The sequence below is a fragment of the Medicago truncatula genome, chromosome 5 (genome assembly GCF_003473485.1).
Source record: "Medicago truncatula cultivar Jemalong A17 chromosome 5, MtrunA17r5.0-ANR, whole genome shotgun sequence".
NCBI classification, from domain to species: Eukaryota; Viridiplantae; Streptophyta; class Magnoliopsida; order Fabales; family Fabaceae; genus Medicago; species Medicago truncatula.
This window is the reverse complement of record NC_053046.1, coordinates 5,330,904-5,473,935: the sequence shown is the minus strand read 5'-3', so window position 1 is coordinate 5,473,935 and position 143,032 is coordinate 5,330,904. Positions and strand designations below refer to the sequence as shown.

Genomic DNA, 143,032 nt, shown 5'->3' with positions numbered 1-143,032 from the left:
TGTCCATTAAGAAATATATACTAATGACATAAAATCTAGTCTCTTTGATCAAATAAATAAATTAAGATTCATATGTGACAGTGTTCTCTGATTATGTGATTAAGAAAATGGTTTAATGCAGAATTTAGAAACAAAAGTGTGAAGACTTGATATGGTGAGTCAATAGGTGAGATTGTCATGAAGCACGGATATAGACACATATATTAGATAAGACATAGACACTGACACGTCAATACCGATAATAATTTGATAAAATCACATAATTCAGTGTAATTATAGGTGTCGTGTCGGTGTCACATACGACACGTGTTCGATATCGGGACAAGGCTACTCTAAAAAGTGTTTGTGATTCATGGGGTGAGAGTGAAAGCATGGCTCACACCATGACTGTGGTTACAGAGATATTGAACATGCAATTCAATTGATAGCATAAGCGACAAAAAGATAAACTACATGGACCAAAGAACTGAAAGAAAGGCAACAAAAAGCATATTGATAAACTTTATCTTCATGCCTGTAATAGCACGCACTATGAGTTAATGCTAGCAGAACTTGTTGTTCTTCTATTACTATAAGTTTTTAACTGAATCTAAGATTTACTTTAAGGTTCAAATATTGTAATACAACTAGTATTTTACTAGTTAGAAATCAAATCAAAATGAGAAACAAGGGAGTAGCAAGGAATGGTTTTTATGATGACACGTACCTATTTGCTTGAATCATAGTTGTGTTAAATAAGTACGTGTGGTTTATGTGATTTATTGTTGTCCAATGTCGTGACTATAGAAAATATAATGTTGGTCCAATTGTTCATATTTGATGTTTTTACAAATGATGTTGATGCTTTGATATACTAGTAGACATTATTAGGGTGTAAGAATCAAACTAAATGTCTAATGAACTTGAAGATTCAATTCAAATCAATTAAATTGATTTACTTTTGTTTCAATGTTTGTTGCAAACCGAATCAAACTTAATCATAATCTCTATCAATTTAGGTATTGATGTATCGATTTTACATTATTTAAAAGTGATCATCAGAAACTCAAATAAAGTATTGTATTTATATGTTTTATTTTCGATCATTGTTTTTTCTTTCTCTTTGTAGCTATGTACTTATTTAAATAGTATAGAAAAATTGTAATGTATAATTTTTTTTCAAAATATCAATCTGCTTAAACCAAATCAAATCAACTCATTATTTATGGTTTAAATTTCATGAAAAAATATTAGAAAAGTCACACCATACCAAGCTGCTTATTTTTAATTAGTTCAATTTTTCCTAATCTAAATCGAATTAAAATGGTCTGCTACACCATAGACATATATTAGGGGCTATTTTTCTTTTATTGAAGAAACATTAGGGGCTAATTTAGCACACAAAGATGTCTGAAACCATAAAAGAGAGAGACAGGGGTGGCCAACAAGTGAGACCATTGATAATAATGTGCAATTGGAACTTGGGTGACAGGTAAGGTCACGGATCAACTTATAGTTTATGATAAAAACATATCCTAAAATCAACATATTTGAATAATAGTAGTAATTAAAAGTATTATTTATTTTCTATACATTTTCATTTCAACCAACTAAAATTTAATGATACATACAATCTTGGTGTGGGTTTGGTTGTGCGGCATGTTTTTCATGTTTACTTAAAATCGTGACAAACTTTCAACACCCGGTAGAAACTTGGTTTTTTAACTCCTGCAAAATTATAGCGAAAATGTTTGACTCTGCATCTTAAGCGTGTATTTGGTTCTGCATCAAGAGTATGTTCGGTGCCTTTAACGCCAAACCAAACGTACTCTTGATGGTGCATTTCAATAAAACACCCTCTTTAGAAATTTTGTTCCTCATTCCTCATGAGTCATGATTTACAACATTTTGTACTTTCTGTTGTTTGGATATTCTTTATAACAAATTCTACTTTAGTATGCTAGAGGATAGTAGGATTAAGCTTTAGTCGCTTTCTTTTTTCTTTTCTTTGATATAAAAAAGCTTTGGTCGCTTTCTTTATTGATGGCTAATATAGGCAATAAGAATATATACAACATAATTGAACATATCAATATATATATAATGGGTAAGCTACCTACTGTATTGCATATTAAATTGAGCAAAGAAATGTGACTCACCTCAACACTATTATATATGTATTGCTTCTTTTTAAGCGCATTATTCAACAAAAATAAGTTGACATGAAAATTGGCATTGCCAAAGTCATGACTCAAAAGGACTTATATGTGGGAATGGGACGATGATAAACACCAGTAAGACCAAATGAAATTATTTACTGTGACAAAAGTGACCATTCTACAGCTGTCTTAAACTATAGGAAAAATCAAAAGTGGTGTAGCATGTAATATAGGACTGCTCTATTGAGTTTGAAATGGATTGAGCATGTGTTTGGTTTTAAGAAGAATCCTAACCGCATTCATTTTTGAACACTCTCTTTAGCATTTATTCTTTTATTAGATGAAATTAATATATGTTCCAACACTTATGTCCCAACAATTTGTTTGAGTTTTATTTCTAAGGCATAGACCCATAATGATTTAAACCAATAAGAGAGTGAATATTAGAAAAAGTGTTCAATGGAGAGTGTTGCTAACACTACTACTAATTCTAGAGGACCAAAAGATTATATAGGTTGTAGAATTGATTTTATGATATTTGGATGAATTAAAGTATAATTAATTTTCCCTGTAGAATTAATTCTACTTGAAGCTACAATTTGTAGTTTTTGGCTTCTACTGTTGAATTAGCCTTAAATTCATTGATAAATCAATTTTTACATAAATACATCTAAACATAAATCATTTTTCATTCAATTCACTTTTATCTAAAATCAATTTTACAAAATCAATTATGGTAAAAGTTGAACCAAACATACACCAAGAGTAATGATCGCACCTCACAACCGTCCGATCAAAATCAGACGAGTGAAATATCAATGTAGTTTTGAATTTTTAAAATATAAAATTTTGACTTTAAATTTTCACAACTGCTCGATCTCGCCGATGACTTAGAGTCAAGTCATTAGTGTCGGCTGCACCCAATCCAGATCCTATAAAGTTGTGTTAGGATCATCTCAATTTCTCAAATAAAATGAATAGTTCTACTTAAAAAGAAATAAATAGAAAAAATATTTATTTAAAAAAAAAATTTATTTATTTTAAAAAAAAAACTATTAATGGTGGTGGAATTTTTACTCCAACATTTGGAGGACATTTTAGTCATTCCTGATTAAAATAACAATGTATGATATCTTAATATGTTCATCATTTCTCATATTGTATTTTATGATAAATATGAATTATTTATGAGATGATTTTGTCTCAAATATTCAATTTTTCATTTAAAAAAATTCCTTTAACCTAAGTAAAGTTAGGTATAAAGATAAGTAAAGTTTATGCAAAGTTATCTCAACTATCGATAAGTAAATTATGTTACTTTGAGTGAAACCAAATAAAGTCTCAAGGATTTGAATTATTCAGTATAATTTATGTTAGATGGAATAGTATTTTGTCAAATTTTACTTACAAATTTCATATTAATAGAGTCATTTTCTCTTGATTCCCATAAAAAAAATCATATCATAATGTAATTCTTTAGATTAGTTTTTAAAATATATTTAAAAAAAAAAATTATAGTGTAATTTGATCGAATGCACATATTGAGGGTCCTACATGAATTATTAAACCTGTACTACATATTAGTGAAGTTAAAATCATTTTGAAGAGTTTCAACCTTATAACTGCAAATTAACGTCCCATTATATCTGTTTCTGTTTATTTTGGCGGCACCAAAACCGCAACTTCCCACTCACTCACTACTATCCACTCTTCCACTTAATCTAACCTCTCTCCAAACACTTCCTACTATTTAGCACTTAGCTTCTTCTTCTTCCACGACAAGTCTTCACTTTGAGACATTTTTTGTTCCAAATCAAACATGGGGAGCTATGTTGGCACCCCTTTTTCTTTGTCTAGTCTCATGTGTCATGAACAAGATGAATCCACTCTCATCTTTGAAGAAGATGAAGATGAATCCACTTTCTTCATCAACTCATCACTTGATAATAATAACAATAACCCTTGGTTTCTTTTGGATGATGAAGAAGAATACATTCAATATTTGTTCAAACAAGAAACAGGACTTGGATTTGGATCCATCACTCATTTTTTATGCTATGATGATCATGATGTTGAAGTTGAAGATGATGATTCAAGCAAAAGCTTATTCTGGTTGAGAAATGCTCGTTTGCATGCTATTGATTGGATTTTCAATGTTAGTTTTCACAAAACAATTCAAAATTTGTTTTTTTGTTAATACCCTTTTCATTTTACATTGTTTTTTTGGTTGCTATTTTATTGAAAGTTGTTTTTTTTTTTTTTTTTTTGTTGATTCAGACACAAGCTAAATTTGGATTCACAGTTCAAACAGCTTATTTATCAATCAATTATTTTGATCGGTTTCTTTCAAAACGATCCATTGATGTAAGCTTAACACATATACTATCACTATAGTTTTCTACTTTCTCTCTATTTATTTATTTATTTAATTAGATTTTGCTAATTTAATTTATTTTATTTTATGCAGGAATCAAAACCTTGGGCTATTCAATTGTTGTCAGTTGCATGTTTATCAATTGCAGCAAAAATGGAAGAACAAAGTGTTCCTCCACTGTCAGAATATCCAATAGAATATCGATTTGAGAACAAAGTTATCAAGAACATGGAACTTTTGATTTTGAGTACTTTGGAATGGAAAATGGGATTACCAACCCCTTTTGCTTATTTACATTATTTCTTCACCAAGTTTTGCAATGGATCAAGATCAGAAACAATAATCACAAAAGCCACACAACACATTGTGACAATGGTCAAAGGTAATATTCATTAATTAAATGAAAAAAAATAAAAGTGAGTATTTTTTGAATGAATAAAAAATAATACTGTAGTATTATCAAGATTGAATTTTAATTTTTTTTTTTTTTTTTTTTTTTTTTTTTTTTTTTATGTGTGCAGATTTTAATTTGATGAATCAACGACCATCTACAATTGCTTCTGCTTCTATATTAGCAGCTTTTGATTCCACGTTAACCAAAAAGGAAATTGATCTTCGGATTAGTTTAGTCTCATCATGTGGAAATCTAGAAAGTGTGAGTTTAATTACTTCAAATTTTATTTTGATAGAAATAACATAAATATAATAAAGTTTTATGATGTTAATTTTGTTTTTGTTTTATGCAACAGGAGCATGTATTTTCATGTTACAATGTTATACAAGAAAAGATTAGAGACAAAGTTAACAAGACGCCTTCATCGGATTTATTATCAACAGAATCAAATTCCACATGTGTTGTTGTTGAAAACAAATTTAATGCTTGTGTAGGAGTTAAGAGAAAGCTTAGTTATGAGGAGATGAACATTGAAGATTTTCCACCGGGACAAAAGCTACGTCAACCTTAATTAGTTTGTGATTTTTATATACAAGAAAATTAATTTGATTGGTGTTTATTTAATTGCTGATTGGATTATTATAGCCTATATGATTTTTTTTTTTGTTTCTATTGAGAAATTATTATTGTTTTTTAGTAGAATGATTTGGTATTGATTTAGTACCCAACAACAAAAAAGTTTATGCAAGTGACTACCAAGAAGATAGGGGAAAAAAAGGAAGAGTAAATAAATAAATGAAAAGTTGTTATAGCTTTTGTTTAGCCAATGGTAAGTGATGAATTGGTGATTGAAAGTTCACAAGGATTGTGGTGGTGAAGTGAAAGATGTTACATAAGTGGAACACAATTTATTATTATTCCTAGTGATAGTGTTTGCTTTTACAACTGTAATTTCTTTTTGTATTTTTTCTTTCACTTATTAATTAAATTATTTTGTTGTGACTAGAAATATTGAATAGTTGAATACTACTACTTGCACTTGGGATACCTTGCTTTCTATGAATTGAGACAGGGTTGCATTGCATTGAGAATGGGAAAATGGTTTTGTGTGATTTGATGGGTATGTGTAAGTAACAATTGGGTTGGGATGATTTGATAAAGCATGTAAAAGTTGTAAGTGATTTAATTGATGGGTTAGGACGAGGGAGGTTACTTTACTTTTCAGGAACTGGGAAACTTTCCATTAACTGTTTGGTTGTAATGTGATTTAGTTATGGTAAGTGGCATAAGATTGGATTTGATGCATTGAACTGGTACGGTACAATGCTTCTTGCTTGTACTTTCTAAACTAATAATTAAAGGACATAATCTAACAGAATTTTCTCCTTACAATAATAATAATTTGTTGTTATATTAAAGGACATAAGCTTAATTAAAGGATATAAGCTTTGCCCTCATTACTATCAACTAGGAGGACTGCTAGTGGGGTAGGGTGCTCGAGGAGGTGGCGATCTCCTTTCTGGTGTTTGAAATTTTTGAACACTTCTTAAGGTTAAGGTATTTTGTTGATGTTTGTTTCAGGATAAGGTATTGACTCGTCTGAATCTCTTTATTAAACGGAGAGATCTCTTATTTTTGCAGTGATTATGTTGAGTCTATTAGTCATTTGTTTGTTATGTATTTGTTCAGTAGTTCGTGTGTTATATCCAGGTGGTTAGGTTGTGAGTTTGTGTTACCTTCGGATGTAGGTTATGTCCTTAGTCTTGTCTAAGACATATGATGGGAGGAATGTTAGGTTTGTTCATCTCTTGGTACACTAACATTATGTTATGTGGTCTTTCTCGAGGTTTCGGAAAAATTTCATCTTTTTGGATAAGGTGATCTTTGAACAGCAATTGACGGACATGATTAAATTCATCCCATGAAAGTGGTTTTTAGGAAGACACAATGGACACTCTTGCTCCTACTACGAGTGAGAAATGAAATTGGCTCTTTGTTGGCATCTTTAGAGACCCGTGAGGGTGTTCGTATTGGGACTGTGAGTGCCCTTGCTTTGTTCTATCCCACATTAGGGTGGATACTTCTCGATCTGAAACCTAAAGGTTGATAGGAGTATATCTTTAACATATCAACTGATATCTGATTAATGTCAAATTTTATACACGTGATCTATGTGATAATAATTTTCGATCTAACGATAATTTTTTTAACACGGTTATGCGATAAAGATTTATTAAATATGTCATTATTTAGTTTGAAATTGTGGTGTCAATTAATCCTAATCCAATATACGGCTATCTTGTCATTGAAAAAAAATCTCAACTCCTCCATAGCTCTTCTTTCTATTTTCTCATTTTTATCCCTCTTGGTGTTGCAACCTGTTGGCAATGTTATTGTAGCCCTTTGGCCTATAATCTTTTTTGATAACTCGAAGTCAAAATAACTTTATAAAAAGAATCCCTCAGAGGAAACTAAAAAAAGAAAAATAATAAGATAAATCTCTATATTTTCTTAAAATTTGGTTGGATATCGGTATCTCATAGATCAAATTTTTTAAAAATTTGAATTTGTTTTAAATGATTAGATAAGGGGTAAATACTCAAACAAACTTCATAAGTACCATTGCGTTAAAAAATAAATAAAACTTGAAACAATTAGGATATAATGTATATATACAACGTGAATAGCTTATAATTTTATAACCACAAAATGATAAACATTAAGTGAGATATTAGCAATTGTTATAATATTAGTGAATGAAGTTGGAACCAAGCACGTTAACCCTCTCAATTCTTAAGATTTTGTTTGGGAGTTTGGAGGGAATGGGAATGGATGATTTTGAGGATGAAAAATATAAACGAAAATAAAGATATCTTTCACATTTTTGAAAGAGTGGTTTTTTAGAAAATGATAAATTAACTCCCAAAACTCTCTCCTTCTATTTTTCTCTACTTCTTCCACTTAGTCATTTCTTTTTTTCAATTATGATTCTTATTCTAGTTTTAAATTAGAATCAATTTTAAAGACGGTTAAATTGTATTTTTGGTCCCTTAACTATTTAGATAGTATCGCTTTGGTCCCTTAATTATAAAATTAAAATAAATCGAATTTTAATTAAGGGACCAAAGCGATACTGTCTAAATAGTTAAGGGACCAAAAATACAATTTAGCCTTTTAAAGACATTATCAATTCAACTCGAAAACATGCCAACATGTCAAAATTAATTTTACACTTCTAAAATCAATTTTACCTCATCCAAAGTGAACTAAAAAACACTGGATACTTTTAAACACAGCATCATAGTACACAGTTAAATTTAGTTACTTCTCAGAATCCTCGAATTTAAAGCAAGTAAGCAATAGGGTTTTCAATCTTCATTCATCTTGGTATCACGGGTCAAGTAAAACTATTCTACAATGTTATGCCCCTAAGGAGCAGCTGTATGATTGATTATTTAACTGTCTAAAGTATGTGAAGAGTACATATACCATTCAAATATATATATTTTCAAGCACATATACCATCAAAGATATTCAGTAGGTGAAACATCTTCAAGAATGTGTTATATGTGGTTATGAATTATTCAGCTATCATTGATCAAGTGAAGTCACTCTGCAAAGTCTTATGTGTCAATACTCAAATAGGGTCAATCTCACTGGCCTTATATGCAATTTTAACAGCAACATGTAACCAATAAACAAAGGTGGAGGGGCTATGTAACAGAATCATATGCTTCGTTCAGTCTCCATGCATGCATGTGAACCATATATGCAACAAAACAATGTGATCACGGTAATTATTTGCTTATAGCAAAATACAAGGTTTATGCCAGACTGTTTATGTATGCATGCAATTCGGAAGGACTTGTGATGTGATCGAATTTCTGACACCAATTTCTCTCATTTCTCATTAGACTTATCTTCAATAAACGACCCCCCATAATTCCAAAAGTAAAATGAATAAACGACCCCCCAAATTGATTATTTTTCAATAGAAACCAAACCAAAGCACACATGATAAAATCATTCATGAGAAAATTCATTTTAAAAAGGGTTAAATGTGTTTTTAGTCCTACAAAATTGCGAGTTTCAAGTTTAGTCCCTATAAAATTTTAATGGTAAATTTAGTCCTTCATAATATTATAGTTTATAAGAATGTCCCTATTTTTTAAATTTTCTACAAAAAATGAATACTTTTATTCCTCCAAAATAGTCCCTATAAAATGCAAATAGGGATTAAAAATGAATAAAAAAATTGTAGGGACTAAACTTAAAAACTTATAATTTTATAGAGACTAAAAACATATTTAACCTTTTTAAAAATAATCTACAACTACAAAATGGGAAGTTGTATGAACATTTTCTAATTCGTAAATTATCATAAATATTTACATGTAAATTTAAATGAACTCAAATTGTACTTGTCAATAAACAATTGCAATTCTTTTTGTTATTTTTTCAAGAGTGTCATACCCGATGAAATATGATATGAATATAAGTTTATATATGGGAGGAATCTCCACCACCTTCGAATGATGAATTTGACATAATATGTTAACTAATTTGTACGCCTCCGGCGAGGCGCGTAGCGATTACTAGAAAAGTGTTTATATGTGGGAGCAATTTGCACCTCCTTTTAAGAATGAAATTTGACCTAATATGTTAACTATTTCGTATGCCTTCAGTCAGGCGCATAGCGGCTACTAGATAACTTTGCAGTTGAAATTTGTTCCGGGTTGGCTCGACCCGTGAAAGACCCATAATCCAGCTACATGAACCCTACCGTGTTCAAAATCATTCTAAGCATCACCTATAATAGGACTATATAGCACCATGTGATGAGAAAGGTACAATTTCATTGCAGGGATGGTAGAGATGTTTGATTTTAATTTAGTTGGATCATGCACCAACATGTAACTGATCCCGCAGCTGGTGCAGAGGATTAAGATCTGAAAAATACTAGTAGTTTTGAACACTGTCAATGATTAAGACCGTGGCATTGGATGTCACATTGTTTAAAGACCAAATTCATTCGTATACATAAGTGTCACGGAATGGGATGCAGTGAGATGTCTGTTGGACCACAACAACATTTACATTATCAAGCTAATGGAGTTTTTTTATCTTATATGTTTGTCATAAGGAAAACGTTCTTGTCGTTTTTTCATTTCTTTCTTGTCATTGGACAAATATAATTTGTCTCATTTGATTGATAAAATACTTGTGGACAACAATTGAATCAAAGAGAGGAAGGGACCAAGTTCAAGATTTTAACCTCAAATGACAAAGTATTATCCACGTTCTTTGTCTAGTCGATTGTCACATATATCTTTCATTCCTCAATTTCATTTTTTTATGGAAATGTATCATATCAACGTATTTGTATAAAAAAATATATTGATTTTGATCAGATCAAGAAAATGTTAGTAAGCTCCTCCTAATAAGAAAGAAATATATAGATCTAAAATTTCTTTTGGGATGAAAATGGGAATTTTTTTTCCTACATATAAAAAATGATGGAAATGCCCCTATTCTCACATCTAAATGGTGAACATGATTTTTTAAATATTTTTTTTAATGTTCGACAATTGGAAGGGCAAACATGATTTTTTTTAATAATTGTTTCCCTTTTCAATCTGTTTGTAGCATTGAGGCCTCACATATATGATCAAACGGTGAACATCACGTTTTAAATTGGTCAAACGACATAACCGATCTAAAAAGTCCAACTACATTGTTACAAACAAACAAGAGGTAGAACTTTTATATCTGTTAATTGTTTAACGGATTTAAAAAGCTTTTTTTAAAAATAAAAAAAAAATGATATTCGCAATTTCAGTTGGCGAACAAGGGACATTTCTATATAAAAAAATCTATGAGGGGGCATATACATAATTTTTTTATTGGGGGATTTTGCAAAAAAATATATATATATCAACAAATGGTGGCGGATGCGTTTGCTTTTGCACATATCAATTTTTGTAAATGTTTCTGCCCAATGTTTGGAATTACGCACAACAATACCCAGTCTAATTGAGAATCACAGTTCAATCAAAGAAGACACATCATATTTTTTTGGGTCAAATAATCTAGTGGCTAAAATACATCCCTGAAGGGAATAATTGTGGATAGAACACTAGTTTCTTTAACTTCTATATTTGTCTTCCTAATCAATGCACAATAAGGTGGTGGATGGGGGTTGTGTGGTGTGACCATATTATGTGTCGAGGTGGTGGAGAGATACTTTGGCAGTTAATCGGTTTAATATAGAGGCTGTGAGAAGGGTGGGAAATGGAAGAATGACCTCTCTTTGGAGTGATATTTTGGCAGGAGTTACTCCACTTAAAAATAGTTTTCCTAGACTTTTCTCTATATCAATTTCTAGAGTATTTTAAAAAATATATGTACTTTGAAGGTCAGAATCCAAACCACGATATGTTTAAAAGTAGACTTTCAAGTTTCCACAAAAGGATATTTTCGGTGTTGTGGCATACATAGGTGTATATAGTAACTCCTTTTCTCGTTTGCATTTCAGAAAGGCCCAAAAAAAATACTATGAACCACCATAAAAGACAAATCTGTTTTGTTAAACAAAAGTTAATTATTATTATTATTATTATTATTATTATTTGACTATTATTATTTTTTCCACTATATCCATTTATCGCACATCCTGTAAATTTTACAAAAATGTTCATGAGTAATTTGGATTTTGAAATCCAAAATGAATTGTCACCAATTCGGATTTTATAATCTGAAATAGACTTATGTATAATCAGCAATCAGAATCTCTTTCATTTCAGCAGTTTTGAATTTTGTTTTTAAGGCAACCAAAAAACAAAGTAAAAAAATGTTAAAAACCTATCAAATAAAATCATAAAAATACCACCAAAAAAATTCTAAAAATCAAATAAAACTAATGCAAATTTTTTCGAATTTTTTTGTGAATATGAAGAAAAAAAATGGATTTAAACGATGAAATTTTGGATTTTGAGAGGCGGAGTCCCGTAAGAAATCCCTTCTAAGTGAGTCTTGATTCTTGATTTTTCTTCTTCTGATTTTCTATGAAAGTTTTGGAGTAATCTGATCAAGTAGCCCAAATATTTTTTTTTTTTTTTTTACTGGGAACAGCTAACAATGACCTAAAAAAGGAGGATGATAGTTAAGAAGATTAATATTATCATTAAATTGTTGGTTATACATGTTACAAATAAATTCAGAAATTATTGGTTATACATGTTACAAATAAGTTCATAACTTTTCATTCATCAAAATATTTAGCTCATTTGCATGAGATCTCCAACCTCTCCACTACATTCATTTTGAACGGTGACATCCCTTGTCATCCTTTTCTCAATCTCCTATCTCAAGCCACTTACATCATATTTCCCTGAAAGTTCTATTAAGTCTCGACCACAAACCATAAGATCATCATCTCTCACGATAACGTAAAAGAAATCTACAAAAGCTAAACAAGATCTAGTTCCCATATTGGAAATGGTAACTGTAACGCCCTAGTTATTTATTTAATTATTTTATTATGTGGAGTATATATATATATATATATATATATATATGAGGTTTGGTGATTTATGTGGAGTATATGCATATATTTATATATATGTGCGTGTTTTTGGGTGATTTATGTGGTGCATTATTTTATAATATGATTTATTTAATAATAATTAGAATAAGTATGAAATAATGATTATTTTGGAGTTTGGGAAATAATAGGAGTTATTAGAAATTATGGGGAGTTAAGTGTAATTAGAAGGGAGTTACCTTTGAGTGGGGAGTTAGGAAATAGAAGTTAGATAGTATTGTACGTGAAAAATTGTTTTACGTGAAACCAAGCCAAGGGAGAGGAAACCAGGAACGAGAGAGAAGAACCAAGGGAATCCATTTTTGCTGTGCATTTTCATTCTGAACTAAGGTAAGGGTGAGGTTTACTTCATTAGTGTAGATTTTAAAGTCTGATTTTGGTTTTAACAGGTTTTGGAGTGAAATTGAAGAATTGGGTATTAATTGAATTTATGGTTTTTGGGGTAGATACTGTTGTTCTGATATTAGAATTCAGTTTTGGTTGCATAGAAACATTCAATTCTCATCTGTAAACTGATTTGGGGAGTGATTGGAAGGAAAATGGGATTTTTGGGAAAAACCAGTTTTCTGCCCGTACAGAAGTTCATCGCTCGCCTCGCGAGTAGCTGTGCTCGCCATGGCGAGTGAGCAACTTCATAGCTCGCCTCGCGAGCAGTCCAACTCGCCATGGCGAGTAGCCCAGATTAAAACTTGATTTTTGAAAAGTTGTTATAAGATGTTTTGGGGATGGTTTAAGGTACCTAGATGATAATAAAGATGAATGGTGGAAGTTTTAGGTTAAAAAGATGAATAGGAAACTTAGAATTGGGATTTGAGTGAGAAAATTGCATGTTTTCCGAGAGCACCTGATTTTCACTCGCCTCGAGTTCGCCTTGAACTCGCCGTGGCGAGCTAGTGTTTTTGTGAACTCGCCATGGCGAGCAGATGTGCTCGCGAGGCGAGCTGCACAGTTCCTGAGTGTGGTTTTGCTAGCTTGAATAGTGGTGGTTGAATGTTGTTGTATTTGGGCATGGTTATATATAATTATGCATTATTTTGGTTGTTTGAATTGCTGGATCGATGATTATTGATGATGGTTGAATGTATGTTATTTATTGAATCATACATATTATTATAGTGAAGTCACATGGAGTTGCATTGCATGGTCAGTTGTATGTAGATATACACAAGTAGGTCCATTGCATATGCATAAAACAGCGGTGAGGGCTTCGGTCCTGGAGTACTAGTTGCTCAACAGCGGTGAGGGCTTCGGTCCTGATGAATGCTTTAACCATTCAAAAGCGGTGAGGGCTTCGGTCCTGTTTGGTACCACATGCATATTGCATTTCATTTAAGAAGTCTAAGATGGTGTCTTAGCAGTGGTCATGTCAATTGCATGAGTCTTGGTTGTTGATTTCAGTTATTAATTGATGGATGATGTTGGTGTTGAATATACATTTATATATGTTCATTGTGATCATGGTGTATTGTTGTTGCTTGTAACTTATATATATATATATATATATATATATATATGTTTACAAGATGATAAGTTTGTTGATTAGGGTGTTAGATTCAATTGAAGATTTTAATATCTATATCTATTGTTGTGAATCTCACCCCTTCTGCTTGAAAATGTTGCCCTTCCTATGGGTAACTTGCAGGTGATCCTGAGTAGTTGGTGGTGGCTCAAGAGTCGTGTCTAGGGCTCTGATACGTGGGATGGGAACTGTCATTTATATTATTGTTGTTTCTTTTCCTTTCCATGTATCAAATTTTGGAATTGTGATGTGGAGCCTTTACTATCTTTTGAACAATGTTGTTGGATTATGCCAAGGCCTTTAATGTCGTAGGCTGATGTTGGATTGAAAACTATTCCGCTGCTATGTTTTCATTTTTATCAAGTGGTTTAATTAAATAGTTCTATTTTCTATTTAAGAAATTTTGAAATTGCAATGTAGCATACCCGTTTGGTGAAATACTCTGATGATTATTTGTTATTTAATTACTTTTGGGTAACGGGGTGTTACAGTAACCGTATCATTATCCTTCAAATCAATCTCATTAAAACCCGTTGATTTTGTAACAAGAGCAAATCGATGGGCCTCTATGACTTTATTGGATGTCCTAACATAGATTAGGGCACGAAGGAGTGACGGTGCATGTAACACCATATTTCTATTAAAGCGATAAAACACGAGAATAAGACAATTATTCAAGAAATAGACGCTACGTCGTCAACTCAAAATCCAAAACAACACGCAAGTATAAAAACTTATCAACAGCCGCAGCGGATATAAACCATATAATTCAAAGCATACATGCCATGATATCAAAAATACATCAACACAAATGTCACCAAGTCCCAACAAGGGTAAATCGCCAACATACCAAGTCCCAACAAGGGTAAATCGCCAACATGAATAAATCTAACAAATAATCTAGACCAACATAACAGACGTCTAGATCAGAGGCATCCTAGACTCTACTAAACCGATACCGGAGATAGCTCCTGATATCCATCAAGCATCAATCAACTCACCGGAGCAACTAATCTTGCACAACGTCTACCCATCCATACAGATAGGTAGGCGGTTCATCACAGATCCATTTGGGGTAAGTATTACATCAATCATAATCAACATAAACAAATATAAGCATTCAAGGATTCATGCATAAGACATATACATAACCATCCCTCCGAGAATACTAGCATCACATGATTGTTATCACTCATCATAACATTTCAAGCTATCAAATGACTAACATAGCATATCAACATATTCAATCACTAATCAAGTCATCGACATAAACTCATCATTCATCAACAGCAATCAAGAAAGGATTACTCACATTATTCTTCAGTTAGCATACATAACTCAACAATACATTTCAAAGTTATAAGCAAGTGATTATCATTATCAAAGGAATCACAAAAACATATATGTATATGCACATATACAATTCTCACCTCATCACTATTACCAAAACATTTATTATCAAATAGATTCATCAAGTGTATAAGCACAAGTAAGCAAGATGTGCAATTAGAGCATAGATCATTTATTTACAACCATCAACAAAATCCACCAATGTACATATACACAATCCACATAAATCACATCATTCAACAATTTCACCAATGCACAAATTCATCAAGTCTCATATTCAATTATGACACAATTCGTCAACAATCAATCCAAATGTCACAAGTATGTATTCATTAAACACACTTATCATCAACAATCATCATTCACATGCAACAAATAAGACTCATGTCAACATGATATGCACCTAGTTCGACACATATATGCATGTGGTACCAAATCACCTCAAGGTCGTCACATTTATCTAGACCACCAAAGGTCTCTACAAGGCCGAAGCCCACAAACTAGATCACTAAATGATCTCTGCAAGGCCGAAGCCCAATGATGCAACAAAAACATCATATAAAATCTCAACACGACTATGATGCATGGACATGTAGCAAAGACTCGATAATGCGACATCACCTCACAATTTTCACAACAATATAGAGGACAACTTCCAAACATATTGATCATCTCCAGAACAATTGCATTACCAAGTGTTTGTGTCCACACAACGATCAATTCATAATTCAAATAAGATTCATTATTACATCATCAACATAATCATCAATAATCAACAGTATCATTCAACATCAACTACCTTGTATAGTTTTACCATTTCAAGTATTTCTCACATTCTAAGTAAGAGGACATACAACATCACATGATAAATATCATATCTCCATATAACGAACCATTCACACATCTTCATGTAGTTATATGAAACTAGTCACCAAAGGTCATAAATTAATTAACTTAAAGAAATCATTTTCGATAAAACCGTATCAAGTGGCAAACGACTAACCTTGATAACTCTCAAGTAAGGTAACAATATAAAGTTTGAAAACTCACCAAACAATCTTAATCAATCATGTAATCAAGAGCTTAAGCCACTTACAAACCATTAAACATTAGTTCAAAGAATTGCTTAAGTTCGTATGATAAAACCCAAGTTAACATTTTTCACATTCCCACCCGAAATTCGCGTTTAACATGATTAAGATGTTTGACCAACGTTACAAGTCTTACCTAAGTTTATATGAGTTGTAGGTTTAACTTGTAATCTCATTCATTTCATAAAAGTTCAATTTGATAAAATCCGGAATTTCCAAAAATCTCCATGTTTCAACCCAAAACGGAAAATCCCAAATTTGAATAAGCTAAACATGTTCCAGTAGGTTTAGGGGTTCAAACAGTAGTTAAACAAGTTGAAATAATCATTTTACAAAGCTCAGATCGGCCCCCTAAGCCCGGAACGAAAATTAAAAGGTGCTGAAATTAGGCATGTACGCTTAAGCGTCCACCTGCACGCTTAAGCGTGAAAGTTCTAGTAGCTACTGTGACTGCACGCTTGCGAGCACGCTTAAGCGTCCAGTCATCAACTCTGCACAAAAACTCACGGGTTCCTCCCATTTTTCATCCAAAATTCCCAATTTTGATCTCCCAATGCCTAAATATGTTTCCAAAGTTTGTTTACAGGTCATAGTACTCAAAGTGGCTCTCAAGAACACATCAAACATAATAATGATTGACATTTGAACATAATTCAACAAATCAACCCATTTTCACCAAACCAACAACAACAACTTATTTCTCATCATCAAATCATGATTTATGATCATCCAAGCCAAGAATCATCATCAACAACATCACTTAGCAACAACAACATCAGTTGAACATGAATTTTATCACAATTCAACAACAACATAGCATAATTCATCAATTTGAGCATAATTCAACATATATCACTTTCTCATACTTTGAACATGAAATTTCACCAACAACAATTCAATTATCAACAACTTCATGCATTCAAACATAACATCATAATTGGAGCATGAATTCTAACAATTATGAACAATTAATCAATTACTCAATTAAGCATTTATTTATGCAACAATTGAAAATTTACACTAAAAATGATTATGATGAATTCTAACCCCCTTACCTTAATTATTATCAATTCCTAGCCCAAGCTTCACTTTAGCTCCTAGGATCTCTTCCAATTCTTGAATCTTCAAGCTCCTCTTCTCTCTAACCCTTTTTCCTCTTTTCCTTCACTTTCTCTCTCTACCTCTCTCAAAATATCTTATGTAATGAAAAATGAATGATATTTTCTCTTAAGACAAAGCTTATATAGGCTATTCCTCTAATGGGCCTAACCTTAATGCCTTAGTGGACTTAACCCACTCAAACATAATTCTAAAATGTTTTTACACTCTTAACGGTAAAATACTAATAACGATCACTTAACGATAAAATACTAACAAAGTCACTTAACGGTTCACAACTAATTACTATACAAGTAACTTAGTAAAATAATGATTCTCACTAAAACACTAAAAATAATCCTCACCAAAAATTACTAATTTACTCTTACACCCAAAATGACCAAAATACCCTTTAATCCAAAATGACTAAATTACCCTTCTAACACGAAAATCCATTAAAATGCACCCAATGATAAATAATCACACACAAGCACATATAAACACATAATAAAACAATTAAGATAAATCTAACAAAAATCGGGCTATTACAGTGCACGTCGCATGTATCCATCGAAGTAATGAGCTATTCCATCCTTCATTCAAAATTTTAAATAAAAAGTAAATAAAGTGTATAGCAAATCTCAGTTAGTGGTGACGATTATACTACATCCATCTCTAATACAAGTCCCCTTTGAAAAGTATTTTTGTCCCTAAATATTAAGTCCTTATACAATTTACTAAGTTCATTTATTCAATTTTTTAAAACATATATGTTATCAATACTACTCATTTATCTTAGAATATGAAAAATTGATGTTAGAAATTAATATACAAAAGGTACTTTAAGAAAATCTATAAAAAAAAAAATAGACCTATTAAATCTACTAATAACTTTTTTTAACATATACGTAAAAAAAAGTAAGAGGGACTTATAAAAGGATGAAGGGAGTATATTATTGCTAGTTTAGTTTTTATATGTCTCAAATACATTATTCAATTGAAAGATTATGAGTGCTTACCATTGTGTTTGAAGATTGGAGGTTAAAGAACTCCACCTCTATGCAACAATAGGTATATAATTCGTGCTGTCATACCCCAAATTTTGACCAAAGGTCCCACTGACACACATCTCCGAACTCGGACCAGACTCACATTTCAGTGAAAAATTCGGCAGGGAGGTATTTTAAAATACCTCATTTTGTTTCCGAGTCGGGCCCTCTTCTCTCAGTCTTTAATTATTTATTTCCATCTTTTAAATTTTCAGTTTAGAATTCTAATTTTAATTTTAGTCCAAGTTAGATTAAATTTCTTTTATTCCCATTTTAAATTTTTCTTTTTATTTAAAACCAAAAATGTAGATATTATCCTTTTATTATTAATTTTTCTTTTTAATTAAGTCCCAAAATTGTCCAAAGTCTCGAAAATGTCCAAAATGGTCCAAGTTCAACGCGTCCCCAAAAGCTGCAATCTATCACGCGTTCCAATCCAAACAGTCTGTATGCTCAATCTCAATCCAAATCCAGTTTGCCAAAAAACCCAGGAACACAAACGCGTCTCCATCTTTCATCCAAATCCGATTCCATCCCAATCACCTAATTTCTGCGGATTTTAAACAAACCCTAGCCTCAACCTCACTCTATAAATAGAGCCCTGCACAACACAAGAACAACACACGGGGATCACACAGTAGAACACGGAAAAACGCAGAAGCAAGAGCAACACACAGAGAAAGCCAGAGACGCGCAGCAGAATCACACAACACAGAAGAAGCAGATCGGAAAAGCAGAGAAAGACAACAACAGATCCAACCGCAAGGACACAACAACAACAGAACCGATCCATACAGAGTACGAATCAAGCCGGACCGGAAACAAAAAGTGGAAAGGTAGTCTTTTCTTTCGTTCTTTAGATCTAGGCTTGGGAACTTATTTTCTGGAAATTGTGGGTAAAGAATCGAATAGGGAAAGGTAAACCGGTTCTAAAAAGGTTTTTTTTTAAAAAAAGAGGAGCTTTTTAGCTCCGGCGCGGCGGCGCAGCCGCGATGGCTCGCCGGCCACCGCGCCGGAATCCCACCGGCCGCCCTCACCTTTCCTTCGGAGAAGGAAGAAAGAAATAGAGAGAGTTTGAGAGACTTAGGGAAGAAGAGAGAGAAAAGGAAAAGAAAAATGAGGAAATTAGGGTTTACACCCTTTATATACCTTTCAAATCCGGGTCGACCCGCCAGGCTTAACCCATGACCCGCTCCGTATCTATCTAGGCCCAAACCTGTTTTTTTTACTTTTTGCAACTCCCCCTGCTTACTTCTGCACCCCCCCCCCTACCTTATGATTGGACCAACTCTTTTTATTTTTCAAGTCTTGCATGCATGTTTATTTTAGACATAGTAAATTATTTAGAATTAGATTTATTTCTTTGTTCATTCATTTATTTTTTCCATACAAATAATTTAGAAAGTAAAGAAATAGGTCCCTATGTAATTTATTTATCTTTTTTTTGCAGACTTTAGAATGTATTTTAGGCTTAATGTAAATCATGCATGTGTGTGTGCGTGTGTGTATGCCTTTATCTTCTTCCTAGCTTAGGTCTTTGTGGTGGTCTAATACCCCATGACGGTACCTACGTTTTATTTTCATGCTCCGTTAGTTTTATTTCTTAGCAATTATTCAAAAATCACAAAAAAACATCAAATACCAAAAAATCACAAAAATATTTTCATAAACAAACCTTGATCCTAAATCAAGTGATCGTCTCTTTTTATTTTTATTTCTTAATCAAATATCAATCAATTTAATCATACTTTGAGTCATCTTCCTTTTAATAAAAAAACACAAACCAATTCTTATTTGCCACTTGGCTTTTCAATTTAAAACTTTTTTTCAAAAACTAATAAAAAAACACACAACCAATCAAACGTTGTTTTCTACCCCGAACTACGAGGTTTTGATCCCTCACGGGTACGTAGGCAGAGGACCATGTCCTTCCAAATCAATAAAAAATGTAGATAATTAGGTCTTTATTTTTCCACTTTAATTCCTTCTTTTCAAAAATAAGCAAGCAAGTTATAGCACATTAATTAAATAAAACCAAGAGGTTCCCGTAGAGTACTACGGACATAGAGGGTGCTAATACCTTCCCTTTATGTAACTAACCCCCGAACCCTAAATCTTTTCAAATAGGGGTAGTTTGAAATTTTTTCCCCTTTTCTTAATAAAATTAAATGTTCAGTCGTGAAATAATTAGTGAGTCAAAAGCTAATCAAATAGCCTTGATCTCCGAAAAATGACGCGACAGAAATGGCGACTTCACTGGGGACCCCCTAAGAGGGTTGAGCCTAACTTGGCCTTATTTAATTCTCTATGCTATAACTTGCTTAAAAAAACAAAAATAAAGATGGAAATAATTGTATATATCTTTTATCTTCTCTTTTCTCTCTTTCTTCCCTTCTTCTTAAAAATATGAGTGGTGAGATAAAGCCCTACACCCGGGCTTGAGAGAAACATAAGATAGGACGGTGGTATAACCAAAGTGCCTTTCCGAGAGTCAAGTCTCGTGTTTAGGTTCATGTGGTATAACCCCACTCAATGGAGGGATCTTGAAAGTAATTTGTGTTGGCATGAATAGTCGTGTTGGCATTATATTTTCAAGTGACCGTCGAAGTTGAGGACCTTTAGTTACCCTTAACCCATCTTAGCCTTTTAGGACGTAGTGCGGTGGCTAATCAAGAGTAGTCTTGAATTAGTTGATACGCGATACTACACTCAAATGAAACTTTCCTACGGATATTATCGGATCAAGAGTAGTCTTGTAACCTGATAACATTCGGAGGTAGTTGATGACTTTGGGAACTGGATAGAACCCGTGATACAGGTACAAATAAAACCATAGTCCTTACCAAATGGGGGTTATTACCCTTAAACTCCAACATGGTGAGCTTAACCTATGCATAATCATGCATACATGCATTCATTCATAATTTCATCTTTTTTTCATCAAAAAATATCGAAGGACTTATACTGTTTTTTAAATATCATAGGCATGGAAAGAAGAAATACTAGGAAGTTTACATTCAGGAAATTGGATCTAGAGAACTTAAAGAAGCTTGCATTTGAAGTAACTAGCTTGGAGAATTTTTGTGATCGTCATGGGAAGTTGCTTGGTGTCCTCTGGACAAATATCGATAAAGGGTGCTTGGAGACCTTGGTCCAGTTCTATGACCCTGCTTACCACTGTTTCACCTTTCCCGACTACCAACTTATGCCTACCCTCGAAGAATACTCCCACTTAATTGGCCTACCCGTACTTGATAAGGTACCTTTTACTGGCTTAGAACCCTTTCCCAAAGCTGCCACTATTGCAAACGCCCTCCACCTCAAAACCTCTCTCATAAAAGAAAAACTCACCCTAAAAGGGAATCTCCCAAGCTTACCTACTAAATTTCTTTACCAACAAGCCTCCGATTTCTCCAAAACAAACAATGTTGAGGCCTTTTACTCTATCCTAGCTTTACTCATCTATGGCCTAGTATTGTTCCCAAATATTGATAACTATGTTGACATCCATGACATTCAAATTTTCCTCACAAAGAACCCAGTCCCCACATTGTTAGCTGATATATATCATTCCATTTACGATCGAACCCAAGTAGGTCGTGGAGCTATCCTTGGTTGCGCACCTTTACTATACAAATGGTTTGCCTCCCACTTACCTCAGACTCATTCCTTTCAAGCCAACCCAGAAAATCTCTCCTGGCCCAAAAGAATCATGTCCCTTACCCCATCCGACATAACCTGGTACCGTGCCACTTGTAACTTCACGAACATCATTGTCAGTTGTGGAGAATACTCAAATGTACCCCTTCTCGGTACGCAAGGAGGAATCAGCTACAATCCTATCCTTGCCAAACGTCAGTTCGGATGTCCAATGGAAGCTAAGCCAGATAACATCTACTTACAGGGTGAATTCTACTTCAACCATGAAGATCCTTCAAACAAAAGAGGGAGATTTGTCCAAGCATGGTATGCCATTCGCACACTCAATAGAAGCCAATTGGCGAGGAGATCAGACTCTTTACAGGGGTCTTACACTCAATGGGTCATCAATAGAGCTTCCGATCTGGTCTTACCATATCATTTGCCGAGGTACCTATCTTCAACAACCCCAGCGCCGGCTTTACCCTTGGCCCCCGCAACTGTGGAGGAATGTCGAGAGAAGTTGGCCCGATCGGAATATATGGGTGCTACTTGGAAAAGGAAGTATGATGAAGCTATGCTCAAGATGGAAACTATGGGTGGTGAGATAGAGCAACGAGAGCATGAGGTTCACAAGTTGAGACGACAAATAGTAAAAAAGAATGTTCAGATCCGAGCTCAGAGTACAAGGTTATCACAATTTATCAGCGCAGGGGAGCGTTGGGAGTTCTTCAAGGATGCACATTCAGATTCTGATGAATAGTCTACTTCAAAGAACTCGAGAGTTCCCAGTTTTTCTTTTATTTTTGTTCTTAGCTTTAAGTTAGATATTTATCTTATTTTATTTTTGCAAAGTCTATCCCTTGGCTTCGTTGTTTAGAAAGGGAATTATTTTGTAGTATTCAATGGAACTCTCAACTATGATATTTACAAAAATACTTTCCATAAGTCCTTCGATAAAAAATACGTCTATATTTTCGCATAAACATCATGCATCATCCTGCATTTCATAGTCTCAAGTCAAAGTCTCACACAAGCTTCCTTTTCCAGAGAAAAAGGTCAACTCGTTTCAAAAAGTGGCCCCACGTGTCATCTACAAGTCAACCCGTACTCACTACACTCGAGCAAACGTAAAGAAGAAGATGGATTATCTTGAGCAGGAAAATCGGGTACTTCGTGAAGAAATGACAGCCATGCAGACTAAGATGGACGAGATGGCTGAATTAATAAAAACAATGGCGGAAGCTCAGACTCAAGCTCAAGTACAGATTCAAGCACCAGCGCAAGCATTGGCACAAGCACAAACTCAAGCTCAGGCCCTAACAGAGGCGCAGGCCCGATCACAAGCACCTCCACTTCCTCCTCCTGTCAAAACTCAGGCCGAGGCATCTTCTTCTTGGACACTATGTGCTGACACTCCAACGCAGTCCGCTCCGCAACGTTCCACGCCTTGGTTTCCGCCTTTCACTGCTGGGGAGATATTTCGTCCTATCGCTTGTGAAGCTCAGATGCCCACTCACCAGTACACAGCTCAAGTACCCCCACCTGCCATGAGGGTCACTCCAGCCACCATGACCTACTCAGCACCTGTGATACATACAATTCCGCAAACTGAAGAGCCTATCTTTCATTCAGGGAATGCAGAGGCTTACGAGGGAGTAAGCGACCTACGAGAAAAGTATGATGAACTACGCCGAGACGTGAAAGCTCTCCATGAAAAAGGGAAATTTGGGAAGACTGCGTACGACCTCTGTTTGGTACCAAGTGTGCAGGTACCTCACAAATTCAAGATTCCAGATTTCGAGAAATACAAAGGGAGTTCTTGTCCTGAGGAACATCTAAAAATGTATGTGAGAAGGATGCCTGCGTATGCCCAAGATGATCAGATTCTTATCTACTACTTCCAAGAAAGCTTGACTGGCCCTGCTTCAAAGTGGTACACAAACCTAGACAAAACAAGGGTTCAAACTTTCTGTGACCTTTGTGAAGCTTTTGTGGAACAGTACAGTTACAATGTAGACATGACTCCGGACCGAAGTGATCTCCAAGCCATGACTCAGGGAGATAAAGAGACGTTCAAGGAGTACGCCCAACGGTGGAGAGACACCGCTGCCCAAGTCAGCCCACGTATTGAGGAGAAAGAGATGACCAAGCTCTTCCTAAAAACTCTGAATCATTTTTATTACAAAAAGATGGTCGGGAGTACACCAAAGAGCTTCGCGGAGATGGTTGGTATGGGAGTACAGTTAGAAGAAGGAGTCCGAGAAGGACGCTTAGTAAAGAATGCAACTCCTGCCAGTGGGACCAAGAAGACCGGGAACCATTTCCCGAGGAAGAAAGAGCAAGAAGTCGGTATGGTGACTCATGGAAGGCCTCAACAAACTTATCCAGCCTATCAACACATTGCTGCCATCACACCCACCTCTCACCCTTTTCAACAAACAAATAACCATCCTCACTTACCGCAATATCCTCAAATACCACAATATCCTCAATTCCCACAAAATCCTTCACCACAAAATACACAACAACCATACCAACAACAACCATACCAACAACAACCATACCAACAATACCCATACTAACAATACCCTCAACAAAATTTCCAACAACAACCTTATCAACAACGCCCACAACAACCTCGACCACCAAGAATGCCGATTAACCCAATACCAGTCACCTATGCAGAATTACTTCCCGGCTTACTCAAGAAAAACCTTGTCCAAACTAGAACAGCTCCTCCTATCCCAGAAAAACTACCATCTTGGTATAGACTTGACCAAACTTGTGACTTCCATGAAGGGGGCCGTGGCCATAACATTGAAACTTGTTATGCCTTTAAAAGCACAGTGCAGAGGTTGATCAATGATGGAAAAATAACTTTCACAGACTCGGCGCCAAATATTCAAACAAACCCATTGCCGAATCATGGTGCCGCAACAGTCAACATGATCGAAGATTGTCAAAAGACTCGTCCCATTCTGAATGTTCAACATATCAAGACACCCTTGGTCCCGTTACATGCCAAGTTATGCAAAGTCGACCTTTTTGAGCATGATCATGATCTCGGTGAAATATGCCTTATGAACTCCGGAGGATGTCAGAAAGTAAGAAATGATATTCAAGGGCTTCTAGACCGAGGAGAGCTTGTGGTCGAAAGGAAGTGTGATGATGTGTGTGTAATAACTCCCGAAGGGCCTTTGGAGGTATTTTATGACAGTCGAAAGTCAACTATCACCCCTCTGGTGATCTGCTTACCGGGTCCACTGCCATATGCTTCTGAAAAAGCCATTCCATACAAATACAATGCCACCATGATTGAAGAGGGTCGTGAGGTTCCAATACCGCCTTTGTCTAGTGTGGATAATATTGTTGAAGACAGTAGAGTTCTGAGAAATGGGCGCGTTGTTCCCATAGTATTCCCAAAGAAGATTGGTGCTACAGTAAACAAGGAGGTTCGGACTAAAGACGCTGGTATCACCAAAGAAGTGGATCAACCCAATAGGGCTGGTACAAGTGCAGAGTTTGATGAGATTCTCAAGTTAATAAAGAAGAGCGAGTACAAGGTTGTTGACCAACTGATGCAGACTCCATCCAAAATATCCATAATGTCTTTATTACTAAATTCTGAGGCCCATAAAGATGCATTAATGAAGGTCTTAGAACAAGCTTTTGTGGATTATGATGTAACGGTGGGTCAGTTTGGCGGAATAGTAGGGAACATCACTGCATGCAACAACTTGAGTTTCAGTGATGAAGAGCTCCCAGCAGAAGGAAGGAACCATAATCGGGCGCTGCATATATCTGTGAACTGTAAAACCGATGCTTTGTCAAATGTGCTGGTGGATACTGGATCATCTTTGAATGTGTTGTCCAAAACAACTTATGCCCAACTCGCTTACCAAGACGCACCTTTGAGACGAAGTGGGGTAATGGTGAAAGCTTTTGATGGCTCGAAGAAGGATGTCCTTGGAGAGGTGGTTCTACCTATCACAGTTGGGCCACAAGTTTTCCAAGTTAATTTTCAAGTCATGGACATTCGAGCTTCGTATAGTTGCCTACTGGGTCGACCCTGGATTCACGAGGCAGGGGCTGTCACATCCACGCTGCATCAAAAGCTGAAGTTTGTGAAGAATGGGAAGCTAGTAACTGTAAACGGTGAAGAGGCTTTATTGGTGAGTCATTTGTCATCTTTCTCTTTCATTGGGGCAGACGATGTCGAAGGGACACCTTTTCAAGGATTTACTATAGAAGATAAGAATACCAAGAGGAATGAAGCCTCTATCTCGTCTTTAAGAGATGCTCAGAAGGGCATACAAGCAGGGGGGTCCACAAGCTGGGGAAAGCTGATAGAGCTTCCAGAAAACAAGCACCGAGAAGGTTTGGGTTTCTTCCCATCTACTAGTTTGTCCACAGCAAAGAAGGGCACTTTCCACAGTTCGGGCTTTATCCATGCAATCATTGAAGATGATCCTGAAAGTGTGCCACGAGGTCTTATAACGCCAGGAGTATCCAGCCACAATTGGGTTGCTGTAGATGTTCCTTTTATTGCTCACTTGTCCAAGTAATGCATTTGTCAAGTTTATGCTTTTCTTTTCAAAAAAAACATCCTTTCGCCCCGCCCCAAGCGAAAGTGAACTTATCTAGGGCTTTTTATTTCAAGAAATTATCATCAATAAAATAAAAATGTCGTTTTTTTCCCGATGTTTTGTCTCATTTTCTTTTATGCTTTTCTGAAAAGTGGTAATACAAAAAAAACCCAACATAAATTTTCAAAAATCTGCATGTATCTTTTTTTCTAAAAATCATCCATCACATGTGCAGATTAGAAATCAACGAACCCGTTGAACAACATAACCCTATGATCTCTCCCAACTTTGAGTTCCCTGTGTATGAGGCGGAGGAAGAAGAGAATGAAGAGATCCCTGACGAAATCTCTCGACTACTCGAACAAGAGAGGAAGACCATTCAGCCTTATGGGGACGAACTAGAAGTGATTAACTTGGGCACCAAAGAAGACAAGAAAGAAATCAAGGTTGGGGCATCGCTCGAAACAAGTGTTAAAAAGCAAGTGATAGAGCTCCTCAAAGAATATGTTGATGTGTTTGCCTGGTCCTACCAAGATATGCCGGGTCTAGACACTGATATTGTGGTACATCACCTACCTTTGAAACCTGAGTGTCCGCCAGTCAAACAAAAGTTGAGAAGAACACGTCCTGACATGGCTCTCAAAATCAAAGAAGAAGTACAGAAACAGATCGACGCTGGTTTCCTCATCACATCAAATTACCCCCAATGGTTAGCTAACATAGTGCCTGTTCCAAAGAAAGATGGTAAGGTCAGAATGTGTGTTGACTACCGTGATTTAAACAAAGCTAGCCCGAAAGACGACTTTCCTTTACCTCATATTGACGTGTTGGTTGACAGTACTGCAAAGTCTAAAGTCTTCTCATTCATGGATGGATTCTCCGGTTATAATCAAATCAAGATGGCACCCGAAGATAGAGAGAAAACATCATTTATTACACCTTGGGGCACTTTTTGTTACAAAGTAATGTCGTTCGGTTTAATCAATGCAGGAGCTACTTATCAGAGGGGTATGACTACTCTTTTCCACGATATGATACATGAAGAGATTGAGGTCTATGTGGATGATATGATAGTCAAGTCGATTACTGAAGAAGACCATGTCAAGTATCTACAGAAGATGTTCCAGCGCCTGAGGAAGTACAAACTTCGTCTAAATCCCAACAAATGCACTTTTGGTGTTAGATTCGGAAAGCTTCTAGGCTTCATCGTCAGCCAAAAAGGCATCGAAGTAGATCCTGACAAAGTTAAAGCCATCAGAGAGATGCCTGCTCCGAGAACAGAAAAAGAAGTAAGGGGTTTTCTTGGACGACTAAATTACATCTCCCGGTTCATTTCTCATATGACTGCAACTTGTGGGCCGATATTCAAACTACTCCGCAAAGAACAAGGTATTGCGTGGACCGAAGATTGCCAGAAGGCTTTTGACAGCATAAAGAAGTACTTGCTAGAACCACCGATTCTCATCCCTCCAGTTGAAGGAAGACCTTTGATCATGTACCTAACGGTGTTAGAAAATTCCATGGGTTGTGTGCTCGGACAACAAGATGAAACCGGAAGAAAAGAGCACGCCATTTATTATTTAAGCAAGAAGTTTACTGAATGTGAATCTCGCTACTCCATGCTCGAGAAGACATGTTGTGCTCTAGCCTGGGCTGCCAAGCGCCTCCGTCATTATATGATTAATCACACTACTTGGCTGGTATCTAAAATGGATCCAATCAAGTACATATTTGAGAAGCCCGCTTTGACAGGAAGGATTGCACGGTGGCAGATGCTACTATCTGAATATGATATCGAGTACCGTTCCCAGAAGGCAATTAAAGGCAGTATTCTTGCTGATCACTTGGCTCACCAACCGCTTGAAGACTATCAGCCTATCAAGTTTAACTTTCCTGATGAAGAGATTATGTATCTAAAGATGAAAGATTGCGACGAGCCACTATTCGGAGAAGGTCCTGATCCAGATTCGGTGTGGGGTTTGATATTTGATGGGGCTGTCAATGTATACGGCAACGGCATAGGGGCAGTACTCCTTACTCCTAAGGGTACTCACATCCCTTTCACAGCAAGACTCCGGTTTGACTGCACGAACAACATCGCTGAATATGAAGCCTGCATCATGGGTATTGAAGAAGCCATTGATCTAAGAATCAAGAACATCGAAATATATGGAGATTCAGCTCTTGTAATCAACCAGATCAAAGGAAAATGGGAAACTCTTCACGCAGGACTAATACCTTATCGAGACTATGCAAGACGTTTATTGACCTTCTTCAACAAAGTGGAATTACATCATATCCCTCGGGATGAGAATCAGATGGCTGATGCCTTGGCTACTTTGTCTTCAATGATCAAGGTGAATCATCACAATGACGTGCCACTAATCAGTGTCAAATTCCTTGATAGACCCGCTTATGTGTTTGCCGCTGAAGCAGTTTTCGACGATAAACCTTGGTTTCATGATATTAAGGTGTTTCTCCAAACTCGAGAGTATCCTCCTGGAGCATCCAACAAAGATAAAAAGACTCTCAGAAGATTATCTAGTAATTTCTTCCTGAATGGGGATATCTTGTACAAAAGAAACTTTGACACAGTCTTGCTCAGATGTGTAGACAAATATGAAGCTGATTTATTGATACATGAAATACACGAAGGATCCTTCGGAATTCATCCTAATGGGCACACAATGGCTAAAAAGATATTGCGAGCAGGCTACTACTGGATGACAATGGAATCAGATTGCTACAAGCATACCAGAAAGTGTCACAAGTGTCAGATATACGCCGACAAGATTCATGTGCCGCCAACTACACTCAATTTACTTTCCTCTCCGTGGCCTTTCTCTATGTGGGGCATTGACACGATCGGAAGGATTGAGCCCAAAGCTTCGAATGGACACCGTTTCATCCTAGTGGCTATTGACTACTTCACTAAGTGGGTTGAGGCCGCATCGTATGCTAATGTGACCAAGCAAGTGGTGGTCAAATTTATCAAGAATCATATCATTTGTCGTTATGGCATCCCCAACCGGATCATCACCGACAACGGAACGAATCTAAACAACAAGATGATGAAAGAATTGTGTAATGATTTCAAGATCGAGCACCATAACTCTTCACCTTACAGACCTCAAATGAATGGTGCTGTCGAAGCTGCAAATAAGAATATAAAGAGGATTGTCCAGAAGATGGTGGTGACTTATAAAGATTGGCATGAAATGCTCCCCTTTGCATTACATGGATATCGTACTTCTGTACGCACATCAACAGGGGCAACTCCTTTCTCCCTGGTATATGGCATGGAGGCAGTACTTCCTGTAGAAGTCGAAATTCCATCATTGAGAGTCCTAATGGAGGCTGACTTATCAGAAGCTGAATGGGTTCAGAATAGATACGACCAGTTGAATCTAATTGAAGAAAAGCGCATGACAGCCCTATGTCACGGACAATTATATCAAAAAAGGATGAAACAGGCCTTTGACAAGAAAGTTCGTCCCCGTGAGTTTAAAGAAGGTGATCTTGTGCTCAAAAAGATTTTCTCTTTCCAACCAGACTCCCGAGGCAAGTGGGCTCCTAATTATGAAGGTCCGTATGTTGTTAAAAAAGCCTTCTCAGGTGGTGCCATGACTCTACAAACCATGGACGGTGAAGAACTTCCACGACCTGTGAACACGGATGCAGTCAAGAAATACTTTGTCTAAAAATTTTAAAGAACAGCTCGGTAAGTCGAAAACCCGAAAAGGGCGGCTTAGGCAAAAATGAGCGTCTCGGTGGACTGAAAACCCGAAAGGGCGGTCCAGGCAAAAATTAGAGACAATAAACAGAGATCATCATCCTGATAGAGTGAAAACCCGAAAGGGCAGTCTATGCAAAAGTTAAGGATTAAAAGAAAAAGACAAAGTAACTGCATCCAGTCAGGCACAGATACACTTGGGGCATACCTGCTATCAAAAGTATTCGAGCCGCAAGATAACGGATTTCAAAGTTGTTAGAGAAGGATAGGGTTATGAAGTTCAACGTACCTTTCCCTTTTAAATTACCATTTCTTTTCAAACTTTGTAAAGAACTCCATGAAGTCATGCCATTGGCATAGTGTCATTCGATCAATAAACTTTGAGCCTTTACCTCTCTTTTGATTCCCATTTGTTTTGTTTCACGAATTTTTCCTCTTTTATTGATGATAATATTTTGAAACAGATTTCTAAAACATTATAAAAAGCATAAACAAATAGGTACAGCTTGGCACTCGGGAGTAAGAAAGGCATATATCAACTCAAGAGAGGTTAGATCCTGCTAAAAGCGTGGCTCGATACTAAGGAAAGTCTCTGAATAAACAAATACAAAAATAAGCATCCCGGGGGACTAAGAGCCCGAAAAGGTAGTCCAAGTAAGGGTTAAGGACTTCTTCCAAAAGAGGCATGACTGCCAAGGCATATCAATGGAGCGACACTCTGTGCCGGCTTGCAAATAGCGACTTCTTCTTCGAAATTTGTTCACAAAATTGTTGCGAAGAGTGTAGTACAAAAGTGCCAATCCATTTCCCACCTTACATACCATATTCTGCCTCATCGAGTTCCGTCTATCACCTACAAAAGACATGGTCGTCAAAATCACGTTCATACATACACGCATGCATTCATCACATCAACGCTTCCATGCACTCATACAACCACAAACTCATAACTATCATGCATTTACTGATAATCATGCATTTGTGCGTACACAACATGCGCACGACATTAATTCATACATAAACTCATCAATCGATTCGGCCATATCACTTCGGTTCAGTCTTAGTTTACCATTGCGTCGGGCCGCAGGTTTCTACGAGTAAAACATCTTCCATTTCAATTTCAAATTTCAAAGGTGTCATGCCCGGCGAAAAACCGTGCTAAGTCATGTCACTAATCAATGTCAATTTCAACTTTAGTTCCGAAGTGTCATCCCCGGCGGAAAGCCGTACTAGTCATGGCGCTAGTTAATCTTGATGTCAACTTCAACTTTAAGTATCATCCCCAGCATAGCTGTTCCAGAGATGTCACCAATCCAACTTTTCAAGTGACCAGTTCCAACGAACGAACAACTCATGTCAATCTTTTATCTTTATGCCCAGCGACCGATTCCAACAAACGAATAGCCTATGTCAGTTTTTTTCCTTTCGAGCAACCAGTTCCAACGAACGAACAACTCATGTCAATCTTTTATCTTTATGCCCAGCGACCAGTTCCAACCAACGAACAGCCTGCAACAAGTGGCCAATTTCAACCAACAAATAACTTGTATCCTTCTATTATTTCATTTTTAAAACCAAGTCCACAAATGGACATTGGAGTCTGAACCATTGCACTTTGTTTCGAGATATCGAGACGATGAGGAACAACCATTTTCCCCAGTGAAACCAGATTCCCCAGTAAAGTCGGATCCCTTTCTTCGAAGAATTTGGGTATCCCAGTGTCTTTTCATTCCAGTCGAGCCGTCATTGTCATCATGCATTCATAATTAAATCATGAGCATTCATAAACATCTTAGGTCAAAATTGGTGCACTTTTGTATTTAAGTCTCTTCGGCTCGTCGAGTCAAAGATTTTACCTTCGAATCTCTGAGCGAAGAAACTTAAATAGGGGCATCTGTCATACCCCAAATTTTGACCAAAGGTCCCACTGACACACATCTCCGAACTCGGACCAGACTCACATTTCAGTGAAAAATTCGGCAGGGAGGTATTTTAAAATACCTCATTTTGTTTCCGAGTCGGGCCCTCTTCTCTCAGTCTTTAATTATTTATTTCCATCTTTTAAATTTTCAGTTTAGAATTCTAATTTTAATTTTAGTCCAAGTTAGATTAAATTTCTTTTATTCCCATTTTAAATTTTTCTTTTTATTTAAAACCAAAAATGTAGATATTATCCTTTTATTATTAATTTTTCTTTTTAATTAAGTCCCAAAATTGTCCAAAGTCTCGAAAATGTCCAAAATGGTCCAAGTTCAACGCGTCCCCAAAAGCTGCAATCTATCACGCATTCCAATCCAAACAGTCTGTATGCTCAATCTCAATCCAAATCCATTTTGCCAAAAAACCCAGGAACACAAACGCGTCTCCATCTTTCATCCAAATCCGATTCCATCCCAATCACCTAATTTCTGCGGATTTTAAACAAACCCTAGCCTCAACCTCACTCTATAAATAGAGCCCTGCACAACACAAGAACAACACACGGGGATCACACAGCAGAACACGGAAAAACGCAGAAGCAAGAGCAACACACAGAGAAAGCCAGAGACGCGCAGCAGAATCACACAACACAGAAGAAGCAGATCGGAAAAGCAGAGAAAGACAACAACAGATCCAACCGCAAGGACACAACAACAACAGAACCGATCCATACAGAGTACGAATCAAGCCGGACCGGAAACAAAAAGTGGAAAGGTAGTCTTTTCTTTCGTTCTTTAGATCTAGGCTTGGGAACTTATTTTCTGGAAATTGTGGGTAAAGAATCGAATAGGGAAAGGTAAACCGGTTCTAAAAAGGTTTTTTTTAAAAAAAAGAGGAGCTTTTTAGCTCCGGCGCGGCGGCGCAGCCGCGATGGCTCGCCGGCCACCGCGCCGGAATCCCACCGGCCGCCCTCACCTTTCCGTCGGAGAAGGAAGAAAGAAATAGAGAGAGTTTGAGAGACTTAGGGAAGAAGAGAGAGAAAAGGAAAAGAAAAATGAGGAAATTAGGGTTTACACCCTTTATATACCTTTCAAATCCGGGTCGACCCGCCAGGCTTAACCCATGACCCGCTCCGTATCTATCTAGGCCCAAACCTGTTTTTTTTACTTTTTGCAACTCCCCCTGCTTACTTCTGCACCCCCCCTACCTTATGATTGGACCAACTCTTTTTATTTTTCAAGTCTTGCATGCATGTTTATTTTAGACATAGTAAATTATTTAGAATTAGATTTATTTCTTTGTTCATTCATTTATTTTTTCCATACAAATAATTTAGAAAGTAAAGAAATAGGTCCCTATGTAATTTATTTATCTTTTTTTTGCAGACTTTAGAATGTATTTTAGGCTTAATGTAAATCATGCATGTGTGTGTGCGTGTGTGTATGCCTTTATCTTCTTCCTAGCTTAGGTCTTTGTGGTGGTCTAATACCCCATGACGGTACCTACGTTTTATTTTCATGCTCCGTTAGTTTTATTTCTTAGCAATTATTCAAAAATCACAAAAAAACATCAAATACCAAAAAATCACAAAAATATTTTCATAAACAAACCTTGATCCTAAATCAAGTGATCGTCTCTTTTTATTTTTATTTCTTAATCAAATATCAATCAATTTAATCATACTTTGAGTCATCTTCCTTTTAATAAAAAAACACAAACCAATTCTTATTTGCCACTTGGCTTTTCAATTTAAAACTTTTTTTCAAAAACTAATAAAAAAACACACAACCAATCAAACGTTGTTTTCTACCCCGAACTACGAGGTTTTGATCCCTCACGGGTACGTAGGCAGAGGACCATGTCCTTCCAAATCAATAAAAAATGTAGATAATTAGGTCTTTATTTTTCCACTTTAATTCCTTCTTTTCAAAAATAAGCAAGCAAGTTATAGCACATTAATTAAATAAAACCAAGAGGTTCCCGTAGAGTACTACGGACATAGAGGGTGCTAATACCTTCCCTTTATGTAACTAACCCCCGAACCCTAAATCTTTTCAAATAGGGGTAGTTTGAACTTTTTTCCCCTTTTCTTAATAAAATTAAATGTTCAGTCGTGAAATAATTAGTGAGTCAAAAGCTAATCAAATAGCCTTGATCTCCGAAAAATGACGCGACACGTGCGTTGCACGATTTTGATTATAATACTTTTTTATTGTTGAGTTTGATTATAATACTTACTTGCAACTTTTTTATAAATGAGAAAATAAATATTGTGATAACTATATATTCATATAGTTAGAAGATTGATAATATTTTGAAATGCAATCAAATCAAATGATTGTCATGTTAATATTAATTTATATTCTATTTTAACATATTAATATTTTTTTTTTGAAGAAACATGTTAATATTATTATGTTCTTCTACTATATAAAATAGATTATAACAATATTTTTATAATGAATTATATATACACACAAACTTCAAAATTTAAAAATAACCAATCCTAATTTTATGTTTAAAAATAAAAATACATTAAAATTTAGCTATATCACCTGCTATATAAAATTTTTGCAATACAATTTTCATAATATTTGATTTTATTGATGTAAATAGTATAGTTACAGACATATGTATAGATGCTATTTTTCACATGTTACATGAGTAGTAAATATGCAATTAATTGGAGCATCCTCATTTGTCCTCTTCAAAAGTAGTTATATCTATAATGATGAAGCAATTAGAAAAAGATAAGAAAGTTATAAAAGTTGACTAAGAAATGTTATATTGTCTTTCATGTCAATGAGAAAAAAATAGAGATAAAAAGTTTGATCAATGCATATTGATTCTCACGTCAATCATAAAAATTAGAGATAAAATATTTGACCAATGTATATAATAGAGTAACTTTGAGTCTCTATCCTATCACATAAATTTATGAATAGCCAAGACGTATCACAAAAAAAAAAGAAATATAAGCAAAAATTATCATACAAACTTGAAAGCTACCATTCACAAGTTTCTTAGAGAATGTGATGATGACCCAAAACTAAAATGTATACTACAAACGTGTAACACATATGCACAAATTATGTATGTACACACACAATTCTAATGATTAAAATTTCACATGAATTAATGTGAATGAATTGGAGTAGTTAAGGAATAGGAAAAGAAAGGTAGTTAAAGTTTTTTTTTTTTTTTTATAGTTAAAAGTTGGTGTGATAATTTTTTTTATATGTTTTGTAATCTTTTTACTTTTTTTGGGTTGTACTTTATTAGTATATCAATCCAATTTGTATTAGTATTTTTTTTGATAATCTGAATACATATAGTTATACATGAATGCATAAGTTTTTTGTGGTATTAGTTGTATAATATAATTAGACATTAAATTGATAGTAAATAGTTGCAAGGTTTTAAGATAATGAGAGAACTCTTCGTAGAGTACCGTATATGCACAATCCAATAAGGTTAATTCAAGCCCACTTTACAATATAGAAAAGATAAATAGATAGATAGATTCCCTATAAAAAAATAGATAAATAGATTGAACGTTTAGAATTTTTTTCATCAATTTATATATTATTAGTATATGTGCAAATTTAATGAAAAGTTAAAATAAATAATATAAAACATGTATTCATATATAGTCTCTATTTTTTTTTTTAAAAAGATTTTGAAAAAGATATATCATCTCTCATGATGAGCACGTATTCATATATCATACTAATAATACAATGTAAGAGTATATTATTTTTTAACGTAACTATAAGTGCAGTTTAGTATATATTTAAGATAAATAATTAAAACAATTATGCATATACAACCTTCATAATGGCACCTATTCATTTTTCATTCAAATATATAAATAGATTAGTGGATGGTAAATAATAATTATGAATCTATATATATATATATATTAAGAGAGTGGAAATGTTTCAATAGCGAATGAGGAATTGAAGCTCATTTAGACATGTCAAATCATCACAACTCTTGCATAAGAATAGTTCAAGTTTAGAATTCAAAGGTTCTATGCAACATGATTGAGGTAAATCAGCTAGACACTCCAATTAAAGTTGTTGCCACTAGAGAATAGTATGTCTGTAACTTCTACATTAACATTTGCAACTTCAATTTTATTTTTAAACAAAAGACGGGGTGCAGAGGGGTAGTCTGCTGCGACGCCCTAATCTTATAATATTAGAAATAAAAAGAGTACAAAAAATGAGGGGGGACTAAAGCCAAAACCCTCAATAAAAAAAAGGAAAACAAGAAACCCAAAACAAAAGGAACAAAATAAAAGCAAAAGGAACAACAAGACACCAGCGGGCTAGCACGAGGTACGATTCGAAGCACCTACTGATACAAAGGTGTTCCCAATTCTCTCACACTGTTAAAATAGCAAACAAAATCCTACAACATAGAGCATAAGAAAGGATCATTTAAAAGAAACAGAGATGAAACAAAATCAAAATCAATCATTGAAAAGGAAAAGGAAAAGTGCAGTTCTAAACACCTGTAACGAGAGGTACCTAGTAAACAACTGTGACAGGACGACGGAGACGGCGAGATGGGCGGCGCACGACGAGCAGCAAGGCGGCGCTCGGCGTGATGGGCGGAGCAGAGCGGCGGCGCGCTGAGGTTTGTCAAAGGGGTGATACAGGTTGTGACTTTTATGATGGATCTGAATTTGATTTTTGCTTTTGTTTTTTAATACAAAAAAGGAAGGAACACATGTCAAAATCTGAAGCAAAGGGTTAAACCAATGGTGGATATTGACTAAAGTCACATAACTTTTCCCTCTCAAAAGTCATTGAATCCGGATCCTAAGATTATGACAGTCTAAGTTAAAATATCAATATTTTTTTCACTTTAGTAATAAAAAATATCTAATTTAAAGATAAAAAACACATGCAATTCAATTAAAAATGGTTGATTTGTGTTTTCAACCAAATCAACACTCTTATCATTTTGAGCCATCTAGACCAGGAATCACTCAAACTGTAACTTGTTCGGCATCATTAGGAACTAGCCCTAGAACTTGCATGTCGAGATTTACATTTGAGCTAAAGTTCGACAAATCAGGGTTTGTCACCACCATAGATCTACCAAAGTCCTCCTGAGTTGAAGGAGAATCTTGAATATAATCCACATCCAGTGACTGCATCACTCCAAGGACCAACAATATGCATATCCGGAAATTTGTTATGATGTTGGTCCTCCTGATGAATTTAATTAACATGAATAGAACTCAGGGGGAGCTTACAAACCTCACCTTAAAGTACTATTGGACTCAGGGGGAGCTTACAAACCTCATACCCTTATAGTCAACGTGTTAGTTAGATTAACAACAATTGAACATTTTAAATATTATTGTTTGTCATCATCAAAAAGGGGGAGATTGTTGGAACAAAATGTGTTTAACATTAACCCTTAAGAGTTTTGATGATAACAAGGTATTAAAAATAGTCAATTGCTAATATTTGTTCAAGTGTACAGGACTATATACAAAATTTGACATCTTAAAAAGGTCTTGGAAGAACAATAAAGAGCAAAGGAATCAACAAAAAGGAAGCTTAAAGCGTCCGAAGAAAAGTGCTCCTGAAGACAAAGTGCTTCTGAAGTGGTGACGTCATCAGAAGCAAGTTCATCAGAAGGTAAAAATCACCAGAAGCTGCAGTTCATCAGGAGATGCAACTTAAGGCTTCAAAAGCTGTTTTATGGGATTCAACCTCGTTTAAGGATTGCAGAAGACTGAAAAAGTGAAGCAACAGCTATCTTGCAAAGTCTGAATTTGAATCACGACGAATGTGTTTAATCTAACAATATCAGTATTGTTAATTGAGCTAGTTTTATAGGTGACACATCGAATGAACATTTTTAGGCACAATTTGTGTGGCTTTTGGATACACGTAGAACAATTTAAAGAAATAAAGATAAAATTATAATGGATGGCAAAACTCTCCTTAAGAGGTTTAAGAAATAAGGATAATATTACATTCACCTCAATTCAAAAAAGTGATATCGAGGTGATCTCAATTTTAAAAAGTTGAAAGGACTTTTAGTTCTTTGTGCAAAGCTTGTGAAAACAAAATATAACACTACCTCTGATTTAGTATACAAGCTTTTAGATCTCAATTTATCATACATGTGATTTTTTTTATTTTTTATTTTTACAAAAACAAACTTAACTAATTTCATTTATCCAAATAGCCATAATACATGTCTAAGATAATCTCAATCTAGGTAGCCGGCGAGGAACATTGTTAATTTTAGTGAAATAAAACTTAACCTGTCATTTGCTAAGAAGAGAAATAAATTTCTACGGTCATTTAAAATAAACAAATATAATATCAACTACTAATTTATTTATGAAAAGTTTAAACACATATTGGATGATGCAAATGATATGTCATGTAAAATGATTTCACCCCAACAATATAATGGACATAAAGTCATGGTGACTTTTTTTTGACTCAAAGTCAATATAAACATACAAATTAAATCCAGGGAAAAAAAATAAATAAATAAGAAGATGATAAGAAATAAGAATTTCAAAACGGAGCTTTTCCCTCTCACATCCATAAACATAAACCATAGATTTTGAAAATGTACAAGTAACACTGAAAATCACATTCGAAGCTTTCAGCAAAAATTCACAATGGACAAGAAGCTTTGTTCATCTCTCAATTCTTCACCACAAGAATTCATCTCTTTAGCCACAACCCTAACCTTAAAATCCTCTAAATCCTCTCTCAAAACCCTAATTCATTCAATCAAACCCTCTTCCAATCTCATTTCTTCTCTCCCTCCCTCTCTCTACGAATCTATCACCACCACAATCCAATCCTTCCTCAATCTTCTCGAATTGAACAATTCCGAAAATCCCCAAACCCCTCCCACCGCCACCCTCCGTCGCTCTTCCCGCAAAAACACCACCGCCACCACCGAACCCAGTTCCCAATCCGATGAAAAACATAAACTTCTCGAAAAACTTCAAATTCTCGCTCACATTTTGTTCCTATGCGTTTCGCATCCGAGAAAGGTTTTTGATTTTTCTGACTTGCTACCTGGAGTTCAAGCATTGCATGATAATTTGATTGTTTTGGAAGCGGATTCGATTTTGTCTTCTGGGATTGAGACTATATGTGAAGAATGGTGGAAGGAGAATTTACCGGAGCGCGAATCGTTGATTTCTCAGACATTACCTTTTGTTCTATCAAGGTCGTTGACATTGAAGAAAAAAGTGGATGTGCATAGGGTTTATATGTTTCGCGAGGCTTTCGCGTTGTTTGATTTTGAAGATGAGAGTATTGAGGATTTGAAACTGTTGTTGAACCGGTGTGTGATTTCGCCTTTGTATTTGAAAACAGAAGATGGAAGAAAGTTTCTGGCTTTTTTGTTTGGGTTAAGTGATCAGCTTGGGAAGGAGCTTTTGGCGATGATTCGTTCGCAGATTCCGTTTGGAAGGAAGTCGATGTTGGAGGCTTATGGGGATATATTGTTTCGAGCATGGAAAGCTGCGCCAGAAGATTCAAGGAGTGGAATTGAGGATGGGTTCTTGCAGGATTTGATTGAGGGTTCTATTCATGCAAGTTCTGGAGTTTTTGCTTTGTATATTAGAAGGGTTTTGGGAGGGTTTATTAATCAGAGGACCGTTGATGGGGTTGAGAAACTACTCTATCGACTTGCCGAGCCAGTCATATTTCGGTCTCTGCAGGTAAATGCATTGTCAAAATCATTTTTTTCCCAGCATACATTTTACTGTGTTTGAATGTTGATTTTGTAAACTTTCGATATAAAGATTTTGCATTACACCGGTGCTTAAGAAAATGTTTGTACAGCATTGGATTGGTCCTTAAATTTTCATAAGGGTGATGATTGTTTGCAGTGATGCTGTGTTGTAAGCTTATGAGTTTCTCAACTCTCTGTAGATGCCTTGTATGCATTATAATCTTAACTTGTATGTTGTAATCATATGACTTTTGAGGCCTGGTTTGTATACCATCTTATAATCAAGTTGAGCGCTCTCTTACATTTGTGTTTTCTTTTTATAAAAAAAGGAGAATTACTTAAAAAAGAAAATGGTTTTTGTTTTAGATTAGCATTTTTGTAAATTGTAATAAGTACTGGGTATGAATTATGATAATCTGAAATAATGTCTGATTTGCGTTTCTATGTTCAGAATTTTACTTTGCCTTCTTTTCATTATAGGCTGCAAACTCAAATGTTCGACAGAATGCTTTGCATCTGCTTTTGGACATATTCCCCCTTGAAGATCCCGATGCCTCAAAAGAGGATAAGGATAAATTGCTTGATAAGCAGTTCTTTTTGTTAGAAAAGTTGCTTGTTGACGATTGTCCAGAAGTTAGAACAATTGCTGTTGAGGGTTCTTGTCGTGTCCTTCATCTATTTTGGGAAATTATTCCATCACCAATTATAACAAAGATGCTTACAAAAGTAATTAGTGACATGTCTCATGATGTATGCAACGAGGTAAGGCTTTCTACATTGAGTGGCATCATTTATTTGCTTGACAATCCCCACTCTCATGAAGTCCTTAAGGTGCTCTGTCCAAGACTGGGTCACTTAATGCTGGATAATGTCCTCACAGTACAAGTCGCTATGGCAGAGCTCTTGCTCCATCTAAATGATGTTCAAAATTTTCAGTTTAACAAGGTACATATATTCTTAAACTCGCCTAATTCCCGTATCCAATGTACTTGCTAATATAATCAATTCTCACTGGTTAGCTGGCCGTTGTTGTGTGTGTCCTGTAGGTGGTGGTTCTTGATGTGCTTATGTCTGTGCTTGCCAGTGATCAACCTCCTGTAGCTAAGAAGCTAACAAAACTGCTTATACCTTCGTACTTTCCCTCAATAGTGCCCATTGAGGAGGCATGTAATCGCTGCATTACACTTGTAAAAAGGTCTCCAATGGCTGGTGCAATATTTTGCAAGTATGCCGTCTCGGAAGGAGCGTCTAAAACTCATCTTATGGAACTGGTCAAAGTATTCCTGAGTTTGGTTTTGTCACAGGATAAGCTGAATGCAGATCAGATAGAGGGCTTTCTTATTGCTGCTAGCTATCTTTGTGATAACTTGGTCAGTGAACTGTGCTATATGGATGCCCTCAAAGAGTTACTTACTGCAGAGAAAGTGGAAGGTTTACTAACTGGGGCATCCACAGAACAAGCTCAATCATCTTTATTCAACATTTTCTCCACTGTCTGTCCAGATAATGTTGCAGGACTTCTTGAAGAGTGCATGAGTGTTGTCACAAACTGCCATGGTTTACCCGAAGATGTTGATCGCCAATCTAAAATTAGGTCTGCACATAAGTTGTTGCTTTCTTTGGGAGGTTTTGATGACATGTTTGAAGCCTTAACAACCCTACTGCATAAGGCTGCCTATCGTTGTCACATTAAATTTGGGGCAGACATGCCATCCCACAGTGTTACAGCTACTAAAAGGAAAAAGTCTAAATCCTCTGGAAAATTTTCAATTAAATCGAAGATAATTAACAGAAAGCAATCTTTTGAAGATGATTATTCAGTAGCTGTAGGAGTTGCATGGCAAGTTAGAGACTTGCTTCAGCATGAGGATACCAGGAAAGCAATCTTTAGATCTCAACCTTTAGAAATGTTGTTTTTTTCGCTTAAGATGGTATCTGAAGTCAGCATTGAGCATTGTGGGCAGTATGAATACATAGACATATCTCCTGTTTTGGCATATATGGCCCTTGCTCTGCAAATGACGGTTGATAATGTTGGCACAAGTAGTGAAAAGAATGGTGATTCCAAGGGGAAGAAAACTAAGATTGATTCTTCTACATTACTTTCAGAGGCAAGTACACTTGTTTTGTACATACTTTTTTATTGGATTGTTAGATGTTTAAAATTCATCTACGCTCTGATTGTGCAATTTATTCTGTTGCTTTGCATGTCAGAGCCAAATTACTGGTTATATTCTTTTCTAATTCATTGCGAGTTTGTATTTGTTTGACTTAAAAACACGCTTTCCCTAAATCGCTTGTTTCATTTTAACGTGGCTGTAGAAATCCTTTCATTCCCAACTTGCACTGTGCTAGTTGATGTGTCTCACACAACCATTTTTACGAATTATAGAGGTCGGATGTCTCTTTTATTGCTAGATTAGCTGTGACCTTGTGATTTTGCCTTGCATTCTTATATTGAGCACCTTCTACTCAGTGCATCACTTATATGATGATTCAACTTCTTTTTTTCTTACGGTGTCCGAATCTTACTTTTATGTGCAGCGAATTTTGAACATTCTGGCCTTCTATTATTTCACGTCCATTTAATGACTAACATAAGTTTTCCCGCAATTTGGTTGTCTGCATCTTTGGTTCAGTTTCATTGGTTGATTTTCAATTGTCTGGCAAAATGTTTAAATTGTTTTTTCCCTTGAAATTTCCAGGTTTCCGGCATGATTGTTATGATATTGTAATCATAGTATCATACACATCCCTAGCTCACTCATTCATTTAACTTGAGTCCTTCCATTGTATTGATGAATTGATGTTTTTTTTTAAACAGACAGTATTGGATCTGACAATCGAGCACGTGCTCAACTGCTTAGAAAAACTATTTGGATCGGATGACACTGTACAAGATCACAATGTGGATTCACATAACTTGGAGTCAACAACTGGGAAAAATCGAAGTTCCAAAAAAAGGAAGAGAACAGGGAAAAATCAAAATTCCACAAAAAGGCGAAGGTTATCTCTGACAAATGCTGGGTGCCCAAGTAATGAAGGTGAGAAAATACATTCATATTTCATATATTTTACATATTGTAGTTATAATGGATTGTGTTGCTTTGACCAAATGCATGCAACTTGAGCACACTGTGCGAAGTAGGAAAAAAGCTCAAGCACAATTCAAGTGCTTCAATTGTTTCGATCTCAGTCAAATTATAATTTTGTTTTAAAAGGTTTGTCTGTATAAATAGTTAGATGGGTAAATGGGTAGACATATGGGTGTATTAATATTCACAGATTTCTAGTTCTATTTTGAGTTCTGGCCACTTCTCTACAGGTTTCTTCTCTTATGATTTGACCATTGTATCTTCAAGTCATTATTAGGCATTTCATTTGTGAAGGAATATGGCCCTTTTGGCTAATCCACACTATAAAATCCGGCATCTATTTGTTTTCATTTGATTTAACCATGTGTTTGGCTCTTTTTGTTAATTCTGATTAAAACATTACAAGTACAATTTGAAGCTTTCAACTATGTATATCGTCTCTGGATATATATTAGTCGTTGTTTTGTGACTAATTGTCTAAATCTTTTTGTATAGGATCTGTACACAATGAACCTCAACAAGTGCTTTGTAAGGTGAAGATGATTACTGCTGTTCTCAAGTTCATGGCTGATGCCACTGCCATGTGTTTTGCTCCTCACAACAATGGATCATTCTTGAATAATACCTCAAAATGTATACAACATATCTTGTCTTCGTTGAACCAGCTGTATCATCACAAAATTGAATTTGAGGAAGAGGATAAAAAAAATACTATATTTTGCCTGAAAAGCTCTTTCAGCTATGCTGCAAAAATACTCAATGTGATACTGACTGATTCTGGTGGATCCTCCATAATGACATCAAAAGCCTTCACTCTTGCCAATAACTTGCTTGATTTAATTGTTTCGACTGAATCATGTTTGGGCTCTGCATATGCATCACGTCTTGTTGCAGCTGCAAAGCCTTGGCTGCCTGATGTAGTTTTGGCACTGGGATCTGAAAGTGTTCTACAACACACCGAAAGTGGAAGCGAACATTTATTTGCATCTGAACAAATGAAGTTACAGTTTCCAAAATGGCCCTTCATTGTAGCCAAAACTGTGCTCTCTGCAGTGAATGAAGGTGAAGGAGATGGTGAATGTTCTCAAGCTGATAAATTCTCGACATTCAATAAACTTACGGCTATGCTGATTATATTACTTAAAAAGAATAAGAGTATAATGGATGCAGTTGGGGATATTTTCTTGGTTTGTTCACTTATTGGGCTAGAACAAAAGGACTTTGAGCTGGCAGCAGGACTCTTGCAGTTTGTATGTTCCAAGTTGTTTAATCGTGATGACAGGGATTGGGGTGACTTGATGTTGTCTTCTCTGGAAGAAATATATCCTAAGATAGAGAGGCAAATTACAGAAGCTAGTGATAACGATGAACTGGAGAAATTAATGCATGCAAAGGAGTTGATTGAACCTCTTTGGACGTATCATCTATATGAAACTGGAAAGGTCAACATGACTGATGAATATAATTAGTTTTCTGTGTTTTGTATGTCTCTTTGTAGGAATTCGAGAGTATAATTTATGAAGACCTTTAGACACCTGATGTACTTTTATGCTTTTACAATGAAAATGTAACATAAATGTGATTTAGTTTGCCAATACATTACTCCGTAACAAAGTATAAGAAATATTTGGCTCAAAATATTTACAATTTGCTTTCTATTAGTTGTGTTATACCCAAAATGCCCTTTATTTTATTTTAAAAAAGAATTACCATTAATGTTCTATTGATACCGGCAACAATCAAGGAAGAATAGGCATGGGTGCTTACGGAGGGGGAGGGTGGCTATGGAAGCACCCTCTCTCTCTTCATTTTATATGGGTCCTATTTAATAAATCTTAGTAAAATGAATAAATTTCGTTAAAAATGTAAAGATATAGAGTTATTGGTGGGCCTATTTAATTAATTCTTTTGAGGTGTTAGATTGGAGAAAATTGGTGCTTATTAAGTATTACTGTAAAATTGGTGATGTGGACAAAGAGGATCCACTTAAGCACCTAATGTGGGGTGCTCCTCTATTGTGGATGGTCTTAAACTTGATAATTGCCTTGTGCTCCAAGCCCGATTCGCAATTGTATGTGGCCCAGCACGCGCTTGGCATGTGAATACAATGAAAAACATAATGTTAGCATGCATCATATTGCATAACATGATTGTTGAAGATGAGAGAGACACATGCTGGTAATTTTGACTACGACCACGTTGATAATGATTTGACAACTAAAATATCTACTGGTCCTGATCCCAATTTGACAACATTGTTTGAAAGGATAGCACATGTTCATAAAAGGCAAAACCATCGCCAACTTCAAGCAGATTTGGTGGAGCATATTTGAGAGCGATTTGGTCAGGAGAATAATGAAAATTAATCTGTCTTATTTTATATTTCGGTTAAAATGAAATTTTTTGCTTTTTGTTATGTATTATTTTGAATTTCAATAAAAACGTAGTTTTTATGTATTATTGTTGTGTACTTCGTATCATTTTTAATTTTAATATTATATATTTATCATTATTTACAACTTGTTTTGGTAAAAATTATTGAAATAGTTTTTCTACAACTTCAATAATTAATATTTTTTAAATTTTAATTAAAATATTTAAAATAATATTATTGCATGTTTGGAATGATGTTTAGTGGTGCAAACACACATCTTTGCAATATTCAATGTAAATCTGCCGTGATTTTAAGAGGCTGAGAATTGGAGCTTCTGCGTGTGGTTTTTTGCCTTGATTTCCAGAAAAACGTGAGTTGCAACCGCACGTCCAAACCAATACTTGAAAAAGCTCAACATAACGCGTAAAGATAACTCCAACTATTAAATGTCTTTTTTTCTTCCTGTAAAAAAAATATTGAGATTTTTTTTTCCCGAGTTTTTCCTCACGCTCTTGTTTACATTTACATGTTTCCTGTGTTTTTTATGTTCTACTATTTTTTTCTTCAAAAAATGTTTACTGCTATTTTTTATCTTTGCGCTGGTAACTTAGAAATTGTAAGCTAGAAGTAAAAGTTGAAAAGGGGGAACAAAGAACAACTTGTTTGACATTTTTACTGTCTCCTTTAATATTACTATAATATGTAAATTGGGTCGAACAAGATTAAGGATAATATTAACACTTTGAAAAGAACAGAATGATTGATTCAGAATCAACTATACAAAAACATAATATAAACACATAATTTATCCATTTAAATTGCCCTAAATTGAAGAAGAATAGCTATTCGAGTTGTTTCCAGCAACAAGAGTCATCAATATACACAGCAACAAGTTCAGGTTTTCATCAATAATTCTGCTTGCCTTGAAATTAAACAATGTACTGAATAAAATTGGTTAAAAGGTCATTCATCAGTCGCCTAAGGATAACTGCAGCAAGGCTCTAGAGTTCTACTTTGCTGCTCAATTCTGATTCTAACCCAAGGCAGCTCAAACAATGCCAAATGAGTTAGTGAATGTACACAGAATGAGAGGGATCTAAGGTCTAAGTCTAGTGACTGTAACCATAACAACTAACAATTACAAATGTTCACTACTTTTTGATGAAGAGTTGTTCATTCGCTTTCTTCAGACGGGGATCTTCTTTAAGCGAGCAGCAATAGGCATTCCCATAAATCCAACAAATAAGCAAAAGAACCACTGTACCAGAGTGAGAGGTGTTGTGTTTGCAAAGGTTCCCAAGTACTCCACGATTATGATTTGAAAGAAGATTGTAGCACTGATCACACCCACGAAGACATAGTTATCCAATATGCCTTTAAAAACATTAATTTTCTCCATCTCACGTGAGTTTATCTCATTGAAAACCTGCAAAACCAGACCAACCCAAAACTTGTAAGCCACATTACAACAGTTACATATGCTTTTAACTTGATCTTTCCTAATTTGACATGGACTCATAACTATTATTTGTAAACAAGTTGTTCAGCCTTTTCAGAAAAAGTACCTGGCAGAATACAAATGCATTGAAGATAAGTGTGTTTAAGACTAGATCAGAATTGGGGCCATCAAGCGAAAAGATAGTTTTTCCTTTTGACTGAAGAAACCATATCACCATAAACTGATACAGTGATTGTCCCAAGATATTCCTCCACATGACATTGCTGATGAAATTCCCTTTTCTTCCAACAGGTGCACGCTTCATTAAATCATCATTTGGAGGTTCAGTTGCAAGTGCAAGTGCTCCCAGTGTGTCCATTATCATGTTCACCCACAAAAGTTGAACAGCAGTGAGGGGAGCAGTTCCTGAAGACAAAATGCAAATTATATTGTTAGATAAAGATGTATAAGGACTAAAATGTTTCTTTTATATCATATCGTGCAAAATGATGTGAAGTCCGTAATCAAACCAGACAAATTAATCTAAATTTCTAACCTGTCAAGCAGGCTGATGTAAAGTTCACTATTAAAGCAACGATATTAACCGTAAGCTGAAACTGTACGAATTTCTGAATATTTATGTAAACAGAACGTCCCCATTTGGCCACGGTTACTATTGTGGAGAAGTTATCATCCAGAATTATGACATCTGCACTTTCTTTTGCAACCTGCACACATATTACATAATTAGCCAGACTCTTGTATTCTCATTGCAATAAAAAATTAATCAATGAGTAAAATGTAGCACAAGTGCCCATCATCTTTTGTTTTATTTTGGTTTCAGATATTTGAGACTCACCTCAGTTCCAGCAATACCCATGGCAAGTCCAATGTCTGCTTCATGAAGGGCTGGTGCATCATTTGTCCCATCACCAGTTACAGCTACAACTTCTCCAAACGTTGTACGAAGGTGTCTCACCAATGTATGCTTGTCTAAAGGTGAGGATCGAGCCATAACCTAAAAGGAATTAAACATTTCTGTTACTGAAAGGATCCACCATGAAACATCTGTAACTGTAAGATAGATTGGTAATGAAGCAATCAAGGTGTAGTGCATAAAAGAAGGTAAGAAGTACCTGAATTTTGGGAATCAGTTCAAGCAACTCTTCCAAACTCTTCTCTCTGAATTCAGGACCTTCAATGGCTATGCCATCATCTGTTAAAATCCCACATTCCCTAGCTATAGCCTTTGCAGTATTAATATTGTCACCTGTAACCATTCTTACTGTTATTCCAGCTGAACGACAAAGAGCTACAGACTCCTTAACACCGGGACGAACGGGATCTTTGATACCAACAACTCCTATACAAGTGTAACCAGTAACAGGAATGGTGTCTTCAGCAGAGAACCCATTTTCCAATTCCATATAGGCAAGGCATAAAGTTCTAAGTGCCTCATTGGCAAACTGGTTTATTGTATTCGTGAGATGATTAGTTGATTCTTCATCAAGTGGGACAACCTCGCCGTTTGAATTGAGAACTTTGTCACAAGCAGCAAGAACTATTTCAGAAGCACCTTTACAGTGAGCTCTTAAACCTCCACTAGGGAGCTCCACCACTGCACCCATTCTTTTCTTAGTAGAGTTGAACGGCTCAACTTTAACAAGTTTGCATGCTTGTCTCTCTCCTTGAAAATCACCACCTAATGATAATCCAAACTCCAATATTGCAGTCTCGGTTGGTGTCCCTAAAATCTCGTGTTTCCCTTGTTTGTTAACCACAACCTCTCCTCCAGTGTTGTTAAATATTGACTGTTGCAGCAGTTTCACAACAGATTCTGGGAGTTCAGAGCACAAACTAGAAGTTTTGTTGCTTACCTCCTTGCTTTTCATGCAAATGCATGTTTTCACAACAGTCATGTGATTGGTTGTTAGTGTCCCAGTTTTGTCACTACATATAGTTGTGGCTGATCCCATTGTCTCACAAGCTGCCAAATTTCGGACAAGGGCCTTGTCATTCATCATTTTTTTCATAGCAAATGCAAGGCTCAATGTCACAGCTAATGGAAGCCCTTCTGGAACAGCAACAACAACGATGGTAACTGCAATCGCAAAGTACTCCAACATCTCCAAAGCATCATCCCCATTCCAGTTCCAGAAGTTTTCTTGTTGAAGTTTAAGGCTCACAAGTCCTTGCACAAGAACAGCAAAAGTAACAATGGCAAAGAATAGCCCTATTTTCCCAATAATGGTTGCCACTCCATTAAGTTTTACTTGTAATGGGGTTTCATCATCACCACCTTCACTGAGAGTAGCCATCAACTTACCCCATTGAGTCCTCATTCCAACTGTGGTAACCAACATCTTGCATGATCCATCTTGGACCTTGGTTCCTGAAAGAAGAAATGGATTTTCAGTGTTCACCACCACAGGCTCGCTCTCTCCTGTTAAACTTGACTCATCAATCAACAGAGAAAATCCTGAAACAAAGAGTCCATCAGCAGGCACTTGGTCACCAATGGCAAGATGCACTATATCACCAGGAAGTAATTCATATATAGACATTTTCTGCCTATATCCATTTCTTGTGACCTGAATGGAAATTTTCTTCTTCTCCTTGTCCAAATCCTTGAACTGTAATGATTGGCGATAATCACTTGTTGCTGTCACAAAGACGACCAATAAGATACTGGCAACAATCCCAAGACCATCATGAGCACCCTTAGGCCATCCTTCAGTTGCAATGCCAACTATCAGAGACACAAGAGCACACACTCCAAGTATCATGAGAGTCATGTCTTGAAGTGCTTCCCAAACAAAAACCCAGAAGCTTTTAGCTTGACTTTCAGTGAATTTATTGATTCCATATATCTGTTGTCTCTTATCCAGCAAATCAGCATCATTGCTAATCCCCTCAGTAGCTGATGTAGAAAGTTTTTCTGCAATGCCATCAATCTTACCATGATATTTCAACTTCTTCACATCATGGCCTTCAACAATAGACCCTAATTCATCACCACAGATTTGAAATCCTGCATCTTTAACTTCCTCCGGCACTTTGTAATCGCTTGGTTTCGCGCCTGTGAATATGAGCAAAAGTAAATATATTGGCTCTAATATTTTTAAGCTATGAGAATAATGCGGAAGAAACTTACCTTGGATAAATTGAAATGCTGCTTTGGAAACCAAAACTGCCACCCTCAGTTTCTCCTGCAGTGAAGAGGATAGAATAAGTCTTTTCAGAAATAAAACATGAAGAAGTCACATTCTATGTGTTGAAGTGAAAACCGATGAATCACTGTTTAAGGACTGTATAAGTATTCTCAAATCCTTTATTAAGAAAAACAATTTCCGTACAGTACATGAGCACATGAGTGTGGGTGATACATGATAACTGAGTTTAACGAAACCGCATTAGATAGAGAAGCTGCGGATGACATGTAATCAAAATGTTGGTCGTACTCCTGATGCTTATAAACATTTCAAAAATTTCAAAAACTTGTACTGGTAAAGTGCATTTAATGTTTGAATTTCATCCATACCCCATAAAAATTATCAAATTAGCTCATTTATGCATTTATGCTCTTCCCGTGTTCTTCTTTATGGTGTGTAGCAACATTTTAATTGCTAAACCATCAACTAGATAAGCTCAAAATCTGGAATATACAAATTCTTAAGAGTCAAATACATGTTTGTGTTCGGATTTCAGACTTTACAACCATGAAGTGAAATTGAAGGAAAGCGGGAGAAGGGGGGTAATGCCAGAGCCGAGAGCAAAGATCTATGGCATCTTAGTTCAAATTTGAAATTTTTTGAAAACCAATTAGAAGCCACAAATATTAGTCAGAGCCTACAGCACAATTGACTAGTACTTAAAAATCACTTGTAACTCTAACAATGATCGACATTCCTTGGAAGTAGAAGTTTTTCCCTCCAACACGTCTAAGATGATGATCTAAACCTTGTCTAATCGGAAAAAACAAGGAAAATCGAATGAGTTGAGTTTTAAGGCACACATTTGCTTCCTTTATTTTTGTCAAATTGACACCGATCAAGTCATCGTCTCAACCGTGACAACATAGAGGAACATGAATACCAGACTATCATCGTTGAAGTTTCAAATAATTTCTAACTACCGGTCTACGGTGGACCCCATAGACTCATATACAGCCTAATAGTCCAAGCAATATCTCCAAAACATGTTTTTTTTTTTTTTTACTAAATGTCTCCAAAACATAACAACAAAACAAATAATGCACAGACAAATATATGTCATGTATATCACAAATGTTCTTTTAATAAATGTTGACCAGTGTAGTATAAATTAAAAAATAAATATGATTGCGTAACCAATACAAAAATAAATAAATAAATAAAGAAAAGTATCTTTGAAATATAATAACAATGTAATGAATAATTGATCTAAAATATGATTGGAGGAGCTATCTTATCTAACATGTGTTGAATAATAAAAAAAGATTAAAAAATAGAAACCTGATTGGTACGACGCATAGCAGCAGCTTCGCCTCTCTTGTCGAGATTGGCAGTGAAACGAAAGCGTCTTTTGGGATTCTTGACGAATCCACAAACATCTCTCCATCTGCGAAGAGCTTCTTCAGATGAGTTTTTTGACTTCACTCCTCCAAAATTCTCTTGCAAATAATTCTCCATCGTTCTCAATTTTGTTGCTATTTATGGATTAGACTTTGTGTATATGTAACCTAAACCTGTTAGTTATTATGAATGAAATAAAATAAAATTGGAAAATCTGAGATCAAACAAAGAATGGTTTATGTTTATATGTAGTGACCGAGTCATGAAGCTTCTAAGAAAAGGAGGAGCAAGTTTGAATGAAATTGAATGACATGACATTTCCTTCGTGGAAAGAAGAGTTGGTGGACCATATTTGTTTGTATAGGAGAGTACAAATTAAAGCAAAAAAACGCGGGTATACTATATATTAAATGAAAAAGATTACACTTACAGAAACTTTTGGAAAGCTGCGAAACTTCGAGTCTATTGCTTCAACAAATTTTGAACTTTGATTTAAGGTTTTTATGGTTTCTTTCTTTAGTAGGTGGAGGGGGTAAACGGCGTTAATTGTGTTCTTTCTATTATAGGCGTTTGTGTGGGGTTTATACTTAGGTGAGTGATGGGTCTTTTTTTATGAATGATGACTATTGGTGGCTAGTGGGGGGACTCATTCGGACAACGTGTTTCTTTTTTTACGACGCCGAGTAGAAAGAAAAGAAACAAACAAAGAAAACGCGTGACTATATTTTTTTTTTTTTGTGTACGTCAACCACGCGCTATTTTATTGCTTTTTGTCGTTCCTTTTCAAAATCCAAATCTTTTTTTCAACAATCAAAAATGGAATTATATTAACAACAAGATTCTCAATACCACAACAAAACAAAGTTAGCCAATACCCAAACATTGTAACGGGTTTGACCACCAACTAAAAGTGCCAAACCTGGACGGACATATTGTAACGGGTTTGACCAACCTAAACACAAATATTTTACTTTATCAAGCAACCTGGGTAAAGGAGTAATAGAATCATTGAAACACATATTGTTACGTTCAGTCCATAAGACCCAGGCACAAAGAAGCCAAATAAGCTGAAAAAAAGACTGAGTAGCCTTACTTCCACCTGTTGAGTGAACATACTGAACAAAGTGATCAAACAAAATATTAGTGTCCACTCCAACAAAACCAAATCTACTGGATATCTACAAAAAATATTCACAATTGCCGGATAAATATCCACATTGTTGAGTATAGGTTTAGGTTCGAGTAATTACTTTCTAATTTAAACGAGTATGGACGCGGATACTAGCACTCTAGTATCCACCCCGTCTCATGCCCGCACATTATAAACACTATACCAATAATTTTATGTAATATTAAAGTTTGTTAATTAATCTAAAGTCTTTGATATTTATTGTAATATATACTTGTTTTTTTTTTATATTTTATATGTTTTTTATTTGGTTAAATAATAACAAACGAAATATTTTAAATCGTTTAAATATTTCAGATTATATTTCAATTATGTTGTGATATTTTTTGTTATTTTTTATCTTTTTGTTGTGAAAAATATGGGTATGAATGCTTAGATACCAATATGGTATAGGGACAAGCATCAAACTTGCTGCCCATGAAGGTATGGGTTCGAGTATGAAGATTTTTTGAAAACGCGGGTATGGAGATAGGCACTACAGTACATTGTCCAAAGGGTATGATCTATTGTCATCTCTAAAATAGGAAAAATAAATTTTTCTCTCTAAAAAAAAGTAATTTTTAATCCTTGGTTAAGGTATTTTACAACTTAAACCGGTTATCTACTATGACTTTAATTCTTGAGTTACGAGTGAAACATTTTTATTAGTTGAAATTTAAACGTGTTTCATTGATATGAGTCATATATGAGTTTTGTATGAGATAATTTCAACAGTTTAAAATTAATTTTGTAAATTTGTAAGTCCTAGATAAAATGACAAAATCAAAATTGTTATGTTAGATATATACATAGTGTCTTTGGTTCGGATTCAGGATCATTAATGTGTATGTGTGAGTTTTATGTAGTATTTTCTACTCCATCTATGATATAGAAAAATCAAATGACTAAATGTTTAAGGTATTTTAGAAGAAAAAATGCATGGGTTCTATAAATAAACTTAAAAAAAAAAAAAAAAAGGAAAAACATTGTGACTTTCGGAGGAAATTAAATTTCATTTTTATACAACACAAAAATTATGTAGATTGGGATTCTCCTAAGATATGTACCATTTAAATTCCCCTCAATTGATTTTGAGTGCATGTGGTAAAAGATCATGAATGATTGAAATCTCATTGAAAAAAAATGTCACTGTAGTTTATATGTTTCCATGCAGCTTTGATGAACCCTAATCTCACATTTTAATTATTTGAATCTTAATTGTTCAATTGTTGAGTTAAGATCCTCTTCATTTTAGATCTCTTCTATTTCTTTCATAAGTGCAATTGTTCCATTGCGTTCTGCTGCGATGTGTACTTCATTCCCAATCCGATTTTGAAAATAGCAGCTTGTGGAGCTCTTCGAAAAATATATTGATCATAAATCAAATGACGTTAGCAACCACAGTCAATAAAGGGTTTGTCAATTTTAACGTTGCAAGCAATGGTTCCTCTTTCTCTTTAATTTTGTTAATCGGGCATACTTTCTTCGTATATACTAGTTGACCGCATGAGAAATGCTAGCAACTCACTCTTTTATTGGATGAAATCAATGTATGTCCCACCACTTTGTGTGGGTTCAATTTACAAAGTGTAGACCCATAATGATTTAAACCAATAAAAAAGTGAGTATTATAGTAGAGAGTGTTCAAAAGAGAGTGTTGCTTGCATTACTTTGACCGCATTTATAACTTTATGCGTCAAATCTCCACCAACATCTCTTGACTTCGTCTCTTCTAAAGTGAATAATTCGCTTTAAAATGTAATGTAAATAATATCAACCGTTAATTGATAGATTAAGGGTAGATATTGTGTGTTCATCATCATAAATTATAAGTTTGTTAAAACAATAGCCATTAATTTGCTGATTTTAAATTTTACTTACTTTATAGATCCAAAATTTATCTATGTTGTTGGTGATTAGTCTTCTTGCAATAACTTCGGGAAAAAGTAAGGTAAATTTTTTGGAGATTTTTGTTTTGGATATGTTTGGATTCACATATTCGAGTCTATGTAATTTACCCACAAAAATTTTGTGAGACAGTTTGAAAGAAATTTTGATAACAACTTATGACACAATTTTTTTTATGACAATATATAAATAGCATATGAAAATAAATTATATAACATAAAAAAATAATTTAACTTTATTTTATTATTCGTTATAAAAATAGTTTTTGTTAGCTTGGGTGTTGCTATATGTCTCGAGAGGTTTGCTCGCGAAAATTTCACGATACAACTTTTTGTTATATTTCAATCCTTTTTCTTTTAAGCTTTTGGATTAGTTATATTTCTTTTTTTCTTTCTTTTATTCTACAATTAAAATAGTTAGAGAGAAAAAGGACCACGTGTGCCTCAAAAAAGAAAAAGCCACCACCACCATCACATTGCTACATAGTGTCAAAACTCATACGGAGCATGTGATGCTATACTGTAAATTTAATCCAATTAGATACAACATTGCAGCTTCATAAACATAATTGAATCTGATATGATTTTCTTGCAATGAAATCATGGAGTTGAAGTGGTTGACAGCACTTTTGCATGCAATTCCAGCTGCCATGAATATACTAAGCTGAAGTGGTCGGGGTCTCATGGAATTAAGGTGAGAAATAACATTGGAGATCAAACTCGTTATTTAAAGTGAGAAATGAAATTAATCAAAGAATACAAACCAATGCAATGTAATTTCGTGATGTACTCGTGATACACGGTTTTGTGATATTTAGCATTAATTCATTAATTTTTTGTCATGTCGTGAAAGTTTAATATTTTTTGTTAAACTCATTTATCATTCATTTAACAACAGAATAACTACAAAGAATAATTTGGTTCATCGAGAGGTGGTTTCAACATGTTCTATATTTTGCTTCAGAGGGTGCTATTAAGAAGAAACAATCATACATCTTTTTTTGAGTGTGACTTTTACGACGACCTTTAGCGTCTCGTTCTTTGTTGGTTGGGGATCTACAGTGCTCAACCCGTTGATATTGGTTCTCACGCCCTTCAGTTTAGCGGTGCTCATGTCTCTTCACAAAGGAAATTTGTTCAGGCAATTTGGTTGGTTTGTATTTGACTCATTTAAAAAAAGTGAAATGTAAGAGTCTTTAACGATAAACAAATTTACTTGGAGCAACTTTTTGAACGTGTGGAACTCCATTCTTGATGGTGGCTGAATACACACAAACCAACTCAATTTGTTGATTTTTATTCATGGCGAACAAACTTTTTCAACACATTGCAACGATGGTTTTGTCTTCTTTTCAGTTATGTTTTGAAACTTATTACTTTGCCTTCGTTATCTTTTCTTGGAAAATGTTAATCAGTGTTCTCGTGGCATTAATTAAGGAATTCTAAAAGAAAATATTTTTTCGAAAATTGTGTATTTTACTTTTTAAAAATTGGAAAAATGTTGCTTTAATGTTGACTTTGTTTTTTCTTTTTATTTTTGACTACTTAACTAGTTCCCCGAAGGCACTGGTTAACATGACCATTTTTTCTTTAAGACATATCTTTTGGCATCTTTAAAAAAAAAATGCATGAAAAAATAATTTAATGTATGGTATGACTAACAAATTAAAATAAAGGTAATTTCAATCGGGTGCGGTTATGGTGCATAAGGAAATTCTTATGCACCCTTCATAAATTCAGAAATGATTTTGGGGTATAACTCACAGAAATTATTTTCACAGCAAAATGATTTTGACATAATTGAACTGTAATTTATGCAGAGTGCTGAAAAACATTAAGTGATTTTGGAGTACAACTCAATGAACCATTTATGCATAAGGATCCCAGCCATTTCAATCAGGTTAGGAGATTCACGACGGCTGGCATGCGGGCCCACGCATCATATTCGTTTAGAAAATCAACGGCTAAAAACGTCCAGATGATCACTCCCGCATGATTGGACACAACTGTTTCTAAATTTTAACTAACCATTCACATTCCCATCAGAAACTTTTTTTCACATTTAAAATAAAATTTGTGAAAAAAAATTAACTTCTTTTCTTCGCCACACCCTGTTTCGTGAAGCACAGTGCATCATCATCAAGATCTCTCTCTTTCTCTCTCTAACACACATTCTCTATCTCTCTCTAAAATCGAAGATGAGCAAGGGACCGGGTCTCTACTCCGATATCGGCAAGAAAGCCAAAGGTGAATTGAATCGATTCTTCTTCGTTATTGATTCGATATCGCCAATTATTCTGATAATTTGTTTTGTTTTAGATCTTTTGACAAAGGACTATAACTCCGATCAGAAGCTTACTGTTTCATCATACAGCACCACTGGAGTTGTAAGCTCTTCGAATTTCCATTCTAATTTATAATCAATGAATCTATTTATATAATTCAATTCGCATGTTAATTGCATTATTAGATGCCAGGTTGCTGGATTCTAGTTAAGATCCAGCTTTATGTTATCCGTAAGGCCTAGCACGACCGGCAATAGGAGTTACCGACATTGTTAGGCTGAAAATCTTTTGTGATGTTTAGAGACAATTGGATTGGATGTAGACATGAACTTTGACATAAGGGTTTTTATATGTTGATGTAATAATGCTACATCAAAAAACAGCGCCATCCTTGGAGGCTTGGATGGTTTTGGGAATCAGACATAGAAGTAACAGATGGAGAGATAAGATCAATGTTGAAAATAATTAAAAAACGGGGGAATTCCTTGCTGTCACTGCTGTTGAAAGTTATCACGCAGGTTGCGCCGTTTTCATTTCTGAAATACTTGGGTTTTGAATTCTGATATATACCATTTATGCTCATAAATCATTTTTAAAAGTTGACATGATAACAAGCTTTCTTAGTTGTGTAACATAACATGTATTAGAAACTATCTAAGTAGCTGTGCAGCTTTATAAATTAATTATCTGGTGATTTGAAATGTCGATTCAGTGCTTAAGAAAAATCACAAATCAATGGCCAATAATAGACAGCAGAAGCTGAGAAAAATTGTTGGTGGTTGAAATTTGATTTGTCAATATCTAAGTAATTGAAATTATATAATTAAGACTGAGAAAATGCGAGATTGAGTGATTGATCACTGGTAAAGTGAGTTGAGAAATCTGTAGAGGACAGGACATATATTCAGTACTTTGTTAACTAATAATGCTAATGCGAGACTGACAAGGTGCACTGATGATCAATTGATTTATCCAAGGGAAGTCTATGTTGAATTCATAAATGTTGGAAGCCTTTTGTATGAGCCACTCAATACGTTTGAATCACCAAATGATTAGTGTTGCCATTGTACATTTCCATAATTCCTTTTGGAATTTCTCCATACATGATGCATACTGCATGCTTATTACCTAAAAATTTGGGGATAGTGGATACATGTTGATAGCAATGAAAGCTTTTCAGCTTGGTTGTTCTGAAGGCGATTACTGTCAAGTTCATTTTTATTTTACCTTTATCCCTTTCTTACTTTTTATTATTAAGAGATGCTTAGTTGCTGTTATACATTTCCATAATTCCTTTTGGAATTTGTCCTCACATGTTGCATACTGGCATACTGCATACTTATTGGCTGAAAAATTAGGGACAATGAATGCATGTTGACAGCAACGTAGGCTTTTCAACTTGGTTGTTCTGAAGGCAATTACTTTTAAGTTCATTTTTTATTTTACTGTAATCCCTTCCTTACTTTTTATTATTAAGAAATAAGCACACGCACATGTTTTCCATCATCAACAATAACGTACAAGGCATGAATCAGAATTCATTCTTAATGCCGTACTGAGGTGGGTTCATGTTGAAGGTGGCAGATGTTTACAGTTTTATTTTTTTAATATGGGGATGGTTATCTACTAACAGTACTCTATATTTTCCTCCAAGCTTTGTGTCTGGAAATTATATTTTCTTTTTAAATTCTTGTCTGGCTATTGTACTTTCTGGTTATCATGATGGCTTTCCAAATACTAAGAACTGTGCCATTGTGGCCAGTGTCACAGCTGAGATCATTTTTTATGAGCAAAGCATGTCTAAATCTAATATTCATTTCAATATGGCTTTTTCCTTTCAGGCACTCACTTCAACTGCTTTGAAGAAAGGAGGACTCTCAACTGGGGATGTGGCAGGACAATACAAGTATAAGAACACCCTTATTGATGTCAAAATTGAGACAGCGTCAATTGTGGGTTACTTTGTCTTTTAGATTATAATGATAATATATGCTCTTAAGTAAATCATCTCATGTGGTTCTCCCTCTTCCAGATCAATACAACCCTCACATTCACTGACCTTTTTCCATCCACAAAGACGATAGCTTCAATTAAGCTGCCTGATTATAGTTCTGGCAAGGTACATGATTTTTCATCTTTTGTATGGTATACGACTGATTGCTGTACACTGTCTCTGAAATTGTGTGGGATTTATCATTTGCAGTTAGAGGTTCAATACTTCCACGACCATGCTACCTTAACCTCAGTCGCTACACTGAAGCAATCCCCTATCTTTGATGTTTCTGCCACTGTTGGTTCTCCAACCCTTGCATTTGGTGCTGAGGCAGGCTATGATACTAAATCCGGTAGTTTTACTAAATACAACACTGGGATTAGTTTCACGAAATTGGATTCATCTGCATCAGTAATCATGTAAGATTCTAATTTTACCAAGATTTCTGTTACAAATCTCTAGAAGTAATTCATATGAGCGACATTAATATTGAACATGTTCTTTCCTATCAGTGGCGACAAGGGTGACAGCATTAAAGTATCATACCTCCACCATCTAGACCAAATCAAGAAGAGTGCTGCTGTTGTGGATATTACCCGAAGGTTTTCAACAAATCAGAACACTATTACGGTTGGAGGGTCTTTTGCTGTTGACCCTCTGACACAGATCAAAGCTAGGTTCAACAATCAAGGAAAGGTTGGGGGACTCCTACAGCACGAGCTCTTCCCAAAGTCAGTGCTGACTATTTCTGGTGAGGTCGATACCAAGGCCCTGGAGAAAAAACCCAAGTTTGGGTTGGCCATTGCTCTCAAACCTTGAAGTTTTCCTTTATTTTTAAAACTTGTGATTTGAAATCTAAACTCTATTCAATACTCCATTTTTTTGGTGGCCCTTGAAGGGAGGGTAGAATAATAAGTTCCACAGATGAGCGTTTCTAGGTTCTTTCTGATTGGATGAATCATTTCAATAACTTGAATCAACCTATGGCTTCCGTTTCCCATTTTTGATTAAATTTCCTGCTTTGCTTCTTACATTGTAGTAGACATTCTGATATATGGAAGTCTTGTTCTCCGAGAGGATCCTTATCAACTGTGTTTTACCTTTAAGTTCTATTTTCATATTTGCTGCAACATCGATTTTTACATACGCATGGGTTTTTCCATATTTGCTGCATATTTGTGGATTTTCAGTCTTAATTATGGCTAGTTAGGCATAGCAATGAGAAACGTAAGTACTAAGTAAGTTGGCCTCATCAAAACATGCAGCCAATTCCACACTCGTGCAATACCCTTAATTGCCGGGTGTGTAGAATCCTGTATCCGGTCTGAAACCATTGCCTATATTTTGTACATTATCTCGATCTCTCGTGCTCATTTCTCTGTTTTTTCTTCATATTTCATATCTTTCCACCTTCAGTTTTCGCCCTGAAGGGAGCTTGCATGACTCTAGAGAATCTATGCCTCCATTTCACTCTTTTAATGTGGAAAAAACATGGATAATAATGGATCCATACGGGAAGTTAAAATTGAAATGATCTATGTTCCTTATAAACAAATCTATATTCATCTCATACAGAAGAGGTCTATATATATTGTGAAGTACATCTCTCGTGAATGATACAAGTATTTACATGTCAACATTGCAAAAAATGAAACATTCGTATTTGACAGAAATCAGGAGGGTATGAGCTATCAGCTATGTGATAGCTAATCATGTGTTTCGTTATGAGACGTTATCTGTTTGCTATATCCCTCTCACTACAAATATCATTTCTCCATACAAAATATATCACCGTGATTTGTCATTGCAGGTAGTATTTTTCTTCCCTTTATTTTTTATTTTTACAATTTGGCTACAATTGAAACAAAACATTGAACTAGCATAGTGTAACCTGCAACGTTTCTATTCATTAGCAAAATATGTTAAGATTTTTAAGTCGCCATGCCAGAGAAAATTATTGACCAAAGACAATGGTCAAATTGGTTATAAGCAATAGGACCCTCCATGGTTTCGATTTAGAGAAGAAACTGAATTAAAACCTTACATTCATTAAAACTTAACCGACAAATGGTACAACTAGAACCTAACCATACAAATATAAAGGTTTGGTACATCAATTCTGCAGTTTTGAACCAAACTAAAACTACATTTACAAGAAATCGAACAACACTTTTTCAAACCAAATTGATTATAAATCGCTCAAATGATCTTCACTTGTTAAATTGATATAGGATTGGAAATACCACGTGATTAAACAATGGACATGAAGATGAAGATTACAAGTAAAAAATATTTAAGTTCCATGTTGCCATAAACTCTAAGTGCAACTTCGATTTTTTTTTTTTTTTTTTTTATTAAAAGGAGTGGAGGTAGATACTTGACAAACCCAAAATGAGTTCTCCATGCAACAGCAAGTACACCATACAACTAGAATTACTGTTTAAATATGTAATAAGATAAAGAAGTGAATGGCTTTGTTCCAGATAAGGACACGTTGATTCAAACATCCATTAAAGACAGTAACATATATACGATGTAATTGCAGAAGACAGTGATTGCAAGACTGAATCATGTAAAAAAATTAAGGGGGTACTTTAGCGATTTCAAACTGTTAATAATCTAATTGTGCCGCTATAATGCAAAATCACTGCAGATTGGGCGCAATTTGCAGCTGCAAACGCCGCAACTGCAGAACGCAACTCACTGGCAGAATGCAACGAGGCCGCTCCACCAAGGGCTATTACGCTACAATCGACAACAGAGAATTACAGTATACTTAAAAATATCAACAATTTATTCGACAATTTTTTTTACCTTATAACAAAATTCTTGTTAGCTCTGCTCCTAAAACTAATTGAACTTGACAATCTAAGATATGCCCACAAATTAACTAAATTCAAGAATCTAAGTTTTACCCCTAAATGCAAAGGAGCTACGTAACTCAAGAAAATAAACATGCTACAAATAAAAAACACAGACCACGGCATTAGACCTATAAAGGTTGAAAAATAAGCAAATCCACACATTTAGACTGAACCGCTCCAGGTAAAGTCCGTGAACAGTCTGTCATACCTAACAGACAACAACCATTTGCACATAAACAATATATGCCCAGACACATTTCCTTGCTTAGCTCTAATTCAAAACGCAAATATTAACAAGCAATAGCTACAAACATTGGATATCATTATCCAAAATAATGCTATACGGTATTTTAAAGAAAAATCTTTTCCACATTTGATCTTCACTTGTAGATTGATAAAGGATTGAATGTCCCACATGATTGAAAAAATGACATCAAAATGAAGATTACAAAGAACTATTGAAGTTCCATGTTGCCATAAAACTCTAACTTCAACTTTGATTTATTTTTTTTTACTAAAAGTTGGAAAAGGCTTGGTAATTGTCGTAAAAGTTTCATGTCTAACAATGGCACAGTCAAAATGAGTTCTCCATGCAACAACAAGCACACTATACAACTAGAATTACTGCTCAGACATGTAATAAGAAAATAAAGTGTGGTGTGATTGTGCAGATATTAGGACAAGTTGTATCAAGCATCCATTTCAGTCGGTATCCTATCAAGCATAACATGTAAACCTACCTCCATGCACAGACAGAAGACAGTGATTGCAAAATTGAACTATGAATAAATAAGGGGGATAATTAAGTGATTCCGAACATCTAACTTAAATGCAGCTGCCATAATGCAATATCACCCCAAATTGGGAACAATTCATAGCAGCAGCAAACACAGCACCTGCAGAACAAGAAGCTGGCAGAATACATTGCAGTTGACACCAAGTCCACTTGGCCAAGCACTATCACAATTGACAACGTAAAATTACAGTATGCATATAAATAAATATCAACCCCATTTATTCCACAAAAACTTTATTTAACTATAAACAACTAGATTCTTGTTAGCTCTGCCTCTAAAACTAATTAAATAGTCTAAGATACGCCCCCTAAAATTAACTAATTGTGGCCCCTAAAGTGCAATATCACATTGATTTGCACAAAGCTCTTGGCTGCAAATGCCACACCTGCATACCATATGGCTAGCTGAGAATATATTGCAGTGGACACAGTCCACTCACCAAGGTGCTATAGCGATTCAAAACATAGAATTACAATATTTATATAAATATCAACAATGTAGTCAACATAAACTATGTTTAGCTTTCTCTAAAAAAAAACTATGTTTAGCTTAAAATGTAACAAGATTCTTGTTAGCTCTGCCCCTGAAATTATTTAAACTCAACAATCTAAGCTCTCCACCTAAAATTGACCAATTTCAACAATCTAAGCTCCACCCATACATGCAAAGGAATAACAAAACTAAGAAAACAAATATGCCACAATTTATACACAAATAGTAGAGGTATAAAACTAAAAACAGCCAAGTAAAATAGAACATCAACAAACTTTAACAGTGATAATGTCAGGCATTTCATAAATTAAACAAAACATAAACTTCCCAAAATTCTGCAAATAATTCAGATCTAAACCAAAAAACATTCAAACCACCAACAAAATCAAAATCAAGTTCTAGTAACAATACAACCAAAAGTAATAATAGGATTAAATTAATCAACGTTTTGCATAATGTCTTCAGGAGCAAACTTGGTACCCTTTTCCTTATCAGCAGCAGCACGACCCTTCGCCTTACGATCAAGCAAGCTTTTCCTATCCTTGTCCAAACGAATCTTAGTAATCACAACCTTTGAAGGATCAACACCAACATTCACAGTTTGACCATTCACCTTCTCACGTGTAATCCTCTCAATATGAATCACCCATTTCCTGCGATAAACTTGCACAACCTTCCCTTCACGTCCCTTGAAGGTTCCTCTCACAACCTGCACTTCATCATCTTTGCGAACGGGAAGAGAACGCACGTTGTACTTTGAACGGAGGTCACCGGAAAGAGGTGCGCTCATCAACACACGACGGACGCTTGATGGGGCGGTGAAATGAGCCTTGCGGCTCTTGCGACGGCTGCTTGAAACTCTAGGGTTGAACTTCATTGTGTTTTCTCTGGAATTAGGGTTTTGTGTTTCACTTTTTTTCTTTTGAGTATATGTGTTGTTTTTGGGTGGGGTTGTACCCGTTTTGGATAAGTTATTGGGCCTTAACCAACTTTTGTAAGTTTGTTAGTTGGGAATTTCTTTTCCCACCGTTCTCTTTTCTTACGCGCTCTCTAACATTATTGAATCATATAATTTAAAATCTTCTTATATTTAAGCATAACTCGAAAACATTCCTCATTTTTAACAATTTCACCACCCAGCATGTGAGACTTCTACACTGTGTGATTTTTGAAGATTTTTTGCGCCAAATCATCGCATTTCAAGCATTTTCAACACATCAAACACAACGTATGGTCACATTCCTTCAATGTATTGTTCTTTGATTCGTCTTGTTTATTTTTGAAGTCATATCCGTTTGGATTGTATAATCTAAATCAGGTTGTTCATATTCAAATTATATAATACGAATGGGGTCATCATGTGTTGAGTTTGCATTTTTTTGTCGTTGTAAAATTTTGTTGATTTGTATATGTGATTGTGGATGTTTGAGATATGGACCAGCAACTAAATCGTATTAGACACGACATACTTGCTATGACTACATCTCCTAGATGAAAGCGGATGCATCGGGCTAAAGCATAAGGCAAAGTAAGAGAAAGTACGAGCATGGGACGTAATATTGATGGATCCTGACCATGTCATGTGCATGAGCCTCCACACCAACACTAGCACCCTAACGAGGATGAGTATGTTTCTGACCATGAGGAAGAGGCGATGAATGACGATGATGTCCAGCTGCAACATATAGAGGAGAAGCTACAAACACTGGATATCTATCCTGGTAGTCCATATGACAAAGGGTTTGAATGAGTTAAAAGAATGTGGTTTAGTTCTCCCCCCAAGCATTAATTATATAACTCTGACACTACGTTAGATATAATTCTCAAATGGGCTAACACATGTGATTGAAATAACAGATAAAGAAAACTTAGCTCTCATATTCAATATCATTGATTTTATATGGTTAGCAAGAAATGCTAAAATATACGAGTGGAATATATTTTACATTTTTCGAATTATATAATCCAAACTCTTTAGAATCTGAGAAATTTATAGGGTGAAAAAAGAAATAATTTTACTGGATTGAGAAAATTTCACTCCATACTCAATTGTATTTTTTACTTTTTTTGGTTTACAATCCATACTCAATTGTATATGGACAAACAATTCAAATAAAATATATTTGTTTGTTTTGAAAAGAAAAAAAAAATCAAGTAATTATACTTAAATGATGATTATGTTTTAGTTAAGGGAAATGTTAACTTGTCCCCTTAAGGCACATGTTAAAAATTCCATTAATAGTAATTGTGTATTGGAAATTGTGTTAATTTATTACTTCAAGTTGTTTAATACTAATTTTTTTTCATTAAATTCTTACTATTAATAGAAGAAATTAATGCTTAACATGTTAGAGCACAAGTTAACATGACCCCTTAATTAATTTAAAATTGAAGTATGTTAGATCATCAGGTTTCTTCAATAATAAAAAAAATTAAGGAAAACAAAAATCAATTTGAGATGTAATATAAAAAACAAAATCAAGAGATTTTTGTTGAAATAAAGTAAATGAAGAGATTGTCAACATCTGAAATATAGGGATTTTATTTGATGACATAAAAATGAAAACGAAAAAAGCTAAACCAAATTAAAGTGAGCATTTAAGAGCCATCACATGTGTCATTAATACCCATCCCAAACCATATTTAATATGACCTCCCAAAAACGTACTCCATGGAAGAAATACCAGTAGCTGCTGCACCATTATCATTATTATTATTCAGACAATATTGAAAACTGTGATTTGTAGTAGAGTGTGATTCAATTCAAAGGAATTGAAACAGGGGACACAAATGAAGGGTTGGAACCAAATTGGTGTCATTGAAACCATTTACGAGGAAGAACGTGAATTCTCCACCACTTCTTCTTCTCCTTCACTTTCACCTTCTTCTCCTCCATCACTTTACTCCATAGTAAATGCTTGGTTGGTACTCTTTCTTTCTTTTCTTCTTTCCGTTTTCTTATATTTTTTTTTTTCCTATAAAAAAATCCCCTGCATATTCATTCATGTATATTTTTCATCTAAATACAAAATAATTATGATGATTTTATTTAGGTCCATCGATTCTGGATGTGAAACAGATGTTTTGATACGTGTAGAAGGAACCTGTTTTCGTCTCCATAAGGTTTGCTGATTCACCATTGATGTCACTAATTAGTTATTTGTTTTTTATTAGTAGTAATTTGCTATTACCATTTAGCACAATGCCCTTTGGTCTTTTTACCTTGGTTCTAAATTGCGGATAGGTTTACGCGGTGAATCTTTCTTTATATTACGGTGAAATGTGGACAAATGCGACCACAGTTGCAATTGTGATTGAAATCTTCTAAAACTGTTACGTTGTAGTCACAATTAGATGCGAAGATTGCAATTTAAAACCACATCCTTCCGTGTTTTCAATCAAAATAGTCAAATTCATTGTATAACTAGATTTTTTTTTACAAGTCCTTATACATCTAGATGCAGTTTCAATATTTGGATCAAATTAATTGCTTACCTAATCCGCTACAATTAGACTTTTTTTGGTGCACTAATTTTTATCTAAGGAAATATTTGAAAGGATATGACAATTGATTTCAAGGGAACATCAATGCCGGAAACCAGGAGTTATAATTTCACAGAAACGAAATTATAGTAAAATTTGCTAATTTTGGGCTTGGTATGAAATCGTGAGTTAAATTATTGGGGTAGTGTCTGTTTGAAATTATATGATATGATATGATTGATTAAGCATTGTACTGCAACTTAGATTCCAATTAAAAGTGGTACATGTCCTACCAAACATGCTTTTTATGAATCAACTGAACCTAGGGAAAATATCACACTAACAATAGAAGACACTACTAGTACTCTCTAACTATAACTAGCAGTAGGTCCTAATAATTTTGGCATGCAGGTGTTAGTACTCAACAACCTCATGTCCTTTGTGGAACCAAATTTGACACGAGGAGCTGGTTTCTTAAGCTGTTCTTAGAATTGAATAAGGACACTACTTGTACAGTTATGCACACACGATCACAAACATCTTTTACGGTGAAAAAAGCTTAACTTCTCCTCGATTAGGATAACTCAAAACCCAGATTCCCCAGCTTAAAGAAAACAACTAGAACCCCACTATATATAGTAACTTTTTGGTTTTTGTTAAAAAATGCACTATCTTACTAGAATCAATGCTAGGTTCATTTCAATCTTTTTAAGTTTATTAGAGATATTTGTGTAATAAGCCCTTTTTTTTTGTTGAGAAATCTGTGATCTCTAAATTATTATAAAATCTCATGGCAAACAATCATTTTGGTTTGATGTTAGACGATGTCATTATAGTCTCTAAGTATATCAAAATTGCACATACCTTAAGTTTATATCTTGTTTGTAATTTATAGTTTAAATTGACTTACGAAAAACATATTTTATGACTAAATTGACTTGTAAGAAGAGCAAAATGACTAACTAAAAGGACACTTGAGAATATGTTAACAATTTTGATATATAACGACAATCCTTCACACATTTAGATATCAAAATTGTTTTTACCCAAAATCCTATCCTAGTATTATTTTAGATTCCATGTTTCCCATTGGCAAAAGGGATAAATATTTGTTCTTAGATTCCATGTTTTAGAGAATTACTCATCAGTAGCAATTATGCGATCAAAACTGCCACGATTATGAGAGGACAATAAATTTTACTTACATTTTATATCAATCATGATGGCATGGATAATGAAAATCATAAAAATCCAAAAACATTTTCATATCTTTTTTAGAAAATGAAAGAAACAAACAACACACTAGTAATTGTCCAATGACCACATGTAAATTTTGCAAAGCCTTTTCACTCTGAGTAACGCTCTGTTTCATCTGAAAAAGTGTTTTAAAGTTCAACTTTTAAAATCCCAACAAAGTGTAACATTCCTTTAATCCCATCAAAATACGTGCAATAACCCATACACTTTCTTTATTGTCGTTGTAATTGAGTTCTAGTAGTACTACTGTATTGATTGATCATTAATCGACATGTCCATATACCTAATAAACACACGTACTCTTCAGATTAGATGTGTCTCAGTATCATATATATATATATACACGATACTGAAACATATAATTACATTGAATTATGTCATTTTTTAAATTATTATTGATGTCAGACATATATATGTCGTGTCTTGTGTCCGTATCCGAGTTTGTGATTGATGGTATATATATAGCTTACTATGTATCTCTTTTTTCAGGAACGTTTCATATCACGAAGCTCATATCTAAAACGCCACCTAACATCCCTCTCCGACTTCACACTCTCCCCACCATTAAACATAACGGCTTCATCATTCACAACCGTTGCAGAATTTTGTTACAACCGTAAAATCCATTTAACACCAACAAACATTGCAGCCGTTATAACGACAGCAGAGTTACTAGGAATGAAAGAAGGTGACATTAATCTACGTGACGTGGCAGAATCTTATTTTCAAAGAATTGTTTGCATGGAAGGGTTAACGGTTCTTCGTTCGTGCATGGCTTTGTTTCCTGAAGCCGAAACCACGGCGTCTCTTGGTAGTAGATGTCTTGAAGCATTGATTTGGGAAAACGATGATGTTGATGATAGTGTTTTGGATTTCATTGTGGAAATGCAGCTGAGAGATTTTCAAATGGTTGTTTGTTCGTTGAATGGAAGGTTGGTCAACCATGATGTTTTGTACAAGTTGGTCGATCTTTATCTCAAGGTATGTGACGTGTTATTTTGATTTTTTCTTGTTGTGTGACACCTCGTATGATGGAATGGAACCAACTAATGAAGTTTTTCTTGCATCATCTACAATTTTTCTTGCATCATATGCAGTAAATCTCAAGACCAGGCTTATCTTTTAGGCTACAGTTTTTTTATATTATACTAGACCATCGATCCATACTAACGCACACGTCATATCGAAGGTAATATTTGACGGTAATAGGTAACAAAATAGTTAGGTTAAGTATAATCAACCTAATCTCTTACTTATGTTAAGTACAACTAGACATGTTAACATTTATAAGTAAGAGATATAACGAGACGGGTTAACGGTTATTCATTTTCAAAAAAATAGCATCTAATTAGAAACATAATTTTATTTTATTTTAGATAAACATTAAATGCAAAAGTGTGGAGGAAAAAATTAGGTTAAAATTATGTTAAGTATAGCGAGACGGGTTAACATGTATAAGTAAGAGATTAGATAAACATCAAATGCAAAAGTGTGGAGGGAAAAATTAGGTTAAAATTAGGTGAAGTATAGTGAGACGGTTAACATTTATAAGTAACTAGACTTTTGACCCATGCGACGCAGGGGTCTTGCCGATTATAATAGAGATCAATGAATAATCTTCAACCCGTAAGATCATGGGTCGACCAATAAACGCAAATTAGATTATTAGAGATACAATTTTACAATCAAATTTGTCTTATTATGTCCTTCAATGACACTTGAATCTTATCAAATTTTACATTTTAGTTTTGAAAAACTAATCAATTAAAGACTGATATTTTATTTTATCAGAATATATTATTGGGGCATTATCTTCTCATATTTTTTTTAAAAAAAAATTATAAAGAAAAAAGATAAAAAGAATACAAATATTATATTGTTGCAGGGGTCAATTTTATTTATTTATTTTATAGTTAAACATCAAAAATTGACTTGTAATAATTGTTTTAAATTTCTACTAACATGAAAAAAAAAGTCACTTCAATTAATAGAAACACGGTTTAGGGTTTTTTTGTTGAGAGAAACATGGTTTAGGGTTTGCTATATATAGTCGAGTTTGCATAGAAATTAGGGTAGCCGAGTTTGCATGGAAATTAGGGTATTCTGTTTGTAAACGTATTAAATAAGTTTACATAAAAATACAAAATTAATATCGAAACTAAAATGTGATAAACTAAGTGCTTCAACTTCACCTCTAAAAATAAATAAATTCGGTTCAACATCATAATAAATGAAATTTAATTGATTGGGGATGTGTAACACTATAACTTGGAGAATAGACTGAGAGCCTTAAAAAAAAGGTAACATGATATGAATGAAATTGGTGCGATCCATTTTTTTAGGTTAAATTGCTGTAGACTTAATAAAATTAATAAATAAATAAAGATGCAAATTTAGAGACAAAATTTTAGGATCGAGTTGTTGCAAACCTAATAGGGGATTAGTGGAGGTGAAAAATATTAGATTAAGTTGTTGTAGACTTAACAAAATTAATAAATAACGGTAGATTTGAGCTATTTCGTAAAAAATTTAAGTATTAAGCAATTAGCTATTAGATCAGTTTTTCCCTCCTTCATTTGAGTTTGAATTTGGATTCAAATTTGCTGAGCTGTCAAACCTTTCAATATTATATTTAGCAAGCTCAGTTTTTTCCTCCTTCATTTGAGTTTGAATTTGGATTCAAATTTGTTGAGCTATCAAACCTTTCGATGTTATATTTGGGCTTGATTGTTTCTATTTTTAAAAAAAATATTAGACTTTGTTTGGTAGAAAATAACGTATAGTTTATAAAGTAACAACAACAAATACAATAAATAAAATAGTCGATAAGATATAAATTAGGTGTCCAGATCTGCTCCATTTATGCATTTGTCCATTTACACGGTTTCATTGTGACTTAATAGATATTTTTTGGTTGTCGATAAGATATAACGGATAGTTTATAAAGTAACAACAGCAGATACAACGAATAAAATAGTCGATAAGATATAAATGGACAAATGCATAAATGGAGTATATTTCAGTTGAATCCATTGTTTTTGGTAAATTAGAAGTTGAAGTAGTTGATAAATATAAAATGACGTAATAGATATTTTTCAATTACTTACTATTAGTTAAATTAGCTTATAAAAAACAATGAGTTAGAAAGAAAAAAAAAAAACAGAAGTTATCACAAGTCTATTTTTAGCGTACTCGTAAACCATCCATTAAAAGCTAAAAAGTTAGTTTTGTAAATCTGTGCCTTGATTGTATCTATGTATATATACCCTTTACAATTTTACCAATTTTAATTGCTTAAATAAATTTTTATATTTATTTTAGTAGAGGGCGTATAACATTTGATTTATACTAATATGGTTCAATACATGTTTATACATTAATAAAAATGTTGGAGTTAGCTATAGATATAATAGAAATGCTAGCGATACACATTTTAATATACATTTTTTAACCTAATCTTTTGATTGATTAAAAATCACGTGAGCCACACAAAATCATATCCGTTCTATATAAATTTGGTGGGACTCATTTGAATTTTATCCTATAACAATAAAATGTTAAAAAGTGTGTGTTGTAAGAGCATAAACCACCTAATTTACTTGTTTCCTATCAAACTCAACACAGTGTACGCTGTCAAAATACAAATTAAACACCCACTTACATTCATTTAACACATCACCAAACTCTGGCATAATTTCTGCCCTTATGAAAGCAATAAACCACTTTTTTTGAATCGAGGGCAAAACCCACTCATTCTAGTTGCAATTCGTGCACCTAATTAAGAGTGTGTAGGAGACCTAAAACTTTCCATTTATCCACATTACACAAAACATAGATGAGGTCCACATTGTTTTAGCAAGCACAGAATGGCCTACTTCATTAGGGCGGGTAGCAATTTGGTGACATTGGGGTGCCAATGTCAGTGACATTGGTCAACCACAATATCACAAGTGTGCAAAAGGATAAAAAATCATAACTTTACAACTAGTTGAACACATACCAAATTGAACACATTAATGGAATAGGTGGCTCTCCACATTTATCTCACATTATTGGCACCACACCATGAATTGATTAGCTTATGAAATTCAGTTCTCTCAAAGACTATGAGTAATTTGCTACTAGTTGTCTATTAAGGATTGTAATTATTGACAAATTTATCACCGGAACAATTTAAGATTTATCGACAAATCATTCATCGCGAGCTTCTATTGATGTGGGATGTTGTCTAGTTAAAGTTCATGTCATAGTCTCCAATGATAGAAGTTAAAGAATGAACCATAATTTTAAATGGATGTTTTACAATTTCGAGATGTTTTTATTCATTTGCAAAATTGAAGAACCATTCTAAGCAATGCTTACAATTTCGATAACGATATTGTTTATTCACTCTATAAAAACCTGACAAAATAAAAATAAACAAGTATAAAATAATGTAACCTTAGTAGCATAACAATAATGTTCCACTTTAGTTATTACTATTACTGATTTTTCCAATTTATGGATGTTGTTTGCTATATGTGTGAAGGAAAACAAGCATGGCAAAGTAACAGAAGAACAAAAAACAGAAATATGCAATTCAATAGATTGTACTAAGCTCTCACCTCGTACCCTAGTCGAATGTGTTCAAAACCCCATAATGCCACTAAGATTCATCGTTCGAGCAATTCTTGTTGAACACCTCACCACTCGCCGCTCAATCACCGAAGCAGCAACTACTACTACTACTACTACTACTACCACTAATGCTCGACAACATGTAGAAGTACAACGAACCTCACTTAGAGAATTTCTCCAACTCGACACCACTCTCCGCCAAAATGCACAACTTAAAGAAGCTATGAATTCAACCTACTCGCGTATTCAAAGCCTTGAGAAAGAGCTTAGTTGCATGAAGAAGTTTCTTCAGGATCATCAAGCTGAGGATGAAAAGGAGAAGGAGAAAGAAAAAGAGAAGGAACAAAGCAATAGTGTCTTGAATTCAGAACGTTCCGCGAGTTTTCATTTTGTTCCAGTTGATGAAAACAGTAAAATACAAAGAGGTGGAAGAGGCTCTATTTCTTCCTCCGGTTTTGTGCTTGATAACATGATCAAGAAAAATAATGAAAGTGTTAGGTACAAATATAACGTTGATTCTTCCTTAGGATCATGTCATGAAGAAAGTGTTACTCCAACAAAGAGTGGTACAAGTTTTCGCCATAGGTTCATTACTGGGCTCAAGAATACTTTCAAGATTTCAAATTCTTCATCAAATTTGAAGGATCACCAATGACTGACTGATTGAGAGTAGTGTTGCTGTTCATCGGAGAATATTCAAGCTTCATGCTGTAGAATATTAGTCTTTATATGTTTTTTGAAAGATTTTTTTATTTTTGTCCTGATAGCTAGGTCTAAGCCATATTAATTAATTAATTTGTCACTTTTTTTTATTTTATTTTATTTCGTTTTTTCTTAATGTTGTTTTACATTATCTAAACCTAAAAGTTTATATTGTGTTTTAAAATTCTTTTTTTGAGAGGATGTTTTAAAATTCTTATTTACCCATGTTGTTACATTTGAATTAATTCAATAATTAGAATATACCTTACCCAAAGATCAACGTGATGTGTGTAGTAAATTTGCACAATTTATAGACAGTGAGTGCTATTGACACTTTTCTTTCTAAAGGATCAGTTTTGAATTTGAAACATTTCAATTGATGAGAATGGTAAAATAGAGAGGTGGAAGAGAGACTCTGTTTCGTCCTTTGGTTTTTTGCTTGATAACATGATCAAGAAAAACAATGAAATGGTTAAGTGGAAGTATAATGTTAATTCCTCCGAAGAAGGATGTCATGAAGGAATGGTACTCCAAAGAGTGCAACAAGTCAGATACATTATTATATATCAATACTTAAAATCTTTTGATTCCATAATCGTCTTTGACATTTTTCAAATTTTTTTACTCTCTAATATATGTTGTTACATTTGAATTCATTCAACAATTTAGAATACATATACTCAAACATTATAGTGTCTTAAGGCATGTGTAAATTGGTTGACTTCAACATGTAAACGGATGGAATACACATACAAGTTTTTAAAATTGATGAAGAACGGTTGAATTTATGGCGTTGATAGTATCTAATGAGGGAAGTGTACCCGTATGCACTCAAACACACAATTCAATATATAATTAAGGTAACATGGAGATTTTGAATAAGACATGCTTTGGTTGATAATATAATGGGAAATGTTAACGAGTGCTTCTGAGACACTCTTTAAGCATCTAAGGTAGTAAGATTTTATGAAAGTTTGTGCATTTCTTGTATAGGAAATTGAAATTTTTAATTTTTTTAAAGAATAATTTTTTCATTACGAATGCTTAAAAAGTGTTTGGGGACACTTGTTAACAAGACCCTAATATAAATACAAATAAAATTTGATAATAATGTAATTTGCCGTTGAATTTTTTTGATAATAATGTCATAAAAACTAGTTTTAAGGTAAAAGTTTTAATATCTTCAACAACAACAAAAAAAAAAACAAAAAATCAAAGTTAAAAGTTCTAAGTATATGTACACCACAAATAAGGTATAATTTTTCCACAAAGATAATTTTGTCATTTTATCTAATTTATATCTATCTATTATACTTCAATTTAAATCAAGATAAACTAAAATTTTATTTTGTCATTATCATATTTTATCTTTGTCAAATAATTTTATCTATTCTTATCTATATCTATTGTATCATAAATATATATAATTACTCTCTTTATCAATACAAAATGTAAAACAAAAATTACAAATGAGAATGAGAATGTCTTTGGTGTGGATATTTCTATTTTTTTTTAAAGGTGGATGGATATATTTCTAATAAGGTTTTAGTCTTGCTTTAACATGTCATCAAAGATTTTTGGTAGTGATATTGTGTAGATTTCCCTGAATGTAGATCGACATGTAACATGGAAACCCTCTCCTGTCGCCTGATATGTTTTTGGAGGGTTCATTGGATATCATAATGGTGGTTTTTCTTTGGTTGTATTGCGGACTTGTGTATATTTTTTGTGCTGAAATGCAAGCATTTTTTTCTCTATGATTTATCATAGACGACAATGGTTGATAAGTTGATATTATATGAAGAGATATTAGAGAGTTAAGAGTGTCTAAATATCATAGATGCATCTATTATTTAGACCCGACTTTGTTTGTGGATAATCGTGTGAATTAAATATAGTAATTTGCTTTACCATATTACCAGATTGCTTGACTAGAATTGAAAAGTGGAGTTGCATTGCATCATATATTTTTGAACCAAACTCTTCTATGAATTTTCTAGGAAACATGATAGCTAGAGTATGAAACTAACGCAACTTGATGCATTTTGCATGAGGCACCTCTATTGGAGAGTTAGGGATAACACCAGGATCACTCTCACTTGAACTCAACAATCTTTCTCTTAAATATGAGTCTCTAACATCCTACACTTGCACCACTATTAACCTACATAACACGCATTATGACTACACCACCAATAAGAATTTTGATACAAGAATTCAATACCAAGTTCCGCTCTCATTTATGCTCCTCTACCAAACTAAACCATACTTTGATACCATTTTTTGGAGAGTTCGGAGCAATGCTTGAAGCAACAATCTACTAATAATTCAGGACCAACGAAAGATGAGATATCACATTTTTATCAAATATTTAACTCATTACTAACTACTCACACAAGAATCCAACAACTTTTGAATTATTTGTTCGAGAAAAGAAACATCAAGCCATCAGATTCCTTACGATAAGAACACTCCACATTCATGTATTTCGAATATTTGTGGTTGTCTGATCAAGGGACGTCCGAACTTAAATATAAAATATCCAATTTTGATCGAAATAACGTCAATTTTGAATACACACAATCTAAATGCACGGATTCTGATCATTCACATACCTAACAAACATTTATGGTTAAATCTCAATTATTCATTTAACACATTCAAGTCACGCCTCACTCTTGCCGAGGGTCACACATCAGTTCATAATTTCTTAAAGGGTAAAGGATGTGCCATATCCGTCCTAATTATCCTTGGCCGCACCTATTTATATATCCCTCAACAAACCGCAATGTCTTCAATTTAATCAATAAAATTGCAGCTGTCTTTAGCTGGTTTGAAGAAATAATAATTGGTTACACGTGACCATGTAAGTTGCAGATACTACAAGCTAAAGTGCTAAAACAGGTAGACAAATTAGATAATCGTGATTACTGATGTGGCTGCACGCACAAATTGGAAATCCCACACACTCTTCAAATCAAATAAAGTAACCCATTTCTCTAATCCACCACACCATCCTAATCATTTTTCCACCAAACGTGACCACTTACAAGTTACAATACGCACCTTCATCTATCCCAATCCACCTACAAGAATTACTCCGTTTTAAATTACTCCGTTTTAAATCATAAGTCGTTTTAATAAAAACATTGTCTCAAATGATAAGTCTTTTTACTATAAAACATTAATGTTATTTTATCTTTTATACCATTATATAATTTATTATTCTTTTCTTCAATTCTTCAATTTATATTTTTTTAACTATTTTATATCATTAATACGAATAATTTTATAAAATAATTTACAATTTCACCTTTCCACGCAATTAATACACTTTTTAATTTGTGTGAAATAGTCAAAACGACTTATCATTTAAAACGGAGTAATTCTTTGGTTCAACCCAAATCGTGTGAGTAAGTATAATTTGACAAAGAATTGTTCCAGGCCGTCCAAATTTAAAAGATTGTAAACATTAATAACGTGGATATAAAAAAATAGTTTTGCCAGGAAACACTAGCTGTAACTGAAAAGTATATATAAACCGTTACAGAGCCTGAGCCACTTGCGGTTCGTACCAAACCACTTTCAATCTTCCTATTTCGTACCATACCATTACTGAATCTATCTTCTCTTCGAGATGTGTTTCGTACAAGCACTGCAGCCACAGTGTGGTGGCGTAACTTTCCAGAACATCGAATGTGGAACTTCGACGGTGGAGAAGTTAGGAATTGTTAACTTCCGCCATAGATTCAATGCCGTTGAACTACGTCGTTGTCGTAAAAGTATGTTGAAACCAATCATGGCGCAGGACGAGCGTGAATCATCTATTGCCGATGACGATAACAGAATTCCGAAATACAAGGGAATTTCTGTGAATAAAAGGAACTGTGTTAAAAATGAACCTGATTCATCTTTCATTGATCATTCTGCAGCATTTTCTGGTACTTTATTTATTCAATTATATTGTTTTTGAATAAGTTTTCTCAATTACCGAGTTCAATTCCAATCAAATGTGTCTGATGAATAAGGAATATTCCTATGCTTTTACAATAGATGTGTTTAAGATTCTATTTCTCTCAACCCATTTGGGTTGGCCTAGTGGTATTGGCTTGGGGCTTGGGAGTGCTCCTCCTCGAGGTCTCAGGTTCGATTTGGGTGGGTTAATTTAGTTTTTTCGAAAAAAAAAAAAAAAAAAAGATTCTATTTCTCTCTACTAGCTAAATAGGTTGCTTCACAGCCGTTGGATTCAAATGCAGTCCGAATCTGAATCTGAATTTATCGTTTCAGGGAGAAATTGTATTTGAATACTAGTTTTTGAAAAGAAGCTTGAAATGGACTTTATTCAAGCATCCATGTATGCTGCTTAAGGTCCTTGACAGTTTGATTCCTTTCAATAAATAAAACGAATAAGAATTAGGCCATGATAGCATGAAAAAATAGCGGATAGGTAATAAGTTAGTTAATAGCAGATGAACTTATAAGGAATAGTTTATAGTGAATAAGGTAGCTAATTGAATTTGTAGTGTTTGGTTAAATGAGCGGTTGAACTAGCTTCTAAAAATATAAAATAACATAAAAAAAAAAATGTTTAATTAATATATAATTTTATTTTCAAGTAAGATAACATAAGTAAAGTTGAGAGGGGTAAAATTGAGGAAAAAGATGATAAGCTTTGAGTTAAAAGTTAGTTAATTGAATCAGCTTATCAAAATAATGTATAGGCTAGTAAAAACAAGCTCAAAATATAGGATTTTAAAACAGAGCCTCATAAGAAACAACTTAATTTGCAGCTTATAGCATAAACGCGTATGAATAAACTATTTCTACTACGCAAGATAAAATAAAGTCAAGGTGTACTTGCATGAAGTTGTAAGTTGTTTTCATAAACTATAAGTTGTTTTTCCACTACATGAAGTCTTATGATAAACAACTTAATTTTCAGTTTACTGCATATACGCTTATGAACATATCATAAGTATTTTTTTTATTTTTTTCGGATCATCCCACAAGTTGTTTACACAAGTTCTCACAAATGGTTATACCAGTAAATAAACTCAAATGAACCAGTACAGACAGATCCTGATGTAGTAGCTTCTACTTTTAAGCAATGTGATTGTATGATTTAAAGAGTGATAATTCAAACTTTTGACCCAGCTATCATCTAGCTAGGTAAAAATCTCAGCAATTTGACAACAAATGGCAATTCAACAAACATTTTATGGCATGAATGTTCAATCCAGAAGCTTGATAGACAGCAACTACTTCAACAAAAAGGCTGTGTTGTCTGGGTAACTGGTCTCAGTGGTTCAGGTTTGTGAAATTCAGTTTCATTTTAGATACCTGTTATTTCTGCTTGTTTGCCATAGTTTATTGCTTTCAATTTCCAAGCACTGTAATAAGCATACAGTTGTGTGCAATAATAGAGCCTTAGCTTCCTTTTATCAGTTTTTAATGCATCAAGGATTTCATTGGTGATTTGATTTGTAGTCCTTGTATTTCATGTTATTTTCAATATGCAGACATTTGTCTTACATCATATGCCTAGGAAGAAACAATAAACATCTAATTTGATATGTAAATGCTCTTTTTTATTTGAAATGTACTCAACTGTTGTATAATTAAACAGTTTAAATGCAATGCACCATTCTCTGCTAGTTTTGGCTTCTTCTATTCCTTTTTTCCAAGCATGTGCTAATTTTTTGCCTGATAAAAGTGATATGATGAACACACTAATAACCCTGCAATTTTTTTCTAGTACACAATAAAGTATACGCAGACTTTCACATTTTTGGTTTACATCTAACATTGAATACTTGACATATATGCATTTGAAAGAGGATAAAATGCATAAAGATTAATAAACTACATATCGATATCTGTCTATTCAGCAGAAGCACTTTAAAACGGGACACAGGACACGTACTTCTATCTATTTTCCATCACATGGTATTCTGTCTCTAAAGATGGATTATGCATCCATATTATTGTACGTAGTTACAATGCTGCACTATACTGATCTTTTGTTCGTCTTCCGCTAACTGAAATCTATATTTTAGTTTTTTCAAGCTCCACTTTTAATTTACGGCCTATAGTTTTAGCTGCAGTTATTCATGTGAAATTAAAATTGGACTTTGTCAAATTACCGAAACATAAAATTGAAGCTGTTTTGAAAATAGATCAGCAAGCATGTCAACCCAGATGATCTTGGCTTATGAATCATAAGCCAAGTTGTTATGAATGATTTAAATCACATATGTAAAACATTCTTTGAATATAATATAAATTTTCCTGAAGCAGTTCACCTTTCTTTTCCAACTATGACGGTCGCTGTTGTAGAACACCTACAGATGGTGAACGAACAAAATGAAAGCGGTCATGTTCAATTTATTTTGAATATCAGCATATTGCCTTACTTTTCATTCTTCTAGATAGTATATAGTATATACTATATACCAGCACTATTTCTAGATAATATATATTTAGACATTGATTTCAGGAAAAAGCACTCTAGCATGCGCTTTGAGTCGAAGCTTGCACTCGAGAGGAAAGTTAACATATATCCTTGATGGTGATAATATTCGACATGGTCTAAACCGTGATCTTAGTTTTAGAGCAGAAGATCGCTCAGAGAACATACGCAGGATTGGTGAGTTACTACGCATTTTCCTCAATCTTGCACCTTTTTTGCTATTTTATTTATGAGTAGTCTAACATCATGAATGATGTTTCAGGTGAAGTAGCTAAACTCTTGGCAGATGCAGGAGTTATTTGCATCACCAGTTTGATATCACCATACCAAAAGGATAGAGATGCTTGCAGGGCTCTACTGCCCAAAGGAGATTTTATTGAGGTACATATACTTATTGAAGTGAATGCTGGTAGTTTGTCGTCGGTGAATGCAACAATTGCGAACACTATGATTCGTTCTTGATCAACACAAAATGCTCTTCATTACCTATGCAATCATACATTTCTCAACCCCATGTTGTAGGTTTTCTTAGACGTGCCACTAGCTGTGTGTGAAGCAAGGGACCCAAAGGGACTATACAAGCTTGCTCGAGCTGGAATGATCAAAGGTATCTATCTTAGTCTATATTTTTTTTATTTGCATCGCGGCTTTATTTGTGTGGCACCTTCTATGTATTATGTTCAAATTATGTTTATGCTGGGTTGTTATTTAAATACATTAGCTTCAGCAGTTTAGCTTTATGAATTATGTCTATTTATCTTTTTAATCCAGATTGATCTGTGCACCAGTAGTGAATTATCTATTTGGAAATCTGCAGGTTTCACAGGGATAGATGATCCGTATGAACCCCCATGTAGCTGTGAGGTGTGTATTTGTTGTTACGTTCTAGAAATATTATTGTCGCAAAAGAGGAATAAAATGAACTAATGTATAATATTTGACCTTATAAACAAGATGTCAGAGTAGTCCAACTCTGCTTTTCCTTTGATCAAACGTCGGCTAAAATTTCATTAAATTAATTACACTTTTGCATCCTCTTACAGATAGTATTGCATCAGCAAAAGGAAAGTGACTGTATGTCTCCAAGTAATGCGGCAGAAAAAGTAATATCCTACTTGGAGAAGAATGGGTACCTGCGGGCCTGAGTCCTGACGATGCTTGAACGGTGTCTTTCTTGTTTGTTGTAGGTATGTATGTAACACAGTCTATGAGTACAAAACTGCTTCTCCAAGCAGCAAGGAAATTATTGTTCGCTATGCATCTGGCTCCATCCAAGCCACATACATCCACATTGTATTTATGCCTTCATTATATAGGTGGCCGTGAGTGGAGTGGATCAGTGAGGAATGAGCTGGTCTTGATTGGTATAATTATGTAACTTGTAAGAAAAACGAAGTAAGAATTAAGTATATATGATCCTTATCTTTTGGCAAACAAATGTTCCTTGTAAAATGTGTTGTGCATGAAAATATTTGTTTGCTATCCAAAGTAACATATTTATCCACAACTAGTCACTGGAAATACCAGCAGAGCATCATCAAGTATGATCTTTGATATTTTTGCTTAAATACGCGATGCTGCTTTGCTGGTATAATAAGACCCTTGAATCCTTGATGTTCTGCGAATGATTCTCCGAGTTCTGCTTTGAACAATCAAACAATTAATTATACCATGCTAATATGATCTAGAAAACGAGCTCCTTACTTTGTCACGTAGAAAAATTATTTGGTGTATGTAAGTAATTTATTTTGCGAGTTCTATGTCAGTTAACCAGTCATCTTCCGCATGTTCTTTCAATGATCTATTTCATTTAGTGCATGTTTGAATTTATCTTTGAGATGGTCAACAATGATTCTGATGACTTAAATTGATTTTGGTGTTATTAAATTACATATTTGTGTTTGTGAAGTGTTACAAAAAGGATACGAAAAAAAAAACCTTCGCATGTTTTCAAATCAAATTACATATTTGATTTGAACAATGTAATTGTTCAAATCAAACAATTACATTTACATCCAAAGAGTTGATGTTATTTCACTTTGTAAAGGAATCAAAACAAGTCATCTTACATTTACATTACAAAATTACAAAGGAATTGCTAAACTGCATAGTCAATCATCTTAAAACTACATTTTTAAACCATCTAAGCCTCATTTTTTCTGATCGCTTCCACATTGTATCGTATGCGCACATAATGTCACTGCTAGACAAATAAATGAGAAGCAATAAATTATGCAAATAATTTAAGATGTCACATATTCGTCTACATACATAAATATATAAAGTAATGATATTTGAACAACCATTTCATGACAACTCTTGGGACAACTTTGTTGTTCTTTCTTGTTATTGTTCAAAAATAATAGAGAGAGAAAAATGAAAAGAAAGAATAATAACATAATGTGAGTATGAGAGAGAAAGTTGTTTAAAAGTTGTACAAATATCATTTCTCAAATATATAAGTATCACTTTTATAAACACAACGAATAATCATAATACACAAATAACTTAATTTCTCCATATTTTTAATGGTGCATGCCATCTCAAAACTTTTGCTCGCTCGCTCGCGGTCATTAAAATATTAAATTAAATTGCATCACCATTAAGATGGAGACTTTGTATGATATTTAATCAAGGAAATTACGGTTGATATAATAACAAAGCTGGCACGAATGAGCAATCCATTGGAGCAAACGGTGGATAACGCACATATCATCCTCCATTGCACTGAAAACAACAAACAATATTCGCACGTCAATATTGAAGAAAGCCAATCAGTCTATAACAAGCTAAAAAGAAATCAACTGAACATAAATATGCCAACACAGAACCATAAAATAATTATTACAAGAGATCTGGATTGAATTCCTCAAAATAAAACAATTGAAGATAAATATTTAAGAAAAAATATAGCACCTGTTAATTATAGAAAAAACAACTGCTATGAAAGTGCAAGATTAGACCAGATCTGATATTGTGAGGAAGAGAGTAAAATTGCATGTTATACAAAGAGAAAAAGGCAGTACATTATGTATGTACTGTGCTGAAAACGAGCATGGCAAAACAATTGGCTACATATTGGTACAGAATTTGGAATGAATGAATGTTAAAATAGAATGTTGTAAATAGCAAGAGGGTGGTGGCGGCTGGAGAAAGGAGACGGAGTTTGTAATTGTAACCCTAGTGAGTGGGTGAGGGAGGTAGGTTGAGCGTGAGTTTAAATAGTGAAAATGAGTGAGTACTTGGATTTGTTGGTTGTTGTGACACATTGACACGTGAGTGGTTAGATAAGATTATTAGGTCAACTAGGGCTGGAAATGAGTCGAGTCGAATCGAACTTTTCTGAGCTCGATTCGATTCGATTAAAATTTGTTCGGCTCGAAACTTGACTCGAGTTCAACACGAACTCTTTTTTTAGCTCGAGTTCGACTCGTTTAAAGTTCACGAACAATTCGGTTCGGCTCATTAGATTCACGAACAACTCGGTTCGGCTCAATAGCTTGAATCAAATGAATCAAGAAAGAGAAAAAAGAATAAATTATGGTTTAAATGAGAAAAAATAACTCATAAACCTTTCAATTGGTCTAAAAACCAATTAAGAAATTAACTAATTGATAACACTATGAACAAATTCCCGTAGTAAGTAAGGAAAGGAGGCGCTGTTATTTTATAAGATAAGTTGCTCAATACCCTTATGTAAACTTCTGATGTGGGACTTGTGAACTGCAAGCTTAATAGTTGCTGGTTCTTGAATAACCTTATTTTGTTGTCAACATTTTTAAGTGAGCATTACCATCATACATTATCATTTTATTTTCCTTTGACTCAAGTGGCCATTTCTTTCTCTATTGGATTTAATTCTTTTTTACTTTATAGTTGTTAATAAAATAGCAACAAAAAACACTGATAAATATTATATATATATATATATATATATATATATATATATATATATATATATATATATATATATATATCGATCTGACTCATGAACCAAACGAGTCGAACTATACTTGTATACTTGGCTCAAGTTCAACTCATTTGTTTGACAAACTTAATTTTAAGGCTTAATACATCATTTGGTTCCTTAATTTATTTTTGATTTTCAATTTGATCCCCTAACTATAAAGTGTCTCAATTTGGTCCCATAAATCTTCGTCCGTTTACTATTTTGGTCCTCTCCGTTAGTTTTTTAATGTTTAATATTTTTGATATAATTTCAACCATTCGATTGTAGATCTATTATATTTAACCGTGGACCGCCAACAACTAATTTTTTACTTCTTTTCTTCATCTTCTTCCTTCTACCACTTCTTCAAATTCAAACCAAATTCATCAACATTAATACAATAACCAGAAAAAAATTCAAAAATAAAAATAAAAATCAACATTTAACAAACATATAAAACTCATATCAACGTCAAATCATCATCCCTTCAACAAATAAATAAAATCAATACCTTCATATATCAATTTAGTAGAATTCAATATAACAAATAAAACTCAGTACCTCACAACAATTAAGAGAACAAATCAAAAAAGAAAAGGAAAACGTGAAGAAAATAAGAGATAGAAACAGAGTTGTTGTGCTACACGTCGGCAACGATTGCCTCGCCGGAAACAACAACGACGACAAAGACGATGATGAGAGGGAGAAGAGTTGCAAAGGTGATGGAAAAGGGGTTAGGGATCTGAAAGGGATTATGATATGCAGCGGCTTGCGGTGCTCAACGAAGTTGTGGTTGCTGCGATTTCATGGCAGTGGAAAAACTCGGTCTCTTTCACAGTTTCAACTTTTTAGTGAGTTTGATTCCTTTGAGTTTGGGTTTGGTATAAAACAATTCCTGAGTTTGAAATAAATGATTCATTTGAGTTTGAGTTTCAAAATATTGCATAACACATTTAAAATGATTCCTTTGATCTCGGGTTTGGTAATCTTGCTTCCTTATTTGTACATGGAATTTAATTATTATTTTTTTGGATTTTAATTTTTAATTTTTGGATTTGTGTGATAAAGGAGATGAAGGTGATTGTTGATGCTCATTTTTGCTTATTATTGAATTTTGAATTTTGCTTACTGATGTTGCTGCAACTGTTGTTATTGTTGGAATTGAGATTGTAGTGTAAGTGATTATGAATGAGTTTTGGAATTGTGATTTTTTTTTAAATTAAGATTGTTACTGTTGTTGCTGCAACTGTTGATTATGAATCAGTTTTGATTTTCTAGTTTTTTTTCTTTCAAAATGATGAATAAAGATGAGAGTTTTTAATTGGGTATGAAGAATAATATAGGAAAGAAGATGGAGGAAAAAATTTGGTGTTTGTGGTTCGTTATAAGCTACAATAGATCCCTCCATGATCATGATCTTCATTTAAAAAAAAAGTTCAAACGACTAAGAATAAAAGATTTAATAAGGTCTATGGTGGACCACCTATAAAGTTGATTCACCTTAGACATTTAAGGTTAAAAACTAACGGAGAGGATCAAAATAGTAAACGACCAAAGATTTATGGGACCAAATTGAGACACTTTATAATTAGGAGACCAAATAGAAAACCAAAAATAAGTTAAGGGACCAAATGATGTATTAAGCCTAATTTTAAACTCAGGTTCGACTCGTTTGGTTCATGAATCAAGTTCAACGAATTAATTACCGAATCGAGTCTCGAACTCTTTTCAAGTTGGTTCAGTTCATTGTCAGCCCTAAGCTCAACCCTCTCTCACACATCAAAAGAAGAAGTATCTAAGCCTAGCCGATCCTTGTGTTTTTTTTATAAAAAAAACGTGTGACAACATATATTTTTTTTTAGCAATGATATTTGTATATTTATTTATTGACAACTTTGATGACAACCTTATTTTTTTTATTTTTTATTGTTCAAAAACAATGGACAGAGAAAAAGGAAGAGAGAATAATAACATCATGTGAGTACAAAACAGAAAGTTGTCAAAAAAATTATAACATAATTGTTGTACAAATATCATTTCTCATTTTTTAATTAGACAAAAGCAATAGAAAGAAAAACGAGTAAATAGACAATTTTCCCCCTGAAATTGTAAGTTTCGTCAATTACCCCCTGAAATTAACAAAACTTCAATTACCCCCCTGAAATTGCATAACGTTAATCAATTTACCCCTCCGTCAAATTTTTCTGTTAACTGTTTACGGTTATGATCAAATACCCCCCCTGAAATTTTGCAATTATGTGCAAAATGCCCCCTAAACTTAAAAATTTAGATTTTTTTCTTACCAAAAATCATACATTTAGTTCTTCAAGTAGTATATTGTATCTATTGTCATAAAAATTCTATTCACAAGAAAATGAATGAATATATGCCAAAAAAATCATGGTTTTGTCATGTGCAGCCTTTTCATTCATATTTCATATTTATCAACAAGGAGCAAGATAATTTTTTTACAAAGGCACTGTTTGGTAAGACATTTAAATTAGCTTATAGCTTATAGCTTATAAGCTCGTTTGACAAAAAAGCTCTGTTTGGTAACACTTTTTCACCACGAGCTTATAACTTATTTCATGAGCTTATAAGCTATTTTTCAGAAGCTATTCCAAGTAGCGTTTGAGCTTATAGCTTATAGCTTCTCACTTTTTCTTCCACTTTTACCCTTATTATTTCATCTAAATTCCATTTTTACCCACTACAATTTATTATAATATAGCTCCATAATAAATACCACTGTCTATTTTTTTTTTAGAAAATATTACTAGTCCTTGTTAATAAATACACCAACCAGCTTTCTTTGTAATTCTCTGTATACAATATACCATTTTTTTTATACAGAACAATATACTAATAGTTTTTTTTAAGGAACAATATACTATTAGTGTTATTTTTTTACTCTATGGCTTTCGTTGTTATTTTTTTTTATACAATATGCCTTACAAAAAATTGACGCAACGCAGCAATATACCTTCAGTTTTTATTTATTTATATTTTTATGAAAATATACCTTAGTGTTATGTTCTTTATTATTTTTTTAAGCTCACGGACATGTTCTTTATTCTTTGATTATTCTTTAAAAAATATACCATCAATTGTGTTACATTTTAATGAAATTATACCTTTCATTATTTTTAAGTATTTTTAAAGAAAATTTAGATTACGAAATTACAAATACTTAAATATTATTTGATATGATTTTATTATAAATTAAGAATACATTTATCAGCTAGTTGAACAACTAGTTTTACCAAACACTTTAGTTAGCTTATAAGCTATCAGCTATCAGCTATCAGCTATAAACTATAAGCTATCAGTCATCAGCTATCAGCTATAAGCTATAAGCTAGCTTATCAGCTATCCGCTATTTTTACCAAACAGAGCCAGAGAAGGTAAAACTAAAAACCAAACATTAAAATGATATCAAGCTGTTGAAATAAACCAAGACAAGAATGTCATAGCAGCAGAAAATTGATATCTATCACATAACTTTGTAGTACATTGTGATATACCGGCTTCATGCAGAAGGTCTGTGACATAATCTATTTAACATGTTGCAGTTAATAGATATGTCATACTCTAACATAATCTACCGGCTTCATAGAAAATTATATCATTAATTAAGTTGCAAATTCACAAACCTAAGTCTTGTCTCTTCTTCCTTCTGCAGATATTAACCTATGAATTTTCGTTATGGACACATAATTATCAAAGACTTGTGTACTTTATGACTGCATACTCTAACATAATTACCAACTTGTGTAAAAAAAAGTCTTCTATATATGTATATATTTAAAACACATGAGAGTAACATACCTTCCAGAAAGATTTATATGACCAATAGCTGCATAAACATACATTCCATATAGATTTATATGATCAATAATTGTTAATTTGTTTGCCTTTAATATCTTTTGAGTCAAGGATAAAAAAAATATAAATTTTCAAGTTATTTTGCACATAAGTGCAAAATTTCAGGGGGGGTATTTGATCATAACCGTAAACAGTTAACAAAAAAATTTGACGGAGGGGGTAAATTGATTAACGTTATGCAATTTCAGGGGTAATTGAAGTTTTGTATATTTATTTATTGACAACTTTGATGACAACCTTGTTTTTTTAGTTTTTATTGTTCAAAACAGAGAAAAAGGAAGAGAGAATAATAACACCATGTGAGTACAAAACAGAAAGTTGTCAAAAAAATTATAACATAATTGTTGTACAAATATCATTTTTCATTTTTTAATTAGACAAAAACAATAGAAAGAAAAACAAAACACACAAAAAATATAATAGAGAAAAGTGTTCAATGTTGTTTAAAATTGTCCTACACATATCTTTTTTTTCGTCTTTTACAATTTATTTTAATTAATAAATTCAAATCATTCATTGTCATAACTTATATAGATTTTTTTTATAAATAAATTTTATTCACACTAGAGTTCATACACGGGCACTCCGTATTTGTGTGTCTGTTATTTTTATTTTGTTAATGTGTATAAAAATGAACAATATAGGAATGTAATGCCTCTGCTGATTATCTTAAAACTCTCAAGAGGTGTACCATTTTCAAGTCAAACTCAACTTAGAACATCTAAAAATCTAATAAAAAATATTTTGTAAGTTAAACTACAGTCAACCTTAATAATCCTAAGTTAAACCGTCTCACTAACATCTTCAAACCCCATATGTCATTTTCACTCTCAAAGGACCTCAATCGGAACTAGGGGGTGTGCAAATAATTTGGTTAACCATAACCAAATCAACAACCAAACCCTTCCATTTTTTAAAACTCAGTCCAAATCATCAAAAAACCAAACTTAAAAAATGTTGTTTATTTTAAGAGCAACTCCGAACTTAAGGACTTGTTATGACAGGAAATTAAAATTATATTTAACTCCAAAAAGGATGGAAAGGTTAGTATTTGAGGTCATTGACTCATAACGTGGATATGTCAGCAAACAAAAGGAAATTTTAAAGGCTCAAAGGGGTTTAGTAAAAAAAAAAAAAAGGATAATTGAACTATATTGAAAATAAGCTACATCCAAAAATATATTTCCTTTTACCAGTAGTACAAATTTAAATCTAAATATAAGCAAATAAAAATCTTAATATTTGATCTAAATTTAGGCCAACTATATACCGTTTTCCTTCGCTGCTTTCTACAATCTTTTTTAAAATTAATTTTGAGATATATAAAAAATTACATATGAATGGAAGATAAGCTGGAACAAGTTGCACCGTTATTGTTTTTTATTTGCACATCAATCATGTTAAAAATAACATTCACAAACTGAATTTATGAGACAACATTACTATGGACGAACTTTTGGACTCTTTGTATAAGGTCAACAACCTTTGTGTTGGGAAATCAAAATTGTCAAGAACAGATGAAATAAAAACATATTGATTGTCAGAACACACTTTCTTATGACTGATCGTTTTGTTTGAAACGACTTTGTGGGTTGTCCCACAATAAAGGTACCAGTCACCAATTCTTAAAAATACCTTAATCAAGTTCGCACATGCATATTTCCTCATACCGACCCATACACCAAAACATATGCCGTGTCAATATTCTATCTCCTGGGTCGAACAAGAAGTTCACAGGCTTCTCATTCTTCACAAATACTTTTGCTAGTCTAAATATATCAAAAAGGTGATTCTAACATTAATGTTTGTATCCGTAGTCGAGAACTCTTTACAATAAATCTATTTTTGACTACTTATTTTCTACAATTTCATTTTCTCCATTTCATCCTTTTCTTCTTCTAAAAAAATTGATTAACTTTTGATAATTCTAATTATTATTATTTTTTGACAAAAATAAATGATATTCATTCATTCAAATTGATAGAGTACATCGATATAATGCAAATTCGCTAAAATCAAAAAGGATGAATCTGTGAACAGGCTCACAACATCCATGTTAATAGCATAAAACAACAAGGTACAAATTCCTACACATATGACTACATTTAAATCTCCGGAATAGTCATGTCTCCGGATCTGCAACGTGGATGACGCCAAAGTCATTGATTTGATCTGCATTGGATCGAAACTGATCCGACAATCTGAACCGATCAAACATCTGAGAGAAACAAGAAAGACAAGCAATGTCGCACAAAGACGACGAACAAACCAATTTCGCACGAAGACGACGAAATCACAAAATAAAAAATGCAACAAATATGAAAATCACTTATTTCAATAAAAGGGAAATAGAAAAACGAGTTAGAGGGGTGATTTAGGGTTTGAGAAGAAAGGAGTGACGGGCTAGGGTTTGAGAAGCAGAGAAGTGAAAGAGAAAAAGGCTTCTAAGCTACTCCCTCCGTCCCAAATTGTATGTCACTTTAGAAAAAATATTTGTCCCAAATTGTATGTCGCTTTACAATATCAATGAAAAATTAATGTTACTTTTCCTATTATATCCTTAACTATTTATTACTCTCTCTTCTTTCAATTCCTTCATTTATCTTTCCTATATTATTTATTGAGGACAATTTTGTAAAACAACTCATAATATCTATTTCCCACACAATATTAATTACATTTCTTAATATGTGTGAAATGCCTAAAACATCGTACAATTTGGGACGGAGGGAGTAGTTTTCATCCCCACTTTGATAATTCTAATTATTTAAATATTAAATTCTTTGTAAAAATATATATTAAATAAAAATTAAAATACCGAAGCCGAATAGATCAAGATTTTTCTCAATTCCACCCAAAAAACCTCCACACGGCGGTGTAAATCAAACTTGCGTCACCAATAACACACCGTGGAATCTCTTCCTACATCAGAAAATCGCCGTCAACCGGAACCCAATCCCATAGATTGTTATCTTCAACTTCGAAAGTAAGAAAATCCACCACAGTAGTAATCAACAAAAACCCTAACAATGGGGAAGAAGCAGCACAGCAAAGACCGAATGTTCTTAACCAAAACTGAGTGGGCAACGGAATGGGGTGGTTACAAATCCAAAGAAAATCGCACCGTTTTCAAACGTCTTCCTTTTTATTGCTGCGCGTGCGTTTTCTATTCATTCTCTTTACACCTTCATCCTTTCATTCAATCAATTTTTCATTCAACTAATAATATATATATATTTTTTTTTTGAATATTCAGACTTACTTTTACTCCGTTTGAGTTTCCAGTTTGCACACCTGATGGTAGCGTCTTCGATGTTATGTAAGTATCTCTCTGATTCGATTATTTGCAGCTTATAGCTTAAGAGCTTATGCATAAACTATTTATATAACAAAAGATAAACTAAAGTGAAATTGTTTTTGTATAAGCTATTGTATACTTTCAGAAGCTATCTTGGAGAGTTTATTATGAAAATAAGGTGAAAATGGTTTACGAATACGTCATAAGCTGTTTTCATAAGTTATCGCTAACAGTCTTACAAGTGCTTATGTCAATAGATAAGCTCAAATAAGCCAATCCGAACAAGTCGTATGCATGATTTTAAGTTTTTATATTTGCTTCATTGTATGTTTGGAATCACGGCGAGTTGAAGGAAATTATGATGACACTGTAATTTTGTTGAAGCTCTAAAATGTAGCTTTTATCAAAATCTCAGTGGCACTGTGTGACTATGATAAACTCACCGTCATTCCAAACATGTACTCTATTGATAATAACTTGTGGTTTTCAACTTGTGTTCAGGAACATAACTCCATATATTATAAAATATGGCAAACACCCTGTTACTGGAGCTCCCCTAAAGCAGCAAGATCTCATTCCACTAACTTTTCACAAGAACTCAGAAGGTAAATACACTTTTGCATCATTTTTGTGCATTCTTTTGGCTTTATTTTCTTTTTTGTTTCATGATTGAGTTCATTGCTTAGGTGCAGTTGTGAGTTTATCTTCGGATTGACGTTAAGTTATCGATGTTATTGGCTAGTTGTCCATTTGTTTATACTATTGATTGGAGTGGTGCCTGACTCAAAAAAATGACGCAGGGGTTTGATTGTTATTGTTGAAAACTTAAATATTATATGTGTAGTATTAGCCAAAATTGTTTAGCCTACAGTAGTATCTCTCCTATTATGTTTTGGGATGATGGAATATTTTTATTCCATAAAAAGTTGCATTTTTTAAACGGTTTTCCCTTAATATGAAAATACTATCATAAGTCAAGTGTAGTGTACTTGGTAAGAGGATAGTTAATTAGTTAGTTTAATTCCCTTGGCATACTTTTAATTTCTGGCATTTATGTCATGGAATGCAAAAGCTCGGGGACCTTATTCTGTCAAACATAATGGACATTTTTTTCATTGTTTAGTATGTGTGGCGATTCAGTGTCTAGGTAAAACTCCCTTCCCCTAAAAAATCTCAAGAATGACTTTCTTTTCTTATATATAGCTGTTTCAACATTGATCAGGAGAAAAGAAATTCAATCAATCATAATAATGGTGGATGATGGCTCGTTATGTTGTAGCCTATGGTGAAAGCAGGGTGGCTATAATAAAAATATGGTATATGCAAAAAGCATAAAAAAAAAAAACAGCAGAATATAATGAAATGAAAAAGATTTAATAACCTATTGTAATAAATAAGATTCACGATAAGTATCTTTATTAGCAGGCCTTGAACCACTGAACAACAGGTACAGAATCGTAAATAAATAAATATGACAAAACAGAGAAGGAAATACAGATTGACTGAGTAAAAAAACAGAATACAGGACAGGGACTGAGACCCAGAAAAGAGGTAAATGAAGAAAAGGAAATGACTAAGATACCGGGTAAATAATCAGGGATATGCAATTTCTGAAGATAAGCTGTTTGCCAGTTACGATCCATGCGAATGAGATGATAGAATGTGGGAGCAACTGAGCTTGAACCTTTGATCTATGATCGGAGACATGGAAATGAGAGTGGTCTGAAAATGACGTGTGAGAGTGAGAGCAAAGATGTGCGGATTTTTGTTGGCATTTCATAGGTCATCATCACTCATTAGAGTTTTTTAAGTGTTCTCTGTTTTTTTTTTCTTTTCAAAATTTCATTTAGTGACTATTTCCACTAGGCTGCTGAACTGTTAAGCCTGCCATGAAATTAGATGTTTCCTTTGGCCTCCGTGTGAAAGCTGTCAGGCCATAGCCATCACATGCTATTTTGTCAAAAATGCAGCACATCATACTACCTTTTGGTACCACCTTATTACAGCATTGAGTTTAATACATGGAAAAGTGTAGTGAATTTTAGCACATGGAAGACGTTGATCATAATAGGATATTATGGTGTTGTTTGCTCTATGTGGCTGACCTCACCTATTAACGAAATTCTTTGATTGTTATTATTGTTGAAGAGTGTAGTAAATTTTGCATTTGATTGAGTTTTCTACCCTTATCATGCAAATATGTGTTCACATTTTTAACGGGGGGTACACTAAAAAAGACCGCATAAGCTTTGTCAAATGGGGTAACACATTTGTTTTCTTTGGCTTTGGTGGATTAGAAAGTGAGGGTCTTTAGGAGAGAAACAGAGTGTCACACACCCAAATAATAAGGAAGAAAGTTGAAGCCATTTTTCTAGTTACTTTGATTGTAATGAAGAAAGATACATAGGTTTTGACCCTTTCTGTTTTTCAAGCTTTAATACTGAATAGAGATGTCTCTCCGAGAATCAGCATGGTGTACAATGCTGATTATAGGATTGGATTAAAAATTTTGAAGTGTACATTGTACTATTATAGTATGGGGGAGAATTATGGAAGATTCTGTACGACTGTAATGGTGCTGCCTCTATAGCCTAAGCGTGGGATTTGTTTCAGGTTACACTTTCTACACTGAATCTATAACCATCAACAAAAGTTAATTTAAGCGGCATGTTTGGGAGAACTTCCTAGGATTCTGATACTGTTCTACCGGACTAAAAATTGGAAGTTTGACTACACTAAAATTTGATTTCAAGAACTTACTAATTATTTTTGCAAAACTGAGATCCTGAATTCTTACAAGCTAACATGAAAGAAACAAAATGGCACGATTCTCTTACAGCTTAACTATTGGTCTCTAGTTCACATATCTAGCATTGGGAATGCAACACCGTTAACACTCTTGAGGGTGGGTTTGTATATGGTCCTATCCGACTCTACCAAATAACTAACAGAAAAACTTCAAATTTGCTAGATGTTGCACTTTTCATGTAATGCCAATATATGTAACTGTTGCTCAAAAGTCCAAATTAAACTAGTGTCAATAGTCAATGAATTCTTTTGCTAGGTAGACTTACTGAGATATTGTCCGAAACTGGTGAACTATGCATAAACACATTTGTTTTGTTCTTTGAGATTACGTGGGTATTATTCTTGCAAAGTTGTATTATTGTTTAAACTAAAATTTCTCATGTTACATACAATTTGTTTATGTTATTTGAGGATAAGGTGTGGATGGGATGCATTTATGATTTTCTGGTAGATGCTTGTCATATATTCATTTAGTTTGTTTGCTGCTTTGTATTGAATGGCCTTTCTTTGTTACTCTGCAGGAGAATATCACTGTCCAGTGCTAAACAAAGTTTTCACTGAATTTACTCACATTGTGGCAGTCAAAACTACTGGAAATGTCTTCTGCTATGAGGTTTGTTTTTCCAGGATCCTTAGTGTTAACACTGCTAATTTATTTTGTAGATGGTATTTTTATATATGTAAGTTTGTGGAAAATAGGCTGTTAAAGAGTTAAACATCAAGACAAAAAACTGGAAGGAGCTCCTCACCGACGAGGCATTTACTAGGGATGACCTTGTAACAATTCAGGTCAGTTGGCTTTGATTGAGAACATTTTCTGCATATTGCTTTATCTTTCACTGTCATGATACCATGTTGATGTTTGTGTATGTGTGCTTTGCAGAATCCTAATGCACTTGACCAGAAGGTTCTTCTGGATTTTGATCATGTTAAACAAAATTTGAAAATTGACGATGAAGGTATGATACATCCTGTAACTCATCCATATTTTTTGAGCTACTGATCTCTTGCTGATCTTGATATTGCTGCTTTTATTGTTGTTATTTTTATTAGCTTTAAGATTTTATGTTTTCTTTACTCAGAACTACAGAAAATGAGTTCAGATCCAGCCTATAACATAAACATGTCGGGAGATATCAAACAAATGCTTAAAGAGCTTGGAACTGAGCAAGGAAAGGAAACTGCATTGCATGGGGGAGGTGGTGGAAAGGCACAAAAAGAAAGGGCCGCTGCACTCGCTGCCATCTTAGCTGCACGGTCACAAGTTAAAGAAGATTCCAAATCGGCCGATGGAGCTCCTCAGGCACTCAGTATTGTAGATGCTGCATCTGCCGCAGTACATGGAAGAAGTGCAGCTGCTGCTAAAGCCTCATCAAGTGATAAAACTGCTGCCAGAATAGCTATGCACGTGGCTGGTGACAGGGCACCGGTGAATGCAAAGATGGTGAGCTTCCTAGATACTCCTTTTGACCTGCCTTGCAATACATCTCATGCATAATCAAATTATATATGATCCTTTTTAAAAATTGTATGAAGAAAGGGCCAGTAATCACTATTCTATGTATTAATGAAGTTACTCAATTTCAGGTTAAAAGTCGTTACACTACTGGCGCTGCTTCCCGGTCTTTTACTTCTACATCATATGATCCAGTTACAAAAAATGATTATGAATATGTGAAAGTTGAGAAGAATCCAAAGAAGAAGGGATATGTACAATTGCATACAACACACGGTGATTTGAACATTGAGCTGCACTGTGATATAGCGCCCAGGGCATGCGAGAACTTCATCACGCTTTGTGAACGCGGATATTATAACGGAGTTGCTTTTCATAGAAGCATTAGGTATGTGACCGCCTTTGTGTCTTTCTCCCTGGAGTGAATCAAGAGTGACATTCGTCAAGTCTTATAGTCCATTTTATGCAGGAATTTTATGATACAAGGTGGTGATCCTACTGGTACTGGTAGAGGTGGTGAATCAATTTGGGGAAAGCCTTTTAAGGATGAACTTAACTCCAAATTAGTCCACTCTGGAAGGGGTGTGGTTAGCATGGCAAATAGTGGCCCACATACTAATGGTTCCCAGTTTTTCATATTGTACAAATCTGCAAATCATTTAAACTTCAAACATACAGTTTTTGGAGGTGTGGTTGGTGGATTGACTACACTAGCAACAATGGAAAAGGTTCCTGTTGATGACAGTGACCGACCTCTGGTGAGTCGTAAATTAATTTAACTGGTGATGCAATAGACTGACCCCCACTCTCTTTTTCTGGTTTTATTCTTTTCAAACTATATTTACAAACATATGATCCAAAAATTTAGACCTGATTTAGAAAAAAAGTAGATTCTTCTGCCATTGTACATACTGTTACCTTTTGCATGGATATGTTTGTACCTTTGCATCTGTCTAGCTGGTTTGGACCTTGGGTTTCACTCATTAAATTTTCATTATGGGAACTGCAATCTGCATATCCCTGTTCCAGTCCTTAGGATTACACTATTTTGCACTGTCATTTGTGACCATTGAGGTTTTGGACTATCTTGAGTACAGTAGAATACTTGTGTCTCATCAGTCCTTAAGAGCTTATTTTTTAAATGGTCGCATGTTTTCTCATGATTTGAAGAGTTGATATTTAACAACAATGCTTGCTGGGACATTTGACGTCTTTTGAATAATCCATTAACAATTATCAACTGGGCCATGCTGTCAACACAAACGATGGGTTACATGCTTATATCTTCTTTGGCTTGCAGGAGGAAATCAAGATAACAGGTGTTACAACTTTTGTCAATCCTTACACCGAGCCAGATGAGGAAGAAGAGCAAGCTAATGCCAAAGAGAAGAATGCAAATGATGAAGAAAATGTCTGTTCCATAATATTTGAGATTACTCATTGTTTGTTTTTTTTCTCTCTCTCTCTCTCTCACTTTTATAAGGTTTTTGTGAACTAATCCTTTGATTTTTCCTTGGCTTGCATTTCAGGACAAGGTTGGCTCATGGTATAGTAATCCTGGAGCTGGAACATCTGAATCTGGAGGTACAGGTGTTGGCGGTGGTGTTGGCAAATACTTGAAAGCTAGGAATGCTCCGCCGGCTGAACCTGCTGCTGTCGACACTGGTACAGCCGTTGTGGGAAAGAAGAGAAAAGCAGTTGTCAGTGGTGAATTTAAAGATTTTTCTGGATGGTAGTTATATCCCAAATTTTCAATACAATTTGTAAAGCAGTGTACACTTTTCTAGTGATTTATTTATCATATCCAAAAAATTGACAAAATAGTGAAGAATTTTTTGTGCACGCTATTCAAGATTTGTACAATGTAAGTGTAACTGTATTTGATGCAAGAATAGAATCATTTTGTCTCGAGGTTGCACTCATGTTCCGTTGTGGTCTTCTTGTTATTTTACAACTCTATTCCTGCCAGATATTTAAATTTTCCGCCATGTAATTAACCACTATGAACACGCAAGGGTTGTTCTGAGATTTTGGTATCATTTGCAAACTAAGATGTAAATTTTTAGGTAAAAGTTATGTTCTAATAATGATTTGAATAATATTTTTGTTGCGTATTTTTGCTGAAAAAGCATTAATAGCCTTTTTATTTAAGGATTAAAAATAAATTTTGATAGGAATCAAAGCAAAATTGTTTGATATACCTCGTGGCATAATAAACTTGTTAGGAATCAAAGCAAAATTGTTTGATATACCTCGTGGCATAGTAGATTGTTGTTTTGATATACCTCGTGGCATAGTAGATTGTAAATAAGATTTGATCAATTTCAATTAATAAAACTCGGCGGATGTGGATTAATAATAATGTGGATAAATAATAATTTTTTTTTTTAGAGGATTCGTGTGCATAGTTACAATTATCATATAAATTATGCATATATGTCCTCGTGAGTTTAATTCAGTTGTTGATAGGGACAATATATAATTTATGTAGGTTGGAGTTCGAACCCCAAACACACCACTTCTCCATGTTTAATTGTGTGAGCTCCAGCTACTAGGCTGTTTGACAAAAAAAAATTATGCATATATCATATAAGTAATTAAATACCAGATAACTCAAAAATACTTAGATGAGATGACATATATTTCTTTTAGGTCCCGAGTTCGAATCCAACCTTGAGTATACAACATCGTTAAAATTTTTAGAGAATTTGCCACCAGTTATCGCTTTCTAGGGCATCATCAAAATTGATAACTTGATCGGTTTTTTTTTTTCTTTTCTTTTTTTGTGGAGCATATTTTTTGTTATTTGTGTTTTGTTGTATTGCTTAGTTGTAAGTACATTGTAGATTTTTAAAGTAAAAGACAGTTGCAAGTTTTTTTTTATGAAGTGGTCGCGTGGATCTTGTAGATCGAAATAAGTTTCTTCTTTTGTGTATTAACCTTCAGTTTTTAAGAAAAATGTGAGTAATTTCAAAATCGACCACGATGTGATTAAAACTTGTTAAAAATGGTTCTATCTAAAAATTGAATTTAAATTCTTCCAAACAATAAGATGAGGGTTTGAGAGGAGGTTGATGGATTTGACTCATCTAATTTAAGTAGCAAGTAAAGTGAAAATGTTGCGAATTCAACCACTTTTAATTTGTTATACAAATGCATGTAATATCAATCATTTATTTGTATGTTATTACGCATTTATTACTCTCTAAAAGATGAGATGAACCTTTCCCAATGATCTTAGGTTGTTTAATCCAAATTTATTAGGAAAGTAGAGGTGACATTTCTTGGTAGATAAGACAACATTAATAAAAATAATAAGTAGTACAAATCCAACCTTGCTCTATTTTATGAAATTTAATCTGTCATTACAAACGAAAGAAAGAAGTTAATTAACATATCTGAAAATGACACACATAAATATTTTTATCTATGCCACAGTCCAACCGAAAATGAATGATATCACGATTGAGGCAATGACATACCAACTATATATATACTTTCTTATAAATGTAATAGTTTTCAATATAGAATATAAATAAACTCTAAATGTTTGGTCTTGTAGTAAAAAGATTGTCTTGAAATGGGGTTCATCCCCTCACTCTAAATTTCTTCTAAAAAAAAAAAAATATAAATAAAAAGAGATATGGGGCAAGGAAAAAGAAAAAACAAAAGTAGCCAAAATTAACTGGTTATTTTATTTAATTTATTATTTGTTCTTTTTTGAAAAATTTATTTATTATTGTTGGTAGGGTGTGTTTTGACAAACTAGTATTTTAGAATTTATAATACTCATACGCAACACATCAACCACTTACCTTACGCTATACTCTATAATTTGTTGGTGTGGTACTCCCTCCGTCCAAATTATAAGCAAAAAAAACTTATTTTTTTTTGTTCTAAATTATAAGAAAAAAAAATTAACTTTTCAAAAACTTATCTTTTTCAAAGGAAAATTAAATGCAAAGTGCATTCAATAAGCCCTCTCTTTCATTTTCTCAATAACCAACAACCAATGAAAATTGTTTTTACATCTTCCTATAAAACTTATTTTAAAAATAACACAAAAAACTATGTTACAAACTAGTAGTACTATGTTTTAGTTTTATTAATAATTATGATTTTTTTTTGTTGCTTATGGGACGGAGGGAGTACTATAGAAAAGGGTATTGCAACTTCTACTATTTGTACTTAAATTCATCAAACGTATATGGATCTAATAGCATAAAGTTCCGGTGATGAGCCATGAGTGCAAATTCGGAATCCTTCACTCTTGGTTGAGGAATGGATTGAAGCAAAAGATGCACCCCTTTCACTTTCACACCCAAGGGAGACATTAAAAAAAGAAAATAAACAATTAGATTTAAATGGTTAATGAATTCTATCCAATAAAGAATTATTCAAAAGAGTTGTGTTCGATATCTAGATAGAATAATTAGGTTATCTACCTATCGACCAAACTCCATCCCACTCAATCATCAATTGGCAAAACTAAAAAAAAATTAATTAAACGCAAACACGCTTTTTATAATAACCACTATAATTTATAATTAAAATATGCGGACATGGACCAACATGTCTAACCCATCCAAATTTTGTTATTTTTATAAGGGTCATGTTAACCTCTGCCTTTGAGATATTCGTTAAGGAAGACAAAAAAGAAAGTGTTAAAAAAATAAATAAATTGAAAATGTCACTTTTTAGAATTTTGAAGAATTGATTGCACAACTTTTAATATAATATTAATATATTTGATCCTTAACCAGTGTCCTAAGGGAACACTAGTTATCATTTTCCTTTTTATAAATATGTTTTTCTTTTGACAAGTTTTTATAAACATGTTATAAGTAGAAATTATAGTTTCTTCATACTTAGAAATTATATATCAAGAGTTTGTCTAACAATCTATTTATCGTTTCTTGATTTTTAAAACAAAAAACGGATGCCTATTTAAGATGAGATATTCTTGACCACATGCATGTAAGTAATATATATATTCCTAATGATAACGAAAATGTTAACACGTGTCCTAAGAGTGTATGGCACATGTTAAAAACTACATATACTAATTCTATTTAGAATTTTTTAGCATGTGTTATGTCACGTTAGCAAGACTTCAATAATAATTGTCATAATATAAGTAATAATCTAACAAAAATTAAGGGTTGTAGCCTGAGTTAGACAAAGGGAAATTTAAGGAGAGATTTGTCTTAGCAATTTAATCATATTATATTAGAGCATCTATAATGGAGACCATCAATCTTGAGGTTTTAAACGGATTTTACATTGACACATCACTTTTTTTTATAATTTTTTAATAATAGTACATAATAGGTAGTTAACCACTCCAATAGAGACTTTTTAACAAAAGATCTAAATGGAACCCATCAATAACTCTTTATCATTTACATTTCAACAAAAGTAACTAAACAATGATTATTTTATTAAAAAGTTGTGTAGAATTCACTTAAGAATAGAGGTCTTAATTGAGACCCTGAGTCTTAAGAGACCCCAAATTGAAAGTTCAAAGAATAGCCTCCTAGAGTTTGAGTGTGCTAGCTTGGGGTTGATTAGTGTGTGCTTATAAACCATCAAATAAGTGTGCATAAAGTAAGAAGGCATGCCCTAGAAGTTTGAGAAGGAGTGCATTTCGGTACTTATCACAAACAAACCATTATTATTATATTATTACTATCACATAATGATGAGTGTTTTTGTGTATAGAAAAGAAAAAGAGTTGTTACTAGTAGGAGTTTTGGCAGTGTTTGGAGAGGGATTAGGAGGCAAAAAATATTGAGTGATGATGGATCTTAGTGGGTTTGATCAAATATTATTCACGCCGGCAGCTTTACTCTTTCTTCTATCTCACTATACCTATTTGGCACGCCTGCTCCCACTCATCAAATATGCATATTTCTCTTTCTATCTCTCTCTAAAAGAATGAAAAGTATCTCTTCTCACTACCTTTAGCTCGCACTTTGATAATTTTCATCTTTTGTCAGACACAATTCCTTTTTTAGCATCAGCTAGGCCATATCTCCTACCAAGCCATTTGCTTATTGACCAATAAACACTTCTTAGTCAATTAATACTATACTCTCTCTCCATATCCATACACACCTATTCTACTTTTTTTATCTTCTTCTAGAATTTGGATTTTATCCGACTCAACCCACATAAAATAGACTTGTAATGAAATATCCTCCTAAATATAAACACATTATAAAATTAGTATATTTATACTTTACAATTCTTAACATATTTATCTAATTCAGAATTGAATATTACTCAGATAATTCGATAATAATGACGAATATATATGGTCTAATAAATTTTGAATAGATTATACGAGATTAAAATTTAGACCTAGAGTATCTCAACCCTTACAAAAACACATTTGTAAGGAGATGACTCTAACCCTTTCAATAAAGAAAAGAAAAATCAGCATCCCAATAAAACTTACAATATAACCAACTACCCCACCTCCCTTCCTTTCTCTAAAAAAAAAGAAGAGCAAAGCAAATCATAATTCATTCATTTCTCGTCATCCCACCCCACCACTCTCCATAAATTTTTTAAATTCCTACTTCACCCCTCCAAATCAACTTAACTACAATCCAAATTGTTCCACCATCACCATTAAAAACACTTTACATGCAATATTGCAATACCTTTGTGCAACAACAACTAGAGTGAATCAAATTAGATTATTGATGTGGGTCTCATACAACTTAAATGGATACATTGTTTAGACTTGTCAGTTTTCAACCACACCAACAACAAGAAGATCAATCTCTCAACTCCACCACCAGCAGAACAACAACATCAAGTAGCTCTCGATCCTCAAAACAAAACTATCACCAATATTACAATCCACAAGAAGTTGAAGAAGAATGCTTCAACTTTTTCATGGATGAAGAAGACCTTTCCTCATCTTCTTCCAAACACTACTATCCTTATAATCAACCTCAAACCTCAAATACTATTACTACAAACACCCCCACAACATCACTCACACCCCCTCCACCAACAGCTGATTTCACCTTCGAATTAACCGGAAGGTGGGCCAACAACATCCTCCTCGAAACAGCACGAGCCATAGCAGAAAAAAACAGCACTCGTTTACAACAACTCATGTGGATGCTTAACGAACTAAGCTCCCCTTATGGTGACATAGAACAAAAACTAGCTGCATATTTTCTCCAAGCCTTATTCTCTCGAATGACCGAAGCCGGTACCCGAACCTTCCGAACCCTAGCTTCAGCATCAGAAAAAACTTGCTCTTTCGAATCAACAAGAAAAACGGTTCTAAAATTCCAAGAAGTTAGTCCGTGGACAACCTTCGGCCATGTCGCATGCAATGGCGCCATTTTAGAAGCCTTCGAAGGTGATTCCAAGCTGCACATAATTGATATTAGTAACACTTATTGCACTCAGTGGCCAACTCTTTTTGAAGCGTTGGCCACTCGTGCTGACGATACTCCTCACCTCCGTCTAACTACCATCGTCACTGCTGGTGGTTCTGTTCAAAAAGTTATGAAGGAAATTGGTGCTAGAATGGAAAAATTCGCTAGACTCATGGGAGTTCCATTTAAATTCAACGTTATTCATCACTCCGGCGATCTTTCTGATTTGAATTTTTTGGATTTAGATATTAAAGAAGATGAAGCTTTAGCTGTTAATTGTGTTAATGCTTTGCATTCAGTAACAGTTGGCAATGGTAATGGTAACGGTAATAACCGTCGTGACTCGTTGATAGCTTCGTTGATCGCGTTGCGGCCTAGGATAGTAACAATGGTTGAAGAGGAGGCTGATTTAAATTTTGGTAATGAAGGATATGAATTTGTGAATGGTTTTGAAGAGTGTTTAAGGTGGTTTAGGGTTTACTTTGAAGCATTAGAAGAGAGTTTTCCGAAGACGAGTAACGAGCGTTTGATGCTTGAAAGGGAAGCAGGGAGAGGGATAGTTGATTTGGTGGCATGTGCTCCGGCGGAGTCGATTGAACGGAGAGAAACTGCGGTGAGGTGGTCACGGCGTTTGCATGGTCGAGGGTTTAATACGGTGGCGTTTAGTGAGGAAGTTTGTGATGATGTTAGGGCTTTGTTGAGGAGGTATAAGGAAGGGTGGTCGATGATACGGTGTAATGATGCCGGAATATTCTTGACGTGGAAGGAACAACCGGTGGTGTGGGCCAGTGCATGGAGGCCTTGATAGTCGCACGTGTTTATCGTTCTTTTAGCACGTGCAAAACTAAGGGTTTGGGAAACTTCTTTTTTTTTTCACATTAGTGATGGGATTTATTTTTCAGTTTGGTAAGTAAGACCAAAGCAAAGACTTTGCATGTATTGATTATGAAAAGGAATCATGAACTAATTTACTCTTTTTTAACTCATACTATTATTTTCTATATGGTTTTTAATGATAATTCTTTTCTATAGATAAATGTTAGTTATTACTCTCTCCGTCCCTTAATAAATGACCCAGTTGACAATATACATTATTGACTTGACATATTTTGACCATACTTTTCTACTAATTCACAAAGATAAATAATATCATGCATGTAAGATGTTGTTGGATTCGTCTCGATGAGTATTTTTAAAATATTAAATTTTTATAATTTTTTTTAGTAGAGAATTGAATATATCAAAGATAAAACATATGCATTGGTATGTGTGTCAGAGTCAACTAGGTCACTTATTTAGGGACGGAGGGAGTGGTATATTATCTTAATAATAAAAGTTTAAAACCTTAAACTCGTATAGACGTCTCTTAGCTCAACCACTTGAACTAGGTCTTATTGCTGTGACACTTGAATCCATTGAAACTACTTGTGATATATGTTATGGCATTACAATTTAGTTAATTGGAACGACTTCAACTGTTTAGGTAGTGTTTTGATTTTTGTAAAAGAGTGAGATATTTACTATATGAAATCAAAATTTATTCAAGAATATATATATATATATATATATATATATATATTTGTAATTTTGTAAAACTATATTTAAGAAGAAAAAAAACCAAAGCAGAATATTAAATATGAACAGAATATTTCATGCTTGAATTTGGATAAGTCTTTATTTTTTTTGAAGGAGGATAAGTCTCACTTGTTGTGAGGCAGTGATGATACTTAATTCTTTTAATTTTAAGTTTATCATAAAACTCGGGACCATTTTCAGCTCAAACAAAAAAACTTAGGACCTTTTCAATGACCTAAGAAAAATAATAATGAATCCAGTGGTTGTGAAATCAACAATTAGTTATTTTATTGTTCTTAGTAGAGGCCTTAATTTCTCATGCTAGAATATCTAAATGTCATAATCCAAATTTATAGGTTTCCAAGCATATTATTGACCAGGTGCGTGGTAGTTGATCATTGATATAGATTTGATCATTGATTTATAGTTAAATCTAATTAAGCTTGATTGGTTCTGATGTACAGATTTGACCAGAGGCAGATATTATTAGAGTATAAGACTTAGGAGGATATGAGCAGCACAATTGTTTTTGTTTGTTTAACTAACAATTAAGGCAAGACGTACATATTATAGTTAAGAAGGACAACACTTTGATTGGATAATATTTTATGTTTTAATTTAAGATCATTAATAGTGGTTAGCCAACTAATTAGTCTTACCCTACCACAATAATAATAATCTTAATTTATTTTCATAAATTTGTCCAAAAGAAGCTAGCAGGGTTTGGTAATTTGGTGTGTGAAGATGATATCAGCTTAATAGGACTTTACTAATATTATAATTTCAGGAGTTTGTTTAATTTAGTGATTAAAGTGAAGTAAATAATACGTACTACACATGTCCATAAACCAGCATAAAACGAGGTCGTTATCTATAGTTTATAAGCAATATAATAGAATCTTAGGACGGCCATCAAGTTGGGTTAGTGCTTTGGGGAATATAATCTCATTAAAAGGTGTATAGTTTCATTGAGTGGCCAGCAAGGTGTCTTTGAAATGGTCTTTCTTCTTTTATACTACTATTTTCTTCCATCATCATAACTTTTCTCTTTTTGAATGGACCCCACAAAACCCTGAGTTCGGTTCCTTTACGACCAGAGATTCCTTACATTTCACGCAGATGCAAAGTTGGCAGTCACTCGATCAAAATTGAACGGTCTAAATTTAAATTCAAAGATCGAATGACAACCAATTTTTAACTGTGTGAATGCAGGATCTCCAACTATAGATACACAAATTTTTATATTTCATAGTGATGATAGATGATATAGATGGTTGGGGGACTCATAAAAGGCTTCTTTTTCTTTTCTTCCCATGAATGCAAATTAATTGTAAGTACTGGTACATTACATTATTAACAATGAAAAAGGAAATAATATGAATAGTGGGTTCATCTTTTAAGGGTGTTGCATATCTCGTTCTGGTCAGAATTGCCCCCCTTTCACGTTAACATATATACATACATTATACTCCACTCTTTTGCATCTTTATTAAAAAAAAATTGTACATTTATTTATTTATAAGTAGGTGCTTTCTTTTGTTATTTTTTAAAGGTAGTTTGATGTTGGCCCATACCTTCTTCTGCAGGTTTAAGCTTTAGTATCCTTTTTCTATATCAATTGCAATGACAATGACATTTGGTCATGTTTCTTTATGCTTTAATGGGACCAAGCTCATGTAGAAAGCTAACTCCAGTGCATAATTTCAAACCCATTCAACTTCAGGATCTTTGTCTTTCTGTCTGTTTGTATTAATCCGTATTGGAAAAGGAAAAATTTCCCCTTTCCGACAATAATGGAATAATTATAATTTGCCGACAAAATAAGTAAATAAATCGTGGACCAAAATTTGCAATTAAAATTACATGGCTTTAGGATGTGCTGTCTCAAGCACCTGTTCATAGGAGTATTTTTTGGGCCAAAATCTAATGCTCAATTTTGGTCAAACTATCTTGCTTATATGGATTTATGCAATCTAATAGCCTATACCAGTTAAGTATATGAGTATTTCTTCTCTAATGTGTCGTGCTCTATTCGGATTATAAAATTTAAAAAAATTGTGTAATTTTATAATGTTTTAATGTGTTTTGGAGCATTTTAAAAGCGGTTTTATACTTTTTGGATTCTAAAATCCAAAATTTATTGGATGTACGGAGAATCAATCAGACGAAAAAAGAAAAAATGTATTAGTGTTTGGACCAACACTCTTACTATTAGTGAGAACTAGAATTGAGAACTCTACACTCACACACAAGCATATCAATATTAAATATTTTTTTAACAGGATTAATACTAATATTTTAAAAATATGCATTCCCTTCCTTATTTTTTTGAATGGATGGATGTATTCCCCTTCTTTTTTTTCCTATCTAATCAGGTCAGTAAAAGACACAATACCGTTAAGAATGACGTCTCTACTAAGAAGAATAATAATTAACTCCAATAATGTCCATCTTCAAAAAATAATAATGTCCACCTGACGGAGTTAGTTTGAAGACAAAGTTAATGCGTCAAAGTAAGGTTAGTTTTTTAATTTTATGTTTAGATAATAAACTGGCTAAATACCTCCCCGGGTCCTTTAAGTTGCATGTTTGTTTCAGATAGATCATTTAAGTTTCTAAGGTTTCAGATAGATTCTTTAAATTTCGAGTTTGTTTCAGATAGGTCCTTTCTATCAACCCATGTTAAGCCAAAGTTGATATGTCCGTTAAGCCAAAGTTGATCTGGTTGAGGAAAATATTGATGCCAAGTCAGAGAGAGCCACCTCACCCACTTAACGGACATATCAGTTTTGGCTTAACGGACAACACAACTTTGGCTTAACTGAGGTTGACAGCAAGTAGAGCTGTCAAAATGGGTCGGGCCGTATGGGCCGGCCCGTTTAGCCCGAATAAATATAGGGCTTGGGCCTAAAATATTGAGCCCGAATTTTAATAGGGCTTTTTAGCCCGGCCGTTAAAAGCACGGTACCCGTTAGGCTAGCCCGAACGGGCCGCGAGTAGCCCGTTAGCCCGCATACAAAAAAAAAATCCTATAAATTATATATATATTTCAAATAATTCTTTACTTGGTTGATTATCAAAGTAAAAAAATAAAAGGGAAAATTCAATGAATTAACACAAATATAAATGTAATATAAAATTATATTTATTCGTTTCGTTATTTATAATTTTAAAGATCGAATATATAAATATCTATAACCATAACGTATCTAATTTATTTAAAATCATTTTCCTCGTCGTTTTAGTTTACGACGTTTGTACGAAAATGTTTACAATTTATTTTTGTGCTAGACATTATTTAAACATATTAAAAATATTATTTATAAAAAATTATAGCAGTGTTTTATAGTACTTTTTAAAATAAAAAATATATAATTTTTAATACGGGCCGGCTCGTGTTGGGCCGGGCTCGGGTAGTATATTTCAAGTCCGTTTTTAAACTGGGCTTTTTGGTCCGGTCCGCTAAAGCCCGAAGCCCGTTAGGCCCGGCCTTAAACGGGCCGGACCGTCCGTTTTGACAGCTCTAATAGCAAGGACCTATCCGAAACAAACTTAAAATTTAAAGGACATATCTAACATCGTAGAAACTTAAAGAATCTATCTAAAACAAACTGAAACTTAAAGGCCCTAATAAATAAGGTTAGTTTTAAAAAAAAACATAAATAAATGTTATGCCTTTAAAAAAAAAATGTTATGAAAAACAATATGAAAACTAGCACGAATTCTTATTAAAAAAAAAATCTGTTTATTGTAGGAGAGACATGGATTAATTTAGGTATATAAGCAAAAGTTAACTATTCTTGAACATTTAATCAGTTTATTTTTTACATGAACTCAAGAAAGTTAAATGAAGTTATAACTAACAGCAAAACTTTTTTTTAGGGATGTACATCCTCCGGTCACTATTATAAACAAAAATTCATTTTTGTAGGTTCATTTATTAAATATTGTATGTGGTCTATATTTAGGTTACATACAACATTTAATGAATGAACCTAAAATATGATTTTTTTTTGTTTATAATAGTGACCGGAGGGTGTACACTCACAAAATGAGGTGTATCGGTACTCCTGCTTCATAATTTTATAAATTAACGATAATTTTTTATGTAATAAATTGCTATTTGTCAATATTTATATTTTATAGAACATCATTTTATTAGAAAAAACATCATTTCATTGTTTATAAGAATTATAGTAATTTTTTTTACATATTATCGTAAAAAATAATCAATGTTCTCAATTATGAGTGATAAAAATTCAAAAAAATTAATTTTATTTCGTTGACACTTTTGTTGAATAAGATTTAGTTATTATAATTATAAATGATAAAAAAAAATATTTTTCTTCAAAAAACAACTCTTTTAACTATAATTTAAAGAATGGGTATATAGGCACACTCAAATATATTGGATGTACAATATAATTTGCCTTCTTTTTATCATATTATAGATATAGATGAGAAGTTTTTACGGTCATTTTGGCCAACTAATCATATTAAAGTTGAATGTGATTTGTAAAATTTAATATTTTTTAATTTACTCTTTTTGTTGCATAATGAGTGGTACATTTGTAAAAAATTGTTCTAAAATGAGTGTCGCTTTTAGTTTTTTCTTTTAAAACTAATTATTTTTCTCACTTCCAATTGTACATTCTCCCAAGTTAATGTTTTACACTTTATTTATTTATTAAGGGTCTTGTTAACGAGTGCCTCCGGGATGGGTGCAGATCCTCTCCATTTCTTTTCTAAGAAATTGAGATCTTCAAGTTTGTTTAGTATGAGCTTGACACGTGGCATATTAAAACTCCAATGGCTGAGATTCATTTTAAAATAAAATTATTTAAAATTAAAAAAAATTCAAAAAATTAGAAGAGAATACGAAGAAAACAATTTCACTTTCTTCGTCGTTTCACTTCCTTCACCTCACTTTGGTCTGAACCAATACTATGGTGTTCCCAATCTCCTTCTCCTCATTACTGTGACTTACCATCATCATTTGGTTTCACTTTTGTGTCGCTGCTTTACTCATCTCGCCTCCGACGTGCTACGTCGATTCTGAATTTCCGTCGTCCTTGTTCCACTGTGTTGCAGACTTGAAGCTTGCTCCAATGGTAGAAACGACACACGTAGAACATGATGCAAATCTTCACCATTCATCACCACCTCTGGGCACCGGTAAGACTTTGTTCTTTGTCGATGAATATACACACGTAGAACATGAATATTTTGAAAGTATTTGGACAATATAAAATTAATATAAAAAGTCTATGAATATTAACATGTTGACTTTATATTATTTTTTCCATTTTCTAGATAATGTGAATATTACATCCAATCCAATGGTTGAAGGTGTAGAAAAATTGGTGAATGATATTGTGGAGCAGGCAAAAGAGAATATTGTTAGTAATGTACCACACTTAGAAATGGAGTTTGAGTCTGAGGCCTTGGCATATGAATTTTATAATGAGTATAGTAGGAAATGTGGTTTTGGTATCCGTCGAGAATATGCAAATAAAAGCAAAAAAGATGGAGTTCTTACTTCAAGAATATTTATGTGCTCCAAAGAGGGTAGATGCGGTGGTGACAAACGTGATTACTTGACAAAAGAGGCTCGAGCAGAAACTAGAACAGGATGTTTAGCACGTATGGTTATTTCACTTGTTCGGAAGATTGGAAAATACAAGGTTATTGACTCTGTAGCGAGACATAATCACCTTCTTCTGCCAGCTGAGTATGTTTATATGATTTGCTCTCATCGACACATATCTGAGTCACAAGCATCCCAAATTGTATTGCTATCACACACACACATATATATATATATATATAAAATACATGTTACTTCTACTATTATGTAGGAACAATCTCCAATAGCCCATGATGGCATACATGCTTGGAATGGAAGCCATTCTGGATATGGAAGCCATGCTTTGATGGCAAATCAAACTGAGAATGCAAGTCCGCATTTACCTTTAAGAGAAGCCGATAATGGAAGTCTACATGAGATTAGGATCCTGACAATGGAAGTCTACATGAGATTAGGATCCAAATGTCAATCACTTTTTCTATTAGGGGACCTATACTACATTTTGTTAATCACTTTTTGGGTTTGATGACAATTCTGATATACTCCGTCCGTCCCATAATAACTGAGACATTTTTAATAAAAAAGTGTCCCAAAATAACTGTGTCATTTCACTTTCCAATACAGTATTAATTACTTTTTTCAAATTATAACTCTAATTAATATTACTTTCACCACTTCCAATACAATATATTCTACTTTACATTTATGATAAAGAAGAATGAACCAATACTTAACAAAGACACTCAAAACCATTTTTCTCTCTCCTTCACTAATATATTTTTCTTAATAAGTGTGTAATGAGCAAATGGTTCAATTAAATTGGGACGGAGGGAGTACTAGTTTATTTTAGCTAGTTTTATCTTATGATTTGATGACAACTCTTATTTTCACTACTTTTCATTTCCAACTATATGTACCATTTTGCTATAATGTGAAATAGAAAAGGTTCTGCTATAGTTACACTTGAAAAAAAAATGTGAAATATAAAAAGTTCTGCTATAGAAAAGGTTGTGCTATAGTTACACTTGAAAAGAAAAATATGAATATGGTAGATTTGATAACAGTACAAAGCCAATTCATTACACGAAAATCCAAACATTACATTTGGTATGCTAATTTTATTGACGACGGAAGGGTGCAAGCCTCCCAAAAACCAACCGCGCAAGCGAAAAGAAACAAACCAATACAAACAAGGGTGCCGTATATAGGCGGAACACCCGACACAAACCCCCGAAACAACACTCCTTATAGAGACTACCAAAATAAAACCCCGCCGCCTAACACTAGAGAATGATGCAAAGGTATTCACTGAACCAAAACAGCCGAAAAATGAACATCCGGCCCCCTACGCATACAGCTGCATCAAAACCAGCCCCATGCACAAGCTGCTGGCAGCTGCTAACACCAACTGACAGCAGGAGCAAATAGCACCAACCGCCCCCTACTGATGGCAGACACCAACCAAAACCGCAGCACTTACAATGAGCACAAAACCAGACGCCCCAAAATCTAAAACACAGATGACAATACAATTCAATACAATGTTGGGCTTGGCTTACTAACCCTCCCCACTATGATATATATTATCATATATGTAGCAGCATTACATGTAACATCAACCAAAGTCTTGCTCAAAATATGAATATCATCACTAGCAAAATCTGCAAAAAGAATACGCCAGTAAAATAAAATACAAAGTGAGTTCCTCTAAATTGATATGAACAATTGAACATGTATGCAAAGGTATCTGTCAAAATTGAAGAATTAGAATGCCAAGGGAAAACCTTCATGTCTTTGTTGTCTTCTAGAAAACATGAACGAGAAAGGGCAGATTTGGGTCGTCGCAGTAACATATGGTGTTGGCTTTTAGAAAGGGTAGGTTTGCGAAGAGGTACGACGACTGCAGTGGCGGAGGGCTTTACTTTGAGATGCGGCGACGGCGGAAGTGACGGAGGTCGTTAATCGGAGAGACAATTGTGAGAGATGGAGAAAGTGTATTCTCTCTCTTCGTATTCACTATTCCCATCCATGTTTTCTAACTTTCTTTTCTTCGGTAAATCTCAACCATTGGAGTTTTAATGTGCCACGTGTCAAGCTCATACTCAACAAACTTGAAGATCTCAATTTCTTAAGGAAATGGAGAGGATCTGCACCCCTGGAGCATTCTTTAAGGATACCAAAATAAGAAATTAATTTATAAAAACGTCAAATATTTCGATTTTCGATGCATTGATTACACATATTTTCATGATAAGTTACCATTTAAAGACCTTAACCAGTACCCCCGCCCGGGGGGCACTAGTTAAAATTTCCCATTTTTTAATCATTTTTTTAGAGTTTATTTATTTTATTTATTTTTTAATCATGAATGCATTAATATTACTTCATAAGGTTAATTTGTTACAATTACCATTATTATTTTTTTCATTTATATTATTTCTGAAATGTTTCACATGACTCATAAGCAAAATAGGGTTTAGGACTCAAACGCAGATTTAAAAAATAATAAAGGTTGATATGTTTAGACTCTTTTAAACTTTTTTTGTGTGTTAACCCTCTTGTTCTCAAGGAAAAATGACTTATAATAATCGGAGTTCAGTTCAGTCGAAAAGTGAATAAATTCTAACTGATAGTTATTCCATCCATAAATTAGACTCAGGTTCTCCTGAATAATTATTTATTTAATGAAACTTATTAATCGCTAGAGCCATATAAGATGGTTAGACTCTTTTAACCTTAGTTCAAATATGAAAAGTAAAATTTATTTAATGCATTATTTTACTTTTTAAGGGGGTATAAAGAAAAAACATTAATACCCTTCAAAAAAGAAAAAACGTCATTAATTACATCTTGATTTCCCAATAGACTAATACTCCCTCCGGTCCTTATTATAAGAAACAGTTGACTTTTTTAGTTCATTGTGTAAGTGATGTATTTAGTTTATATTTACAATAAGATACATTAATTATTCTATGAACCTAAAATGTTAACTTTTTCTTAGAATAAAGATCGGAGGGAGTAGAACCGAATAAAGATCATCTCCATTTGTTTAAAAGAAATAGATAATGTTATTTGGTGAGAGATAGATACAAAAAAGTATGTAGTGGATCCTACCATTAAGTGAGTCTCATCATTACTAATTATTTTCAAACTTCTTTATGTCTTTATCTCTCTAAATGGGAGAAATGAAGATACTAATAAAATAATAAATGAAAGGATCCGAACTTGATAGAACCATAGTTTTGTAACAAAAATAAAAAACTTACAGAATCAAACATGAACGAAGGGAGTATTTTAGGGTGTGCTTACTTTCTAAAACGTTTTCAGTTTTTATTTTCTAAAGTTGATGTTAACTTTAAACTGCTAACATGGAGATAAAATACTCATAAACTTTTTTTTCATAAACTTAATAATTGATATAGAAAGAATATGGAATGACAAACTTAGAAATAATACATTTTCAAAAATAATGGAAACGATATCATAACCACCCGAGCTGCCTTAATTTATACTTTATAAAGAATTTTTTATCGTACTCTACTTACTTTTCATGCGTCCTACAACATTTTGTATTGTAAATTTCAAAAGGGTACAATACACCAGAAAACCATTCATTTTTAGGATTTTAGAATCCGAAAATAAGGCGCGTCAGAGGGTGAGAAAAGAAACTCACAATTACTCCCTCCAGTCACATTTAAAAGCAAAACACTACTTTTTAGGTCCATTGAATACTTTATGTATTTAGTCTATATTATATACCAAATACATGTGGTATTCATTGAACCTAAAAAGTAGTTTTTTGCTTATAAACGTGACTGAAGGGAGTAGGTCATTTGGGCTCAGTCTGGTCAGCTCTTCTGATCAGACCTGCCTATTGAGGAGGCAGGACAAAGCGATGGAATCTTTGGAGGGATGTGATTGCAATTCTCTCAATCAAATGAGCACAAGGCAAATCAAATTTAATTTTAACAAAATAAATGGATAGCAAAATATTTCATCTCAACCATTACTTTTTATGTGCTATGCATCAAACATACATGAAATGGACATCTCCATTCTGCTACCACCTTCATGCTTGTGTAGCAATTTCAAAACGGATCCTCCCTAGCAGGTTCAGAACCTCGCTCGAGTGTCCAGTGATGATCCTGACCCTTCAATTTTGTTTGGTCCACTCGAGCAGTAGTGAATCAGTGGCTAGGATTCCACTTCAGAAAATTTACACTGCTGAGGATCGGTTCTCGTACCTGAGCAGTAGTGAATCAGTGGCTACCGATGAAACAATAAGAAAAACCATTAAGTACATAGAGATGAATTAATCATTTTACATGTAACTAAATCTGCAAACCATGCACAGCTAATCAACAATGCTACATTATTACCAAAACTCCAATGATTAAGTGAATAATCTTTCTCGATATACATACATTAGCTCCCTCGAATTGCCTTAAAATTTGTAAGAGATGTCAACTATCAAGACTGCTGAACATTATTGAGATTCCATGTTTCTATATTTGTTTGAGTAATGCACAATGTGCTTGATACACAACACATATATACCCAAGTATTTTTGTATATGATGACTTTGAATGAATGTACAAAACACAACAACCTACATTATTTGAAAGGGGTTCCACCCCTGAGGCAATCTCCATTTTCTATGCCAATAGATAGAAACTCTTGACCACCATGGGAATCCAAAACTATACTCCAAAGGCTCATCTGCCGGTCCCGCCACTATCAAAGGTAACCATACATATCTCGAGTCTCTTAAGTCAGCTGGATTCCATCGATCTGCCATGAAGATGAACGCTCCAGGGAAACCAGAAATCGGAAGCACGAAAGTGCTCTGAGCAAAGAAAGTTGTGAGTCTAAACATTTTGTTTCCTCCCAAGCATGGATTTCCCATTGTTTCCCACGGCCCCATGATTGACTCTGCTGCATGCGCCAGTGCCTCATTTGGGGCCCACCCCGTGCAACCCGATGTAATCATGTAGTATGTACCCTGATGCTTGAAGAGAGCCGGTGCTTCTCGGTGTTGTCCCACGAGAATCCTTCTCATGACAGATGTCACATTGAGATAATCTTGGGTTAAGGGTCCTATGTGCAGCTCACTGTTGTCTTCGGAGGAGTAGACTATATATGCAACGCCATCATCGTCTTTGAAAACTGTCATATCCCTGCTTTCGAATCCGTGCGGCCTGTGGCTACCGAGATAATTGAAAGGACCATCAGGTGCGTCACTGATTGCTACGCCAACAGACGCTTTGGTGTAGTTAGCATCATCAATATGCATCCACATCACATACTTTTCAGTCTTCTCATTGTAAATCACTTTTGGCCTCTCGAGCACGTTAGATTTGTGCAGATCATGGGTTTCATCTGTTTCCTCTGCTGCCAATACGATCCCCTCATGTTTCCAGGTCCACAAATCCTTGGATGAATAACAGCCAACTCCAATAATGTCAACCTGGATGATAAAGAAAGAACCATTAGGTCAAAATTATGCATCAAAGTGAATATTCAAGGTTGGTTGAAAAACAAATGATAAATAATACAAGTATGAAAAATAGTCAATCCAAATAATACAAGTACATGAAAGATCATGTTGATTTAAGGAGAAACTGGTTTACTTCATATTCATAAAGTAGCGCAAGGAAAAGGAAAAAGCAGACATAAAAATAAAACACCTATTGGTGTCCTAAAAAAAGAACTCATATTGATATCTATCTACTTGGAATAACAAAATTCTACACACAAACTCACTAGCATACAATCTTTGCTCTTGCTAATAGAAAGATGAAGTGACAAATGAAAAAGATAAGATGGCGGGCCACTCTCTTGTGAACTAGTTAGTTGACGAGATGTACCTATCAATTTGCATGGCTAATCTCAAGTCCAGTTCAAAATAAATTGAGTTGTGCAATAACTTCAAATCTTGCCATCTACATGAGCTAATGGAATGCGAAAAAAAATAGCATGTTTTTCTTTCTTTGTTATGAATACAGAGCCATGAAAATTTCTGACTCGTCTAAGAACTCAACAATAGGAAATATAGGCAAAACATTTTTATAGGATTATCAAAGAACTTATTGTTCAGTAATAAGAACTTAAGTTGAATAGGAGTTGACTAAGAATATTCCATATTCTAATACTTATAATCAATCAGTTTCTGAGGGTCTTGAACAAATAGCCAATGGAAATAAGAGCTTCTTGTTAAGTAATAAGAAAAGGCTTTGAATCTACTCAATTTCTGTTGTAGCACAATTTTATTTTTTTCATTTATTTTTCCGTTTTCAAAACGAAAGTTTCTCTATGTAGTTATTTGCATTAGATCCAAACTAAAAAGACTTATAAGAAGAGATTGGTTGATAGACGAGTGAATATTAAAAGTAGTATAGAACAGGACAAGGTAAAAAAACAGAACAGGATGTCCCATTTAGTTCTGTCCATGTGCCAACTGTAGTGTTATTAATCATAAATCGCGGAAAATAATGGATCGCCAAAATTCCGCTGAGAAATAGCGTAGAAGGCAAATAGAGAAAGCCGCAAAGCAGTTACTATAAATAATTTTATATAAAATAATGCATTAACAGAAATTAAAAAAAGTGACTGACATAACTCAAAATCGCATTTGTTCAAAACAACTAAAGTGGTTCTAACTAGTGATAAAAGATAAAAAGATCCAATTATTCTCCTCTTCCCCAACATAATCATTATCCCCATTTCCACATAGTGAGGCATATCCTTCAACTTCTTCAACTGAATCCTCAGAATCAATGTCTTGAAGAGATTAAGTATGAAGTGAAGAGAGAAGATGAAGAGGCAGAGGCAGTTTAGTGATGAGAGGTTACCTAGGTCTTGGGGTTCAAGGGTTATATAAGACCCCTTCTCATATTCGACTCAGCATTATTTTACTTGTAATGTTTTTAAAAATAAGTCATATGCAGCTCAAATGATATTTTTCATTTCATCATTAGGGGAAAAAACATAAAAAAGAGAAACTTTCGCTATTTAAGCAATAACCGCTATCATCAATATGCAAAAAGCAACCACTATTGCAGTGGTAGCAGAATCGTAGTAATAACGGTTTTCGTTGCGGTTGCTCCAAATCCCGATATGTAATAGCAATATATCAGTGTTGTACTGGTTATTTAACAACACTGGCCAAACACTACCTTAACTTTACTGATATCTCCACCAGTTTAATTTGAAGATCATTATAAATCCCATCAACAAAATTTCATATGAATTTCAGCATATCAAGAACAAAGTGAGACCAATGACACAAACCAAATTTTGGCCAAAGGCTTCACCTATTAATGGCAATGCTAAGGACGTGCTTAGAAAAGTTTATGTATGGGAAATACTTAAAAGAAAAAATCTTTATAGCTAAAGCTTTCTCTTCTCAGAAAGCTGCATGAAGAGGCGATTATTTCCCCACTATAAGATATAATCTAAACACAACAAAAATGTTTTGAACTTAAGAGCTATGTAAGTTTTTTTTTTTTTAAAAAATGGGAATGAATCACACAGTACCTTAAACAATAATCTATCGCAAGCTAGATGCATCTATAAGTGCGCAACTAGAAGATATGAGAGTCGAACATGCATCTCTAATCAAGTGAATTCTTGCTGGAATGGAGGTAATATTGTCTATCCTTTTCAAAATAACTAAAAGATGCAACCATGTGAACACTGCAACAGCATAAAATGATGCTAACTAGCCACTTTTTTTGTGGGGTGCACCAGACAATTGCTATAGTACAACGCAAAACGACGCGGGAGAGATCCAATAGCAAGCTACTTTGGTGGACTCTACCCCTCAAGAAATAAATTTAATATCGTGTGGACCATTGTCCCACATATCAGATATTAAACTGATAACAATAGATACTACACAAAAACAAAAGGGAAATACTCTTAGTACGGAGTAAAGATTCAAGAAAGTCACGAATAACGCTAACCATCATCCACATGTTCCGTAAAAAGACCAATATTGTAGTTTTCTAATATTAAAAAAAATAAAAATCTGTGACAAGTTTAAAAACAAATATCTGTGACAGCCACGATTCCAATCACGAGTTTCATGATTTATTCCCTCATACTGAATAGCATTATTGGTGTAAAAAAGAAAGCTACCCTAAAGTTATAAGGGCAATAATTACAAGCAAAGAAAACAAAAGTTCTGTAGAAAATGGAATTACCCGGGCGGCTCCTTTCTTGTGAGCATGGTAGGTGATCCCGTCTTTATATTCACCATACCAATAGTATGTCCTAGAACTTTTATCATACAGAATGCCCCCTCCATGGGCTTGAATAGGATGACCATCAGTATCCAACCACATTCTCCCCGGGTAGTAATGATACTTATCATTCTCAACAGCCAGAATTGGATCTATAGCTCTTTTACGACCAGGAAAAAATACATGTCTCATTTGGGAATTTTCATCCAAGAATTCATCGATTAGTGTAGTTGTCCGTTTCGGTCTCCGCTTTACTGCTCGAGGAGACCTCTTTCCCTTCGGCGGAGGAACATGAAGGCTTTCCTCTTCCACTTCTTGAAGTTCACGAAACTGTGGATGATTACTCACCAGCAACCTCGGCTCTCCACCACCATGTCTGTCTACGTGATGAACATAGGAATATAATAATTGAAACAAAAGCAAACATCCTAACAAGCTCAGTACAAAAACCGAAGTAGAACATCTGCCCCCTGCATCACAACGTAAACTCGTTGGTTTCTTGCATTTGTTCCTGATCCTCATTTTCTCTTCCTTTTAATCTTCAAGAATATGCTGCAATTTACAAAATGCAACGACCTATCGAATCCTGGACAATATGACCAAATAGATAGAAGTCACATACATCTAACCTACATGGTAGAAAATCTCACCATTCATCACCCCTTACTATAAAATGAATCCAGTCATAGAAAATGCAAAAGACAACAATTAATTTTTGCCTAATTGAGATTATTCCCTTTTCAGTTTCATAACGTGATTTGTTACAATAAGTTGCCACCTCTTTTCCATGTTTATTAGAAGCAATTCAATGCATTATATTATCATCACCCTACTTAGTAAATAAACAAATATATAAATAAATCACGATAATAATAATTAGGAATCATATTGTTCCTCAAGAATCAGATCCACTAAGCAAACACACAACACAGTTCAGAACCAAGAATTAACATAGCTTGAAATTGACATAGAAAAAGGAAAGAAAATAAACCCTAAAAGTGAAGGAGTTTAAGTCACTTACTTGGTACCACCAGAACTAAGGAATGAACAGAACTTCCAGACATGCGGTTTTGGTGGTGCTTTTTCAATGCTAAGGACACCCTGTCACCGAAATAAGGTTATTTTGGGTAGTAAAATGATGTTGTGGGTGTGGTTATTTTGGGTAGTTGTTAAGTTCAAGTGACGTTTGGATCTGGAACTGGGTTTCAGAGTGATGACATTGATTTGCAACCAAATTTGGTTTTTTTTACTTTTTACTGTGACATATCTAGAACATAAAAATAGTACAGGTGTAGAAGAGTGGAATCAATTCTAATTCCTTTGTGTTCTGTACTTGTGTTGTGTTGGTGGTTGTTGCTTCCTTTTTCTCTCGTAGTTGGACTTGTCTTGTGTTGTGTTTTTACTTGTTTGAGATAAGGTTAGTCGTACGTGTATTGTTAGATTTTTACCGTTGTTTGTCCAATAAAACGAGGACAGTATACGAACCTCAACATTTAAATACACTCATGTGGCAAACGGTGATCATGATGCATCAACTAACATTATTCATTCAAATCTTGTGGGGGTAAAACATTACTCTTTTAATTAAAGACCCATTTATTTATGGGGTAACTAATCATGATGATTAGATGACTTTCTTTTCTTATTAAGCACATTTTTCATATCATTAACTCATAATTGTAATTTGAGTAAATAGGCAAAAACCCCCCTGAAATTGTAGCTTTCGTCAAAAACCCCCCTGATTTTTAGGAAACTTCAAAAAACCCCCTGAAATTGACAAACGTTAGTCAATTACCCCCCTCCGTTTGTTTTGGCTGTTAAATGACTTTTTTTTTTCTTTTTTTTTTTGCTTTCTTCATCTTCTTCCTTCCACTTTTTTCATCATCTTCATGAATATTTATAAAAAAATCCAGAAAAAATTAAGAAACAACAACCATTAACAACATCATCATCATCTCATTACAAGCTTCTCTTGTTTGTTGCTCATTGTTGTTATCCAAAAGGGTCGTAGCAGAAAGATCAAGAGACAATTGATGATGATCATTGTTGTTGATAATCTCATCGCTGCTCCAAAAAGGAAATCCATTTGAATGAGGGTTAAAAAGTGATTGATTCTGAAGAGGAGACATGAGTGATGATGGAACAATAACATCATGAGAATGAGAAGAAACGTTGATGTTGATGTTGGTGTTCATGCTATTCATCATAACCCTTGTTCTTTTTCCAACAAGTTCATGATCTTTTCTGTTATTCTTTCTGTTGTTGATGAATTCCAAAGGGTTGTTGTTGATTAATTCAAGAAGGTAACAAACAAGAGAGAGAGAGAATCATTAGAAAGTGTGTGATGTTGATGATGATGTTGTTGTTTCTTAAATTTTTTCTGGATTTTTTTATGAATGTTGATGAAGATGATGAAAAAAGTGGAAGGAAGAAGATGAAGAAAGCAAAAAGAAATTAAAAAATAGTCACTTAACAGCCAAAACAAACGGAAGGGGGGTAATTGACTAACGTTTGATAATTTCAGGGGGGTTTTTGAAGTTTCTTAAAAATCAGGGGGGTTTTTGACGAAAGTTACAATTTCAGAGGGGTTTTTGCCTATTCACTCATTGTAATTTCAATCCAAGGAGAACGAGGTTTGCAAAAAAAGTTATTGTGGTTTTCTAAGTTTTATTTTATTTTTGGTAAAATTAATTTATAACTTAGTTTATCAATTTCTTCATGTGTTTTCTTAACTGTCCTTTGAGTACACTTTTGTTTTTATTTAACTACCGTTTTAATAGTTTAAGGATAAAATTTATCAATTCTATTATTTTTCAATTACTCCTACTTACTCATTTTTAATAAAATTAAAACTAGTTTGTTAATTTTTTTTTTAACAAAGTTTGATTTTTGCTACGTACAAATTTAAAATTTCATAAAACTAAATTCGGTTTCCTGCAATAACGGTTCCATGATAAAATCAATTTTGATTAAAAGAGTTGGTGGGAAGTTAAATTTTGCTTAAGGGAATAACACAATTAAATTTTGATTATGTGAAGTTGAAATAAATTTTATTTTACTTTGCAATCAATAATTTGCCAATTGTTTGTTATAAGAAACAGAGAGAGGTAGGTGCTGTTGAGCTTTTTAAAAGGAATAGAGGAAGTATATGTTATTGAGTTTTTTCATAAGTTTTTATTGGATTTGGGTTCCTCGCTGTGCCTCTGTTTGAAGCTAGTTCCGTTTGGGAGCTTGAGATTGAGGCAGAACGCTGCTATCAACATGGTTGGTTGCGTTTGTGAGGTGGACCTTGAGACTAGGTGTTTTAGATTTGACACCCTCCTTGTGGGTAGACGAATTGGTTCATTTCAAACGGTTATTGTTGTTGATGGTGGGCGTTCTCTTTTCTTAGATTCCCTTATTGCTTTAGATATGTTGAAATTTACAGGTTTCGAGAATTCAGGTTTGCCTCCAACACATCGGTATTGCCTTAATATCCATATCAGTCTTCGTGATTGATTTAGATTGTTCATGCTCGAAAAAGTCTTTATCGTTTGTTGTGATTTATCGCAGGGGGTTGTTGGTATGTTAATAAGTCCATGTTGACAATTAGTTCATTCGCTGACCCAAGATAAAAAAATGCTCATAGAACAAATTTGTATGTATGGTTTCACGCCTGTAAGTGGGTTTGCTGGATAATGCATGTGATGTGTGTACATTTGCTTCTGTTTCTTTTCAACCACTTTTGTTGTATTTGGATTGCTTGCATACACGTTTGGGCTGATTAAGTGCTTTAACTAAGTTAGGTATATGTCCTTCAATATTTTGTATTATCTTTTATTTTCATCTTAAAATATTTAGGGTTGTAGAGGATTTTCCATCTGCACCGCATTTGCTTAAAAAAATTAAAATATATGATAATTAGTCGTTGATGTAGCTCATAAATTTAAAATGGCATAAAGTATATATTTTTTTTTAATTATATATGATTTATAAGGCATAAAGTATATGCTTTTAAGGTGGATTCTAGGGTGAGGGCTCACTTAAGTCCCTCGCCTAAAATATGGATGGACCATCATTAAAAGTCATTAGATGAAGGAACTTATGAGATTGTATCATGTGTTAGCCACACTAGATTGGACCCAACAAATTCTTTCTTCTCTATCCACCTTATCGCCCTTTCCCTCCCTTTTGTCACGGTGGTTCTCTGCCACCCCCGCCCTTTTCAATCAGATCTTAGTATATAAATGAAATATGAAACCATCATCTTCCATCTTCTTTAAACTTCTATTTGCAAACATTTGGAGCACCCGAAAATCACCAATACAAAACTAAACACTTTTTATTAAAATGGAATTGAATTCCAATTACATGGCCACAAGCTTATGGGCATTAATTCACTATTCAAATCATAAAGAACAACTTTTTGGACAACACCTTTTTCATGCTCCTTGCACACTATTGTGTTTTTTATGGGATCTTGTTTCTTCTAAATTTTAGAGAAGTTTCCTTATTGTCTTTCAACCAGAAGAATTTGATTTCATATTATGTAATTTTTAATTTTCAAGTTTCACGTAGGAAGAAACATGGAAGAAATGAACCTAACACATAATGAATAATCAACAAAAGTTTGTACGGAATTTTAAGAAACAAAAGAAATTTTAAATGAAAATGGGGATTTTGACAATAAATTGTGTCAATGAATTAGAGGAAGTCATTGTTCATGTGGTTGTTGTGTAGCAGCACCATAACATGCTAGGGGATAGAGAATGTGGATGCATAGAGGAAACACGAGATCTGATTCAATGTGGCAATGACTTATATTATCATGTAGACTAATTTAACCTAATGGTCAAAATAAGTGATACACCGATGAAGGATTTTATTGAACTCTCACCCTAAAATCTACATATTTTTAAATATATATATTTTTTATTATATTTAGGCTCAATCACAATTTTGAATGTGGAATGGAATCAAATGATGTTTTAGAATTGAGCTGTATAAATGAATGCATGTCATTAATTACGTAATTAAAAAAACAAAATACAATAAATTTCAAAAACAAAAAGATACAAAATCAGAATTGACAAATTAAATAAAAAATTAGATGCTTCTTTAAAAATAAAAATAACAAGAGTAAATTACACTTCCCTTGTTTGAAAGATATTTGAATTACACTCCTCTCATCTCTTATGTTAAAATATATAATTTCCTCTCCTCTTATTCAAAACATATTAAAAAAAAAATATCACTCTTCTCCTCTAAGAGAAGCTTAAACTACATTTCACTCATCTTTTATGTTAAATTTTTATTCCCTTAATAAATTTTTATTTTATTTCTAATCTAGAAAAAAATAATCTAACACACTTTGAAGAAAAATAATGTAGCAGGTCTATTTTAATATAATCAAAATTCAAATGCATATTTTTCGCTATTTCTATTCACAATTTCATTAACATACAATCCCTTTCAATTTTCATCGTCTCTCTCATTATCCTCCGATCATTCTTCCATCTCGAAGCTATTTTTATCTCCCTCTTCAACAACTATTTCTCAACTAGTTTCTAAAGCTACGTACTAACAATGAATGACATTTCTCTAAACAATATCCTAAGCATTCCTAAACAAATTCATTCAAAAATATGCAGGCTACACTAAAAAATTTCATTCAAAAATATGAAGGTTACACTTGAGTTGACTTAAAAGTAAGGATCAAAATTGGCGATAGAAAACTTTTGAGGAACTAAAAGTCAATGAAATTGGCGATAGAAAACTTTTGATAGAAAACTTTTATTTAATTTAATATTGGTTTTTTTTTTCCTTTCCAAATGTCTTGAAGACCTCCATAGTAAGTTAAGGGTGGACAACCGGTCAATTTCGTACTCAAAATCTCGACCCGGTCACATCCGTCGATGATGATTTCTCATCCATTGTCGTCCGTTCATGACGTCAGATAAGACGGTTTTCGGATTGCATGGTTTCACAGGTGGATCGAACCTAAAATTTAGTGTGTCCACACACGCACGTTGAAATTATTCGTGTAACTTTCATCGTACTCTTCTCCATTTTCTTCTTCAAGTTATTTACAGTAGACCCCCAAAACAAGATCTAACTGAGTCCTCCCACTTTTTTGGCTTCGTAATTTTCCTCTTAAATATGGCTGATTCACTTGGGACTATTACTTTTCCCACCATGTTGCCTTCTCGCGCGCCCTGCAAAAATTCCATAAATACCCCTGGTCCGGATTACGTAATCCGGACCAGATTGTTAGTGTTTCCAGAATATATAATCCGGACAAATACGATATGAATATTTTGTGTCTTTCTTTGATGTCAAGGGTCTCTGTTGACCGTTATACGACCCCTGCATAAGCTGCAATGCAATTGTATGGGTCGTATGAGCGCTCAACAATGACCATGACACCACTAACATTCCTAAAATCTACCTAAAAAACTAAAAAAAATTGAAGATAATGTAAGAAAGGAGGGTGAAGAAGAATGAAGGAAAATGTTGAAGATCCAAGCCTTTTTATAGCCTAAAACAAGTCATAGGTAATTTGGAAGTCAAGAAAAACGTGTTTTTCATTCAAAACCGTCCAAAAAACGTATTAAAACTCCACTAAATGACATAACCTTTGGTGAAACGTCACCGACCAAAATGTTACTGAGGGTTTTCGGATTTTATAATCCGGAATGCATGAAGCTATTCCGGATTTTAAAGTCCGAACTGCATCAGACCCTTTTGTTTGAATCGTTTTCGTTGCAAATGCCTTGGAAAAAAAATAGAACAAAGGTACATAACATAAATTGAAGCAACATAAGACAAATAAACAGTTAAAAAAAACCATAATAACATAAATGATGAATCTTTTGGGAAGGTGTTTTCAAGAGGATTTCTTTGAGTTAGATCTTGCTGCCTTGCCAAATGACATATTCATCTGGCAGGCAGCAAGATCTAACTCATAGCAACCTCTTGATATTTTTGTGTTATCTATGTATCAAGGAGGCATCAAGGAGTATCTATATATTTTTGACAGCATGTTGAGGATCTTCATCATGCAGTCAAATAGAGAGATAACTCATCTATTTGCGATCGCGTGAGAAAGATCCTCAGCTTAATGACAAAAATTTGCATGGTTTTCTTTGGTGTGTTTGTGTGTTTTGATGGTATTGAAGCTGAAAACCGGAGAGGATGTATTTATAGAGGTCCTTGGATGTTGTGGACCACATAAACTCCTGGTGCAATGTGGTCCATACAAAAGAATCATATGCTGAGGTATTCCGGATTTCGTTTTTCGGAACACACATACGCCCTAGGCAAATCCGGATTTCTTAATTCGAAAATCATTTCTTTGGTTATTTTATCGAATAAACGAACATATTTGACGTAAATTAAAACATAATGAAAGTTTAAATAATATATATATATATATATATATATATATATATATATATATCATTCAAAACATAATGCAACAACTTAATTCAACAACACATAACTAACACACAATTAAAACAACATAAAACACGCGATTAAGTAAAAAATAGCACATTATCATGGATCATCTAAACTACGACCACCCTCCTCGTGTCTTTGTGGTTGAGTTGACAGTTGATTTGATCCAGTTCATCCTTCAACCCGGAGAGGGTGACATCGTCTCGAATCCTAAACAGAGGGGGTGGTGTTCCACCGTTGTAGTAGATTGCCGCTAGCTTGGTGTTCGGATCAAAGCCAGGGAATTCCATGTTTTTTTCTTCTGATGTAGTTTAATTGTAATGAAAACAGGGACCCCTATTTATAGAGGTATTGTAACACCTCGTTACCCAAAAGCAATTAAATACAAAATATTCATCAGAGTAATTCACCAAACGGGCATGCTACACTACATTTCAAAATTTCTTAAATAGAAAATAAAACTATTTAATAACCAACATCAATTTGCAGCGGAATATATTCAACATTAAAACCATCATCAACATATTAATTCTCCAATAGAAATCTTGGCATAAAAGCCTCATCAAAGAAATCTAAACAATCATAGGGCCACATCATCATGTTCCAAAAATTGATACATAGGAAAGAAAACAATAAGACATCCCATCCCACGTATCAGAGCCCTAAACACGACACTTGAGCCACCACCGACTACTCAGGATCACCTGCAAGTTACCCATAGGAAGGGCAACATTTTCAAGCAGAAGGGGTGAGATTCACAACAATAAAATATAGATATCAAAATCATCAATTGAATCTAACACCCTATTAAACATCAATACATTATCTTGTAAATATAAATATATATTTCACAAAGCAACAACTTATCTTCAAATCATTTCATCATAATAGGTGTATAATTATACATACATCAACAACAACATCATCATCATCATTATAAAAATTACCACCAACAACAAAGACTCATGCATGACATGACGACACCACTAAGACCCCTCAATAAATGTAATTATGCATGTGGTACCAAACAGGACCGAAGCCCTCACCGCTTTTGAATGGTTAAAGCATTCATCAGGACCGAAGCCCTCACCGCTGTGAACAACTAGTGCTCCAGGACATGAGTCCTCCCGCTGTTTATGCATATGCTATGGACCTACTTGTGTATATCTACATACAACTTGACCATGCATACATTCTCATATGACTCCGAAATCCATTCAACATGTATGATTTAATAATGTAACATACATAACAGCTGTTATACCCTGTTTTTGGACCTAAAAATACTGGGCCCAATTTCATTTCAAACTTTGTCAATTATCAAATTTCAACTGCACAGTTCAAATTGTCTCTGCCTCGCAGTATTTTCAATCACAATTTCACCTATGTTTTTCTTGCATAAAACCTTTTGAAGTGTCTTTACTTGTCTTATAAGTCATTCAAAAGTGTCTCTGAATCATTACATTGCTTTTTTCTACAGTTTATTTCAAAATTTGCAAAAAGTCATACAGAAGGGTATTTTGGTCATTTCCTGCAGTGGGACCCATTTTCATCCTTGTGACTGTCTCTGAGTCTTTTCAAATTCATTTTTAACTTTCCATCAGTAAACCTTGCTAATTTCATTTCAAACTTGCATCTGAGTCAGTGTCGAGTCAATTTGGCTCTGTTTAGGTCATTTTTAGCCCTAGGGGCATTTTGGTCATTTCACATAAAATTTTGGCATGGGGAGGTTACTTTGAAGTACCTCATTTAAGCCATTGGTTCGTTTTAGTCCGTTTTGTCAGTTTTATTTTTTGTTTCACTTTACGTTTGGTCAAATTTTGTTTTTTATTCAAATTTTATTTTTAATTGCATTTTGGTCCCTCAATTGAGGTCCCAAAATTGCATTTTTTGTCCAAAACTGTTTTTATTTATTTCATTTCGAGTTTTTTAATTTTGCAGTCCAGTCCTTGTCATTTTCACAATTTGCAGATTGGTCCTTAAAATAGCAAGCAGCGCCCAAGTGAGCAAATCCAGATGTCACAATTCTATTGGCTCAAGTGTACACATGTCAGCTATAAAAGCAGTGAGTCAGATTCAAAGCAATTAATCACACGCCACTTCACCAAAGAAGAAAAACAGAATCAATTTTTCTCTCTCTTGTCAGTTAGATCAAAGCCAGAATCACAGAGAAATCATCAAGAACACAGAGAAAAATCAAAAACCCTAAATCACCAGAATCACAAAATCATCAAGAAATTCATTGAATTTTCCACGATTCTCAGAGATTCGCCAAGGAATCATCATCATTGAATCGTTGCTCTGCAATTCGAGTGCGAGTCCACCACTGAAAGCGGCGAACTCAAGCACGATCGCAGAGGCTTTCCCGGAGACGAAGAAGAGGGACGAAAATCCATATACCGAACCTGTGAAGAAGAAGAGCGGATCAGAACAGCAGGGAACCAAACCAGAATCAACGGAACAAGACTAAAATCAAGCTTTCCTTGAAGATCCGGATCGGAACCACCAAGAAAACCACAGGTAAAACTCAAACTTCCTTTTTTTCGCAAAAAATGGATAAAAAGGAGAATCAAGTATAAACATGTAGGATTCTAGAAGCACGTAGCCAAAAAGCACAAAGAACAAAGAAAAACTTCATTCAAAACCGCAACTTCAAACTTAGATCTACTCCGGTTGAAAATCTTTTTCAAAAAACCAAGCTCGGATTCATGAATAGCACGAAAAAGGATGTTTAAAAACGTAAAAATTTTTTTGAATCGGAGCAAGGAAGTTTTTCCGGCGGCGGCGCCGCCACCTGGAGGTGGCCGGCCACCGCGCCGGAAGAGCTAAGCCATGCCGGAGAAGACAACCGGATTTCTAGAGAGAAGTGGGAGCTTCTCTCACTAGGATGAGAGAAGAGAGAGAAGGAGAGGAAAAAATGAAAAAAACCGGAGCCTTTGTGTTTATATAGCCAGTGAACCGGACCGGTTTATTTCCGGTCCAGTCCCCTTTGATTCCTGGCCGTTTGATCTAGGGTTTCAGAATCCTAGATCAATCGTGTGGCTCCTGTGCAGTCTGAGTTTTGAGTGTGGGCTTTGGGTTTGGGCTTAGTTTTCTTTCACGTTTTTTTGTTTTTTTTTGCTATTTGCACCGTATTTCTTTGCTACTTGCACCTGTTTCTTGCTCACTTTTTTTATAAAAAAAATCCTAAAAATCCTGGTTATTTCTTGGTATATTTTTGGCATTTCTATGGTGTTTCTTGCATAAAAAAAGATGTTAAAGTGGCATGAACTAATTCCATGTGTTTTTACACTTTTGGTATGCATTTTGCTATGTTTTGTTCTTGACATTTTGATATTATGACATGGATAAAGGATGCCTAATATGATGATGAATATGCCTCTGGAAATGTGTTTTTGTTTGCTGTTTTTGAATATGATTTTATGAATTTCTTGTTTTGCAAGCAATAAGTTTAGTTTTAAGGAATAAAGTGGCAAATTTCTCTATGAACTTGGTGTGATATTTTGCATGCATATGCCTCCATTAATTGCATGTCATGGCTTGAAACAAAATTTCTTTCTAAATTGCCATGATGTGATGATTATGGGCCACTAGCATCTTTAGGTATCATATCAAATGTCTTTTAGGTTTATTACCACTTTATTACTTTTTCTTTGCCATCTTTATGCATTTCCTTTTAATTACTTCCTACTATTGTGTGCTTTATGATTACTAACCATTTCATCTCATGTGCCATACATTTCATAGCATTCCACCACTCTCTCCACTTTCTTTAGCTTAGCATTTATTTTTTTCGCAAGTTTTAATTCATTTGGTAATGTAATTTGTTATCATTGGTTTGTAGCTTGGCAAAGAGGCCATAGAATGTATTTAGGCAATTTTTGTAATATGGACTATGGACACTATGACGCACCGACACGCACACACTCACCTTAGATGTATGCATAGGATTGTATGGTTAGATAAGCGTTTAGGTTTAAACACTTAGAGAAAATCCATCTTTTTTTTTAAGAAAAAAAACAATTGAACTTCACTTCAAAAATTTTCATAATAAATATGAAGTCAACACTTCATTTTTTTTTTCCTTTCTTTTTTTCTTAAGAAAAATTCAATTCATCTTAATCATTTAGACTTTCTTTTTAATCACTAATCAAACCTCACTTTTTTTGCTAAATCTAATGCTCATGAAGCCTCCCAATCTCCTTCTTCAAAACCATTTTCAAAACTAAAAATCAAACAATTAAAACGAAAAAGCAAGTCTTTTTAGCAAGAACTACGCCGGTTTTGATCCCGTAAAACGGTACGTAGGCAATGAGTCAAAACTCATCCAAGCCGAAATAAAATCAAATTCTACTTCTTCTCACCCCCATTCTTAACTAATCACGCCTTCCTTTTTTACAAATAAGCAATAAAACTAAAGCGTAGAAATAAACTTAGGAAAGCGGTTCTTATGGAATACCATAATCGCTCCGGGTGCCTAACACCTTCCCGTAGCGAAAACGACCCCCGAATCTAGAACTTTTTAAGGGTTTTTCTCCTTTTACCCTTTCCAAGAAAAAAGAGAGATATCAACGGTCGAAAGGTTCAAGTCCAATTAATGGCTTGGCACCCCAAAACCATGATAACAACAGCCATCAACAACATCAACAAACAGTAATCCAGCAATTCAGAAAGATGCACAACCAATCACAATTATGCTCAAACAACAACATCAATCATCACCATTCAAACAAGCACAATCAGCATACAAAACTGGGTAACTCGCCTCGCGAGCACATCTGCTTGCTATGGCGAACTCACAAAACAGGTTGCTCGCCATGGCGAGTTCGAGGCGAGTGAAAATATGATGCTCTCGGGAGTTTTGACATTTTTCTCACTCAAACTTCAATTCTAAGCTCCCTATTCATCTTTTTAATCTAAAACTTGCCCCAGTCCTCTTTAAAATCATTTAGGCACATTAAACTATCCCCAAAACATCTTATAAAAACAATTTGAAAATCAAGTTTTTCAACTGGGTTGCTCGCCACGGCGAGTTGGTCTGCTCGCGAGGCGAGCTATGAAGTTGCTCACTCGCCTTAGCGAGCAAGGCTACTCGCGAGGCGAGCGATGAACTTCTGTACGGGCAGAAAACTGATTTTTCCCAAAAATCCCATTTTCCTCTAATTCACTTCCCAAATTAGTTTACAGATAAGCAATGAAGTGTTTTATGCAACCAGAACCTAATTCTAACATCAGAACAACAATATCTACTCCAAAAACCATTAATTCATCTTAGACCCAATTTCTCAATTTCCACCAAAAACCTGTTAAACTCCAATTCAGAATTTCATATCTATACTACTGAAGTAAAACCCACCCTTACCTTAATTCAATTGAAAGAATGCACAACAATATGGTTCCTTGGCCTAACTTGCTCTTCTCTCCCTTTTCTCCCAACTTGACAGTTTTCACGTAAGATGCTTCTGACCTCTATTTTCCTAACTTCCCATTTACTTAACTCCCCTTATTTTCATTTAACTCCCCCTTAATTCTATTAAATATTAATTAACTCCTCAAACTCCAAAATAATAGTAATATCTCACTTAATCTAATTATTATTAAAATAAACTATATAATAAAATATAACACCACATAAATCACCAATATTATTTAAAATCATACAAGACTCTAAATAAATTAAAATAAATGAAACAACGACTAGAGCGTTACAGGTATGTGGGCGTTGTGGACCACAAAAATTGTCGGTGCAATGTGGGACACAAAAGAATCCAATGATGAATAAATCCGGATTCTAAAATCCGAACCAACCCTCACCATACTCAAAGTCCCAAGGTTCTCGTAATTCACCCCAGTATCGTATGTTTTCGGAATATGAAATCCGGAATACACCAGAAACTTTTGGCCGGTGGTCGTGGTCTGCACCACAAAGAAAACGTTTTGGGCGGTGGTCAAGTTGAAAAACGTGTTTTTGGTCCCTCCCTCACTATAAATAGGCTTCATTTTCTCAAAAATAGTCACACCTTCTTCTTTCTCCTCTTATCCTCTTCTGCAACGATGTGTTTTCATCGTTGGCCTTTCATAGAAAGAGGCCTCTTTGGAAATCCATCAGGGGTCATATGATCGGTCAACAGGGAAGGGGTCAGTCTGGGTGTGAGGTTGGTTTGCCTAGGTGTCATGTTGACCATCATGGTCTCTTGTTCCCTAGAGGCCCCTGTGCCCCCTATGTTTCCCCACTAACACCAAAGCTACTTGTATGTTCCATCAGGAAACATTGGTTTCTTCTTCCCCGCCATCTTCTTTCCTCCCCCCTTTTTCCTCTCCACCGGTGGCTGGAGCCATCGGTATTGCTTATGTAATAAGTTAAGAGTAGAAATAGATTTAGCATCTTATGTAATAAGCTTAAAAAGCTTGAAAATTATTGTAATCTATTGTTCATATATTAATAAAATGAGTTGTTTTATGTTTGTGTCTTTTTATTTCTGTTTTTTATTTTATGAATTTTGAAGATTAAAATTGCAAAAGTTCTAGTAAAACATTATTCCGGATTTTCAAATCCGGAAACATATGCAAAATTCTAACAATGCAATCCAGAAAACGAAATCCGGACCAGGGGTAAAATTGGAAGAAAAAAAAATAGGGCGCGCGAGGAAAGGCATAGGGTGGAAAAAGTAATAGTCTTCATTTGGTCCATCTTTGATAAATGGGTCTGAGTTGGGCTATTTCCTTTGGACCTTGCTCATAACACGTGTTGCAAATGATAAGTACGGGAATGTTTCTTTTTTCCATTATTTAACCTTTTCGCGTACCCTATTTTATATTGTAAAATATGAAGAAAAAAAATCGAGGGATTTAGAGAATTTATATAACATGTTTTACACTTTTTGAATTATATAATCTGAAATCCACACGCGAGAAATCAATAGGATTGTAATTGAAACACGAGATTACCTTTTGTTAAGTAGTCTACTGGCACACTCCTTTGCAATTGGAAAAGAACCACTCTAGTTGACACATTGCATTAAATTTTAGTTTAAAAAGTCTATTGAAGATTTATAAATATACCACTCTTTTCCAATTGTAAATAGTGTAATATAATTTGATAGTCTAAAATATCATGTAGTATAAAGTCCGAAGAAAACATATATAAATAGCATTTTTTAAGAAATAAAGAAATATGGATTGAAATTGGAAAGTGATTCGCATCGAAGTAAAGCTTGTTTCGAAAATATACATTGAAATTGGAAAGTGACTCCCAACCACTTACAAGACATCATATTTACTTAACTCCTTCCTTAAAAAAAAAAAAAAGACATCATCATATTTACTCCTAGCTTTATTGGTGTCTATCCGGTTGACATTGGGGAAGCTTTGGACCTTTACCATGCGCTTCAATGGGCGAGCGATATGCATCTTGATAACATTAATTTTGAAGTCGACTCTAAAACCACAAAAGACGGTCTTTATTCGGGTCGGGAAGACATAACTGAATTTGGAAACATCATCACAGCTTCCCAGTCTTTGTTTTTGTCCAAGTTTACCAACTCTAGGGTGGAGTTTGTTAGGCAACAAGCTAATGTGTTGGCTCACACTCTTGCAAAGGAAGCCACATTTCTCGCTAGTCTCGCTATCTATTTTCATAAATCCAATTATATTGAAACTTTGATTATTAATGAAATGATATAAACAATTTCCCTAAAAAAAAAAAAAAAATCATATTTACTCCTAGCTATTCAATGAGTCTGAAAAATAATGCTTGTTTATCTATCATACAAATAGTTAATGGACGATGTGATTTCATAAGATTTATAAAGTAATTAATTTCCATACTTAAATAATATATCTTTTGCTACACGCATGTTGAATCAAATCGCACCTAATAGATATTTGTAGATATATTTTAGGAATTACCTATTTACACAAGTGGCATAATAATGTGATTTGATTAGATGCAAGCATAATTTTTATATTTCATCGTCGGCGTATACAAATTTATAAAATGTATCACTCTTTTGCAATTGCAATTAACATATAATTTGATAGTCTAAAATATCATGTAGTAGAAAGTATGAAGAGGTTGTTTAGAAATTATTAATGTTTTAAAAAATAAGCAAGGCAGAGAAATAGCATAATTTTCAAGAAAATGAAGAAATGAAATATAGGTTGAAACTGAAGAGTGACTCGCATCTAAGTAGACAGCCTCAATTCATTGTTGTAGAATTTACACGTAGATTCAAACTGTAGTAAACATTGTCCGTTTATTTGTAATCGAACAGTTCAAATTTAAGCTTAGTTTTATATAATAAAATATTTTGACCATTTATTTTGATTGGATGACTAACATTTGTCATTGCGTCACACAATTACGAGCGGAGAAATCCCATTAAACATTGAAATTGAAAAGTGATTACAGATGATTAATAGATATCATATTTATATTTTTATTTATCAATAAAAAATTGTTATTGGGCAATGTGATTTCACCTGTATCCTATATAAGCATGTGTCTAGATATACATTTTATGAACAAAATGGGCACCAAAAGGAATTACGCTCTCAACTTGGCATTTTTGATGATTTTTTCCATCATTGCATCAGGTTTAAGATCTCTTTCCTTTCTTTTTTCTTAAAATTGGTTTACAATCACTTATAAAACTGAGAATTTTTTATGTATGGCATTTGAATTTTTTACTTCAACCAAATAACCCTTCAAATCTTTATTTAACATATTGCATACATAAATTTATTCTTACGTGTTTACATTGTTTGCGTGCGCAGGTATGCATGTAGAATCTGAAGCAGAAGGAATCCATGATAATCTTGTATTTGCTCAAAAAGATACGATTTGTCAGGAAAATTGTCCTAAGTCCTGTAAAATAGATTTACACTGCATATATTGTTGTAGATGTCTTATTGGTGTTATTGTCGTTCCCAAATGTGTTAAACAAACTTATTGTAGGGCATGTACTCTAGTTCCACCGCCACCCCCGCCGCCACCGGACTCTCCGGTAATATACCCACCACCAGACATTCCAGTAATATACCCACCACCAGACACCCCAGGAATATACTAATTGATAAGTGAGTGTTGAGATGAATAAGGAAGTACTGCATTTTATTATGTATTAAAAAAGATGAATAAAACTATTTTAAAATTTGGTTTATCTTTCTTGTTTGATGCAACAAAGTCCTTAACTAATTTTTTTTAACTAAAAAATCCTTCTATAATATTTTTGTTGTATATTCCACATTCAAAAACATTGTTGTGGTAACAACTACCTAATTGAAGACCACATATAATGCATAGCATGGTGGTTGTGTATCTTTGTAAATGTAGTTCAATATCTATTAAAACTGTATGGTTAAGTGGTTTTTCCTCTCCCATTTTAGAATTTTTGAGGTTATTTTTTTTTCTCCAAGTAGTCTAATGGTTAAAAATTCACTCCTTAAGCTAAATAACGCGTGAGCATTCTTGATAATTGTTATCAATTAATTTTGAGTTTTTCTTTATTTTAATTTTAAAAATATTCATAATCACTATTGCATGAGAGTAACATGTGAGCGAAGCATATTGCGCGTGGCTAAACACATTCGAGCACCTCATGGAAATAAACTTTCACTTCATATAGCATTGATGTAGTATTAATGTAAAGTTTCAAGCCGTTACACACAGTTTCAAGTTAGCCTTGACCTTGACCATAGTTTCGCAAATGAGTTGTGTTATGCTAACAACCAAAATCAACGTATAAAAAAGAAACACCATAAAAATACATGTAGGTCATAGCATTCATTGTGTGAATGGTCCCGAGGAAGGAAAAAATATAAAAAAAGTCGAAAAAGTGAATTTGACCATATTTTATATGGCGTTTGATGTTTGCTTTTTGTGTTAAGATATCATTTTTGTTCATGCGTCTTACGTAAATTTGACTCTCAAACCATGTTAAAGGTTGAACAAGGTGTAAAAAAATGCATCTTTATGCTCCTATTGTTTGACTATAAATTTCATAGTTTGGGTGAACTAAATTCTCGTGGTGTTTGTCCAAAAAATGCATCTCTTTTTCTTCTTTTTCTTGTTTGTTGTATTATTTCCATTATTAAAAAATAAATAAATCCCCACAAACATGTAATATATATTCACACTTAAAAACAAAATATTTGAAATTTTTACATATTATTCGCCAAACCAATTGTCTTACGACATGCATGGAGTTATTTGTTATACTTGAGAAATGAAAAAACTAACCCCAAAAAATGTATCACACCCTTATCTAATTACTATCGCTGCCTTTAATTTTGTGCCTTAAAATTTCTTTACAAATAAAATTTTCTATCTAGATGTATGAGTCCTAAAACATGTATTCGTAGAAAGGGGTTTATCCCAGCATCGAAGAGTCTCTACCACCCAGGTGAATACCAAGACTACCATAATAATGGAAAGAGACATCATAGATGCCCACAATAATTTAGTTGATTTTCTTATTGGTTTGCATTGATGAGACACAATTTCAGCAGCTTTGTTCTTCACAATGGCACATTTTGATAGTTTTTGCAAGTCTGGATATATATCAAGCATGTCTTGGATTGATCTACTATATGCATGAGCCATGTTGTATGAAGTCTGTGGAAGAAATCTCCCATTTCTTCTGCATTCCTCTTTTGTATCATCTTGGTGGCATGTGAACCTTACAAGAACCTATAACGTATAAATACATGAGTCAAATATCTATATACTTGCATTTCAAATAAAACTTGGGATTAAATTAAATTATATTGGTGTATTACTTGAGAATTTGTTATGACTTAAAGTTTATAAGGAGAGTTCAACCAAAAAAATTAGTCTATTAAACGAGAGAACGTCATAGTTTAAGTATCACACTGAACTTTCTTTTCTACTCGACATGTAACTCATAACATTGCCACTCCTTTAAGAACCGATGATCACAACGACTTTTACTCTCTTTACACTGGTGGACGATGGTAGTCATTTCCTCTTTGGCAGCTTCACTCGTCTATTGGTATTCAATGGTGAACCTTAATAAAGTCTATAGGCCGCCCGTTACGTAACTTAACTCTCAAGAAAAGCACTAGTAGACCGTAGTTATGACTTAAGCCTATGAGAAAAGTCGAATCTTACAAGACTATTCATTTAGCGTGAGAGTTTCGTGACTTACTTTTGGTAAATCTCCAATCCGAATGGCATCACGAGGGCAATTGTGTGGACTGTAGCTGTAGTTTGGTGGCCCTGAGAAAGGGTTACAAATTTTCACGAGTCCAATTAATTCTTCATTTTCTTCACCTATTCCTAGCAGCTGATACATGAGTGATACGTCAGAATTCAACTGAGACACAAACAAACCATTATATCAGAAACTATCAAACAATTGTATGCATTTCCTTTTGAATAGGTGAATGACAAAAAAAAATTGTACCTCAACAATGAAAGTGTGGATTGTGCTGCCAATTTGAGCTATCAATTTTCCAGAGAATGAGTCATTAATGCATGGTAACATCGAACCCAAACTACTGTTCTGTGGGTTGTTCTCAAAGTCCTCAAATGCAGAGCATGCATCATTTGCAAAACTGCATTCACAATGAAAAGAGAGTTTGATTACTACAATCTCAGTTACGAATACTCTCTTCGGTCACTGTTACAAGCAAATATTTTTTTTCTTCAGGTTTTTGAATAACTGATGTATTTAGTATATATGTTTCAAATATAATCGATCATTCTAAAATAAAATAGTTTGTTTACTCACGTGTGAAGGAAATAATCAAAACCAGTCAGGAACCAGCAAAGGCTTGTTAGGATCCAAAGGCATAGGATTAGGCTGAAATTAAACAAATTCAAAATATAAATTAATCATAACAAAAACGAAGAAAAAAAATTCACCAACTCTTATTATTTAATACTCCCTAAAATGAAATATAAACAAAAATATTCAAAAGTCAAATGCATCTGGTCCAAAAATTTAGATTTAATATGTTTGACTTTTTGAATTATTTTTACTTATATTTCAATCTCCAGGAGATAGAGTGGTTGTATTTTTTTATTTTTATTTTTTTTGTAAATAAAAGAACTTCAAAAATAACACTTTATCTTACATTATGAATCCAGGACGCCAATGCAGTAGCATTAGAACTGACTCAACAACAAAGAAACCAAACCATTAGTTAAATCAAATCAAAGGTTTTAATTTCACTAATTGTGTTAGGAAATTAATCAAATACTAATAATGGTAAAGTTTTTATGGGTCTATTGGATTAATATGCTTACCTAGTGCTGCAACTAGTGTTACTAAGTTGACCGTTAGAACAACTATATGTGCTGTATGCCTATGACACATTAAGAGCATCAAATCAATAAATTAAACTAAATTAAAAAGCAAGAAACAGGATTAGTTTATTTAAAGAGAAATCAAGTTTAATGCATACAAAGTATCAATGGCTTTGTTGAATGATTGTTCACTTTTGTCGATAAAACGACGAATCACACGCGAGTTTGTTCTGAGATCATCGGTAGTGGAATTCAAACTCGCGCATATTTGTGGATTATAAGGAAGAAGAAGATACTGCATCTGTTTAGTTGTTCTCATTACTCTGTTTATGGCCCCAAGAGCTTCTTCTCCTATGCCAACCACAGTGTCTTTCAGTTTTTCTGTCCTCCTTATGGTCTTTTGACTTGTGGCAAGTACAAAACTTGAGGCAACTCTGTTATAAATACACAATTGCTTCAATTTCATACATATCTATTATCTACTATGAAGTTTACTTGATGTTATTTTTAATTATAAGAGTAACTTATACATTAGATTAGTAAGTGCTTACACTTCAAATCAATATAGCACGGATGCTTCATATTGAAAGCGTGTCTGGTGTCGGACACATGTTGGTGTGGTTATATTCAATTACTTTTATTTATATTACTTATTACTGGTATCGACGTGTCAGTATTGTGTCCAATGTTTATGTCCGTGTCAGCTTCATACATACCATATAATGCATGAAAAAAATGTAGTGTAGGAAAATGGTGACTTACATGGCAAGAGATGCGAGCAAGAGAAGGAGGACGAAAATGTGGAGATAGTAATGATCCAAGCATGGTAATGAAAGAGACCCACCACATAAACACCTAACTATCATGAAAATGCCCAAAGCCACCCCAAAAAACAACCAAACTCCAGCAAATGCATATCCATGAACTCCTGTAAATGCCGCAGACTGAAAAGGATCAGAAACCAATACTCAATCAATCTCATTTTTTCAATTCTATATGCCTCCACAAAATTAGTGTTAATTATCTTGTCTTAATAGATCAAATTAATTCCATTAACATATTATAGTGCATTTTATGTATTAATTTATTGAAGATTTATAAAATGTACCACTCTTTTGCAATTATAACTAATATAACATAATTTGATGGTCTAAAAGATCATGTAGTAGAAAGAAAATATGAGAAGCATGTTTAGAAATGATTTATAATTTTTTTATTAACCGATGTGAAACATGGAAAATGCAACAATTATTATGGGACGCATGGAGTAATATTTGGGAAATAGAGATTTGGATTTGGAAAGTAACTCACAGCTAAGTAATGTTTGTTTCGAACATCGAACTCTCCATTGTAGTCTTTGAAATGTCGTAAAGGATCGGGTCTCTTGAAGGTCTTTCCATGAATTGAAGACTCTGCTGAAGCTAAACATTTGTGTTGAAAAGATGGAACTGAAATCAAGAACAAGAGAAACAAAAGAAACAACAAACGGTAGTTGGTTGAGTAGAGCATGGCAGAGTCTGCTGTGTTGTGGTTATTGAGCAAAGAAAAAAAGACAACATTTGGTTTTGTCTAAAAATAAAAATGGTGACAACTTTTTGAGGAAGGGAATTTACGTGTAACTCATTGAGCAAGGTAAGAATAGCTTGTGGCATGGTTTTGTGGGAATTAATGTTTTTTTGTTAATGTCAAGGAAGGACAAATGGTTATGTTAAGAGATGGAAGTAACGAATCATAAGCCGAAATTGTTGGTTTGTCTAATCCAAGTAATTGACCATTTTTATTTTTTTTATTTTTACTTCATGCCTTTGTATATGTGTCTTTCTTCTTAAGCTTATATAATATATGCTTTCGTACATTTTTCTTCCCACCTTTTCTGCTATTGCTAGTTTCTCTTGTCTTGTTTTTTTTCATATTGGCTTTTGAGTTTCCCACTTGAAAATATACGTAACGTGGAATGAACAAAAAAAAACTACTTTGTATAAAAGCACCTTCAATGGTTAACTCTATCAAAGGTTATTTTGTGATTCTCATTATACCACATCAGCTTGAAATAACTCACTCATTTTGAAATAACTCACTCATTTTTTCCCACTATGTTGCCCTGCATATTAGTAATATTTTATTCACATTCATGCTTTTTACAACTTAAATTTTAGGGTCCCACATCTTATATGTTTTTTTAAATCAAAATCACCTTGACTTCAGAAACGCACGGTTGCTCCAGGGCTGGAGTACTCCAATGGCAAATTTTGCAAAAAAACCATAATTTGTGTACTCTATGCTGGCGGACAAAGGAAAATGTCAGCCATTGGAGTTGCTCTAACGCTTTTCATTTGAGGTGGCACGAGGCACAACCGTCTAAACTTTGCTAATTTTCTCCCCCCCCCCCCTTTCCTTCACTCGTTTGCTTGACATACGACTATTGTAAGTTTCTTTTATTTGAAAGACACGACTATCATAGGTTGGGTGCAGTTTAAAATGCGACGATTAATCATATTTTTGGTACTTTTGTTTGAACTAATAAATAACAATAAGTTATTATAAAAAAAAAAAGTTACAAGATTGATACACAACATCAATGAAGGAGCCACATCACTTAAAATGATGTGGACGACTAGAAAAATTGTTGACATTCTTAATAGATAATCAAAAGGTTGGTTTTAGAAAATGGGAGACTCAATTAAAAAATATATAAATAGAGAGATTAAAAATACATTTAAGCTTAAAAATATAATGAGATATTTGATAGATCATCTACAATGTTGATTTACTAGACATTTTGGATTAAGTTTTGATGGAAGGGACCTACTTGAGTAATAGTGATATATTTAAGGATGTTATGATGGATCACCTATAATATTGGTTCACTTTAGATATTTCGAGTTTAATTTTGACGGAATGGACCTACTTAAGTAACAGAGACATGGTCGTCCCTGTAAAATTGGAGACCTGACTCTCATAGTAAAAATAGACCCTTAATAAAAAATGCAACAATTTTTTTTTATATTGTTTGTTTTATTTTATGATTTGAGAGAATAACTCCTTAAAAAAATGATTTGAGAGAATAATTATAATTTTTCTTGTTATAGCTTTGCTTTGCTTTGTTTTTTTTTGTTACAAATAGTTTTGCTTTGTTATACTATAAGTATGTGTCAAAAATGACAAGTGCTCTAAAAAATAAAAATAAAAGTTATATTGTATTTTTATTTGTAAATATATAGTTGAATAGGTTGAAGAGTTGGACTGAATTGGAGAGAGAAGGGAGGATATTGAGGACATATAAACTTCAAATCCATAAAAATTAGACCCGAATCAAGACAAATCCATACATAAAAATAATATATAAAGAGCTATGTTTTTTTTTTTTTTTTTTTTTTTTTGTAGATTATAAAGAGCTATGTTATGTTATATCATATCATACTAGTATATAAAGAACTATGCTATATCATATCATGCAAAGGAGCTGGCAAACGAAATACAAGAATACATGCATGACATTTGTGCAAAGAAAGTAGAAAGTTGCTTATCCACCGGAAGGAAAAAACCATGGAAAAACTCGTGTTGGTTCAAATTCTTGGTAATGTATTCTTTGAGTTTTAAAACCTGGTCTAATCTTAAGGAGCCCTGAAACTTAACTCAGATAAACTATTTCCCATTATTTTCCTCTTGTTCAGATGAATTGAGCATATCTTCACCATGTATAGAAATTAGAATACCGGGGAAAAGGAATTGGATCAGATTTTCTCAAGAAGGAATTGTATCATGAAATTGAATTTTACCAATCGGTACAATTCGAGCAAATTAAACAACATGTAGGCTGAAGACCACAAATTCTAGGTTGATTTTTTAAACTACCAATTGTAAATTACTCTCTCTAATCTCTATTATAAACAAAAATACTTAATTTTACATAATTAAGAATTTTAGTTAACTTTGTAAACACAAATACTTAATTTTACGGTAATTAGGAATTTTAGTTAACTCTAATTAATTTTCTCAATGGTCTCAGAAAAGTAATTGTATTTCCTTCTCACACACTGGGAACATTTTTGCGCATTCATTGTCAATCTTTGAATTGTAGTTTCAAAGCTATTAACGAAGATTTTGGAAATATTGCTATACCTCATTTACAAAAATAAGGCATCATGCCTATTTACATAAATAGTGGGCTTTTACACGTGTTTAGTCCTTATAAATAGGGGTCATTTAAAAAATGGTCCATGCATTCCTTAATCATGGCATTTTGTCCTCCCAAAATTTAATAATTTAAAATTCGGTCGCTCCCCCCACTTAATCACTGTCACTAGATTAGCTGACGTGGCACATTGACTCAGCAAAGTTTGGTGTGAAGTGACAAAAATACCCCTAAGTAATTCCGCTGCCCTCTGATGGAAGGAGGGATATTTTGGTCACTTCATGCAAAACTTGCGATTAAGTGGGTGGAGGAACCAAATTTTAAAAGATTAAATTTTGAAAGGGCAAAATGCCAGGATTAAGGAATGCAGGGACCATTTTTTAAATGACCCCTATTTGCAGGGATTAAACACATATAAAAGCCTAAATATTGCTATACCTGTTTCATGCAGAAGTTTGAATTGGTTGGATTGATTATCTTTGTTTTTTTGGCAATCAAATATATTTGATATGTTGACTGTGATTGCACTAATGAGCTTTATTAATTAGACAACTTTCACTCTTATTACAATTTACAATACCTTGACTCTCATGTGGATTTCAATAGATTCTGACTAAAATATGTTGAATTAATAAGTTAGTTGTAGATTGTAGCTAGAAACTTGATATTGTTAGAGTTCATTTTATAACTTCGTTTGCATTTGATCTTATTATATTTTGGAAGGTCTTTTTACTTGGTGATTTTTTTATTTTTTTTTCATATTCTAGAATGTCTTCATTTTAACTTTGCTAAGAAGAAGACGAGAGACTTGTAAAATGAGTTTTTCTTATAAGTCAAGAGCACGATGATATAAAAAAAGGAGTAGAAGACATTCCAACTAAGTTGGGATGTCTCGCAGATTCTGGTCCTTATCAAGGAAAAAAAGAATTAAAAAAACTAGGGGATATAAACCTAACCTAGTGAATGTACATAAAGTGTATCTCAACCCAATCAAGTGATACGAAAAAATGAAACAACACTAATGGATGTCTAAAGTACGGTGTATGGACCAACAGTCAACACAAAACGAATTCAAGAACCAACAACTCCTTACAACAACAACAAGCATAACGTCTCTTTTGAGCCAAACAATCCAACATCAGACAGGTAGAATAATGAAGATTTTGAAACCTCCCTTAAGTTATATAGTACCAAACTTCGTGAAGGTGAGAGATTCAACCGCCAACATGGATATAGAACCCCACGCCTACAACCCAT

General features: G+C 33.9%; 13 protein-coding genes, 2 long non-coding RNA genes and 1 other non-coding gene across 23 annotated transcripts; 9 read left to right on the top strand and 7 right to left on the bottom strand.

Annotated features, from left to right (window-relative positions):
- Positions 1 to 3,756: 3,756 nt before the first annotated feature.
- Positions 3,757 to 5,953, top strand: LOC11433995 (cyclin-D5-1). Its single transcript, XM_003611547.4, has 5 exons — positions 3,757 to 4,293; positions 4,416 to 4,502; positions 4,606 to 4,894; positions 5,034 to 5,167; positions 5,262 to 5,953. Exons 1-5 carry the CDS (start codon positions 3,958 to 3,960, stop codon positions 5,475 to 5,477), a joined length of 1,062 nt encoding a protein of 353 aa, XP_003611595.1. The 5' UTR covers positions 3,757 to 3,957; the 3' UTR covers positions 5,478 to 5,953.
- A 17,444-nt stretch (positions 5,954 to 23,397) lies between these two features.
- Positions 23,398 to 31,100, top strand: LOC112421947 (uncharacterized). Its single transcript, XM_039834388.1, has 6 exons — positions 23,398 to 24,607; positions 24,944 to 26,787; positions 27,153 to 27,726; positions 27,835 to 29,985; positions 30,115 to 30,509; positions 31,077 to 31,100. The coding sequence occupies exons 1-6, from the start codon at positions 23,398 to 23,400 to the stop codon at positions 31,098 to 31,100; spliced, it is 6,198 nt and encodes a 2,065-aa protein (XP_039690322.1).
- A 7,944-nt stretch (positions 31,101 to 39,044) lies between these two features.
- LOC11430996 (uncharacterized) lies at positions 39,045 to 44,926 on the top strand. The gene is made up of 5 exons (XM_003611541.4): positions 39,045 to 40,220; positions 40,715 to 41,179; positions 41,281 to 42,345; positions 43,059 to 43,278; positions 43,825 to 44,926. The coding sequence occupies exons 1-5, from the start codon at positions 39,162 to 39,164 to the stop codon at positions 44,796 to 44,798; spliced, it is 3,783 nt and encodes a 1,260-aa protein (XP_003611589.2). The 5' UTR covers positions 39,045 to 39,161; the 3' UTR covers positions 44,799 to 44,926.
- Positions 44,927 to 46,491: 1,565 nt separating this feature from the next.
- LOC11430995 (calcium-transporting ATPase 2, plasma membrane-type) lies at positions 46,492 to 52,317 on the bottom strand. The gene is made up of 8 exons (XM_039834839.1): positions 52,124 to 52,317; positions 51,635 to 51,865; positions 50,296 to 50,350; positions 48,278 to 50,220; positions 48,001 to 48,159; positions 47,698 to 47,869; positions 47,269 to 47,567; positions 46,492 to 47,129 (listed from the first exon to the last, which is right to left on the bottom strand). The coding sequence occupies exons 2-8, from the start codon at positions 51,809 to 51,811 to the stop codon at positions 46,890 to 46,892; spliced, it is 3,045 nt and encodes a 1,014-aa protein (XP_039690773.1). The 5' UTR covers positions 51,812 to 51,865; positions 52,124 to 52,317; the 3' UTR covers positions 46,492 to 46,889.
- A 4,516-nt stretch (positions 52,318 to 56,833) lies between these two features.
- On the top strand, positions 56,834 to 60,153 carry LOC11421836 (mitochondrial outer membrane protein porin 2). Its single transcript, XM_003611539.4, has 6 exons — positions 56,834 to 57,016; positions 57,089 to 57,156; positions 58,896 to 59,006; positions 59,087 to 59,173; positions 59,258 to 59,466; positions 59,560 to 60,153. The coding sequence occupies exons 1-6, from the start codon at positions 56,968 to 56,970 to the stop codon at positions 59,864 to 59,866; spliced, it is 831 nt and encodes a 276-aa protein (XP_003611587.1). The 5' UTR covers positions 56,834 to 56,967; the 3' UTR covers positions 59,867 to 60,153.
- A 3,281-nt stretch (positions 60,154 to 63,434) lies between these two features.
- On the bottom strand, positions 63,435 to 64,127 carry LOC11425352 (60S ribosomal protein L26-1). The gene has a single exon (XM_003611538.4). It carries the CDS (start codon positions 64,075 to 64,077, stop codon positions 63,637 to 63,639), a length of 441 nt encoding a protein of 146 aa, XP_003611586.2. The 5' UTR covers positions 64,078 to 64,127; the 3' UTR covers positions 63,435 to 63,636.
- A 1,690-nt stretch (positions 64,128 to 65,817) lies between these two features.
- On the top strand, positions 65,818 to 73,455 carry LOC11421109 (BTB/POZ domain-containing protein At3g49900). Its single transcript, XM_003611535.4, has 4 exons — positions 65,818 to 66,121; positions 66,254 to 66,323; positions 68,430 to 68,921; positions 72,469 to 73,455. The coding sequence occupies exons 1-4, from the start codon at positions 65,991 to 65,993 to the stop codon at positions 73,210 to 73,212; spliced, it is 1,437 nt and encodes a 478-aa protein (XP_003611583.2). The 5' UTR covers positions 65,818 to 65,990; the 3' UTR covers positions 73,213 to 73,455.
- A 3,326-nt stretch (positions 73,456 to 76,781) lies between these two features.
- LOC11418757 (adenylyl-sulfate kinase 3) lies at positions 76,782 to 81,220 on the top strand. Of its 2 annotated transcripts, none has more exons than XM_003611534.4 (7): positions 76,782 to 77,200; positions 78,429 to 78,569; positions 79,756 to 79,905; positions 79,991 to 80,109; positions 80,251 to 80,335; positions 80,546 to 80,592; positions 80,772 to 81,220. In XM_003611534.4, the coding sequence occupies exons 1-7, from the start codon at positions 76,897 to 76,899 to the stop codon at positions 80,871 to 80,873; spliced, it is 948 nt and encodes a 315-aa protein (XP_003611582.2). In that variant the 5' UTR covers positions 76,782 to 76,896; the 3' UTR covers positions 80,874 to 81,220. The 2 variants fall into 2 exon arrangements, with proteins under 2 accessions (XP_003611582.2, XP_024640150.1); XM_024784382.2 differs by having other exon boundaries at positions 76,842 to 77,200; positions 78,425 to 78,569.
- A 363-nt stretch (positions 81,221 to 81,583) lies between these two features.
- LOC112421969 (uncharacterized) lies at positions 81,584 to 82,940 on the bottom strand. The gene is made up of 3 exons (XR_003012371.2): positions 82,645 to 82,940; positions 82,373 to 82,455; positions 81,584 to 81,928 (listed from the first exon to the last, which is right to left on the bottom strand). It is a non-coding gene; the product is annotated as an uncharacterized lncRNA (long non-coding RNA).
- A 1,224-nt stretch (positions 82,941 to 84,164) lies between these two features.
- Positions 84,165 to 97,051, top strand: LOC11433994 (peptidyl-prolyl cis-trans isomerase CYP65). 2 transcript variants are annotated; one of them, XM_039834310.1, is made up of 11 exons: positions 84,165 to 84,528; positions 90,819 to 90,881; positions 91,362 to 91,465; positions 94,190 to 94,281; positions 94,368 to 94,457; positions 94,552 to 94,627; positions 94,751 to 95,112; positions 95,256 to 95,512; positions 95,594 to 95,882; positions 96,425 to 96,535; positions 96,654 to 97,051. In XM_039834310.1, coding segments are annotated over exons 2-11 (1,590 nt in total). In that variant the 5' UTR covers positions 84,165 to 84,528; positions 90,819 to 90,879; the 3' UTR covers positions 96,861 to 97,051. The 2 variants fall into 2 exon arrangements, with proteins under 2 accessions (XP_039690244.1, XP_003611579.2); XM_003611531.4 differs by lacking the exon at positions 84,165 to 84,528 and adding an exon at positions 90,370 to 90,719.
- A 4,562-nt stretch (positions 97,052 to 101,613) lies between these two features.
- Positions 101,614 to 103,515, top strand: LOC11434453 (protein SHORT-ROOT). The gene has a single exon (XM_003611530.4). The coding sequence runs from the start codon at positions 101,857 to 101,859 to the stop codon at positions 103,330 to 103,332; it is 1,476 nt and encodes a 491-aa protein (XP_003611578.1). The 5' UTR covers positions 101,614 to 101,856; the 3' UTR covers positions 103,333 to 103,515.
- A 5,491-nt stretch (positions 103,516 to 109,006) lies between these two features.
- Positions 109,007 to 110,514, top strand: LOC11433993 (protein FAR1-RELATED SEQUENCE 5). Of its 2 annotated transcripts, XM_024783515.2 has the most exons (3): positions 109,007 to 109,277; positions 109,416 to 109,833; positions 109,961 to 110,514. In XM_024783515.2, the coding sequence occupies exons 1-3, from the start codon at positions 109,211 to 109,213 to the stop codon at positions 109,974 to 109,976; spliced, it is 501 nt and encodes a 166-aa protein (XP_024639283.1). In that variant the 5' UTR covers positions 109,007 to 109,210; the 3' UTR covers positions 109,977 to 110,514. The 2 variants fall into 2 exon arrangements, with proteins under 2 accessions (XP_024639283.1, XP_024639282.1); XM_024783514.2 differs by having other exon boundaries at positions 109,416 to 110,514.
- Positions 110,515 to 110,714: 200 nt separating this feature from the next.
- Positions 110,715 to 111,744, bottom strand: LOC11420571 (uncharacterized). Its single transcript, XR_003012064.2, has 2 exons — positions 111,474 to 111,744; positions 110,715 to 111,350 (listed from the first exon to the last, which is right to left on the bottom strand). It is a non-coding gene; the product is annotated as an uncharacterized lncRNA (long non-coding RNA).
- Positions 111,745 to 113,970: 2,226 nt separating this feature from the next.
- Positions 113,971 to 119,332, bottom strand: LOC11428468 (uncharacterized). 3 transcript variants are annotated; one of them, XM_013598014.3, is made up of 3 exons: positions 118,954 to 119,332; positions 117,894 to 118,402; positions 113,971 to 115,156 (listed from the first exon to the last, which is right to left on the bottom strand). In XM_013598014.3, exons 1-3 carry the CDS (start codon positions 118,994 to 118,996, stop codon positions 114,299 to 114,301), a joined length of 1,410 nt encoding a protein of 469 aa, XP_013453468.1. In that variant the 5' UTR covers positions 118,997 to 119,332; the 3' UTR covers positions 113,971 to 114,298. The 3 variants fall into 3 exon arrangements, with proteins under 3 accessions (XP_013453468.1, XP_003611575.1, XP_024640335.1); XM_003611527.4 differs by having other exon boundaries at positions 117,894 to 118,518; positions 118,954 to 119,331; XM_024784567.2 differs by having other exon boundaries at positions 117,894 to 118,484; positions 118,954 to 119,331.
- Positions 117,425 to 117,620, bottom strand: LOC112422325 (U2 spliceosomal RNA). Its single transcript, XR_003012691.1, has one exon. It is a non-coding gene; the product is annotated as a U2 spliceosomal RNA (small nuclear RNA).
- Positions 119,333 to 135,618: 16,286 nt separating the features above from the next.
- Positions 135,619 to 139,281, bottom strand: LOC11424846 (uncharacterized). Of its 3 annotated transcripts, none has more exons than XM_039834179.1 (9): positions 138,952 to 139,281; positions 138,403 to 138,584; positions 137,799 to 138,074; positions 137,641 to 137,699; positions 137,469 to 137,505; positions 137,123 to 137,194; positions 136,796 to 136,946; positions 136,538 to 136,675; positions 135,619 to 136,059 (listed from the first exon to the last, which is right to left on the bottom strand). In XM_039834179.1, the coding sequence occupies exons 1-9, from the start codon at positions 139,147 to 139,149 to the stop codon at positions 135,694 to 135,696; spliced, it is 1,479 nt and encodes a 492-aa protein (XP_039690113.1). In that variant the 5' UTR covers positions 139,150 to 139,281; the 3' UTR covers positions 135,619 to 135,693. The 3 variants fall into 3 exon arrangements, with proteins under 3 accessions (XP_039690113.1, XP_024639477.2, XP_039690114.1); XM_024783709.2 differs by having other exon boundaries at positions 136,538 to 136,705; positions 138,952 to 139,280; XM_039834180.1 differs by having other exon boundaries at positions 136,538 to 136,705; positions 138,403 to 138,568; positions 138,952 to 139,092.
- Between the last annotated feature and the right edge of the window lie 3,751 nt (positions 139,282 to 143,032).

What these genes read in the sequence shown, in the direction of transcription:
- LOC11421109 (XM_003611535.4), top strand. Translation starts at nt 65,991, where the DNA reads ATGAAGGGTTGGAACCAAATTGGTGTCATTGAAACCATTTACGAGGAA. An exon ending in CCTGTTTTCGTCTCCATAAG is followed by an intron (nt 66,324 to 68,429) that starts GTTTGCTGATTC and finishes CTCTTTTTTCAG; the next exon opens with GAACGTTTCATATCACGAAG. An exon ending in TGGTCGATCTTTATCTCAAG is followed by an intron (nt 68,922 to 72,468) that starts GTATGTGACGTG and finishes ATATGTGTGAAG; the next exon opens with GAAAACAAGCATGGCAAAGT.
- LOC11421836 (XM_003611539.4), top strand. Translation starts at nt 56,968, where the DNA reads ATGAGCAAGGGACCGGGTCTCTACTCCGATATCGGCAAGAAAGCCAAA. An exon ending in CATACAGCACCACTGGAGTT is followed by an intron (nt 57,157 to 58,895) that starts GTAAGCTCTTCG and finishes TTTTCCTTTCAG; the next exon opens with GCACTCACTTCAACTGCTTT. An exon ending in AAATTGAGACAGCGTCAATT is followed by an intron (nt 59,007 to 59,086) that starts GTGGGTTACTTT and finishes TCCCTCTTCCAG; the next exon opens with ATCAATACAACCCTCACATT.
- LOC11425352 (XM_003611538.4), bottom strand. Translation starts at nt 64,077, where the DNA reads ATGAAGTTCAACCCTAGAGTTTCAAGCAGCCGTCGCAAGAGCCGCAAG.
- LOC11433994 (XM_003611531.4), top strand. Translation starts at nt 90,592, where the DNA reads ATGGGGAAGAAGCAGCACAGCAAAGACCGAATGTTCTTAACCAAAACT. An exon ending in ATGACCTTGTAACAATTCAG is followed by an intron (nt 94,458 to 94,551) that starts GTCAGTTGGCTT and finishes TGTGCTTTGCAG; the next exon opens with AATCCTAATGCACTTGACCA. An exon ending in ATGACAGTGACCGACCTCTG is followed by an intron (nt 95,883 to 96,424) that starts GTGAGTCGTAAA and finishes TTTGGCTTGCAG; the next exon opens with GAGGAAATCAAGATAACAGG.
- LOC112421947 (XM_039834388.1), top strand. Translation starts at nt 23,398, where the DNA reads ATGGATTATCTTGAGCAGGAAAATCGGGTACTTCGTGAAGAAATGACA. An exon ending in GAAGAAAGAGCAAGAAGTCG is followed by an intron (nt 24,608 to 24,943) that starts GTATGGTGACTC and finishes TCACCTATGCAG; the next exon opens with AATTACTTCCCGGCTTACTC. An exon ending in TTACAGACCTCAAATGAATG is followed by an intron (nt 29,986 to 30,114) that starts GTGCTGTCGAAG and finishes GCACATCAACAG; the next exon opens with GGGCAACTCCTTTCTCCCTG.
- LOC11434453 (XM_003611530.4), top strand. Translation starts at nt 101,857, where the DNA reads ATGGATACATTGTTTAGACTTGTCAGTTTTCAACCACACCAACAACAA.
- LOC11418757 (XM_003611534.4), top strand. Translation starts at nt 76,897, where the DNA reads ATGTGTTTCGTACAAGCACTGCAGCCACAGTGTGGTGGCGTAACTTTC. An exon ending in AGAGAACATACGCAGGATTG is followed by an intron (nt 79,906 to 79,990) that starts GTGAGTTACTAC and finishes ATGATGTTTCAG; the next exon opens with GTGAAGTAGCTAAACTCTTG. An exon ending in TCGAGCTGGAATGATCAAAG is followed by an intron (nt 80,336 to 80,545) that starts GTATCTATCTTA and finishes GGAAATCTGCAG; the next exon opens with GTTTCACAGGGATAGATGAT.
- LOC11430996 (XM_003611541.4), top strand. Translation starts at nt 39,162, where the DNA reads ATGGACAAGAAGCTTTGTTCATCTCTCAATTCTTCACCACAAGAATTC. An exon ending in CTTCTACATTACTTTCAGAG is followed by an intron (nt 42,346 to 43,058) that starts GCAAGTACACTT and finishes TTTTTTAAACAG; the next exon opens with ACAGTATTGGATCTGACAAT. An exon ending in TGGGTGCCCAAGTAATGAAG is followed by an intron (nt 43,279 to 43,824) that starts GTGAGAAAATAC and finishes CTTTTTGTATAG; the next exon opens with GATCTGTACACAATGAACCT.
- LOC11424846 (XM_024783709.2), bottom strand. Translation starts at nt 139,149, where the DNA reads ATGCTCTACTCAACCAACTACCGTTTGTTGTTTCTTTTGTTTCTCTTG. An exon ending in AACAAAGCCATTGATACTTT is followed by an intron (nt 137,700 to 137,798) that starts GTATGCATTAAA and finishes AATGTGTCATAG; the next exon opens with GCATACAGCACATATAGTTG. An exon ending in GGATTGGAGATTTACCAAAA is followed by an intron (nt 136,060 to 136,537) that starts GTAAGTCACGAA and finishes TATACGTTATAG; the next exon opens with GTTCTTGTAAGGTTCACATG.
- LOC11433995 (XM_003611547.4), top strand. Translation starts at nt 3,958, where the DNA reads ATGGGGAGCTATGTTGGCACCCCTTTTTCTTTGTCTAGTCTCATGTGT. An exon ending in CTATTGATTGGATTTTCAAT is followed by an intron (nt 4,294 to 4,415) that starts GTTAGTTTTCAC and finishes TTGTTGATTCAG; the next exon opens with ACACAAGCTAAATTTGGATT. An exon ending in TTTCAAAACGATCCATTGAT is followed by an intron (nt 4,503 to 4,605) that starts GTAAGCTTAACA and finishes TATTTTATGCAG; the next exon opens with GAATCAAAACCTTGGGCTAT.
- LOC11428468 (XM_003611527.4), bottom strand. Translation starts at nt 118,454, where the DNA reads ATGAGGATCAGGAACAAATGCAAGAAACCAACGAGTTTACGTTGTGAT. An exon ending in ACAAGAAAGGAGCCGCCCGG is followed by an intron (nt 115,157 to 117,893) that starts GTAATTCCATTT and finishes TTTATCATCCAG; the next exon opens with GTTGACATTATTGGAGTTGG.
- LOC11433993 (XM_024783514.2), top strand. Translation starts at nt 109,211, where the DNA reads ATGGTAGAAACGACACACGTAGAACATGATGCAAATCTTCACCATTCA. An exon ending in ATCACCACCTCTGGGCACCG is followed by an intron (nt 109,278 to 109,415) that starts GTAAGACTTTGT and finishes TCCATTTTCTAG; the next exon opens with ATAATGTGAATATTACATCC.
- LOC11430995 (XM_039834839.1), bottom strand. Translation starts at nt 51,811, where the DNA reads ATGGAGAATTATTTGCAAGAGAATTTTGGAGGAGTGAAGTCAAAAAAC. An exon ending in TGGGTATTGCTGGAACTGAG is followed by an intron (nt 47,870 to 48,000) that starts GTGAGTCTCAAA and finishes ATATGTGTGCAG; the next exon opens with GTTGCAAAAGAAAGTGCAGA. An exon ending in TACATCAGCCTGCTTGACAG is followed by an intron (nt 47,568 to 47,697) that starts GTTAGAAATTTA and finishes TTTTGTCTTCAG; the next exon opens with GAACTGCTCCCCTCACTGCT.